Raw genomic sequence first — 143215 nt, 5'->3', positions numbered from 1 at the left:
ATATGTTCAATTATTTGTTTTGCAGTGTCCATTGAGGTAAGCAGGGTCATTTGCTCTTTAAGTGCATTGAGTCACTAAGGATACCTCCCTGTGTACACATCAGTGTCAGGTTTACCAACATGGCTATTCTCCATTGGCTTGGTACCAAGCAAGCAATTATATCACATCACCTACCTGGACTTGTGAAAAATATCTGATATTGTCCCTTACTACATCTTTGTCTCTAAACTGGATAGGAATGGATTTGACAGATGGACCACTGGATGGATAAGTAATTGGCTGGATGGCTGTGCTTAAAGAGCTGCAGTCAACAGCTTATTCCAAGTGGAGACCAGCAATGAGTGGCATTCCTCAGGGGCCAGTATTGGGACTGGTACTGTTTAACATTTTTGCTAGAGACATGGACAGTGGGACGGAGTGCACGCTCAGCACGTTTGCTGACAACACCAAGCTGTGTGGTGTGGTCGACATGCTGGATGGAAGGAATGGGATCCAGAGGGACCTGACAGGCTCAAGAGGTGGCCAATGCCAGCCTCATGAAGTTCAACAAGGCCAAGTGCAAGGTCCTGCAGCTGGGTTGGGGCAGTCCCAAGCACAACTACAGGCTGGGCAGAGACTGGATTAAGAGCAGCCCTGCGGAGAAGGACTTGACGGTGTTTATTGACAAGAAGTTCAACATGAGTCAGCTTCAGTGTGCACTTGAAGCCCAGAAAGCCAGCTGTAGTGTGGGCTGCATCAAAAAAAGTAACCAGGTCGAAGGAGGTGATCTTGCCCCTCTACTCTGCTTTCATGAGACCCCCACCTGCAGTGCAGCATTCAGCTCTGGGTCCCCAACATAAGGACGTGAGCCTGTTGGAGTGAGTCCAGAGGAGGCCACAAAGATGACCCAGAGGGCTGGAGCACCTCTCCTATGGAGACAGGCTGAGAGAGCTGGGGTTGTTCAGCCTGGAGAAGATAATGCTCCAGGGAGGCCTTAGAGCAGTACCTAAAGGGGCCAAAAAGACAACTGGAAAGGGGACTTTTTACAAGGGCCTGTAGTGGCAGGACAAAGGGGAATGGCTTCAAACTGATAGAGGGGAGATTCAGATTAGATAGTAGGAAGTTCTTTCCTGTGAGGGCGGTCAGGCACTGGAATGCATTGCCCATAGAAGCAGCGTCTGCCCCATCGCTGGAGTTATTTAAGGCCAGACTGGATGGGGCTTTGAGCAACCTGGTCTAGTGGAAGATGTCCTAGCCCATGGCAAGGGATTGGAACTGGATGATCTTTAAAGTCGCTTCCAACCCAAACCATTCAATGATTCTATCTTTAAATATATGCTGTTTCTGTTAATACATACTACATATCCATTATATAAAGGTGCATAGCTATAAACTAATGTCTGTGCATCTGAGAATGCTAATTCAAATGTATGCAATGTAATGCAAGTACTGCATTACTACAAAGTAATGCAAATACTACTTAATAGAACTCCCATACATTATATCAACTGGTTTTTTATAATACTGATGCTATTATTTCTCTAGTATGTATACTGATAATAACATGGTACATAACATTTTATAAGATAGAGGATAGTTAATTAGAAAATTGATTATTAATTCATTCAGATGAAATTCTGAAGGACTGCAATAGCTCTAACTTAAGCAGGAGCAGGCTGGCAGCCATAAAGATCTCTTTCGTTTCTATGCAATTAAACAGCAAGAATGCTAAAAATAAATCACATCAGCAGATTCCCATGAAGTGGTAGCATCAAGTGTGAACAGGGGAGCAGGGGTGAGCATGGAGTCTGAGGGATGTGGGGCAAGCATGGCCAGGCTTAGTTGGGCACAGGCTCAGTGCCCCTTATTGCCCCTCTGGACCCACGTCCTGCAAGCACAATCCAAAACCTGCTTTTGGTTCCCACAGATGAGCAGGATTTGGAGCAGCAGAATGAGAAGGTAGAAATATTTGCATGCCCTGACTAAGCAAACAACACCCTAACCACTCGCTTCCTTCCCAAAGAGGAGGACAAGCCCAAGAGGCAGCACCTTCCTCAGACACACTCAGCACCTTACCACTCTTTGCATGCATGACTGGTTGGTCAAGGGTTGAGCTGGGCTCTTCCTTTTAAGCACCCCAAAGGTTAATACTGGCACAGAAACATTGGCTCAGGTAGCCTCATGTCCAACTGAAAGGTGGTTGTCTCATCTATAACAGAATCAGCAGCAGGTAACGTTTATCTTTAAAACAGTGAGCTGAAATCTCTAAAATAATTCTGAAGCTCAGGATTATAAATCCCAATGCTTTCAAAACTTGTCTTTCACAGCACTACCTATTATACAGGTTTGCAGCACTTAGAGATCCAGACAGTATGTAAAACAAACATCTTCTGAGATTTCTCATGACAGACATTAGTTCACATGTTTTCGCCAAAATTCCATGCTAGTGACAGTTGGTTTGTGTCTCTTATTGTCATTTTCAAGGTTTCCCTCTTTTCAATGTCTTCACTGCAGATGCTGTACTCCAGCAGTTGGACTCATGGGCCACCTAAGATGCAGAATGAGGAACTTCAATTTTGTGACCATTTATTCCAAGACCAGCTGTTACTTAATCCCAGAAATATTACATATTTCTATTTAGTAATATAAATATATGTAATATCATAGGACGACAGGATAACTCAGGGTTTAAGGGACTGTAGGAGATCCATCATCTAATCCAACCTGCTCCTGCTCAAGGCAGACATCTGTGAGGTCAGACCAGTATATCCAGCAAACTGTGAATGGCAAGTCTGATTTCACTCTATGTGCAGAATTAGAATAAAACAGACACAAAGATAAATAGCCAAAATAAAAATCCATGTTATTTATACAATTAAGTTTTAGAACCAATCTGTTCAGAGTGGAAGAAGACAATGAATTATAAATATCAACCAGTACAGACTAGTTCCTTCTAGAAAGAAGATTTAGCAGAGGACATTAATACTATAAACATCACTACTGTTAGAAAACCTTGGAGTAAGGAAGAGATGGAAATGATCATATGAAACTGCAGGTATAAAGTAAAGCCACAGAGTAAGAAACCCTTTGCAATGGACCAGAGCTCATAGCTTTGCACTTGCTTTTATGGGAGCCAGGTCTAAGTATGAGCCTGTGCCCCAGCTCAAGCTTGGTCATATAAAACCCACACCCAAGACCCAAGGCCTCCATGCTCTTTCATGACTGAGAGGCAGCACTGCAACGGCTTGTGGGGGCTTAAAAAAAAGGCAAAGAGAAAAAAAGAAATTTAATAATCTCTAAGTAACCCTATTTCTGTGTCTGGTTTTAACCTCATTAGATGATATTGGTTAACATAAAAAATTAATTGTATCCCTTTTGATAATTCAAAATTGTGACATTTGCAGCTTCTGGCATTGCCTAGCCTAAGGTGAATATCACAGCAGCAGCAGCATACTCCTCTCTGCTATTGCCCTGGCTCCCTTTAGCTTGCTGCTCTGATTTTAATGCTGCAGTAGACCTACCCCTTTCTTCTCTTAGACTTCATAAAAGCCATTCATTTAGCTTGGGAACTCATATACAGAACCTGGATACCTTGGGTGATTTTAAGACCTGTTGGGTTTTGGTTCTTTCCCCCTTCTGAGATAGTCTTGGTTTGTACCTCTGATTTAGTGGCAGCCTCTAAAATCCCCATCTACTTCCATTGCCCTAAATTAATTAGTGAAAATTCTGTTCATTACACATTTTACTATGGTGCTTCTGGTTGTGTAATTAAAAAGAGTAAAAATGCTATAAAAAAGGATTTCTTACAGAAATTATCTTGAAAATGCATAAATAGTCTGTAGTATCCCCCTAGTAAACCACGAAATTTTCCTTCACAAAAAGCTAATATTCAAGAGGACTGTTTTCTTCCCTCTGCAGTTACTCTATGCAGATGTATCTGGTTTGCTTTCAATGGGCAGGTCTCGTGGCCTTTGCATGAGCTGGTCACGTCTCACTTCACAGGCAAAACGCATAATTCTGTAAAACCATTCCAAGGTAATAGCAATACTCTCCCAGCCCTGGGTGTCATGGTGCTTCCAGCTCTGTCACCCCTCACAGGCTTTTGGCTTTGTTCTGCATGGCCCAGGTGACATTAAGATAAAAAAAACTATGTTAAAGTTATGTGTGCATGCTCCTTTGTGCTTAATTCTTCTATTCCTGAGTAGTATACAGACAGACTTAAATTAAAAAAACAAAACAAAGCACAACCTCTCTGAAGGGCTGTATTTCACCCAGGCCAGGCTAAGCAGAGCTGAGCCAGCGTGCAGGCAAGGGGTAAGTGTGATGGGCTGCAGGCACGGACCAACACTGACACCAGCCAGACTGCCTTCCTGTGCCATCCCACCCCAGCCATCTCATGCCCCTCTTGTGGTGCGGCACCAGCACAGGCAGGACGTTTGTGCACTGGGCTTTGGTTCAGGTCCAGCTGGGGTTATTTGGTTTCATTTTGTTTTGTCTTCCCCCATTTTGGGTGGGGACAGAAAACTTGGCCTCCAGAAGAACAGGAATTCAGTGTGAGTCAGACTGAAATCAGTCCAAGTATGTTTCAGTGGCGGTAAGCAATCTAAAAATAAATGTTCCTTGTGATCAGCAGTGCTGGGTACGGCAAGGGGTCGTGTCGCAGCACTGCACACCCTCAGCTCTCCGGAGTGCAGAGGGGTGCTCTGAGCCCAACTGGCTGCTTTCTCAGTCAAATGCACAAGTGTTCAGGAGGCTGACCTATCAGTCTGAAAAAGGGAGTGTTGCTTTCCAGGAGATGCCTGGTTTTAGGGGGAGGAGCTGCAGGAGCAGGACCTGCCTGTTGAGGGAAATAGTAACTGGTCTCAAACACATGCATCAAGAGCAGGGGGCTGAAAAATGCACAAATGTACTTTTTATTCATTCAAAACCCGAGCAAACCTCAGGCTCCTCTGCAGCTTGGAATACCTAAGATATCCTACAATGTTTTTTTCTGATGTTCAGAGGGAGTTTCCAGGATTTGCTTTGTGCCCATTGCTTCTTGCCTTGTCACGACCCAGGCAGGAGGCAGTCTTGCTTCCTGGCACACCTGCACTGGGGACAGGAACCCTCTTCCATTCTCCATCAGCAATCTGGCAGTTCTCCAGGCCAAAGCAGCTTCTGCTTTGCATTATTTTAATAATTATCAAAACAGCTTTCCAGAAGAACAGGATTGCCCATAGGCTGCCACAGTGGCTGTGGATTTAGCGCTCTGCCATGTGAAGGCTGGCTTCCAGCAGTCAGAAAAAGTCCTGGAACCTTGAAATGAGCTCTTCACTCCCCAGTCACCCGGTAGCTGTGCAGCGTGTATGCCAGGCTCCAATCACCACTTGCTGGCATGCTTCTGCATGGAGTCCACCACTGTATTCCTGACACTGTAGCTGGTAGAGCTGGGCGTCTTCAGATTTTTACCTAATAATGCTGATAACAGTACAGATATCAATTCAGCTGACTTTTTTTTTGCTTTCAGTTTCATGTTCTAAATATATTTAAGGTAAATAGTCTTTCCAAAGACCAGGAGGAACTGAACTGTTAAGAGAGCCCCTAAGCCAGCCAGATGCACTTCTTTGCTTAGTTATCACCCCAAGAGTACCCAAAGTCTATGAACACATCTGGAGTGTGCAGTAAAACACCTACTTAAATGCTTACATATTTACACATTTCTTCAAAGCAGCTTTATCACGTGATCAGAAACACAGGGGCCTAACCTAAACGCATAAACACCCTGAGGACAGGACATTGTAGGTGGCTGATGTTGTGGGCAAAGTGACTATTAGACTTGTTTTTATTCTTTTTGCTTTTCCATCTTGATTCTGATCCGAACAAGTGAAGCCAAAGATTTAACTGCTGCTTTTGACTCATGTTGTCCATTCCTGCATTCTTACTTCACTTCCTGATTTAGTCACCCAAGAACCACAGGATGGAAAGTCTCATAAATAACCTTTCAGTTGGAATAATCAAGTCATTTGATAACTGAAAGCAATTCAGCTGCTTGCATGCTGACTTCTGAAAAAAATTCTGCACTCTCAACTATTCTAAGGCTTGATCTGATGAATTCTATTTCCTTCCTGGAGACCCGCTTTGCTTTTGTGAGTGCTGCTGAGAAGCAGACAACACATCCCACCTGCTGTCATCTTCATTCCTTCTTTGTGATGGGAAAGCTGAAGACCGTGCCTTGCACAGCCCAGCTTTCTGAGCTGCTGGAGGCAATATGCTTCAGGTGCTGTTCTGGAACATACCCAGACAGGAGAAGAAGTGCTGGGGCTGAGGAGCATCCCAAACCCTAGGGGCAGGGTTGGGGGCCGCCAGCCATGCTAATGAGCTGGACGAAGGGATGAATTGCACCTGGCCCAGGAGCCCAGGGCTCCCTATCAGAGAGGGTGTGTCAGCTCAGTGGGGGTTAAATAGGGACTGTGATGCTGCCTGTTTGCCTGCACAAAGATCTCCAACCTGGTGGTGTTTACAAGTGACAGGTGGAAGTACCTAAAGGTTGAGGCTAAGGGTGCATGAGAAAAGAGCTACCTGAAAAGGTGAGGATGAGATTATATTTCCCAAATGCCTTTCCTAACTACATAATAAAATGCAGCAGAAGATTTTAGTGCTGAATATGGTATTTCTTGGGAAAGTCTTGTTAGATGATCTGGTGGAGAGGCAAAGCTTATATGAGCGTTTTCCATCCTTCCAGTACTTCAGGAGCCAACAAGAAGGCTGGAGAGGGACTTTTTGTAAGGGCATGTAGGGATAGGACAAGAGGGATTGGCTTTAAACTGAAAAAGAGTAGATTTAGATTAGATGTCAGGAAGGAATTCTTCACTATGATCGTGGTGAGACACTGGCATAGGTTGCCCAGAGAAGTTGTGGCTGCTCCATCCCTGGAAGTGTTTGAGGTCAGGTTAGATGGGCCTTTGAGCAACCTGGTCTAGTGGAAGGTGCCATGGCAGGGAGGTTGGAACTGAATGACCTCTAAGGTCTCTTCTAACCAAAACCAGTCTGTGAATCTATGATTTTCGTATGTTGTTGGGTTGTGGTGTCACTCATCAGATGGAAGTATGAATTACTATAGAGAAATGAAGTGACCCAGTTTGGCTTATCTACTAACAGAAATACATATTCAGCATTCATGCAGCAATGTGAAAGGGAACAGGCCTTTACTAAGACACCAGCAGGAGGGTTGTGTAGCACACAGAATCGAAAGCTCATGGTCTTCTGCAGATGTGCATTGCTGTCTGAGTCATACTTTTGCTGCATCAGTCCTGTACGTTAGCTTAGGCTGTTCCTTCAAAAGCATCCTCTCTTTAGTGTCATTTGAAGTAAATATAATGGAAACCATAAAGCCATTAATCTTCCAGTGCTACATCAAAACTTTAACTAACTTTAAAGGAAGCTGCCATGCAGAGGATGAAAAGGATTGGAGTCTGATGGTCTCTGCTAAGTGGCATATCCCTTCCAGCAGCTGAATTCAAATGAGGAACATCAGCAATGATGTTCTGGCACATATGCCACCTGTCTCACCCTGCCCTGGGGGATTCAGCTCTGCTGCTCGTGCTGCCCTCGTATGTGCCAGGAAAATGAGCCTGCATGCAGTGTCCCTGGGCTGGTGTCCCTGCTGAGATGCTCTCTTGCTAGGGTGACAAGAGGAATGGTGTTTAAGGAATAATTTTACTGGTCAGACCCAGCAGCAGTTCAAATGCTGATTTTCTGTGACTACATCTAGCCATAAAATCTATTGAAGTACCTGATGAGAATAATGTGACTAAATAGGAAGGCACTACTTTGCTTGTAGCCTTTTCAAACTCTTGGTTGCTGTTAGCATCTCTGTTGGCGGAGAAACACGCAAATGCAAATGTGATGCAAAGGGTTAACCAATGTACGGGGGGGGGTTAGGGTTAAGCTGCTTGCTTAACAATGTTACTGTTTATTCATGCTGACTCAACAAATTCGTGCTCAACACTTACCGTGCTTGCTGGAACAGGGTGAAGAGGACCAAGGCTATTGGTAAGAGGAAGGAACAGTAACTCGGTTCCTGTTCTCTGGACCCCTAAACCGGTGGAAATCAGCTTTGCGTTTGGACAGTGGAATCACTAGGGAACATGCACGATGACTAGAGGTGAAAAGTTCAAGGAAGACTCCTTACTTCATCTTGAGACCCTTGCCCACGACCACCAGGAGACACTACGCAAGCAAGGACCTTTTACCTCATCATAATATGAGAGGGGATAGGTCATGAATATGTATAAGTGTGTTGTGTAACCTCATGAACATGTATAAATACGAAGGAGAACAACGCTGAGGCACGCATGCCTTTGGAGGAGCGATCCCCCATGTGTCTCAGCGCTGAATAAAGCATACCTACTTTACAACTTTAACGAGTTGTGGAGTCTACCCGCGTATCAAACGCTTCTTTGTAAGCTGGCAGGCTGTTAGTATTTGCTTTTGGGCTTTTCTCTTGATTTTATCTACACATGCTTGTCTTATGTAAGTCTTTGATTAGACCTAGAGCACTTTGGGCTCAGAAGTGAAGCTGGAGGAAGCAGTGTAACAATGGCAATGGTTTGTGTTTCTGCCAAGCAGAAGCAGCAGTTCAGCATGTACGGAAACAGCCATGCTGCAAATGGGAGAGGTGAAAAAGCCTGGGAAGGAGTGCTTCGCTTTTGCTTTCATTACTTTCTGAAAAAGCTATCTAAGATAATCTGAATCTGGCTACTATCTTGTGTTGTTATTTCGTATCAACAGAAGAGAAACCACTCTTTGTTCTCTAACAACACGCTGAAATCTTTAACCTGCTAACTCGTATAATGTTGTCTACATGTGAAGCTGAGATGACCTTTTGAGGTCCCTTCCAATCTCTAGCATACTGTGAGAGCTGAAAAAGCTAAAGCTAGCAATTACTGTAATTCCTGGAAACCAGATTTGAATTACAGGTGTTGCCAATAAGAAGCTTCTGAAGTTCAGCAAAGAGATTGGTATGTGCTGATTACTTGGGTTTTTCTGGAGAAAGCTGAAGCAGCTATGTAAGTGCAGCTTTTGGGAATGTAAAAGATATGATAGTGAATTATGTTGAAAGGGCATCAAAAGTACTTTTTTCTTTGAAAATTAGAACCCTTTGTAATAAGGGTGAGGATGACTTAAACTTGTAAGGTTTTGTTCAGTACAGATTTCTCCACTCTTCATTTGGGAAGAAAAGAATGCTTGAGTACGTGTTGAAGAGTCAGGGCTGTTTTGTGCAAAGTAGGATGCTGAATTCTGCTGTTTGTTTACGTAGAGTTTTATTGTATTTAATATAAACTAAGATTTTAGAGATTTATTCCTTCCAAGATGTAAATGTTGTAGAGAAGTTAGCTCCATTCCCCTGCCAGGCTGCATTTGGGGCTGAGTGGCCCCACAAAGGTACAGCTGACAGTATCCAGGAAACCACAGCAGATGCTGCAGTTCTGCTGGCAGTGCTGGGGCTACATGCACAGCTGAGTTCTGGAGCAGTGTGTGCAGCAGGGTGCTGTGCATCAAGGCATGGAGCAGCTGTGCAGGGTGGTGGTGGACATCCAGCCTGCCAGTGCTGTGCCCACCCTGCCCAGGGCTGGAGACAGTGCTTGGCAGCGCTCAGCATAATCGCACTGACTGTTGACACATGGCTTTTTGATGCTGCTGTTGCAGGGAGGAAGTGGGCCACTGGTATGGAGTGGCTGCAAGAGGAAACCACAGTTATGGCAAGATGAAGTAAATCCAAAACCTTGTGTAGAGTGAGCTGGAGTCAAACTTGTCTGGGGTTTGATGACAATGTGAATTTGACAATACAAAACATTTATACATATATATATAGTTCCAGGATATTTCAGTGTCATGCTACCTTTTACCTGTATTAGAAGGGTACTTGGCAAAATAATGCCGGGTTGGTACTGGTAGAAGCAGCATTTTGTGCTCAGGATGCAAGTCTTGGGTGTAAAACTGAACTCAAACAAGTTTTGACTGCAAATGCTTAGTAAATTAAGTGTTATTCTATTAATGTGTTACCTCTTCCATGATTTATCATCTGATGCTGATAAGGAACATCCTTGGCTATTGACCTTTCTTTTCTTTTTAGTGATGTGTCATCTGTTTATTTTAAAACATTGGCTTTTGCTTATTGTGGCATGTCTCAGTAAGTATCTGAGAATATGATGAAGGAAGATTGACTTTATTACATACCTCTGGTGTACCTGCACAGGTTTAAGGAAAACCCTGACTGCTGGAGCAGTTGTTGATGCTGTTGTTGATCTTGCATGCAATTCTCTCAGTGCCAGCCTCAGTTTCCCTGCTGGCTGCTTCCCAGTTGCATTCATGTCTCCTTGCTTGTAGCCACTGTGGATCAGGCAATGCCCATGCCTTGAGGTTTTCAAATTGCTGTGTGTCCTCCTCCACAGCCTAGTTGAGGTCCTCTGCAGATGTGGGATCACAGGGCCAAAATGTCTTGCCTGTGCTTGGGAGGGGACAACAGGGGCTGTAATAAAATCTACAGGAAAATGATGTCTGTAATAAGAATCTATGACCAGAGCTGAGGGGCTGTGAGATGACAGTTTCTAGGAAAGATGCTGTCATAGATTAAGGGAAAGAGAGTAGAAAGCAGAATCTATTTGCATGGACTTACTTTGAGGAATCACTTTAAAAACAGTCTACCCCAGAAAACATTGAAGTATTTAAAATGATTCATTTGAGTGGAGGGTGAATAATGTTCAGTGTACTCTTAAGCTTAACACTTGCCCTTTTTAATTCTAGATAGCACTTTTCCTTGGGCTTGACAGAAGGAGCTGCTTCCCTGGGATGAGGATGTGCATTGCCGGTGGGACTGTGGGAAGGAGAGCCAAGGGCTGAAGCACAGATCTCAAACATGGCTTCACTTGTGTGCCAGCAGTGACACTTGCAGCATGTCAGATGTAAGCTCTCCGGGAAGTGTGGGTTTAGTACCCATTTAACTTGCTTGTGATGTATACTAACCCACACAGTTTTATCCTGAGCTTGTGAAACATTTGAAAAAAGGGGGAAGTCTGTGGCACACAAATTGGATTTGCTGGGCTTGTCTGCCACTGGGGTCAGAAAGTGGGAAAATCTGTCATCTCCAATAAACTGAATTTGAAGATGATGAAATTCTAAAGTAAAACTGAGAAATTCTAAAGTAAAATTGAGAGATGGTGCCAGGCTGGAAACCCCTGACTGAAAACATATATGTGAGCAATATTCCTGTTTGTGTTTTAACCTCAGCTGACAACCAAGCCCCACACAGCTGCTCACTCACTTCCCTCCTGGTGGAATGGGGAGAGAATCAGAAGGGTAAAACTGAGAAAATCCATGGGTTGAGGTAAAGCCAGTTTAACAGGTAAAGCCAAAGCCACTCCTGCCAGCAAAGCAAACCAAGGAATTCATTTACCAATTCAGGTCAGGCAGGTGTTTGGCCATCTTCAGGAAAGCGGAGATCCATGAGGCAGAACAATTACTCGGGAAGACAAATGTCACCACTCTGAACTTCACCCTCTTTCTTCTTCCCCTAGTTTACATGCTGAGCATGATGCCATATGGTATGGAAGATCCCTTTGGTCAGTTGGAGTCAGCTGTCTTGGCTGTGTCTTCTCCCAGCTTCTTATGTACCCCAGCCTACTTGCTGGCAGGGTGGGTTGAGGAGCAAGAAAAAGCCTTGACTTTTTGTAAGGGCACTGTTCAGCAGTAACTAACATCCCTGTGTTATTAACCGCTGTTTTCGGTGCAAATCCAAAACACAGCCCCACATGAGTTACCATGAAGAAAATTAACTCTATTCCAGCCAAAACAAGTGCATGTGAGCAGCTGAGACAGAGGAAATCAAACATTTTAAAGTCAAGTTCTCTTGCCGGTAGACTCTGACAGTTGGGGTATGTGTGTGTGTTCTCATGTTTTGTCAAGACTACCTTGTGACCGTGAAAACAGAACAGCAATAGTAATGAAGCAGAGGAGATACCTGAACAGATGGCAAATGGATAGAATGGGATAAGGAAAATATATGTTGTGTATTGCATGTGCAGATTGAGGGTTCAGATCCTTGTTTCAGACTGTTATGGGACAGTCAGTGTCACCCTGCAGTTCAGGAGCTGTCAGGTAACATTGACATCAACCAGCATTTCAAGGTTGTTTGTGCCCCACTTCAGCTGCTGACACACCTCATCCTTATCCTTCCCCACTGCATGACAATTCAGGTTAAATTTGCAAAGGCGTTGAAAATTTTTGTGAAAGTGAGCAGGCAAAAAAGGTCCCTGCCCTTTCTCCCACCCCAGGCAGGACTGAGGGTCCTGGGGCCATAAGCCTCTGCCCTTTGTCTGCTTGATGCTGTGCTATGTGTAAGAGTTAAAGGGTTAAATGGCATGTCAGTGGGAAGTTAAGGCAGGAGCCAAAGTATTGGTGGACAGCGTTTTAACTCAAACCAGCACCAAATTTCATGTAATGATACAGCAGATGAAATTGCTTGTAATCATACAATAGGCTCTTTGGGTTGCAGCTTCAAGTTTTCCTTATTAGTGGTTACTATGTTGCTGATCAATAACACTGATCACTGGTTTCTTCTCAGATGGATTTCTTTAATAATGAGTATTAACATGTAATGGCATGGTATCCAACTTATTGGATTGCTACTTAGTCATCTCAAGTATGATTACTAGTGATTTGCTGAGGTATTTTCAGAGGGACTTAATAGGATTCTACACTGCAAAGTTTGTGGCTGCATGCTAAGCATTGGGAAGCTATTAAAATTTTTTAGAGAGGTTTAGCATTTCTTAGTACAAAATTACAAATTGTATGTCCTGCAGTGGAAACTACTATTTTAATAAGCATATTGTTATTAAATTTAGTATGAAATTAGAAATAAGCATACCTTGATATGGTATATTCCTTCCTTCTCCTTTTTCAGCAACAGGTCCCTGGTGCATACTTCACATGTTTATTCTGACCAGTAAGCTTCTGTAAGGTCTCACTTTCCTCATAACATACATTTTTGCAGATGTGGCAAATGGGAGGTAATATGCAAAATACTATCCCATACAGCTGGTTTAGAAGTAAAAATACTCAGAAATATCCCATGTAGATGAAAGTACGAAGAGCAAACTTACCCCAAGTCACCAGCCAGGAGCTGGTCTGCTTCAGATGTGCATGTAGGGCCTGTGCTGAGCTGCATCTAGGTCCTCTGCATATCATGCAAGTAACTCAAAATGTGTGAATAGTTCAGATGTGCTTTATCCATCCCTGTAATGGATGAAAGCAGGCTTTAAAAAAATTTCGACTTTCTCTTCCCCCCCTCCCTTCAAACTAACAAACAACCCCCTGCATCTTATCTCCTCTAATCAGCTAATGGAAAGTCTCAAACTGATATTGCTTTAAATGATGAACCTTGAGCTCACATCTAATCTTTTTCTACTGAATAGCTTCTGGCACTTTATGAGTTTACCATTCTTTGAACCAAATAAAGCTATCAGGATGCCTGACTGTATTTTACTGGCAGGTTTACTAGAGGAAATCCTCCTTCTGGAGGAGCACAATGGCTGGTGATTTCTCCAAGGTGAGTAGCAGCCAGTAAAAACAAACATTATCCTGTTATAGTACATTTCTATAAAGGCCTGAATTAAAAAGCTTATGTATGAGGTTTAATCACATAAATTTTATATCTAATTACGTATTTTTTAGTGGAGCGGAAGTACTTTATCATCCTAAAAGTTTTTTTCTTTATGGTGTGTGGAGAAATCGTATTCCATGTGTATTTCAAAACCAGTATATTTGCAAGGAATTATTTAGTATTGACTACCCTAAGCAATGCTGCTTTCTCTGAGGATGGTGTTCACAGTTCTGTCACAGTGAATTGACCTTTTCCTGATAGGAGCAATCTATTTTCAGTGCTTATTTGATTTTATCTCCTTTTAGTTAATTTCTGTGTATTTTAGGGAGTTCATTGTGAAATTAAAAACAGCACATTTAGTTACCCAAGTTTCAATATATCTTCAAGTGCTTGGTTTTTCTTATTTCACAGTACTCTTCTCCTGGGGACCAGCAACACTCCTCCACTCAACTTCTGCACCTAGGGGCTAGGCCTGGCGTTAAAGCCTCCCATTAAGCCTGGCTGAGGCAGGCTGGCACTGCCCTGGTTTGACCATATGTGCTGCAGGAAAGCTTTCTTTCCAGTGGTTGTGGAAACCATGACACAAGAGCAGCCATCACACCCAGAATGGTTGTCCTCAACAGAGCAGTACCTGTGCTGGTGGTGGAGGCATCTCCATCCCATGGCTCTGGGAGGCAGGTCCCTGTTAAGCTCCACCTTGGTTTGTAGACCAAACACAGAAGCTGGCAGTATGGTCTGTGCTCACATAAGGGGAGAGAGCTCTGCAGCATGGAAGGTGCAACTTTGTACTGAAGTGACTTGAAGGTATGCCATAGGAAATGTGGGTAACCTTTCATGCGAGGCTGTTGGTGCTTAAATATTTAAGAAGTTATGCTATGAGGTCAAAATGAAGATTTATAGTGTAGTTCATATAGTAGTCACACTCATGGCTGAGTATAATTTGCATGTTATTGACAAAGATTATTTTTCGTGACTTTAAGCTTTCCTCATGCAAATTCCCACAAAGGTGTCTCCAGTTCCACTGAGCTTTTGGACATGAATATAAAGACAGCGGGAAATAATTCCCTGTGAAAATGGAGCTGAATGTCATGAAAACACCAGCTGTTGATCTTATAATGGCTGTAACATCATCTTAGCATTGGTTTGCATATTAACACCCATGTTTTTGAAGGTGCCTTGTAGTGTGTTTTTTTTAAGGTCTCATTTGAATGCTTGCACAGGCAGCTGAGAGAACATGGAAAGTTTTCCTCCTGCACAGGTCCTCCAGCAGCAGCTGGGTACTGTCCTGGGGTCCTGGAGACTGGAGCCTCCCTGCAGAGGAATATCATTCCTGGCACAAGGTGCCTGTTGCTGGCCCAGCTCTGCCGGGAGGGGAGGTAAGAGGAGCACTTCTGCAAGGAGTGCTCCCGAAAAACTTAAACATCTTTCGTGCAAGGAAGACAGAGGTGCTGGGAGGGAGTGCAGGACGGCACCTTTAAAAGATATCAGCAGGCTGTGCTGAAGCTTTGTGCTGCTTTTGAGTTCTGCACTGCCTGATGTGTTGGAAAACCAGATTGTCTTGGTGCCTCTGTCAGAGGCTGTGTCTGCTCGGTGAGTCCTGCAGCCTGAGAGAGGGCAGCAAATCTTCACTGAAATACTGTGAAAACGAATCAGTCTGCAAGCCTTTGGGGATTTGATAAGTACAGGCACAGCCTTCAAGTCCTTAGTGCATGTAGACCCACACGGGACACCTCGGGTGCTGCTCTGGCAAACCCAGTCCCAGGGGCTTGGGGTGCAGCAGCTGCTGCTGTGGGAGCAAAGGGTGCTTGGTGCCTTCCCAGGTCAGACCCATAGTCTCTTTTTCCCCTATAGCTCCTACATAGCAAAGGGTTCTGGCTAACACATACATTTGAAGAGAGTACTTTGATAGGTCATTGTTCTGAAGATTGAAATGGAATAATGAGAATGATTTTTTGTGTGGGTTTTGGTTTGGTGGGGTTTTTTTTGTTTGTTTGGGGTTTTTTTGTTTTTTTGGTTTTTTTTGGGGGGGGGTGGTTGGTTTGATTTGGGTTTTTTTTGTTTGTTTTGGTTTTTGGGTGTTGTGTTGGTTTTTTTTCTCTAACACTTATCTGGACTCTCTGGATTTTTTTTCTTTGTGGTTTTCTTAAAAGCACAGCTGACCCAATCACTGGGTTCTTTCTTAACCAAAGAATTTGGCCTGTTTGGTGCTGGAGCTGCAGCCTGGACTGCTGATCCCTGGGGACTGCTGAGCAGGAAACTTTACTGGTAACTAATCTACAGCCTGGACCAAAATCAGGAGATCAGATGCTGGTACATTCCTGTTTGACGCTGAGCCTTCTGGCTCTGGTGTGGAGTGGCTGGAAGGGGAAGACGAGACAGGCTCTTTGTATGGGAGTTCAACAGGCTTATGCCATTTCTGAAGAAGTATACTGCGGAGAGCTGCTTCAACTGAATCAGAAACTGGTTTCAGCGGTCTGTAAGGACTGAAAGTTTTCCTAGTTTTGCTTTCCTGCATGTGATGAATTTCCCTGTTTCAATATGATACTACCCCATGAAACGCGATCTTCAGGCCATTTGAAGAACGATGTGCTAAAGTGTTTGCCCTGCAGGCAATGTCTGCTCCTGGCAGCTGCCTGGAGGAGTGCCCTGCTCTGTCGGAAATAAATCCTGTGGAGAGCAGGAGCCGGCTGCCCAGTTTAGAGCACGCAGCAGATCAGTGGGGCCAGGGGGATGGCAGATGCTTTTCGGGGGGGGGGGGGGGTTAATTCTGTGTACTCAAGCCAAGGTTTCAATGGGTGTAACTTAAATAATGCAGACACGTGCTTCTTTCAACCAGTGAGTGTTGTCTATTGTGATAGAGTATTTCATTAGAGTTTATCTGCTCCATGCCTGCAGATCTCATCCCAAACCTTAATTTGACATCTGGGCTGTGAAGATGGCACACTGCTTATTCCATTGTAGACCCTGACTGAAAAGCCAGGTGTGGTGATGGGCAGAAACCTTGGTCTCACTTCTGCTGGCACGGCACCTGTGAAAGCCTGAGCCCAGGGCAAGCTCTGTCCCAAGAAAGATGCAGGACCTGTGCCCTGGCCAGGTCTGGCACTGGTGTGAAGAGGGCAAGGCTGCCAGAGCAGCAAAAGGGCTGTCTGATGGAGTCTGCTTCAGGTGTTGGATTGTTGATGGGGTGCTTCCCGATGCTTGTTTTGTTTCACTTAGAGAAGAGTCATGAGACATTTTAGATGGCTTTATTTCCATAGAGTCACTTTGAATTCAGGTTTTGTTTGGTTTCTGGATGAGCATTGTGACCCCTGGGTGCCTGTCACAGTCCTTATCTTTGCCTCAGTTGCATGTTTCATCTTCCTCTTCATCGTGTGCATGGAGTTGGAGTTTGGCAGGCAGATGCTCTCTCCTTGGTTTTGATTTTTATCTCCTAGAGTGATTTTGGCCAGAAATGAATTTTCCCATTACCATCAGAGGTTAATACAGCCCTTGTTTTCTCCTGACTGCAGTACCTTTGGGCATAGTATTTGGTACAACTAGGCAAGGGAAGAGACTACATCAGAATTGACCTTGTTACTAAACTAAATAGAGAGGAATTAAAGTTTAGTTATAATTATCCTGTTCTCATTAACAGTTCTTCAGCTTACTGTAAAATATGTGAGGCTTCAAGAAATTGTGTGACTTTTGTTATATTTATGAAAGTAGCCTTTCAAGACCTACTGCCTATGCAAGGAAGAATAAGCTTGCATACTTCTTAAAATGGTTTTCGAACTGTTCTGTATAACACTCAGTATTGCCTAACACAGCACAAAGATCAAAATAAACAGACTTAAATGCTTCCTCTTAGCTACTTTTTCTATTTTGAATGACATCTGAGAAATCAGCTTTTTTATGAAAGCTGCTGCATATCATTACAACAATTCAACCTCTTGTATAATGTACTGATATACCTGAGCATAACTCTTTCAACAGGTATTTCTTAGAATGAAGTACTTCAATTTAACTCTAAAAATATATAAAGTCTGCCAGAATTCTGTTGCTGTGGGGTTTAGTGCACTGCTCCATCCCCGGCAGTGCTCAGGGCCAGATTGGACAGAGCTGTGAGTTACATGGTTTAGTGTGAGGCATCCCTGCCTGTGGCAGGGGGGTTGGAACTAGATGATCTTAAGGTCCTTTCCAGCCTGAACCATTCTATGATTCCATGATAATTCCTTGTGCTGGACTTGAATCTTTTAAATAAGGTTTCTGCTTTATGCCTTTTACAGGCAACCTGTAAATCTGTTTTAATGGACATACTGTCTGGATCTGTATTTCTTATTTTTGTCTTTCTGTAATTATGTCTTTAATATTTTTTCTTCATATCCTTTTCAAAAATGCAAGGTACAAGTAATGATGCCCACATGATTCAGGGCTCCCTGGAGAGTACTATGTATGTGCTGTTGCTATAGGGGTGCAGTCTGCCATAAATGAGGCAAACCAGCCTGGAACAGCAAAAATACAACTTGGTTGAAAATACAGTATTCAGAAGCTGGACTCCGTTCATGGGTAAGGAATGTACTGTGTTTGTGACTTCCCCCTACTCTTCACTTGTATTCATTCTTTTGCTTCAGCCAGCTGAAGGCTATTAATTAAGCAGTAGTGCACTACAAATATTTTGGAATTAGGAGTGTGACATCTGGTGACCCTTGAAAAGAGCATCTATCCACAGCTGGCTTTTCACTCCTGATATGCTGCTCTGTACAGACTGTACCACAACACAGTAAAATACAATACAGTGAAGATTTGGTGCGTTTTAATTCAGTAAGATTTTTCAATACCGCTATCAGAAATTTAATGGAATGACTTCTTTTTTTTTTTTTTTAAAAAAAAAAAAGGAGAAAGTGTTGTAAAAATCTGGAAAATATAAATTTATTTAAATAAGGTAACAAGAAACGTGTGCGCTCTGCATCTCCTGAATTTCTTACTGTCACAAAACTACCTGCTGATATGAATCTTGCATCAGGCCAGCTCTGTCAGCAGTGGAGGAAGCACAAGGCAGGGCAGGTCTTTGGTGTCAGCACAAGGATGGCGGTGGGGATCTAGGCACTGATCATACTCAGTGCCTGCTTCACCTCTTCTGGAGCAACTCAGACTTAACCTCAGACATTAAAATGAGACATCATTAATAATGAAATTTACTTGCTATGCCTTCTTGTTGCAGCTATGACAGCACTGTAACAAACAGAGGTGTTCCCTCCTGAGATTGTTTAACAGAGATTGGTGACCTGAGAGCAATGGTGCTAGGGATATTTGTGTCTATTTGCAAATAGCAAAGATCTTTGCAGTAAGAGAGGTTTAAAGGTAAAGACAACAAGAGGTAAACTCCAGACTATGGTCTGTGAATTTTCAGTTTGTTGTTACTTGCATGTTTAAACTGACAGCTCTGTATATATACCAGGGCATTTCCACTGTTGGCCATCTCGGTTGTCCATAGCATGTTCCCCAAAGTTAATGTTAGTTAATCCTAGATGTGGCATTTACCAAGTCCTATTTTTCAGTTCGTGATCTTTAAAAGCAGCTGCTGAATTTGACCTTTTTTTTTTTTTTTAATCCTTTTCTTTTTTCTGCTTCTCTCATTAGCAGTGTCTGCAATTATTGCCTCCAGCATTGTGCTCAGTAACAGTTTGGCTAGCGAATGGCCGAAGCACTGCTGGAGCTCTGTGTTAGGGGTTTAACCCCAATTGGCAACTAATCCCCGGTGGGATGAGGGAGAGAACTGGAAGGGTAAAAGTGAGAAAACTTGTAGGCTTGAAATAAAGACAGTTTAATAAGTAACACAAAAGCTGTGGGTGCAAGCAAAGCAAGAGCCTTACTGGTTGTGAAGATCTGTGAACCCCCCAAAAGCTGGCAACTTTTTCACTAAAAAAATAAAATAGAGACCTAATATTCATTTACCTGAAATACTATCTTTATGCTTCCTACTTAAATATAAAGAGTACAACTTCAAATATTGAGTTAGAAAATCCAGCTCATGTTTACGGAATAAGCTAACCATTAACCCAGGGCTCTAGAGATATTGCCCTATGCCCTATTATGCCCGTAGCTTGTAATGATTGCATCAGCTTGAACTGTACTGGGTGAGCACTGTTTTGTTTTTGTTTAAATGGGATGGCGGTCTGTGGAAAGGCTGTGCTTGAAGCAACCATTTCCAGAATACAGTCATGAGCCTGTACACTTCATGAACGGGGTGGCTGTTTCTATGAACAGTTGTGTCATGGAAAAACAGATGAGAAAACTTTTGGGATTGTGCTAGTGAAATGAATGGCGTGTTTCCTGTCTGTCTGCTGGGGTTTGTGTTTGTCATTATGTGTTGGTTAAGTGGTAGGTACATCAGCATGTTTTTAGTTTTTGAGTAACGTGTGGTTAAGAAAAATCCCTGAAACTTTTGAGTTTTTTTTGACATGGCCAGATTTGGATACTAGGTGTGAGAGGAAGACAGAAGTGATACTTTTGTTGTCTTCCCTTTTTTTTTGATCTGATAACTTTTAATTTGGGCACCAAAGGATGGGTCTGGGTGTGTATGAATGAGTGCTCTTGGGAGGGGAAGTTGTTATAAAGAAGCATGAGGCCTCTTGAGATGTTGTGAACCCAACACCAACCCCCAAATGCTACATCTGTGTTGGTTAATTCCTCAGACTGTGAAAATATGTGCTATAAAAATGCTGTTTTGGAGGGTGTTTCACAGCAGAGGATGTGTTTGAATGTAGGTCTCAACTAGATGTGTGGAAATCATCAGTGTTTTTTAAAGAAATTGAGGACTATGGTTTACTGAAGCGACAGGGGGGTCCTGAAGGGTGAGGCAGTAGTGATGTGTGAACTAGAATACCTTGGAATTTGTAATCAGCAGTGACTGAGAAACTTTCTACTAACACCAGGCTTTGATGTAATTTTTGCACTGGGAGTCAGAGCCGCAGCTGAGCCTTAGCATTTCTGAGACAGGAGGTGTAGCTGCTATTGTAATGCTGTAGCACTTCACATCAAACCTGTAATAGCAAGCTTAAGTAACATCTAAATATTTGGTTTAAGCCACAGCACCCCATTTTTTTGCTGTGAGCTGTAAAGCAAAAGCACTGCAGGTACCTGCTCATGGTGGCCTTTGGTGGTACTGCCTGGGGGGCTGCAGGAACGTGCACGGCTGCTGGCCCCTCCATGGGGTCTTATGGCAACCCCCTGGTTTTACCCATTTCTCACACCCTCCAGATCCCACAGCAGGAAGTTATCCCTTCCCATGTGCTGCTGTTGTCCTCAGGGTTCAACTTCTCCCCTTCACTTTGGGAGCCCTTACGGTGTGTTTCTATAGGCTGAATGACTTTTTTTTTGTTGTAGGGGTCTTTTTTGTTTGTTTTTGGGTTTTTTGGGGGTGTTTGTTTTTTCTTTTTCTCCTCTCTCTAAATGACTGTAAGTGCAGAAGATGGAGTGCAGTGTGTGCTGTTTGCATTAATGTTGTTTATAAGAACATTCTTTGCTGGGGCTGGAGTGGCATGCTCCCATGCTTGCCTGCAAGCCACGGCTACAGGGTACTGTGCTGGCTGAGCACAGTGTCCCTGGGGATGCTCTTGTTAGCTGAGAAATGAGCTGGGAAATACATGCAGTCCTAAGGCAGACAGCCTTTAGACTGATAACCCCAACGTGAAACTATGGCTACAGCCTCTTCCAGAGCTCTTGTGATCCACTGCTGTGCTCTTCAGATACAGAATTAGTTTTTTTCTTTTCTCTTCCCTGTCTTTTCCTCACTTTTAACATGCTGTAGCATATTTGCATAAGGGCTGTTGCTGTCTACTACTGCTATGAAAAAACATCAGCTTTAATGTAGATTTTTCATTTTAATCTGAAAGACCTCCAAAGCCAGGCTGCTAATTCTTGTCACACTCAGTGCCCTGTTTTAGGGGGCAGGCTCTCTGAAGACCTGCTGAGAACAAGTGCTATACCCTGGCAATATGTTTAATTGGTGCAGACGGACCCTCTGAACTACAGGAACAGTCAATTCATTCTTCTGCAACTCAAACTGATGTTCAACATGTAAGAGCTTTGACTGTCATTTAGGGACATAATCACTATGGCAAGGGTTTGTAACTTCTAATTACAAGTAATTGGAGAATAATTCCATTACTGTATGCAGTAACACTGGCAACAAATTCCCCTGCATCCTTGTGCAGCTTTCTGTAGCTTGCACACAATGTTTTGCAATGAGCAGATTTCTCATTACTTTAATAAAGGTATTTATTGTGAGATTCTGCACTTCAAGGCTTTGCCATAATGACTATATCCATGGAACAAACCCCAAAGCTCTTCTGGCTCTGCTGCCTCAGTCATTGTCAAACAGCGTGAAGCCCTCTCTCTAAATATTGGATTTTCTGGTAGTTTAAATATAGATTTGGAGATTGACAAGTCATATATATGGTGAGAATGATATTATATCAGTCACTTGGTCAACTGCTAGAAGGAAAAAATCCCTCAGGCAAAATGAGCACTGCCTAAATAAGGCCACTGCTTTCATTTAGAATATCTAAGAGTATTATTAATCTTAATGTATTCTCAACAATATTATTAATAAAAAAAATTATTACTGAAATGTTTTCAAGAACTTTCATCATTAATTTTTAAAAGATAAAAATGTACCAGGCCTGAAAACTGGGAATGTAGGAATTCCTCTGCTTTCTGAGCTGTTACTAAAGCCTTGTGACATGCCAGGGCTTGGCAGCCAGTAGAGTGGTCTCAGCTACTGTGGCTGGGGTGGTGCTATTTCATGTTGCTGCTGGAGTGGGAAGTCCCATTTAGTTCACCGTGTTTCCTACTTTGATATCGCATGTCAAAGTAAGAAGCCATGGGGAGGCCAGAGGTGTGCTAATCTGCAAAAGCAATATGTACTTTTTTGACCACAGCTTCATGATTGGTTTGTTTTGTTTTTTTTTGGTTTTTTTTGTTTTTTTTTTTTTTTTTTTTTGTTTGTTTGTTTTTTTTTTGTTTTTTGTTTTTTTTTTTTTTTTAATGGAAACCACTATAATGTTGAGTTTATAGAAACATCTGTAGCTGGGGGTTTCTGAGACTGTTTTGTTAGATCTGGAGTCACCTGCAGCCCTTGCTGGTTCTCTGTCCTGAGGGAGAAGTGCAGGCACAGCATGGCAGGGATGTTCTGCCACTTGCAGTGTATGCAGGGTGAGGGATGCTGTGTGCCATGGTGGGCAGGATGCTAGCACTGCTTCTGTTCTCAGGCACTGCACAGCTCTGGTGGCTGCTTTAGCTGAATGGTGTGTTTGGGATCCATCCCTCTTGTGTAGCATGGGAGTGGCACATCCATGGCCCCTCTAAAACACCAGCCATCTCTTCAAGGTCCTCAGAAGGGAGGGTGAGCCCCACAATGACTGAAATCCTGATGTGCAGGCTCCATTGGATGAACAGATTTGGGGGATGAGGTGGCAGGCAGACCTTGATTCAGGTTACTTCCTGTTACTAAATATGTCCAAAATCTGAAAATCCCAAGGACTGATAGTGGTAGTGAGGCCCTTTTTCTTGATTTTAGTACTCTTATGTTAATGAAACAATGGGATTTTCCCCTGACTTTTGTCAGCTCTTTGTCTTGGTCATTTAGGGATGAATGAGTGTACTATTGCATTTTCCCTGAGTATGTAAAATGATCATTGGGTTTTCGGGACTGGATGTAAATTTGTCTCTTTCTCTTTCTCCCCCCCCCCCTTTTTTTTTCTTTTTCTTTTTTTTTTTTTCCTCTTTTTAAAGTTTGTGGTCTCACAATATCCTACTCTCCTCTCATTTGGTGAGCCCTTCCTTCCTCTCCGCAGGAACAGGAACCCCAAACACTGACTCACAGGTATTTTTCCCATTTGAGTGTTCATGGATGTGCTTTGACATGAGAGTTCCCCAGACCCTCGCATTTTGGCACTGCAGGGATTGCACTTCGATGTGCAAAGCAGCACAAGCTGCCCTCCCAGGGAGGGCTGTACCCAAGCAGGTGGCTGGGACTGGCTGCGGGAAACCTCTGGTGGTCCCCAAGCTTCCTGGTCCTGCCTTTGCTCCCTCTCCCAGCAGCCCTGCTGAGCAAGTGGCAGACAGGATGAGGCAGGGCATTTGGTGGCCCGAACTCAGCTGTCTGCAGAAAGAGTTATGAAACAGCATCTCCAGCAGCACCCAGAGAGACTGCAGCATTTTCACAGAGCAGCCGTCGGTGCTTTGTTGCCGGGATTCCCAGCTCCTGCCCAGCACACTGGCACTGCCCTGCCTGTGGCCGAGGCCCCGACACACCAGCATGCTGCATCTTCCTGCTGTCCGCCGCAGCCCTCCCGCCGGGCCCGGACTGTGCAGCCAGCCTTAAAAGGAGAGGAACAGCATTTCTCTCCTGGTGCACCAGTCCGGCATCCTGCAAGGCGGGTGAAACAGCCTTTGGCTTTGCCTGAGCTGGCAGAAGGGGTGTGAAACTAAATACCGGTGTGCAAAAATGTATGTGCCGCCATCACCACAAGGCACCCAGCAGGAGCTGGGGCACTGTGGTCACTCACCCAAGCTCCCATGTTCAACAATTTAAAAAAAAACCCACATTCTCTTTATTTGGCTAAAAATATATGGGGCACAGAAAGTCATGTCTGGTACACTCATTATAATGTGATTATTTAAGTGTACGTGTAGGCCAACCTCCTTAACTCAAAAACTCTCCATGTTCACATCAAAATGAAATTTGACTTTGAAATGTAATTTAATCTCCCTAGTCAGCAGGAGGGGAACTGTGCTCCCCCTCTATCGTAGACTTCCCATCTGTGTAAGCACCGTTAATGTGGCTGTACCTGAAGGGCTGTCGTTTTACTGTTCATGAAAAGCTCTGTATTATTTTGGAGCCGTTCTGATACAGAGTGTTAAAGTGAGCCAGCAATATTAATAGGTCTCAACATTCAGTGGTAAATCCAGCCAGCAGCACTCTGGTGAGCTAATGCTAATCAGCTGATGTTGCTGTAACAAATGTCAGAAAAAAATGATAGTATTATGATCCCTTAAGAACATCTTCATTCTTGAATTTGCTGTATTCTGTGTAAAGGAAGACTTGCCATGTACTTGTGCAACTTAGTAATTTTGCAGCAAAATAGCTTGAAAACACAATTGCTTTGGATTGCAGATACAAAAAAACCTCTTGCAAAGCAAATATTTTGATAAAATGCCAGAGCTTTCACACAGATCGGAGTTTACTCCTCCTGCTAGCACAGCAGCATACATATTTTTAGTTAAAAGCAACTAATAAGTAGTTGGTTACAGTCTTTCTGTGTGTGGCTGGTAAACTATATGACACTCCTACTTGAACCGCAGTTCAAAATGTCATTTAATTGCTGAAGCAACAGTATCTGGCCTGTTTCACAAAATAATAATAAAGGTTAGTAGACCTGTCCCTCAGATGCAATCCTTTATTTGCTTCAGCTGATTGCTCTTCTGCTAAATTGCATCATTTGGTGAAGGTATGAAATGCACAGCAAAACCAGAAAGGTTTGGCCATGCCTTCCTTGAAGCCATATGCTTGCCCAGCAGAGTATGTGGAGGGATTTGCTGGTTTTCCAGCACATTCTGGGGAGATGCATGAGACAGGTGTACCTCACCTGCTGGGATGGCTGTGTGTGGTGTGATGGGTGTGCAGGCAAGGCACAGGCAGGAGGCTGCCCCATCTCTAGCTGGCCACATGGCAAAAGGCAGGGAAATCTGTATTTCTTTTTTCCTGAATTTCTGTGTTATTGGCCACTGGGGGTTTTTGGAAGAACTCATGTCCAGGATTTGAATTCCTGCAGGGTCTCTGCTTCATTCAGTCTACTGCATTTCAAACTAACAAGCTAGTGTCGTTTCAAGTACAATACTTCAGACAAATAAGAAGTTGAAGCTACTGCATTGTTATAATATTTTGGCATAAATGGTGTTTTTCTTTAGGAAAGAAAGTGCCTGTGCCCAAGCTAAGTGTGAGTCCCTGAGCGCAGGTCAGTCAGCAGAGCATCAGGGCATTCCCCAAAATAACCCCTGTGATTTACCAGGCTCCTGATAAAGTTGTGTGGAGCAGGGTCTGGAGAACTGAATGCTCCAGGGGAGCAAGGCAAATGTCATTTGCCATGTCTGTTCTGCAGCTTAACTTATGGAAGAGATTTGTTACTGGTACTAGTTCCCAAATCCTATTTTATTTTATTTTTTACTAAAGTAGCTACAGAATGCTTTTTGCTGTTGTAATAAATGCTTTTGTGTGCTCCTAGTATGTGAACTGGACATGTGGCCTCTTTGGAGGGAGGGAAATAAGGTTGAAGGGAACATTACCAAGATAAAATATCAGGTTTTTATCATTAGGTGAAAGGCCACTTGTTCAAATCCTGAGGGCCTTCAACTGTGAAATAGCATACAAGTCTAATACTTTGTACTTAGCTAGAAAATATAGACTGCTGGGATCTGGCCTGTGAAGGCCAATATAGAGTATTGGAAGGATGGGTTTGGCACAAAGAAATGATGGTTGGTCATGGCAAGATACAGAGATATCTGTGATATTTGATGGGCTTCTTCTTTCTATTAGACATACAGGAGTTGTTCAGTGGGTGTCAAAAGCATTGTTTATATTAAGGCTTAGGGAGCCATGTCTTGTCTGGCAATACAGGGTCATAAAATGTAAAAAGCTAGATCAATGGACATCTATATTTGAAAAAAAAATCAACAATTTCCCTTCTTTCTGAAGATATTTCTTTGTTAAATGAAGGTATCAGAGGTGCTTCTACTTCTGGCTGGCTTCTAATACCAAGTATTTCTAATTCCAGTAAACATTTAGAACTGTTATGAATCTGATACCAGTTTGAAAATAAGTGTTATTTCTGCTGATCTAATTTACTTTCTGGGGGCTGCCATAGATTGTTTTGGAATTAAGATTTAAAAATTGATAGAATTCAAGTGGTGTTAAGGAGGGTAAATGAAAATGTCTGTTCGTGAGGTTTGCCAAAGCCTGTAGTTAAGTGGTGGAAATCCTCTAACTGAATGCTGGCATGACACATTACTTCAAAAAGTTCTCCCTGCCTCTGTGTTGCAGCCACATTTGTCCTTCAGAGTGGCTTCAGCACAGCTTTGGCTGGATGAGTGTGCGCCGAAAGCATGTGCCCTCTCAGGTTTTGTTTAAGAGAATAATTGTACATTTGTGGAAGCTGGACAGCAAAACACAGGAGATGCAAGCACAGAGAAGGGGCAATGCCTCTCACTGATCTTGTAGCTGGGCAGCTGAAATTTATGGTTATACAGGACTTGCACTGAGGATGGCAGGAAATGCAGGTCTGGAAGTGCCTTCCTCACCCACAGAGCTGATGGATGCTTAGGGCTTGCATCCTGTTTTCACAGCTGATGGGGTGAGGTGAGGAGGTGTGAGGTGGGGACTTGGCCTCCCTTAAGAGGCTGCTAGATAAGTGGCTGCTTTAGATGAGCTGCTCTGCGGTTTCATAAAATCTTGGAGGCTCTAGATGGCTCTGAAGGAGGCTGGTAAAGTCAGACCAGGATACCCACAGACTGGTCAGGCTGTGATCAGTGTCATGGCTCTTCTGTGTGCTGCAGCTGTGGAGGCCTCTGAGTTACCGCTGGAGAGGGGCTGATGTACCAGATATGGATAAATACATCTATACAGTACTAGAAGAATAAGAAAAGCTCTTACACATATAGCACACTGATGACCCTCTGCTTTATTCATGTGTATAATTGGAAAATCAGTCTAGCATGCACATAACACCTCACAAAATAAGCTTCTGATTCTTAAGAAGCACAAGGGGAAAATCCACATGAAACTTCTGGCTGGATGACATGTGTCTCAGTTTGTTAGATTAGTGACTTTTGAAAACATTAGCAGTGGTTTTGGTTGCTTCCAGAAGCCTTTCTGCATGTAGGGGGCTGTGCATGCTACTGTGGAGGAGAAAAGGAGTTTTCTTCCGTAGTAAATTCAGTTCTGGTCTCCCTGCTGAAGTAAGGGAAGAAATGTGAGGCAAGAGAGAGTAAGTCTCTTGATGGAAGTTATAGCCAGTTAGGGGTTTTGGTGAAATTACCTTTACAGACTGATAGACCATTTAATAATGTGCCTTATAAAGTGGTGTTGAAGAGACAGTTCTGAGTGGATTTACAGACAGGATGAAAGACTATTAAAGGAGGTCAGTGATAAATATTTTCTCATTATTGTGTCAAAGGGGTGAGGTTAAGTCAAATCACCTTTAATATCGTTAGGGATGCGGAAAGGAAAGTTAATTGTGCTATCAGATGACACAGCTTGGTAGCACTCCCACAAATCCAGTGCAAGCTTGTGAGTTTGGCAGGAAGAAGCGATTCAGGCAGACAGGGCAGTGAGCAGGTAAAACTGGAGAGTTGTGACCGCTGGTGATGAGCTGTGATCACAGCACCTGGGAAAGAGAAACCCGGCCCATGCTGGAGGGGTGGGCAGTGGATCAGATACTGATGTGTAGTGCAGCTGAGGGAGCTCGGGTGTTTCTGGCTGCACACACCTGCAACCCCCATACCAGCGGCTGTTTGCAGAAGAGTTGCCATGCAACGCCCAGGATGTGCCACTGGCATCATGGACACTGCACTGCTGGTGAACTTCAGAGCTTAGGGGAGCCTCACCCAGAGGATAAGTGAGGGGAGAAATGAGGAACGTTTCCAGGAGTTAATATTTGATTCGGCTGAGTCGGTAGGAATGTAATACTGCTCTGAGAGAACAGGGAGATTGTGAAGAGCAGGGAAGGAGAGGAGTTATGATGGCTTTTTGCCAGGGAGTGGAATGATAACAGGTAGAGTTGGAAAAAAAAGATTGAACAAAGCACTAGGCCTGAAAATCTGCAGAAAAGATCCACAGTGGGTGCATTGCACTGTGGAAGGATTGCCTGGAAAAAGGAGAGTGATGCTGGTGGCTGGGACCCTCCTGACATAAGGCTGCACAAAGCACCAGAAAATGTCTTGGCAAGTAAATGCATGTGCTTCTTTTTAGCAAATGGAGACAAACTTTTTTCATTCCCCAAAATCTGTGATTCTGCTATATTAGGCATCTGTGTTTGCCTTGCATGAATGAGGCTTAAATCAGTGCATTGTCAAGAATTCTGTCTTTTGAGAGGTTGGCATCAGCAGAATTGTGGCAGTAACAAACCTGTATTCCTCAGCAAATAATGAACACTTCAGTCTGATAATCCACAGAAGGCCAGGGAGGGAGATGAACCTGTAACTTTACCAGTCCAGTACCTTAGCACTAATGGAGCACTGTACATTGATCCTGATAGGAAATTAAAATATTTCTGGTTCCAGATTCACAAATCAAGTTAATTGGAAGGTGAAATAAAGATTTTTCTCCTGTATTCAGAATGAAATGCATGGGAGCAAGGCTGGCTTGCTTTAAACGCCATGCTTATGGTGGCACGTATCCAAGGAGAAAAGTAGTCTTGAGTACAAACAGATTGTAAGAATCAGCTGTTTGGAGGATTTGTCAGCCTGCTCTCCAAAGCACTCGCTGGCTTACTTCTTGAAACTACCTCTTATCTTCTGCCTGGATGCATTTACTAAAAACAAACTGACAAAAAAAAAAAAAAAAAAAAAAACCACAAACAAACAAAAAAAACAACCAACAAAAAAAACCCCACAAAAAACTCCAGCAGAAAGGCCTTAAATAGTTATCAACTGAAAGAAAAAACTGCAAAGCACAGAATCCAAATTAATATCAGTCGCTTTACCTGGTGTACTTTGCATTAATAGAGTGCCTATCTTCCATATTCAGGAGTTACATGTCTTACTTCCTTGGGCCACTTGGTGAGGTGCATGCCAGTGGGGCTGCATGCCAGAATATCAAAAAGAGAGTCTGTATATTTTGTTTCTGCTCAGCACATATATACCATTACTGAAGCAGAAGTACAGTAGATGTCCTGTTTATTTATCACAGAGCAAGCCAGCTTGGGAAGATATTGCCCGGTTTTATAAATTCAGTCATATGAGAGCACTGATATTTTTAGGGGGCTATGTATGCACAAAGGTCTGCATGCCTTCCTGGCTCCTTTTAGCAAAGAAAGCTGTAGAGCTTTCACTGAAGTTGAGATGTGTATAAATGAGGCTTGTGACAGCAATGACTGGTGCAACTTCATGAGTCCCCAGGAACAAAGTGGACATAGGGACGTAGCATGCTATGATGTGCCTGCACAGGCTTGCTGCACAAAGGTGGACTTTATTGGGAATGGGCTGCATCCCCACTGACTTTAATGCAGTTTCCCTGGTGTCCTGGGTTCAGGGTTCAAAAACACAGCACTGCACCAGCTACTAAGAAGGAGAAAAATGACTGCTACAGCTGAACCCGGGACACCAGAAGAATTATTTTGTTTTGGCTTTTGCTACTTCTTGGCTCTGATGTTCTCTTCCAGGTCCTGTTCTCCTGTTCTGTTGAATAGTAAATGGCCTAACTGGGAAATACCATTCATGAGAGTGATGTGTAAGTGTACGTGCCAGTTGCATCCTTCATCATGCATGAATGCTATGAAGTACATAGATGGTACTTCTTATATTTCTGCTTCTTGCTCAAATGCTTTTTTTAACAGAGAACAGGTATGAATGAGAGCTATTTCCTCCCCCAAAAAAAGCAGAAATTATCTGTAGAAAACCCCAAAACAACCTGAAAATAAACTTGGCTCCTTTCAGCATTGTGGAGGGTATTTGATTTCAGAAGAACAGTTTGTTTTATGAATTTTCATTTATTCTTTAGCCACTATAATTTCCGTAACTATGAAATTGTATTATTGACTCAAAAAATGAACTAATATAGGGATGCTTACAAACCATGTGCAATTATACCCCCTGGTTTTGCCAGCAGTTACCATAACAGCTGTTGAATGGGATGTTGGAGTTTTTGCCTGTGTGGAGGGTGATAACATTAGGACTGGCTCACTGGGATGCAGCTCCTGGCTCACTGGGAAGCAGCTACCAGCTCCCTGGCAGCCACTGCCCAGCACTGTTCAGCAGACCTGCCCTTCCTCAATGAGGCTTGTCTTTTAGGCTGGTCTCCTGGGTTCTCAGTAAATCTGCAGGTCACGTTTGCTCCCCTTTCCAACACTCAGTTTCTCTCTTGAAGTGGCATCCCAAATAGAATTCAAAATACAATAATCTGTAACAACAAACAATACCAGAATCCCCTAAAAACTGTAATATGTGTTCAGTCCTGTAATGGCAGTGTTGGTTTAAGGGATCTCCACGGCCCACAGGTGAAGCATTCCTCCCCGCTCCAGTCAGGGCTGCTGTGGGAGGGAAGGAGCTGGAGCTTGCCCAGAAAGCATTATCTCCCAGCTCTTCCCCAGTCCCACAGCCTGTATAGCACTGCATGCTCCTCTCCTCTGAGAGTTTTCAAGTGGCTGCCAGGACATGCAATTGTTCTTCAGAGCTTTGTCACATCAATTGTGAATTGAACATCTCAGCACATTTACGTTTTGAACCTAAAGCCCAAGTCACCGAAAACCCCAGAGGCAGACTCAGTTGCACAACAGTGGCCTTGCTGCTGCCACATGGCATGAGCCCTGAGTGTGGACGTATGACCTCGGGATGGCCCATTTGGCCTCATCACAGCCTGGGAACAGACACATTCACAGTCCTTTCTGAAGCTGCTTCGTCCACAAGGTTAGCAATTGCTAATGACATTTGCAGGGAAAGAAAGTATTTTGCTCAGCTCTTCTGCTTTTCTATACTGTTTTGATCTCTGGCATCATGTTCCTGTGTTTGTGATACAGGCATCTCCACAGCAACAAGTCACATGCAGGGCTATGACTTCAGCCAGGGAACATGCAGAAAGCGTCGATGAGCTGTCAAGCAGCAAAGATGTTGTTCCAGCATGGAACCTGTGCTAGGTCTCTGGCTGCCTTCTTCCCAGCAAGCCCCCACTGGAGGTAATTTAGGCTCAAGAGAGAAGAAGGACTTTCCAAAGGAACTTACTATTTCAGTATCTGTAGAGTAAGGCCTAAGAAAGGCCTCAGACTTTGGACAACTCTTTATGAGTAGTAGTAATAAAAAATGAAAAAAACAGGCAGAAAGTGCTGTCATCTGACCTACCACCATAAATCTCCCTAAGCAGTCTGGTGTTGATGACACTTCAGCTTGATGCAAGAGGAACACAGCAAAGCAAGCAACAATCTGAGCAAAAATGTGCCAACAAGTTCATCTTTAATCAGCAATTAACAAACAGTTTTACTCATTCATCAGAGCGTGAAGACTTCCCCTGCTGCATATCTGGCACTGCATATCTGACAGTGCCTTAAGCATTTTTTTAAGCCCATGTATTAGCATCACATTAAAGTGAATTTCCTGAAGGTTCAGGAAGGGGTAATGTTTACTAACATCCTATGTCCAGCAGTGCAAGAACTGTACAACAAAGGCAAAAAAATCTCTTTGTCATTTTAGCTGTGATTTTTCAGATCAGAACAGGGCCCCTCTCTGGAGATGCCTCCATTCTGGTAGAGGCCTCGAGGGTATGCTGGGCTTATGCACAGGTAACTGACACCCATGGAAAATTTTATCTGTTGTGTCTCTGTGGCTGAAATTTCTACAAATACCTTTCACCCTCATTGGAGGTTTCACTCTGACCAGGCTGCTGAACCTCTAAAAAGACCAGAGAAATGATCAGGATGCCTGTGCTTTGCCTGTAAAAAAGCCTGTGGATGGGAAAAGTGGTGTCCACATCCTCAAAAAAGTTTGTGCCAAATTCTAGGTTATTGCTTAGAAGGCTGTTCCAAAATCTTAGTAAAATCAAATTAGCTTGTTTATATTCTGCAATTTATGTGTATTTTGTCATTTATTAGCAATTAAAATCAAGTTTCATGATTTGGATCTCTGCAATATTCTGGATCTGGCTTTACATCTGAACATTGATCTGGCTTTCCATTTAGGAAAGACTGCTGCTTACCAAAAAGAAGGAAGTACTTTTTGCTAAAGAAGGTAACTCCATTTTTCCTGCTCTGTTTACTATGTTAATTACATCAGTTGATTAAGCTAATGATGCAAACCCCAGAAGGGAAAGACTTTACTCTTGAAACGGGCAAAAAGGAAGTTTATCCTGTGCCTCCCAGGACATGCAATAACACAAAGTGTGCTCTTATGCCACATGGTCCAGGTAGATTTGGAGTAACTGCAATACTTCTCAAGAGAAGAAAACCAAGATTTTAAATGTGATAGCCTTTTGATTTAAAAAGCCTTACGGTGCTGAAAAAATGCATAAAATCATTCAGGCACACCAGGCGATTTTCAGCTCTCTCAACTGCTTACCTGTGCCTGGCAGCTCAAGACCAGTTACAAAGCAATAATATTTGAGGCTTTTATCTTGTGAGAAGCACTTTGCTGGTAAATAGTGCATTGAGGTTGCACATGCTGCCTTCTAGTGCTGGCATCAAACCCCACTGTGTTCGCAAGTGCCGATGTATGCACCCTATGCATAGGCGTAATGCCCTGCACAGCACCTGCTGTGTTCTGGTGGAACATGCCGCTTTGATATGTGAGATGAGAGCCCTCACTCCATAATGATGTGCAGCAGATAGCGCTGTCATGTGAAAAGCAGTGCCTGACGCCTGGCATTGCCCTGAAGGACATGGGAGACTGGCACACTCCAAGTTGCGGCTTTCTAACACCAAGATGTGTGCTGTGAGTAGACCAGTGGGTCAGCATAAGAGTGGTTTCTCTCCCCAGGGCTACTGTGTGTGTGGCAGACAGTGTTTCTCCCCTCACCTCCCTAGAAGTGCTTTCTCCCTCCCTGACTCCTCCTGTCAGCCCTTTTCCTGCAGTTGTGTTCAGCTGCTTGCATATTCTACACTGGTCATTTAAAAAAAGAAAATACAACCTATGCAGTGTAAATTTATTTAATCTTTTTCATTATAAAACCTAGGAAGACGATTGGAGTTTGTGGGCACGTACAAGCAGTAGCTGTATAAATACATTATTTAAAAATTCACTGCTTAGTGGACATCTGTATCATGAATTTCCTTAAATAGTTAATGCATTTTAATGTACTATATATCAAAGAGCAACTAACACTTAGAATGTGTTCCCCACTGCACCTGCTGTGGATTAAGGATTCACACATGGATGGTTAGGGCAGCACCATCTGATCTCATTCAATCTTATGCCTCATCTTAAACAATCCTAATGTGACTAAACAGTGTACATACAAAAGTTTTTGCCAACCTGGTTAAATCATTTTCTAACAGAACAACAGCCTCTCCTGCGTGCCCTGCCCTGCGCTGACCAGGAGAGGTGTCCAAGAGCACTTGGGTGCAGTACTGGAGGATGTTACTCCTGAAATGCACCATAGAGCCACAGCTGCCCGGCAAAACACCTCTCTGTGAGTCACTAAAAAACATTTCCCAGTGTTGTGTGTGCGAAGGTGCATTGTGTTATTAGTTCCTGTTCGGGCTTTTAACAGGGGAAAAAGCCTGGTTTGTAAATAATCTCCTAATTTCCAGGTACAAAAATGAATTGTGTTGTGATGTAAGGTGCAGAAGTATCAAGCTTGGAGCACCCTGCTCCCTAAAGAAGCTTTTGGTGCTTCATCCTGTAGGAATTATTAGTTAAATCCTTCCACCTGCAAAACAAATGGAAGCATACTAAAGTAAATACATTATGCTGAGCATTCTACCTATTTCTGTTATTTCCTGGAAGCAGATCCTTGAGAGATGCTGTCTGCAGTGCTCTGGTCTTTGAAAGACTCAAGCCAGCAGCAAGAGCTGCTTCAGACAAAGACATCCAGACATCCTTCAGGCAAAGGGGACCTTGAGGGCTGTTGCTGAGGGAGAGACATGAGGATTGGCATGCCCAACTGCTCCTGTGGTAAGAAGCCTTCCCTGCAGCCAGCCCACAGTGCAGAAGTTTACAGTGGTTACAGAAGGGAGCCCCAGTACTGGTGCAACTTCTTTCCCCATCTTGCAGGGCTGTACTGCAACTGGGAAAGGCCATCACTGAGTGCCAGTCCAACTTTTCCCTGCTAGCTTCTGCCTTCCCACCCCACCTGGTCTTCAGTCATGCCAATATAAATGAGCAGGTCTGGAGAAACTGTTTCACCGAAGGGCAGCTCTTGCAGTGGTCTTGGTAAGGAAGCTGTGCAGATGAAGATGTCTCCTTTCCCAGTCCTTGGTGCAACCACCTTTGCTGCCAGTGCTAAGGCTGGGTAGAGAGGTTGGCTGGGGCTGTGTGCTGCTCTAACAGTACACCAGGTCTGGGTTAGCTGGTACATGCCATGAGATGGGCTGTACAGCTCTTGCCAAACTGTTTTGTTAACTCATGCAACATCCTGTCAGATGAGATGGTGAACCTTTGTGCCTTGACAGTACAGCAGTGATAGAGCAGTGGAAAGAAATAGCAAGAAATGCTGACTATAATTACTGCTGGTGTTGACTGCAGCATCTCTTTGCCGTGGTTTCAAGGCTGCTTTTACCTGCAGGTTGCACCTCCAGAACACCCTGGGAGCGTGGGCAATTCAGGGATGCAGCTCCAAGAAACAGGCCGCTTTCTAAGCTTTGGTCTTGTGCACTGTGCCCTGCAAGTGCACAGCCCTCTTGCACCATGTGTGGAGAGCGGGTTGAACAAGTGGAGCGGAAGCCAGCCAGGTTTCCTCTGCAGCAGCGCCCATGTGGCTGCTCCCCAGCTGCCACCCATGCACTGCCTCTGCCCTGTGCTGTACCCACAGCTGACAGCCAACCCCTGCTGGGGCGCTGCCCAGGCTGGGAGCTGCTCTTCTACTTTATGAAGGCTGGCAGTGGCTGGTGAAGCTGAGCAGGGGGACAGTGTTTCTCTCCCTGGGTTAAGCAAGGGAGGTTTCTAGCAAGCTTAGCAGCATGCGGCAAGCTCTTGCTCTGCAGGGCTTTGGGTGGAAGGCCTGTTACTTGCGCAGGAAGCCCAGACATGGCAGCAGCCACAGCAGAAATACCAAAAACGGGTCTAAATGTTTCTGGTTGGTGAGGCCAGCCATGCTGTGTGCCAAAGGGAGCGCCAGCCAGGCAGCTATTATCTGTGGCTCACAGCAGGAAGGGAGCCCCAGGGATGCCGCCCCAACCATTGCCCCACTTCCAGGGACTGTGGGCGAGGGCCTCGTCAGGCAGCCTGAGGCCTTCCCCCCACCAGATGCCCATGGGCAGATTAACGGGTTGCAGGGGAGACGTCTTCAACCGATGCATTTCAGAACATCCGTTTGTGCCCGAGACGGGAGCCTCCCCAGCAGCAAGCTACACCACAACTTGCGATGTGGCTGCAGTGCAAAAGCACTTCTCCTTGCGTCTCTTTTTTTATGACCTGAAAGTAATTTTTGCTTCTTTAAGAAAACATATACGCAAACCACAGCCCGTCGCCATGGTTACTGCTGTGTGCCACTGTGAATAGCTTATGTTGCATCCTTAGACCTATAGGGTTTGGAAAGTGTAATTCTTCTGGCCTTTCACCGCTTCCCCCCTTTGCTAGGCCACCGTCCCACCGTTGCAAAAAAGCACGTTGTAATTCGCCCCGCGCGCCGCCGGAGGAAGCGGTGGCTGCACTACCAGAGCTCTGCAGCCTGCTGCAACGTGCCCTGCGTGGCAGGACCCCAGGTAAGAATTATGCCTTTTACCCCACTCTGTGGCCTTTGCTGGCCATGTAAATTCACAGCGCGATAGCCTGCAGTTGTTTAGAGGGTTGCAGTAAGTTGTTCAGAAAGATAAACTGTTTTATATGTCTACCTTTCATCATGCCAACTTTGGCATATAGGTCTTGCTATCCTGAGATAAGTTGGGGAAGATTTAAATAATGCATTAAAGAAATGTGAGATTTCATTATGCCAAGGTTTAAGTAAAAAACCTCTGCATTTCCAAAGAGTATTAAAAGTTGCAGACAGATTTCAAAGTGGACCTTTTGTGGCACTTGCTGGGGTGCAGCAGGGCCCCATGGTGTGGCGCTCCTCTGGGACCCTGGGCAAGCACCGACCCACACCCAGGAACAGGCGGGAAAATCCTGGTGCAGGAGCCAGTTGCTGCAACACCAATGAGTGCGTCTTTCTTTTCTGCTTTTACTATCATTTCACCAGCTAATCTCCCAATAGTGCTTACAGCACTAGAAAAGTTGAAATAAATATTTTCCTGTGCTTAGCAGAACCCCAGGAGCTGGTTTAGTTTAAACAGCTTTGTTCTGTACTGTTGGTGGAGCGGAGATAGGGCTGGATGGCCAACACTGGTGCTGAGGCACCAGCACCATGGCTGTGCCACAATTCCGGTGCATTTCTCAGCAGGGGCCGGGTGCTGTCCCCCCTGTGTGAGGGTCCCCTCCAGCCCTGAGCAAGGTGGGTGGCTGCCTGTCACAGAGCACCCTGCTCCAGTCCCCCAAGTATCCTTGGAAAAGCCCTAGAGAAAGTGAAATTACATTAATCCTCTGAGAGTTAACCCTCACCTTGCTGCTGTGAAATACACTGCTGCTGGTGAATGATCCGCCAGTTTTCCATTATTAAATATGAGGTTGGATTGCAGGTAGGGTTTGCCTGGACTGAGCAGCTACACCACTGCCCAGAGAGGCTGAAGTGAGAGCAGATCCTGGCACTGCCAGCTGGGCACTGAAAGTGCAGAAGATGTAGCATATGTAATAATGATTTGCTGTGAAATTAGCAGTGTGGTTTTGCTCATTTATATCCTTGTAGACTAGTAGAGGTTTTAAGTATTTTAGTACTTTTAACACAAATACAATCATAGTTGCAACTTTTAAAACAAAAGGCCAATACAGTGGAAAGGCCAAGTCTGAAATTCATGCATTATCCTTCCAAGAATGCACTTGCAGATAATATCATTAAAACAGAAAAAAAAGTGTCCTTTAGCACTGTACTGCTGCAGCAATGGCCTCCATGTTGCTGTGAAGCAGAAGCGGAAGTTCGTTACTGCAGAAGCTGTGCTGTGCTAGAAGAGATGTAACGATTGCTTTCTCAATTGGCAAGACTGAAATTTAATGTCAGGCCTTTGGGGGGGAAGTTGAATTTCATGAGTGATGAACAAATAAGGGCAAAAGGAAGCAAACAGCTTCTCCAGGATTGTAATCGTGTTTAGTCTGTTTGAAGTAATTTGCGCATCCGCTTTTAATACACGCAATGAAAAAGAAAGGAAAATAGAGTACAAGGTTTGTTTTGTGACTATTGTATCACAGCTATTTGGTATGATAAAATGAAGCCACAAGACATAGTTCAAGCTAGATGGATCTGCACCGTGATTTTTGTTTATCTGTGGAACAGATAGGGGTATGGCAGCACCCTGTAGTCCCCCCAGGTGGGAGTTCTGCAGTCACCACAGCCCAGTGCTGCTGCCGTCACTGGGTGGATCAAGGGCAGACAGCTAAGGAGTCTGCAGATTGCTTCATGCAGTTATCCTTGGAGTGCTATGTTACTGTAAATATTAAGGAGAGAAGCTTTGCTCTGGGATGCACAGTTGAGGGGCCAGTGCAGCTGTGGCCCAGGGGATGCTGCAGACATGGTGCAGCACGGGTGGGGAGCATGCTGGGTGCTGGGGCACAGGGCACCTGACAGGGCTGGTGTTTTACTCAAGCTGCTCACCCACCACTGCTGCACAGCTGTCTGTAGTCCAGTGACCTTTTCTGGACTAAATTAGGTTCTGGATTAAATTAGGTTCTTAATTGTTGGGTTTTTGCTCTTCCTTAGCAAAACATTCCTGTTCGATTTACAGTCTTACCAAAGCAGGAGTTGGGGTTTGGAGTAAAATGCTGGTGCAAGTCGAGTTGGAGGCTTTGGTCCTCGCTGGGGTCTTTGGTCCTCCCTGTTTGGGTATGCATCAGTCTGCACACCTCCAGTTCCCAGTGCCTGCCTACCTTTAGGTACCTGGTCTCTGTAGGGACCCTGTGACTGCGTGAGGAGGCAGCAGGCTGCCGGGGGGCTGCCTTTACGGAGTAACGGTTGAAAGACGGTTGCTGAGTTGGTGCTTAAAGTAGCTGTGGTTCATGCACCATGGGTTACCTTCTCCTGCACATACCGAATGTCTTACAAACCAGATCTCTACAGGAGGGCTGGAAACACTCCATAAGGCATTCATAACACAAGTTTCTTAGTTCTGCAGACTGAAGTAATCTGTCAGAGTATTTACCACATTTGTAGTAACAAAGAGAAAATTTAAATCTATTTCCACCTCTTATCCCTAATGCCATGCTGGTTACAGCATGACCTATCACTCAGAGTTTTCCCTTTAAACTTTTCCCTTCAGATCGTTTTGGAGTAGGAGCTGAAGTGGGAAGTGCTTCTATTCTGCTTGAGGCATAGCTGTGAAAAGGATGCCAACAGCCGTCCTCACGCAGGGCACCCAGGACACGTTGGCGTCCCACTGCTGTGCCCCCAGAGCTTCTGCCAGGCTGGGTTGGGTCAGTGCTGGCCCTGCAGCCTTCCTGGATGGGTTTTGGAGGGAAAGGCAGGCACCCATTGCACAATTTTTGGAGGTCAGACTCCTGCTTCACTTGCAACCAGGGCTGCCTCCCTCAGCCAAGAGAGTTCCTCTTTTTCACTCCTGTTATAATAACACATAATAACTCTAAAACATAAAATATCTCTCGAAATACCTTCTGTGTTCACAATTTTCTTTTCCTTTGTCTCCTAATTTATGTCTTTTTGTTTGAATGACATATGAATCTAAGTGTCCACTGATACATTTCTTTTCTCTTTCTCTGCTGTAAGATTAGTCCATTGTCTCGTTTGGTATTCCAGATGGTAATTATAATTCTTACCAGATGATATTCTGTGAGCCCCTGAATCTGAGATTTCCTTACGGTTTCCCCTCTACCATGCCCTACCTGGATATCTTGTTACTGCAGAGCTTGTGTGTAGCATCTGTGCTTCAGGGTTTAATCCCCATAACCTATATAAACCCATGTGAAACAGAGTATGTTCACTTTAGAGGATACAGTAAGAAATTACATCCCAGATGATAAGGGCATAAACCTTGTGATAGGCATACTTGGAGCTGGACCTTGTCAAAAGAGGAGCATGTTTGAGCAGGGCCCCAGAAGAAACACCCAGTGGCGGCAGTTCAGGCAGGGCTGGCAGACAGAGGCTGGAAGAGCTGCTGCCATCACAGGCAGCATGTACCAAACTCAGCAGGCAGGTTGCTGTGTGCTGTCACGTGAAAATGGACTTGATTGGAAAATGAAACTAAATAAACCTAATTGCCAATGAAACCAAATGACAGCTATGGAGCTAGGCTCTTTAAACTAGGCTGCAGGGAGCTGGGAAGGGAGCTGCCATACCGGCTGTGAGCATCTCGGTGCTCACACATGCACTCTTGCCGAGGCAGGGCCAGGAGGCACAGTTTAGACACGAGTTGTTTTTTTAAAAGCTAGCTCTGTGGATAGAAAAGATCATTTGTACAGACATTGGCCTATGGAAGTCATTTAACAGAAATCTGGGCAGTGAGGAGTTTGTACAGAAAACTTTGTGACCAGAACAACTGCTTTGAAAATGCCCAGCATACTGATGTAAGCATCCAGACAGGAAGCAGCCTCATGTATTCCTTTGTGATAGAACAGAAACAGGAAGAGCAACAAATGATCCATTATAGTATTTGCTCCCAGAGACTTCCAAGGCGTGTGCAGCCAGTGCAGAAGTTATCTGAGTGGTACATCTGTACCGCTGCTGCTTTGTGTAACGACAGGCAAATGCATGGAAGTCAAGCAAATGGAAAAATACAATGGCATACCAATTTTTGTGAATTTTTTCACAAGTGTAAATTCATGGCATGTTTTCCTAAAAGAAAAATTAATGTTTCTTTATGTCCTTTCAGTCTCCAGTTTCTATAAAAAAGCCCCCAAAGATAACAGAAAATATCAGCAAGATCTCACAGTCAGTGATGTGCCTTTGTTTCCTCAGGCATACAGCCCCACAGGCTGCTCCCCAGGCAGCTCCTGAGGAGGGATGGCCAAGGCATCCCAATACTCATTACAGGTTCAGAAGTTCTGCATGGTCTGTTGCAGGGTGTAATTAGAGCACACAATCACAAAAAAGTTAATTATATTCATTACAGACTGTATAATAGAACAAAAAGTCTGAACAAGGAAACAGCTGGAGTTCAGATCTCTTGAGCAGGTAATATTATTTGTCTCCCAAAGTAAAGTGAGGAATTATTCTTCAAAGCGGAAAAGCATGTTATAACCTCATTTCACAAAACATAATTCTTTGCTTAGTTCAGCCCTGGGTAAAGATTAGGAAAAAAGACAAATTTAAAGGCAGGTTTCTTCTAGTCCCCAAGCCTAATAAATATCAACGCAAACAACAAAGTGGTTTAGCTTATTCTGTTATCCATTGAAGGATGCGGCAGATGTAATTCTGAGCAATCGAAATTTCACAAGTCAACAGCAGTTCAGTATCTATAAATGAATAAAAGTAACATTTAATTGCAGTGGAAATGCTACTTTAGTAGTGATTTCATTTGTAAGATAAAAAAAGTATTCTGGAACAACTGGGTATGGTAACAAGTGATGCTCAGAATTATAAATACAAATTATAAGATTTGGAGGAAAAAGACAAGTGTAAGAGGGAGAAGATAGAAAGACAAAGTTCTCACAGACCTATAACCCTCAGGATGTTTGCTACTAAAAATAAAGTTGGAACAAGGTGTCTGTGTTGATAGAGATGTTTAACACAACTAAGTTATACTCCTGATACTGGAGATAAAACCTTTGTTTTTCTCCTTGTCTTCTCTGATGTTGCTGTGCCTCATAGTTTCCTTGTTAGCCTGCTGTTCATGTTGATGGGGGTTTGAACACCAGCCTCACAGTTGTGGTAACAGAGAGAGGATGAAATGATACCATGTCTGAGAATGGAAGCCTGCCTGGGGGGAGGGAGGCTGTGGGTTTATTTTCTGGCAACAGGGCACCACTGCATGACCGCTGCTTGTCACAGCATCCAGCCCCAAGTGCTGCTGCAGCCACTGTGTGCTTCCAATTGAGAGAATCTTTAGCGGTAGTAATGATGAAAATAGGAAAGAATGGAGGTATCACAATTCACAATTAACGGCACCCAGGAGCATAAAGTGTAGAGGACAGAGGTGTTTGGAGTATCTGGTGTTTCCACACAAAAGTTGGTGAGCAGCAAGAGAGATGTGAGGCACAGGACATATCAAAAAGCATTAAATCAGCCCCTTTGGTAAAGCACCTGTGTTGGCTGGATGCACTGGCCTGAGCTAGTTCCCTCAGGAGCTAGAAGGGAGATCAGACGAAATTTGTAAACTTAACCATGAAAAAGGCTTCTGTAGTTTTTTTGTGTTTTGATTTCTGAAGTGTTTGGGACTCTGCTCCTGGCAGCAGCTCTTGAGCCTTTTTCCCTGCCATGTATGCCCCCATGCTGCAGTCCCTGCCAGTGAACGACTGATGTGTAACAGCAGTGGGACTTCAGAAAAATTGCCTCCTTATAGACATTATTGGTGTCCTTTTAGTGTAGATTATGCCATTAGCAGGACTCATTTATAGGGTTCACATTCTTCCTCTCCGTGAACATTCATTTATTCAATGGTTCTTAATTTTCACAACCAAAGCAAGGAGAAAGCTCTATGGAGGGGGAGCTGTGAGCATTTGACATGTCCATTTTGTAATGGTTTCCACATCCAAGAGCAGCTAAAGCCCCAGTGGAGGCTCCCTGTGGTAGCTGTCGTTCCTTCGGAGAGGTGAGAGCACTGGTCATCTGCCAGCCTGCCGCCGGCATGACTGCAGGGCTTCAGAACTCATGGGAGCTGTGTGGGCAGAGCCTGTGCCAATGGCAGAGAAGAGAGTTCCTTGTCTTGACTAACTGGCCTACAGTTACATTTAGTAATGGGGACCAGAGAGGGACGGAGACAGTTGGAGCAGTTGCCATAAGGTAGCAGTTCTCTGAATTGTTCTCTATGGAAGAAAACAGAATTGAAATTAAAATTTTAAGGGAAAAGAGAGTAATTGAGCATTTTTTTAAAACATATGCGTACATGCATTGAAATGTACTCAGCCTTTTCAATATGATATAGTGCTTTGCAAAAAGAAAAATAACTAAGCAAAATGTCTGCTAGATTCATTGCAAATGTTTGTAGGCTTTGGGTGTGAGTCTGGCTAAGACATGACTGCTTCCCTGGTACCAAAAACAAAGTTGGAGAATCCTGCCACTGATTTTATTAACATGGTCAAATATAGAGAACTGAAAAACATAATTTCCAAAGGCATGGGACTCTTTCATGGGGGAAAAAAAAAAGGCATTAACAGTGTAAGAGGTGTATTGTGAGCCTTGGGGACGGAACAGACTGCACAGTATAAAGGAGAAGTACAGATCAAAAAGCATAAACCTCAGCAGGGTCAGTGGAAGAAACAGCCAGAAGAGGGAGAACAAAAGGTCACTTAATCCATTCCCTTGCCTCAGGAAGGATGGAGTATACCTGAATCACTCCTCTAGACGGGTTCCTAACCTTGATTTAGTACCCCTGTCAGTCCTTTTTTTTTCCTTTAAATCCAGCCTGAACCTCCCTCCCTGCAGTTTAAGCCCATCTCCTCATCTTCACCACTAGAAATTCACAGACAAGATTGTTTCCTGCTCTTTAAATCTCAGACTATTTAAGTCCTTAAGTCCTTATACTCCTCAGACTATATAAGTCCTTAAATCTCAGACTATCATTGCTGTGCTTCCTTCAGTCTGGGCATCAGGAGGCTGTTTCAAATTCTTTTCATCATTTTGTCCCCACACTGTCCCTAGAAGTCCCATCCCACTTCCTGTGTCCTGGCAAGCCAACACCCATGGGACCAGACCCATGTGTTTAGGTGTACATCCTTCTCTTTTTCTGTCCCTTCGGGTAATGGCACATTGTTTTGTAGAGCTTCCTCCACACATGGCCCTAGATGTGAGCATCTGGGCAAGGGACACACTGATACTGTCTGACTATTGCAGCTCCTGCACTGCTCCTGTTGGCATCTCTGGCATGGCAGGACCAATACCTCAGTCCTCAGTCCTGTGACACTTGGCAGAACAGAGCCATCACTTTGGGGACGGCTGTGCTGCTCTAGGAGTGACAAGGCCTCTCCAGAGCAGTGCCCGGCTGCCACAGTGAGTGCTGGTCACCTGCTCTGGCCAGAGAGTGTGTGGGGTGCTCAAGGCAGCCATGGGGAGCACCATGCCAGCCAGGGCAGCCCCGAGTACCCCAGCAGCCTCCAGGCTCACCATGTTGGGATCACATGGACAAGGTGACTGGTCTGCAACACACTTTACTTGCTGAGATGAAGAAAAAGCATGAAACAGGGTCAAAGTGTGGCCTTTTTGCCTGTTCTGGAAAGAAAATTCCCTTGCCTACTTAGGGAAAAAGCACTTGGGAACGTCTAGAAAAATAGTAGTATAACGGATAATACAGTTGGAGGACGCTGGTGCCAAGGCCTCGCACAGCAGGTCGGGTGGCGAGGAGCAGTGGCGGCCGAGCTGTTTGCCGGAGACATTTTCCACCCGCTTCCCTCCCCCCTCTCTGCTGCCTCGGTTTTTTTTCCCTTCCTCCGAAACCGGAGGCGGCGGCGGGGCCGGGCACGTGTGCTGGGGCCCGGGCACCGTGACTCATGAGGCGCCGGGCCGCTCCGCTGCTAGGGGGATGAAGGAGGCGAGTCGCCGGAGGAGGGTAGCCCGCGACGCCTCTGCTCTTCTCCTTGGCCCTGGTTTTGTGTCGCCCGGATCCCGGAGGCTGAGCCTGGATTAGGTGAGCGCGGCCGGGCCGGGGCCAAGCTGCGACTGGGCCGAGTATCCCCGCTGACCCGGGCCCGGGTCTCCCAGCGGGTCCGTGTTGGGCCCGGGGCTGCCCGCGGGGCCGCGCTTCCGGGCGGGGCGGGGGCGGCGGCGGAAGCCGGGGCCGGCGCGGGGAACCCGGGCCGCTGCCGCCGCCTCCCGCCCGCCCGCCGCGCCGGCGGCGGTGTCAGCATGCGCCCCTGACTGGGCCGGGCCCTCGCGGCCGCCACCGCCGAGCCCGGGCTGGGCCGCCGCCCGCCCGCCGCGCGGGCATGCCAGAGGTGAGTCCAGTGGGGGCGGCCGCAGGTGCCCGGTGCGCTTCTGCCCTCGGCCCGGCGGCCTCGCCCGGCGCGGCGGCTGCGGCGGGCCCCGCGGGCGGCGGCTTGTTGGGGGCGGTGGCGCGGGAGAAGTGGGGTGCCCGCCCTGTTCGGCTCGGCTGGCCTCGGAGGGGGGGGCGGGGGCCATGGCGGGGGGGCAGAGACGTCCTCGGCTGGAGGACCAGGAGCCCTCCTCGGGGATGGCCGCGCCTTGCCCGCGCGTTCTTCCTTGGACGAGGGCCGAGCCCGGGGCCCTGCAGCCCGGCTGGAGAAGCGCTTCACGCGTGACCCGTCCCGGGAACCCAGAGCCCTGCCGGGCGCGCCCCGCCGCTGTGTGGGGCAGGTGCGGGCGAACGGCCCCTCCCGGGCGCTCGGGGCGGGAGGTGTCCGAGACCGGGCGCGGAAGGCCGCTGCGTGTGGTGCCGAGGCTCCGCTCCGGAGGTAGGGTTTGCTCCGTAGAGGATGCTGGCAAGGGCGGCCGCCGGCCCCGGTGGGTGCACATTGCCCGTCAGATGCGCGCTGGCCGTACTGCCTGTCCTCTGGGAGCTTCTAGAGCAACTGCGCGGAAATCTGTTCTTTTTAGAGAAAGTTCTTAAATTCAGAACTTTGTTTTGCAGCTAGTTACTGCAAACAAATCAGTTTAAGATGCGAGTATAGTGGAAAAGCAAAATGCAGGAATGTTGTCTGTGCAAAACAGTTATTTGAGAAAAATGCATGGTTACTTCTTTAAAAAAAAAAAATCTTTTGGTGATTTTTTTTTTTGAGGAGCGACTATGCACTGCCAAACATGGCAGTAGCAGAGCACAGGTGATAAGTAGAGAGAGTGAAACTGCATGATAGCAGGTGTAACAGGCTCTGATGGGCAGGAGTGAGGCATGCAGACAGAATGGAATAAATAGCCGGGCTGTATCTTACTCAGGACTGTGGAAAAAGCGTTGTGATGAAACGGCAGTATGTTCCAAAGTGACAACAGGGAAATAATTTGCATAATGTATAATTAACCGATGGTACCTGCTACTGCAGGGGAGGTTTGAGGGTTAGAGCCCAAGGTTGAGTGCTTGGACGCTGCAGTGGATGGCAGGTTTCTGCCAGGGCTGGCTGCTTGTGTTGGCACCGATCCTTGCCAGACCTGCTGGTATAAGCCAGTATGGCAATTGAAAGTAGACAGAAAGAAATCGAAGGCTTGGCATCCCCAGGCTCACTGAAACGGGTGACAGAACAGCTGGATGTGGAAGGTTGGGATGTACCAGCTCAGAAAACCGAAATGTCCGGAGTCTCTCCGCTTGCTGTGCATTGTGGGCTGAGATGGCAGCTCTGCCTGGGAGGTTTTCCAGACAGCCAAGCACCCTGATGGTCCGTCTGGAGGGAACAGGGGTGCTGGGTGCATGCTTGAGCTGAGCTCTGTGGTTGCAGCTTGTGTTTTTGCAATTTAAATTCTGTGAGGCTTATGTTGCTGCTCTCCTCAGCTTCTATCAGATCAGGTGTAGGTCAGAGTATTGTAAAATGGAACTGGGCTTCCCTGGATTTGAAGGTTGGGCTTCAGAAGTACTGAAGTTCTTCATGCTTAGTTGAAATGAAGGATATTTAAGTAGAAAAACGATGGTGATGACTGAATGTTCAAAGTTTCATAACGAGCTAGTCTCCAGACTTGAGAAAATCTGGAAAACTTAATACCCTGTAGGTTGTATGTATGATTGTCGTGGAGCCTGCCTAGTTTGCATGACACCTGAAAGTACAGTTGGATTGTGCAGTTTTTATTTCCTTAGGCTGCTGAGGAAAGATACACAGGCAACAGTGTTCTTAGTCTGGTATATGAGAGAAAAGGTGACAGGGCATATTTATCATTTCATTTCCTTAATACCATGATTTGATTAAATTTATTTTGAATGGCAGACAGGGGTCTGGATCACAGGATGCTTTGCTGTGCTATGAGGCAGCTGAATCAATGGGCAAAACTGGGGCATTATGCGAGCAATCTGCAATTCACTTGAGTCAGGAAACTGTGCCAACACTGTCCTGTGAACCTCTTCTCAGCTGCCATGCAGGGTATAGTTCCCATACATCCCTTCACTGCGCAGAGCCAGCGTTCCCTGTGGTGGGAAGAACCTTCCTTTGTGAATTTCTTTTCACTTGCTCACAAAATCCTCCTCTATGCTCGTTGTCTCAGAAGTGTTGTGAAGCTTAGCTGTGCCACGTGCCGCAGAGGCATGAGCTCTGTGCTTTTCTGAAAGCTGTATTGCAAACATGGGCAATCGCCAGTTGAGATGTATCCAGCAACTGCCTACTGCCTGGGCCCTCCTCAGCAGGCGCCTGACCTTCACCTTCTTGGCCTTCACCCTCGTGGCTGAGTTTTAGATTTGGTAGGTTAACAAGGTAATGGATAGTATCTGTCTTCAGGAGTATCACCAAAGCAGTTGAATTAGTGGAAGCAGAGAATTTTAATATAAAACTTCTCTGGTATATTATTATCTAATCATGGAACTAATCATAATCATAATTCAGAACAGACTTTACTCAAAGGATTTTCAGTGGGCAGTCAGGGCCAGGAAGTTACTCCTTCGCTGACTGCCTGTGGTTGTGAGAGCTTTCGGCCCAGTTCATCCCGGTGAGACCTGGGAGATGGTGAAAGAATAATCCTAAGCCAGACACCAAGTGAGGGTTTGGCAGAGTGCTGTGCAGGTTCCTAGAGTACCTCACCATTGCAGCGGCTGTTCCACAGGTGCCTCGGGAAGGCTGGGGTGCGGGAACGACTCTACACTGGGCTGTGGTCAGCAAGGGCCATGCAGCCTGCTGCTGGCGTGGATACATAAAAATTTTGGGGAGTTTTGATGATTTTTAGTTCATACTGGAAACACTGTTAGTTCACTCTGCTTTGGGAAGTTCAACAGTATAATCAGAAATAAATACATATGAATCAAGCTGCTTCGAGCCTTCAATGCAAACATTCAGTTTTAAAAATATTTGATTTTGGTTTGCACTGTTCCACCTCTTGAGTTCTACTACTTTGTTTATTCACTAAGTCTCAGGTGCTGTTTATAATTTTCTCTTACTGCTAGGTAATAATTACTGAGTTTATCTACTTTCTGCTTCCTACAGTGAGGCCAGGAGTTGAATAAACTAACCTTTTTTAGACACCTCTGTGACAAATACCACACACTGACAACGGTTTGAAAGTAGCAGGTGCTGCTGTTTATTTCTTTTAAAACCTGTTTTGCATGGAGATTTCTGGTGCTTGTCCAGTTTGCATGTCTCAGGAGCACAAAAAATGCTGCTTTCCAGAAGTTCAGAAGCAGGGAAGATCCTATTGAACAAATCTTGTAGTGTCATTCGCTGCAGTCTGTCCTGCAGAGGGTTTTAGAGGACTGATAAATATCATGTCCTGGGGCCTTTGCACAGTGTCTGAGCTGTGCTGTTTTGCATCCCTGCCCCAGGGTGCAAACCTGACTTCCCTAAACTTGGAGCTCATGTGTATTGGAAACATGGAAGATAAATTTGAAGTGCAGGAGATGGTGATACATCACACCAGACACCTGAAACAAACATAAAGCAGTCAGAAGGGTGTTGCTCCATAGGGCTGGTATTTCAGTTGCCCAGAGGAGCACAGACCATTAAGGCTGCGTGGTTTTTAGGTTTTACCCTACTGTCCAGGATGGCTATGTGGCCACGGTAAAAGTTCTTATACATGTGGTGTAGATGACGATCTTGTGGCCAGTTCAGATTAAAATATATGCTTTCCCCTCTGTTTTTATTCCGTTTAAGTACTTGTTTTATTCTGCTGCTTCAGATTCAGTGTGGAAGTGGTAATGGCACAGGAATGCCTGTAATTAGGAGGATGAGCCTTAGCACCTCTTGATGCCAGGAACAGGATGATTGCTACTTGGGAACCACTTGTATAAACTGTGAACATCATTTTTCTACGCAGTAACTATTCATTCCTTTCAAAGGCTTAATATGTGTTTTCCTTTGCCTTATGTACATTTTAAATGCAAATGCTACAAAGAGGTGATTTTGCTGTTAACAAGGGCCAGCTCATTAAGATAAAACTGCAAAAAAGTTCTATTCTCTTTTGTTGTCAGGTTTTTATGATTTTTGTCCATGCTGAGGATGGCTTCTGTAGCTATAAATATTTATCTGAAAAATCCCGCAACTACTTCGGTCCAGAAGGAATTTTACTGTGGCTGTATTTTGTATGTTTTTGTGGTGGTTTTTCAGTATGAACAGGGAAGGACACTGATACCAGTGATCGGGTGTTGCCTGAAGTAATCCAGTTTTGTACTGTTGTTTATTTGTGAGGGGTGGCAGAATAATCCTGCATGTGAATGTGCAGGTGCTGCCAGGGGCTTGGAGATTGGCCAGAGTGTGAGCAGAGCTCGGATGTGTAGATCCAGGATTTTGGTTTGTGTGCTTCATACACCTAGCAATTGTAAGGTGAGGAACCTGGCTGGGTTTGATTGCTTCTCTGGGGGCTCCCATGTTCAAGTCTGTCCCATTTCCAGCCCCGCGTAGGATCTGATGCGGGCTCCATGGCTTTCCTTTGCCTGCATATGTGCTCGTCTCCACTGTTTGTCTTCATTAGGGATTAGAGCAGTTGGCCTATGATTATTATTTTTTTATCTTATTTTATTAACAATTATATATTGTAAACTTCATTTCCTAAGTAATGCAGCAAAGTAAGCAACATTTACTTCCAACTACCCTGTAAATATTTACTGAAAGGATAAACATGTGAATGTTTTTTTATTGCTATCCTTGGTGACATTTGGAGCCTGTTCTGCCATGAATATGTGCAATTGTTATTCCCATTAGTGTCAATGAGAGTTCCCAGCAATTAACAGGGAAAGAGAAGGGACCATTAAAACTGTGTCACAGTTGTGATGAAAGAAGATAAAAAAATACACATTTAATATAAAGAGTAAAGAGGTGAAGGTTTTGCATATGGCTTTTTATAGTGGAGCATGGTTCCTGGTAAGGATGTTCAAGTTAATGTCACCCCTTCCTATTCTACCTTCAGCACTTTGTGCGGGGTGAACGTCTTAATTGTTACTTTGCTTGGAGACTAAAGCCAGTGGCAGATGTCGTTTTACACTGTTCTGTGCATTCAGAACCAGCAGTAAATTTTCCTGCTCTCAGGCCAATGTAAAGGTTCTTCTGTAGCTTCAGTGGCAGAAAGAGGAGAGTGAGAGCAGCAGCGCTGAGCTGGTGCAGGCCAGGGCACATGAGGTCGGGCACCTTGGTGACTGTGAGGGTTTGATGTGTGTTGACCTCAGGATGAAACCCAGCTATGACTTGGGAGAATTGCTTTTCCTTTGGGATCAATTATTATTTTTAAATGTCTACTTGCTGCCAGCTCCTAACCTGTGAGATAGTCCACATTTCAAATTATGTGCATCTGCTGCATTGTTATGAAAGAGTATTTTTAGTCACAATATCTTTATTTTAGGTAGCTGGGAAACTCTTTTAATGTACTACAAAGAAAAAATGTCAAGGTTTGCAACAGATATAATGTGTCCTCACTAAAGCTTAATTTAGATTCTTCTCATTAGATGCAGCTTGAATTTTCAATGGGATAATTGCTAATGCATTAGTTAGCAGTATCAGCAGCAGTTTATAAAGTAAGAGTATACTTCTGTCATTAGGATGCTAAATAGTGTTCTTCAAGTCCATTTTTGGTGGAATCTGCTGCTTGCACATGAACACATGGGAAGCCAGGGCTGAGTAAACTGCAACTGGCCGTCAGTTTCGCATAGCCAGATGATCATTTCCATGAGCCAAGTGTATAGTCAGCATTAATGCAGTGCAGGGGCATGGGCCGTGCTGCCCCCGCTGTCGCGCAGCTGGGTGCCAGCTCAGCCCTCTGGTCTGTCCATCCTGCAGCTCCGCAGCCTCCTGGAGCTGCATGCCGCTGCTGGCAAGAAGTCCTGGAGACAACTTCCAGCTCTGATCTGAGCACTTTCAGGAAGTGTGCAACTGCCTGTGTTGCTCTCAGGACCTTGTGCTTTTGGCAAATACACCAAATATTTGTTTTAACAGAAAAATATTTTGGGACATAAATATACAAGCTGTGTATTGCTGGCTTAATGGGAATGAATTTCAGCACGATAAAAAGAAGTAAGTGCTAGACAGGTTAAAATACATCTAATTGTTTTGGAAAGTGAGCTTTTGCATAGCCCTCCATTGCTCGCCCAGCAGTATTTGACTTGTTCTATCGGTTCTTCCTGTGAATTCACAGGTGGCAGTTTACACTTCTGTGTACAGTCCAGGTTTCCCTGTTGGAACTGTACTTTACTGTCTGCCCCCGAGGGAAGCTGCTGCTGTAAAAGGAATTATTTTTTCTTTCATTTACGTACTTGTCAGTAATGTTACATTCAGGGCTGCTTCTTACAGAAGTACGTCAGTCCTGCTTGCAGTGGCACAGAAAAAAATTAACAGAGCGTGCACTGAATTTTCCCCTTATCTCACTATACCACATTTTATGTATCTTGTAGAAAGATGTTTTGTTTCTACGGTTTCAGACTTCATGTTTCAGAAGATTAATAGACTTACCAGCCCTGTTTGCTAAGCTTAGTGATGATAACGTTTACTGCGTTATGAGATGTCGCGGATCATATGGCAAGGCAAAATATGCCTTGGGTTTGAACTTGGAGTTGGTAATGCACGGAGAGAAAAGTAAAATGTCAAAAACGTTATATAAATAACTTGTCCTGACAAGTGGCTGTAAGTTCAAGTCTGCTGAAGAGCCTGCATGGGAAGTTCAGTTGATGGCATCTGCATTCACCCTTTATACATACCCACAGAGGAGAGACAGCATTTGTGGAGTGCACGTATAGTGTTTAATGCGGCGAGTACAAAGCACAGAGTTGTTTCTCTGCTGAGACTGGGTGCAGGTGCCAGCGGTGCAGGCTGGAGGAGCAGGGAGCAGTGTGGTGCCCGCAGCCCTTGTTGCCTGCACTGCTTGCAGCGGCTCTGCACATTCCTGCTGGCTCCCTAGCAAGTGAGTCTGACTGCAAGCACTGAGTAAGGGCTTGAGAACTCAGAGCATTTATGGGCCCTGGGCCCAATCCTGCTTCCAGAGAAGTTAATGGGAATTTTTTCTTTCTAAAAAAGGGAGAGTGATTAGAGCTCCTCGGCTCAGCCCACAAGGCCCTTGGCTCCTCTCTCGGTAGTCCTTCAGTGCCACACTCCCCCCTTCTCACGGGGAGGGCATGGTCCACGGGTGGGCAGCTGCAGCCCACCCAGGTTGGCCTGCAGCAGGGCACATCAGACAAGAGCCTGCTTCCGAGACTCTGTTAGCTCTGGCATTGCAGTGCTGATATCTCTGCTGCAGTGACACCTACACAGTGTTCAAGGAGATAAGCTTTACTTTTAAATTTAAGTAAACTGCTGTAGTAGAAAATGAACTTTGCTGCGTTGATTTGGTCTAGATAACCCGAAGTGTTGAGCCTTTAAACTCGGCGCACTCCAGAGGCACAGTGGAGGAGCGTGCATGCTCCGGGAGCTCGCTGAACCAGGCAGATGCGTCAGGTTTTCCAAGCAGGTTGCCAAGCCGAAGGCAGCAGCAATTAGTCCTGGATTCACCGTAGAAAATACGTGTCTCCTTGCGCGCAGGCGCCTGAGAGCTGGTGCTCTGAGATCGGCCAAGTTGGCTCACAGAAGTGCGGGCGGGATGGCGGCTGCACTGGGGCTGGCTGTGCAGAACCACCCGCCCTTCCTCTTCCTCACCAATCCCTGAGGGCCAGTGCTCGCCAACACAACTGACACTGGCTATTTTGGTGTTGTTTGTGCCATCTCGTTTCCATAGATGGAAAGGTGTTGCCAACTGCACATACCAATAAACGCAGCACGATTTACTTGTGAAAAATAAACTGGATTTTTTTCTGTAACTCTTGGAAGCTTAAAAAGAAAATTAAAATCTGAACAAAAAAATGTTTCTTCCAGTATTTGGAAGACTTTATTAGTGCCTGGGAAGCAGTCTTGACTTTGTATGATCACTTCTGGTTTTCAGTGAAATCTTTTCCGTATATAATTTTATATGGGAATCCTTAAAACTTAAACTGATTTTGAGACTTCTTTGACAAGCAGTGAAAAATCAAAGGTAGTGAATCCGTGATACGGATAATGCAGTTATGTGCTTTTCAGCTTTTTGATGTGTAATGGTTAAAAATGTTGTTCTGGGAGTGCAGGCACTTGCTGCTAGGACTTAGCTGTGCAAACTGCTTAGAAGAAGGTCCCTGGGAAGATATCAAGCTTGCTGCTTACCAGCATTTTATTGAGCTTCTGTATTTATGTGCTAATATACCCCATAAATAAATCTTCAATTATGTGATTTTTTTGTGAAAAGTAACACAACTCTGTTCCATTCTTCTAATTAAATACAGCTAATGGTGGCAGCTAAAATGCAGGAATTTGGACTTCTTTCACTCATTTTTCTGCATGACAGGCAAAATTACTTCTTTGGGTTGGTTGATTTGGTTTGTTTTCAACTTCTAAGCTTTCTGGTTTTGATCACCATTTTTCATAAAAATTGCTTTTTCTTAAATCTGTCAGAAGCTATTTTCCAAATATTCCATGTTTTTTGTATAAGACTAGCATCTTAAACTTTCATATTCGGTATTTGTAAATAGCTTTTAGAGGCAAGAGTGAGACTACAAGGAAAATCGTTATCTTTTGAGCTTTTTTCCAAAGTTCATTCACTGTGTTGTTCAGTTTTGGTAGTTTGCACAGGTACATTAATGAAAAAGGGGACACATTGAGGAGAACTCAAGTAGAGGACAGAGAGGAATCTTCCATGTGAGAAATGTTGCTGGAAAATAGATAAAAATAGTGGGGGTATGCAATGATGATAAATGTTTCAGGTATTTCACAAGCCTTTATGTGGCTTTTTTCTGGAAATAAAATAGATGGGAAGCTGCAGAGCTATCTCTCAGTGTGAGTGGCAACATTAGATGGGCTTGAGCCCTTCTTTGTATTTGGTTTTCATATAGTGTAATTCTTCAAGCTTTTATTTGGGATTGTTTAGAAAATAAGAATGGTTAAGTAACTCTAATGATGGGTGTAACTTTGAGTGCTTTAGATACTTTCAAAAGATTGTTTAAGGCTTTTGGTCCACAGCTGTGGTCCATTGATGTGTTAACACTGGTATTTTTATTCTGTCATAGCGGGCATTTTTGGGAAAGTGAACCATTTTTATGATGCATGAATACATGGAGGCCATTTCTTCTGCAAGAAGAATTAATAGGAATTTGAAGTATGTGTTCTCTGATTTGGCACCAGTTGAGCATAGGAGAGGCTCACTTTGCAAAGTGAGCAAAAGGACACAGGAGACTGTACTGGAGACCAGGCTGTGTGCCTTGTGTTCAGGGTCTTGCTAGAGCAGTGGGAAAGGTCGCTCCCTTGGCCCGAGGCGAGCAGAACAGGCTGGGGTAGTGAGTTACAGGTGCATGTAGGTGGAACAAGATCAATCCAGCAGCTACTACAGTGTGAAACTGCAAGGAATATGTGGTTGCAAGAGAGTGATGAAGGGTCTGCATTTGTTCTGCCTTGGAGACATTCCTTGATTATTCTGTGGAAGATGTGACCTCAGAAATAGTTCAGATAGACGTGCAACAGCCATAAATAAAAACTTAGCAAGGTAGTCTGTTATGACCTGGCCCATTCTAAAGATCGGACTGGTCAAGCTGGAAACTCCCTGTAGCTACTGTTTGCAGTGATGCAGAAGGTGCCACCACACTCGCTGCACCTCCCACACCAACCAGGCTGCTGCTGCCTCTCTTTTTTTTGTTTTTAAAATAGAGTTTATTAAGCTCAGATGATAGCAGCCTGTGGTGATCTCATGTGCCTTTTTGTGTTACACCAGTGGTGTCCCTGAAGCCATTTTTTCCTAGTGGCCCTAGGAGAGCCCAAGGACCCTGCGCTGGCAGCAGATGGGGTCTCAGCTGCAGCGCTGTCTGCAGGCGTCATGGCATTGCAGCTTCCTCCCATATGAACAACAACTTTCTGGAAGGGCCTTCTGGTCAGTGAAATAACCAGAAGTCTCTTTTTCATCCTCCCCTAAGTTCATCCTTATTACCCACAGCCAAAGGATAAAAATGAGAGAAAAGTTGCATGCAAGCATGTACTGAAGCAGTGTGACACCAACTGGATCATGCAGACATTGAGGAATCCATGAACAAAATGAGTGTTAGCAAAATTCATCACCAAATCCAGCTCTTGGTAGAGAAGCAGAGGAAAGCTACCCTTAAAAACTTGAACACAGCACACCGCAGCGCCAGGAGGATCCCCATTAACCGCATGGCTGCCAGCTTGCACTAGGAACAGCGCTGGTCCAACCTCCCTTCGTAATTCTCCTCCAGTCATGGCGGTTGGTCTGGCTGCGGTTTTGTGCAGAAGCAGCTGTTTGAACGTTGGAGATCGTTTTTTCATGATTATTGTTAGCTGCATAAAGAGTGTAATTCAAAATGAACAAGTGTAGCAATAAATTACAGCAAATGCTGGTTAGAAAATGGTCTCTTCTTTCCCTCTTCTTTCCTAAAGTTTTGTTACTTTTTAATAATGGTGACTGCTTTGGAGCTTTTTCTTGATATCTGAAGACACATGTGTTTATGTAGCTTGGGTGAGATTTTTTTTATGATGCAAAATTAATTGTATCAATAAGTGTTTCTATACTGAGCACTGTGTGTGTAGTGATCTCTGTTAAGGAAAGTGTCTCCTAAACTTGGTAAGTTTTGCTGTGTACTGGAGAATAATTGTGATCTTACATTAGTGCCTAACAATTGTCTTGGATACCTCAGATGGTGACAGAGTGTAGAGTTAGCCCAATTCTTGAGTTCTTGCATGAACAATGAAATTATTTTAAATTCATTTTATTTTCTTCATACAAGTTCTCACTACCCTGGAAGGATATGATTGACAAATATAAATTAAATGTAAGGCCAGAATTTATTCAAATGTAGAAAATTCTCTTATTCTGGATTTGAGATTCTTTGAGAAACAGAAAGCTTTGAACTGAAATGCGGTCAGCATGATATCCTGTCTTGCAACAGATGCTGGTGTAGTTTTCCAGCACTACCGTTGCCTTGTGATTCATGTTAATGTGAACAGGAGTCATGTCCTCACACTAAGCTGGTGTTGCCTCGCTGATCTGGGTGTCTCCAGTGCGGCAGGGCTGCAATCATTGGGGACTGAGGTGATTTCAGAGGCGTGGGTCCTCTGGGCCTTTCTTGGGGTGCTATGCTGAGGTGTGCTCTGCGGTGCTGGGTACTGGCTTGGCGCTGCCAGCAGCGCTCCTGTGGTGCCTACCGCATTAGCAGCCCTATTCTCATTTAATTTTCTTGTCCTTGAAGAGAAGCATGTGATCATCACAATGTTGCCACAGCTCACCATTAGTGAGCTAAAGTGACCTGGCCATTGGAACCCGAAGTCTGACTTGCTGTCGAAAGGGGAACTCTGTATAACGTGTTCCTCATTATCTGTATTCATGTCCCTTTTTGTTTGCCCTCAAGTCAGATGCAAGATGAAGCAATACCCGTAATTATAACTGATGCCTTGCTAGGAGCATGCTCGTTTTTGCAGAGGGCAGTTAGAGGTAAAGTGTCCCGCTGAATTTTTTTGCAGAAGCCCTGGCAGGCCCTGCTGTGGCGGACATCTCTCTGCAGGGCAAGCAGGGAGCAGGATGATGCACAGGCTTGGAGCAGGTGACATCAGTGGCCTATTCCGTTTCTGGTAATCAAGTTTCGTTTTAATCTTGCCAGTTAATTTGACGTGTGCAAGGATGTGGTGACTGCATCCAGACTTCTAATTCAGAATTGTTCACATAACAAAGCGATCATCATGTGAATGGGCAAGAACTTTAGAATCTAGAGTTTGGTGACAGGTGCAAATGTGGGAGGGAGTGCCCAGACTGGGTTAGGTCAGTGAAGTGGAGGAGCTTGTGGATGAAGCAAATGCTATTAGTAATAAATTAATAATAATGTTAGGACTGACCGTGTATATGGCATAGTCCATCAGGTGCTCACCAGAGCAGTCTTTTTACTCACTGCTTTATCAAACCGTTTCTGGGGAAGGACAAAGCCACCCTTTGCAGCCAGGGCCACGTGGCAGCTGCTTTAGGGAGAGAAGTGAAAAACGATATATCTGATTGTAAAAAGTGGGAACCTTAGCAGTAATGAGGTGCTGGTATATTTTCCCTTGCTATACAGTAGATGCTAAGGCATCTGACCTGCAGGAAGTTAGGCTGGGTGTTTGCTGCATCTCTCAAGGGTGAGAGCTCCTCCTGCTCATCTTTCCTCCCTGAAACCAACCATTGGCATCAGCTGAACTTGATGTTAGAGAGAAGTGGTTGCCATGCTCATGCACCTCGTGCTGCCCCAGAGAGATGCTGGGTTTGTGAGAGACCAATCCGGGTGTGATGCCACTGATGTGGGTCATCTCACCCTCTCCTACATCACTTGGCTTCTGTATGATTGCAGTTCACAGGAAAAAAAAAGTCTTTAATATGCAAAATGCTGATTAATAAATAGATCTATACTTTCTGGAAGAGTGCACAGTTATTCTGTTACAGCCTTTCAGATGTCTTTGTATAGGAACACAGTGTTTAAAATTAATATTAATTAGAACAATCACATAGGACTGGTTTTAATAAAAGAGCTTTTGATTATTTAAATTCAGCTTTTTTTAAAAAAATTACTTTTTGGAGTTTCAAGTTAAGTCACTAGGTTAGTGTTATTTTTAAAGATAAACAACATCTTTTTAGAGTTGCTTGGGAAATGTCATTTCTTTAATGGTTGAAATTCCCCTATGCCAGGATGATACAGAAATTCCCATTTCTAAAGCATATTATATAAATGTCATGGTAAGAGAATTATAGTATGGGCATGGTTTTACTACCAGAAACAGTATTTGCAGCTTTAGGAGTGCGGATGGGTATGTGAATGCTTTGTAATACATAAATGGGCAGCAAAATGATTAAATGCAGAGTAGTCCTTCCTCCCTTTTTGTGTCTCTGGCTTGCAGGTTGAGGGAGCAAAATAATAGCTGGTGTATGCATGTCCTAGTCAAGAGACAGACACTGGCCTTTCCCTGGTTTAGTTTATAAATACACACCCATCCAAGGCTGTCAGATAATGTGAATTCTGCATGTCTGGCATCTCAGATTTTGTAAAGGAGATTTATATATACCATTGGTTCTAAAATAAAATAAATTCAACAGGCATATTTCTTGACTTCAAAGTTTTTTTACAGTAAGAGTGGTTAATTCATAACTGCTCTTTAAAGGAAAGAGGGTTTATGGCATTTCCAGTATAACCTTCTAACTTCAAAATAGCATTACTGTAATCTAAAGTGGGAAAGGATTGAGCTATGGGATTTGTACGTCAGTGTCCTTACCACTGGTGTTGGGAATTGGGTCGCAGTTTGGTTACAGATATGAATCTTACAGAATTGATTTCAAAGAAATAACCTTATTTCTGCATGTTGCTGTAATGTGCACAGCTGGGGGTGCTGACTTTATGATCTTGCTTCTTTTTTTTCATTATTTATCTGGTTTTCATGAACTGAGTATGCTTGGATGTGTTAAATTCCAATGTAATGTCACAGTTAGGTGTTTCTGCTAAAATAGTTTCAGAAACTGTGAAATATACTCAAGATAAACATGTCTGATGAGGATGTGCCTAAGCAGCCCACTGAAGTCGGTGGGAGGTTGCACTGCCTTCCCAAGCAACTTTGTCAGAGCTAACATAATAGAGAAATAACCTTTAAAACCTACTACTAGTACTACTGCTACTAAAACTATGAATATTATGGGAAGTACCTGGGTCATAGAAGTCATGTTGACAGTTTTTTTTACAAATCCAATGTGGGACTTGCTCAGTAGTTCAGTGCTGATACCAAATTTGGTTTAAGTCAGAAGTTGCTGGGCAGGGGGGCTGTGAAACATGTGTTGCATGGGGCAGTATCCACATTCCCACTTCTGAGCTGGCCGTTCTGTGCTGCTGCCTTGGCGCTCTGCTTTTCACAATACGTGCCAAAGTACAGATTTGCGAGACGGGTTTTCTTGCTTTTACGTGCCGTTGTATGGGGATCGCGGGTACCAGACCAGTTTTTTCTTTAATGAATCCTTCACTGTTACGTGGCCAAGATGTTAATTAGCTCATTGTATCTGCTTAATTTTGTGACAGCGCTCTAATTACATCCCTTAGTTGTGCCATGAAGTAATTGCTGTATCTTCTCCAAATTTTATGTTGAGATATGTTATTAGTAAACTTTGAATTTGGCAGAGGTGTTTTAAAAAATACAGTAAGGCAGGCAGTAATTTTCTAATTTATTTAAAAGACAGCCATTTGGCAGTTTCAAGCTTTGATACTGTACTGTCAATGTAAATGGAATATTGATTTTACTCCATTTCCTATCTCACTGGAGTCATTGTCATGAGGATGAGTTCACGTTGTGTAATGATTGGTTCTTGCTGACAGTTCTCATGTCATTGAGGCTGGTATTTTCAGCTTCCACTTTCTCCAAGAGTAAAAATAGCATTCTGCACTGCTGTTTTCTTCTTTAATATTGTTCTTTTTGCATGTCCAGCTTTACGCATCTTTCTTCTCGAGAGATGTGTGTGAATTGACGTAAGAAAACAGGAACATCCAGCAAACCCAGGTACAGGAAGAGTGAAAGCAGTGGACCTGTGGGAGAGTCCCAGAGCAGTGAGGCACTCCCATTCAGAGACCTTGGTTTTGTGTCTAAGACTGTAATGAGAAGGGGAGGAAAATGGTGTCACTAACCTGGCTGTACATTTCTTTATAGCAATAATGGGAAGTAATAAAAGTTGAACGTGTTTAATCAGAACTTGGAAACCATAATCACATGGTCCTTTCTGTGTTAGTTTCACTTTCTTGTGCATTTCCAGATAACCTTTCCATTGATTTGCAAAGCTATTTCTAAATGATTTTCATTAATGCAGCTCAGCAGAAAACTGTCATCTGTCTTAACCTTTTAAGGAATGACTTGTCATTGTTATTTCTCTCTTTTGTCTTTTCTGAGAACCACATTTTAATATGTTTTCAATATTTTTAGCTTCATTTCCCTTGTATTCCAAATTATCTGTGAAGGCAAGATTTTGCTTTGGCAAAGCCAACGTTGCAGCATTCCCAGGACAAGTAGTGAATACTTCCAAATTTCAAAAGGTGAGCTTCAAAGATCACCTGTGGATTAAGAACAGCCTTTGGTACTGAATGGCCTGCGAGGTGGACTCTGGTAACTGTCAGCCCCTAAATAAATTTTAATTAAAAAAAAAAATTAAGTCAATCCTTTTCCTGTCTCTCACAGAGTTCCTCCCTCTGGGTTTGTTGCAGTCTTTCCCAGCTTATCAGAAACAGCCAAAGAAAGACATCACTTGTATCTGCTGGGTTTTCTTGCAGACAGGGGAATCCTTTAGCATTTGAGGCTTACTGGGGAGCTGGAATTTTACAGAACTTCAAAGCTAGGGGAAAGTAGTTTATGCAGATAAAATAATTGTATTTCTATGCTAACATTTTTATCTAGTGGAGATACTGAAGATGTACCTCTGAAGTCAGTCTTTATTTTTGCTAGAAGGCTATTTTTAAAGCTGACATTTCTGCTCTGTTTTCAGGTAACAAATTCTGACCAAACAATTTTTCTTCAAGTAACTATGCAGACAAAATATACACCTAACATTTCTTCACATTGAGAAGATTTCCCTTTGAGGCATTGCAGCTCCTTGGAGTAACCTTTCTGTTTGTAGCTGGCAGCCTGAAGAACAAGGAGTGAAATTCAGCCTCATGTAATGTTGTTACAGATATGTCACTAACCTCAAAAGGAGGAGGACTTTGCTCTGACTAGGTGGCTAGTCCAATTCCAAATAGAAAATTTACTACAAAGCTAGGAATAAAACCTAGTTTGATGAGTTGTACCAGGAATATTACTCCTTTCACTACACGTGAGCACAAAAGATAGTTTTCATCTGTGTTCATTTTGTGTGTTGCCTCCATGCTGTCCTTCTTTCCTTGTTAGGGGTGACCAGCTACTCTTGTAATGAGAATGAAATTAAATACCTTCTTTTGAAAATGTGGCCTTTAACTTGCATTGGCTTTAGCATGTAAAATACATAATTTGCTGCTTTAACTCTTGTTGGCGTTTGGAGAAATCGGTGCTTGGTAGTGGTCTGTTTGGTGCTGGCCCTTCATGGCAGGTGCCGTGGCACAGGTGGGAGACCCTCACTTGTTTGTCTGAGCACTTGTTACAGAAGTTTTTCAATACCCGAATCTCTGCTGTAGTCCTGAGCACTGATCAGTAGTGACTGCTGGCACAGGATGAGTCTGATTTCTGAGGGTTAGGCAGTTGAAGCAAATAAGTATCTGTGTTTAGCAGAAACATACCTAGCTGTTAGCTTGTGCTTGCAAGCAATTATGCACAGTTGTTTGTCTCTTGCTAGCAGGGATGAAAAATGTGGGCATGATTACAAGTGTCCTGGCAAGGAAACAACGGTGCCTGTTATAATCTTATTAGCCGTATTAGGCGTGCTTTACTTCTCCTGTAGTTTGTTCTAATCACTTAGCCACTGGAAAAAGACCCTTAGTAGATTTTCATCGTCTACTGGTATGCATCCATGCTGACTAGCATTTCCCAGGGTATGTTTCTGATGACAGGGATGCTGCTTTGGCAGGTGATGGTGGTGGGAAATACAAAGATTGTGGATCAGTGTCTTTAGAAAGACAGGGATGGAAACAACCTTCTGAACGCAGGTGGGCAGGAAGCTGTTGGGAGTTGCAGTGCTGGTAGGAGAATTCCCATTGCCCAGGGGCTCCAATGTTGTCCCACAGCACATCGTTGGTGCTGCCTCAAGGGCTTCTCTGCTTTTCCAAGATCTCCGTGCTGGGCCAGGAGCTATCCTTTATTACAGAGTTGTATTTACTTGTGGCCCCAGACTTCTGTGGCATAGCTGGGTGTCTGAAGCGCATCTCGAAGAAACAATGGTTTCACCTTGGCATCCGAAGGAAGAGGTTTACCCTCTCATTCCTAGCTGTTACATGCCTGGGTGGTTTTAAAGTGAACGGAGTTCGTCACGAAGCTTGTGGTTCCCCATGGCTGAGGGAGGAAGCGGAGTCCTGTCCCTGCTGGAGGGGGCGGTCACGCGGGTACAGGCACGGTGTTCCCGGGGTCTCGGGTGAGCACGGGTCCGGGCAGGTTTGCGAAAACCCGGGCGGCTGTCAGTGACTGGCCAGCACGATGGCTGTTTCGGGCAGCCATCCGCGGCATCGGGCCAGAGCCGGTCCCGGGGACAGGCGAAGTTTTGGGGTCTGTCCTTAGGAGAGGCCCGCGGGAGCAGAGGGGCCGCGCCCCCGCCAGTCCCCGGGCAGTGACAGCCGCACCATAACGCGGCGTTCTGACAGCTCCCGGCGGGGCGGTGGGTCCGCCCCTCTGCGTCCGACCGGTCGCGCCGCTTCCGTGCGGGGAGCCCGTACCTGTGGCAGGCGCAGGGGAAGGGGGGGTTGGCGGCGCGCAGGCGGCGGGCGGCACCATTCCCCGCGCCGCCGCGATGGGCCGCCCCCCTCGCTGCATGCCGGGTAGGGCCCGAGCCCGCCCGCTCGTCCTCCGGCGGCCGGGCGAGCCCCGGCGGGCGGGCGCGCTCGGGGCAGCGCAGCGCAGCGTCTGGCAGGCGCGACCTTTCATAAGACGGCCCCCGCTATTGGCTTCCCGCCCGGAGTATCGCTGCAACGCTCGCTGCCATTGGCTCGTTCCTGGTCATGCCTGGCTGTGCCGGGGACGCGGCCCCTCTCCCCGCAGCCCGGCGGCGCTGGCGTGAGTGCCCTGCTCTGGCGGCGGCAGCTCCGCGGGCCCCCGTGCCGCCCGGCGAATTGTAACGTGTCTCTTCTCTCTGCAGGTCGGTACTAAGAAGTGCCTTTCCTGACGTCTCTGCTGCTTGGGACCGCTTCTAGAGCAGCCGCTGCTTTTTGCCTTGCTTGCTGCCAGCTAGACCGCGAGGAGAGCGACCCCGGGCAGCCACCCGCTGCCGCCCCGCCGGGAGGAGGGCGCTGCCGGGCCTTGCCGCAGGCTGCTTTACTGTAAAAATAAAAGTTTGCTGAGAAGGTCAGAGCTCTGCTGCCGAAAATCAAGGAGAGGAGGAGGAAAAAAAAAAATAAATCCCGTCTCGATCGTTGCTCTAAATTGCTGCATCTGTCTATGCCAAACTAATCGATACCGATTGCACCACAACCCCCCGCTGCAAACCCATCTGCGAGGAGATTACCTTTCAGACAACTTCACTGACAGCGCTCGGAAATCCCGTGTCGGAGGGTCTGCCACGTTCCCATGCGTGCGTCGTGGGCTCCGGCTGGCGCTCAGGATGGGCCACTGAGCGCGCGAGGCTAGTCCCGGGCCACGCTTCCTAACGTTCACCTCGCTGGTAATCCGAGCGCTTCTTTAAGTGCGAAGCCTCTGTCCGTTAACAGTGTCACGCTGTGAACTCCCGGTGGCACACCTTCTTGAGATTGCAGCCACCCAGTTTTACATGTACTTTTAAAATAGGGAACGGGGGGGGGGGTGGGGAAGAAAAAGTGTCCTGGAGGTGGTGCTTTGATCATTTCCAGTTTATCAGTTCAGCTACTCATTTGTCCGTTTTATTGGAAATTTTAACTACCTGTAAAATCTAAAGATGGCTGTTAGTGTCACACCGATTCGGGACACAAAATGGCTAACGCTGGAAGTGTGTAGGGAGTTCCAAAGGGGGACTTGCTCGCGACCAGACACGGAATGTAAATTTGCACACCCATCGAAAAGCTGCCAAGTTGAAAATGGACGTGTAATCGCCTGCTTTGATTCATTGAAAGTGAGTAAATATTATATTATTTTCAAGGATATACGGTTGATGAAAGAAGCGGTTGTAGCCAGAGAAACCCTGCAGCCCCAAAGGGAGCAATTGCTGGCTGCCAGCAGTGGGCCATTTTGGTGCATTTATTTTATTGATGCTTGTTGATTTGTTTTGCTGTTTTCCTCAGGGGAAAGGGAAGGATAGGGGGATGAAGGGAAACTATACCTGACAGGGCTCAAATCCTCTGGCATGGCTACACTGGCTGGTTCTTTGCCTCCAAATTATTCTCTGCCTGTAGCTGGAATGAAGGGCGCTTCACGTAGAAACAGCAAAGTCACTGTAAGGATTCTTTGTTTTTAATAGCACAAACCACGTAAGCAATATGTGGATTTGTTTTCATCTCGTAACTGTGGTTGGTGTCTCTGGACAGCTGATGGTGAATCTTAGAAGAGTGTTTTCCTCCCTAGGTTATTTGGGTGTCTGTGAGCACCCTGCTTGTATTTCTGTGCTTGGGACTGCTATGGTTATTCTGTTCTTTTCAGAAGTGCACTTGCTTAAGGAGAGGATGATGCTTAGCAGAAGGCAGGGTGCCTCTAGATGTGCAAGCAGGGCTGTGGCACAGAGGATACAGCCTCACAGTGCTTTTTAGGAGGGGCATCTGAGTTCGGCACTGTAAATGTATAGCTGCTGTCTTACTGTGGCCGTAGTTTCATTAATAGCTGTTAAACATGTGGATGCCAGCACCTTCTGTACTTTTTTGATTAATTCAATCATCTTAACATTTAAATACTCATCCCACGAACAGTGCAAGATAAATTCAGTACAGTCATTAAAAAAATAATAAAAGTTGGGAAATAGAAAAAAAAACCTGACAGACTGATTTCTGCAATATAATTTTCTCTTCCTGGGACCAAACCCGGGAAGCAGAGCAGAGCTTGAGTGTGTGGAGTTGGCTCATGTTAGAGACATGCTCTGGGGAGGGAGTTGTAGCTGTAACCAGCTACTGCAGGTCACTTGTGCAGCCAGGCCCCAGTTGCAGTGGGAGCCGAGCAGAAAGTGGGTTTACTGTGGGTTTGTATAAATCCTGCAGCACTCCTGAGTTTAAAAATGTGTCTTGTCTCAGATCAGAGTAGAGGGTAAACCTTTAAAATGCTCTCGGACTCAAATACCCAGCACCCCCCCTCCAATGGATGTTGAAATCCTTCTGTTTCCGTGTTGTCCAGATGTGTTTAAAAACTACAGGACTTACAATGTGGGGATGGGGGAGGGAGAGAGGGATAAAAAATAATTTCAAATGTAGAAATAAAATGTTTCTGTGCATTAAAAACTTGTTGGGTCATGAGCTGTGCCAGGGGCCCCCTGTGCTTACAGGGAGTCCCGGCCCCTTGGCCCACCATTGCTGCCCACCACAGCCACTGTGCTTGGGCCATAGCAAGCCCTCCTGGCACTTCCTCTTTCTGGCAAAGCATGGTGTGAGAAATGGCTCGAGCCATGGTATGCTGTCATTGTCATTGATGGCTGCATGGCCTGCTGCAGCACTGCCCCTGTGGCGACACACCTGCCAGAAACATGGGCCTGGCCTTGGAGATTTAAACCTGCCTCTGTGTGAGAGGCTGTGAGTGATGCGTTTGCTGGGTAAGATAGCACCCTCAGGATGCCCCAGTTTGATTTTCCACTGAACTGCTGTTTGGTCGCAGGGCATGCTATGGTCATGGCAGCCTCACCCCGCTGGCCTTGTGCTTGTCAGAGTGAGGATCCCACTGAAAAGGTTAAAACAAGATGGCAGAGTTAACTGGACATGAATCTGCTTTGCTGTGGGAGACACTCCCTGAGTTTGCTGTACATCAGCGTTGTCTGCTTAGATTTCTGGTGTCCTTGGTTGCTGGAAGTGCCTTAAAATCTTTGTGCTGGACAAGGAAGCCTGTAGCACAGGATCTTCATCAGCAGGGCTCTTCCGTTTCCTTTTGTAATGAAGGACATAATCATCACCTTTGTAAAGAACTGCAAGGTCCATGGATAATGCTTGTAGGTAACACTACAGCAGTATTATGCTGCTGACTCCCACTGCACATGGAAGGTCAGCGCAGTAGCTGAGTTGTAAGCTGGGAAAGAATCTGCTATTTAAAAATACCCGGCTTACCAGATATGTTTACTTGTGTTCATGCTGAAAGGTTTACTTGTGTCTATGGTGCCATGTGCCAGAGGGGATCTGATGGGTCCTCTTAACATGGCCTGGGTAGCAGTGCTGGGCTGTGTGGCTGCTGGTGCTGCCAGAGCTGTAAGAGCTGCTTGCTGCTGAGCATGGTGCTGCACCATGGCCAGGCCTTATGGCTATGGTCATCAGGTGGCTCCTGAGCTCTCAGGGTTTATTAGTCTTTTATTTTTTTATTTTTTTTTTTTTTTTAGTTAAGTAGCTTGTATAATGTATGAGAATACATTTGATAACAGAAAATGGACTGTATCCCTTCAGTGAATTCCATGTACAATCCATGTAGTGGAAAAGCAGTTGATCAGTTTTGGTTTTGTTTCAGATCTTCATCAATTTTTCTGTGTGCAAAACTAAACTGTCACTACTTACTTCATGCTTTCTGCAATATCACAAACTTTAATGCAAAGACAATGTAGGGAACTGTTCTACCAGATTTGTCTAAACCCTGTAAGGTCAGTTAACCAAACCCCTTTTTTTTAATTTGGTAAACTATTATGACATTCAAAAGTAATATTGAATATTTCAGTAACTCAGTGTGGATGTAATGTTCTTTACTAAAATAGCAGCACACCTAAAATTGACCTTAATATTAAATACTTGATGTCGTATAGATATATGTAATATTAGTATTAACTAAACAGCTAATCTTGTATTATCTCTTGGTCATAAGACAGATATTTAGTCACTGAATTTTTCTTTGCAGACCGTTAATGCATCTTTCACTCACAGCGCTCCCAAGAATTAGTGTGTTTAAGAAAAAAAGCATTATATTAGCAGATATCAGGCAGGTGTGTGTTAGTGCTGCAGAGAGCTGTCAGCCCTGGTAGGAATACTTGCTCGTGAGCTGGAGATGGCCAGTGTGCTCTGCTATATTTAGAACATAAACAGGCAAAGCAAATACTTTTTGTGGGGATCCCATGAAATGGCATTACCCTTCAGCTCTGCCCGGCCAGACTTTGGCCTCTGTCCCAGGTGTCCTCCGCGGATGTTGTGCAGGGACAGAGCACATGGAGTGTGCAGCCAGTCATGGGCAAATACCACTCATCCAGCCTGCTTGTCAGAGGCAGAAACAGGTTTCAGAAGTGGAACTTTCAGCTTGGGTAAAATATATGTATAAATATATATTTTCTATTTTTAATTTTATCCCTCCATGTGAAATGAAAGCAAAAAATGTATGCGCAGGTCTAGAGCAAAAAGGGCATTTACTCCAGAGAATCTCCTTCTGTGCCATGTTGCCACCCACAGGTCCTGTTGCTGACATTTGCAAGGGCTGCTTTGTGGAAGTGTGCCATTGCCATGTTGATCTCTGGACATGTGCATATGTTGGGAAGCATGTCCCACATGTGCACCTCACGGGTTCTTTCTTAATTCTGAATTGGTAACAAGCAGCAATTGTTACATGTTAATTAGGAGTGTGGGGGAGAAAAAGAAAGACACATGGATTCTGTGACCTTAGGAAGGGAGTGCAAGGAAGAGGTCAGGGCCATGTCAATCAGAGCAAGCTTGTGTCATCCTGCTTTTGCATATCCTGCTTCCTAATTAGTCCTAATGAAATCTGCAAGACTGTCTTTAGGGTAGTGCATTAATCAAGATGAATGTGTGTGGGATAATCTAACCCTTAGATATTAGGAGGATAATTTTAAAACAAGAATGATTATGTAGTATATTCAAATTGTGCGCTGGAGTGGCTGAGTCAGCTCCAGCTCTGGCTCTGCGTTGTTTAAATGCCATAGGATTTTTTTTCCTAAATTTGGATGCCTAAAAGCCTGTTAAACTGTCTATAGCAAAACCAAGTTCTTGAGTTTCTGAATGAGAAAACCAGTTTGCACAGAAATTTAATTTTTAGCATAATTTAAAAATATTTTTCTTTTTTGTCTGGGTTTTTTTTTCTTTTCCTTGGAAAAATAGGCTTACGTAGAATTAATTTTTGAAGTTACGTTAACTTCATCAGGTGTTCCAATAGATGAGTCATCTGATGTTTCCTGAAAACTGAGATAAAGATGTCTTGACAATGGGGAGGTGGATGTCAAATGCAAGTCTTGCAGGAGGCTGCAGATGCACGGAGAACACCCAGCAGCCTGCCTGCTGCTTATCTGCGTGCTGCAGCCTTTGGCTGCTGCATGGTCTTGCCTAGCCATGGATTTTTGGAGGTGTGAAAACAGTGAGGACAAGAGCAGGGAAAGGATTACAAGGACTGGGATTGTCTTTTCCGTGCTGCGGCCTGGTTGTGGTCAGCACTGCCATTCATCAGCACCTCTCCAGTGCAGTCGTGGGCTTTCTACAGGGTGTGAGCTGGTATGATCCAAAACATGCCAGTTCTGACTGTTCTGAACTTCACATGAGTTCAGTTCAGGCTTGGTGAGCACAGCTTGGCCTAAATCACAGTTTTTCCTTTGGAGCTTGATGTTCACTATGGGCACTGCAACTTTCAAATAAATGTTTGCTCTCTCAAGTTATGCTCCTGCTGAGGCAGCTGCTTCCTGCTGGAGTTGGATGTTCCAGTGAAGTGTTAAAGCTTTTTCCTACTCTTCCTTCAACAGCTGAAAAGTCTTTCACATTTTTCTGCCCTTTTTTTTTTTTTTTTTTTTTTAAATTCTAAGAACAAACGCAAAGAAACTAAAAGTTCAAGTCTTTTCACTGATAGCATATGAGTTTGAAGCTCTGGTGCCTTGTGTCTGAGATCCACCAATACATAGTATTTTAGTATTTTATCTTCTGTTGAAGTACTTATTTTTTTATATTAAACTCTTGAACTCTGTAGAAGTGACACGGCACTTCTTACCAAGAAACCTTAAAAGTATATAAATGCATTATTATTTATTTTTGTTGTTCATGAACTTGGTGAGCGCCTTATTTCTGCCACCTCGGAGATGTAATTGTTAATTGTTCAAATCTCTCTACTTTGTCACTGCTTAAAAAAATAATGATTTTTTGACTTGTTACTCCCCTTCATGTTATACTTACCTAAGGGTGTAGAATAAGGACCTTGTTTGTTTATTTTAATACGAGGAAACAAAAATCATGGTAGGCGTATTTCACTGGTAATGTGCAAATGGCAAATCTTTGGCTTTGTCTTTAATTAAGGCAGAAGAAAAAATTCAGACGTAGTCACAGAACAGTTTAGCAGGTGACTCTTCAATAGTTTTAACTTTGTGGTATATGGCACTACTGGAGCGTGCAGTGGTAACAGCATTCAGGGCGCAGGGATAGGTTCAGCTCAGGGGCTGGGAGGCAGATGAGCACACATATGGTTCCAGGGAAACTCATAAAGCAGTAGCCCTTGGAAAAAAATGAAAACGCAAACAGTGCTCAAATTCCTGAGATCTGATTTGTCATTTTTCTTCTGTTCAGCCTGTGTCTGCCAGTAGGCTGAGCTCCAGAAGAGGAAGCAAAGGGAAGGTGGCAAATACACTGGGAAAATGGTGCAATTGTTAGGCTGAGTGGCAAACAGTCCATTAAAAGAAACAGTCAAAACCATGCGTGTTTCTTGGTAGGAATGTAAATGGCATTTTGAAATCTTACCGGATATTCAGACTTAAGGCTCAGTGCAGTGTTCAGAGTTCATGTTACAGTTTCAGCTCTACATCTGCAGGAAGGTATTAGAAAAAATTAAAACATTGCATTGCAGCATTTGCACTGTCATTTTTTGGAGGCTGTACTTGATAGAAACCAGCGTGGGTTTCTGTTGCGTACAGTCAGGAGCTCTCCTGGGTACAGTCAAAATCAGTAAAATTCTGAACTAATTTTGGGAAAAACTTAAAGAGGCATAAAATAAGAAAACCTTACATCAAGAATATTCAGTCATTTTCTCAGGTGTTCGAAGGAGGGGTCAGAAGCAGCCTGTGAAACCTCTCCTTCCCAGGATGATCCCAAGTCTCTGTTTTCCTAAATACAGATACCTTGTTGCCAAGGCTCACTCTTGAATTTGTTGGAAGCAACAAATTGCATTCAGGACCAAATGATCGCATCTGGTTTTTTACTTTGGAGAAGCATAAATATTTCTTTGTTGGGACTGCATAGTCTTGTTAGGCTAACTGGATACTGGTTAGGAAACACTGCCCTGGATGCTGCTTAGAAGACTGTGGTTCATGTCAGGAACAGCTTCTGTGTCAGAGCCAGGTCCAGTGTCTGAGAATGAGACCTCTTCTCTAGGAGGCGAAAGCCAAGCTGAGTCTGTAACTCTCCCATCAATTCAGTCAGATTCAGAAATCCTTGATAAGATTAAAAACCCAGCATTGTTTTGGTGTTGGTCAGTACTGGGCATCTTTTTATTAATCTGTTTTCTTGTGCATCCTCTGTGCCGTGTTGTTTTTCCTCATGGATTGGTGATGGGTGAATGGGGAGAGGCATGGTAGAGAGCCTGCTCTCCTTGTTTCGCAGCAGTGGTTCTTGTCCTGGGAAGCAGCTCCTGGCACCATCCAGCTTCTGGTCAGGGACTGGACTTGGAAGATGGGGAAGCAGTGCCTCGTGCTCAAGCACAGAGAGAAAGTAGACTCCAGAGCACCAGCGAGGGGTCAGCTCAGGTCAGCTCTTCTTTTGTGAGGACTGGGGTCTCAGACAGTGCTCAGTTTCAGGGACACTAATTGCTTGATATTGTCAGCTATCACCTCGCTGTTTGTTTCATCCCACTCGGCTTGTGTTACGCTGCCTGGGGGTAATAAGAGGGTGATCTTTCTAGTCTTTAGAGGATATGAAGCCACCTCCCAGAGTCTCCATCTTGCCAGCCGTGCTAGTTGGTGTGCTTGCTGGCAGCCCTAATCACGGAGGACTGAACTTGTACAGGTGAATCTGTCTGCGAGCAGCACTGTGGCAGCTGGTCCCTGCTTGCCAAGCTGTGTGAGCCTTACTCAATGGCTGAGGAAGCCAGGCTATTAGATTTTTCATCCAGGGATGCACAGCAGCTCTTGAATTAGTCCCTGTATAAAATAACAAAAGAGATGATTTTATTCTGATCCAGAGTTCTTTTTCCTTCATTGCACGGTGCTACTAGAAGGATTACAGCTATTGAAATAAGATTTAAGTAAGTACTGAATTGTCAGGTTCTGAAACATGGGGTTATGCAAATAAAATGTTTTGGGGGTTCATGTTTGAATTTATTGAAATACTTACAACTTTTCCCCTTCATTAGGGAACTTCTGATTATTTAACTGATACAGAACACCCATTGAGGTAGTTGGAAGCAACTTCAGCATTTTGATTGAATAGGGGATAATATTAACATCTGATGAAGTGGATTTTTAAAGAATAATAATAAATCCAGCTGCTTCATCTGCAAGGCATAGTGATGCTGGAGTGCTCCACACCAGCAAGGTCAAGCTGTGGGATGCAGCAGCTTCGTGAGCTCCTGCTATATTGGTAGCAGCAGTGTAGGATGCCTGGAAGGACTGCTGCTTCGTGTGAGCCACCAGAAGCTGTGCTGGAAACTGATCACGTACCGAGGCAATGCCGCTTTGAGGCTCGTCCCCACGGAGAGCTGCCCCCACGCCACCGCTTCAGGGCTGAGGAGCTGGCAGGGTTGTGGTGGAGCCTTCCCTCCTGCCCAGCCGTGTCTTGTCAACCCTCCACATGCAGGCAGCAAGATTCCCTGAGGAGCAGCACTAGGGCAGAGCTGATGTGTGTTCTCAGGGGTACTGCCCCCCCCGCCCAGGTGTCTGTGTGCCCAGCCCAGAGATTAAATCTGCTCTATTATGGAGCTGCATTCTGAGGGCACTGCCTTGAGAGGTGCTGTCCCTGCTTTGGAGTGAGTGGAGACATTCCTGGGTATGGCAGATGTATTGGTGTGATAAGCAGGATCTGTTTCCTCAGATTGCTGCTTTTTTTTTTTTTTTTTTCATATTCTAGTTGCTGCATAGAATTCTGAGTTGATAAAAGTGCTAAACTCAGCAGCCTTTCGCACCCCAGTGTGCACTGACTGCCAGCTCTCAACCCCACAGATCCTTTTGGCTTTTCAGAAACAGGATGCTGGGAGTGCTAGTGCTGCTCCAAGGGGAAAATGCTGATACTTCAGAAGTTGCTCAAAGGCTGCTGAAGAGCAGTGATGCTTTAGCAGGAGGGTTTGGAGGGGCCGGCTGGGGTAGTGGGATTGGATCAAGCTTACATCTCGAGAGCACTTCAAGTCCCATCAAGTTCCTGGAAAGACTGTCTTTGGCTCCAGATTCCTCTGGACTATTTCTAACTTGGCAAAATAATACAGAAAGATAGCAAAAAGGAAGAGAGTACTATTTGAAGAAAGGAGCAGGTTTTTGAGGAAACAAAGCCGTTTGCTTTTTGTTGGCATCATTTAGAATCATAGAATAGTTAGGGCTGGAAAGGACCTTAAGATCATCTAGTTCCAACCCCCCTGTCGTGGGCAGGGACACCTCACACTAAACCATGCCACCCAAGGCTTCATCCAACCTGGCCTTGAACACCGCCAAGGATGGAGCATTCACAACCTCCCTGGGCAACCCATTCCAGTGCCTCACCACCCTTACAGTAAAGACTTTGTTCCTTTATATCCAATCTAAACTTCCCCTGTTTCAGTTTTAACCCATTACCCCTTGTTCTGTCACTACAGTCCCTGATGAAGAGTCCATTCCCAGCACCCTTGTAGGCCCCCTTCAGATACTGGAAGGCTGCTATGAGGTCTCCACGCAGCCTTCTCTTCTCCAGGCTCAACAGCCCCAACTTTCTCAGCCTATCTTCTTACGGGAGGTGCTCCAGTCCCCTGATCATCCTCGGGGCCCTCCTCTGGACTTGTTCCAACAGTTCCATGTCCTTTTTATGTTGAGGACACCAGAACTGTACACAATACTCCAAGTGAGGTCTCACGAGAGCAGAGTAGAGGGGCAGGATCACCTCGTTTGACCTGCTGGTCACACTCGATGCAGCCCAGGATACGGTTGGCTTTCTGGGCTGCGAGAGCACACTGAAGCCGGCTCATGTTCATTTTTTCCTTGACCAACACCCCCAAGTCCTTCTCTGCAGGGCTGCTCTGAATCTCTTCTCCTCCCAGCCTGTAGCTGTGCCTGGGATTGCTCCAACCCAGGTGGAGGACCTTGCACTTGGCATGGTTAAACTTCATCAGGTTGGCATCAGCCCACCTCACAAGCGTGTTGAGATCTCTCTGGATGGCATCCCTTCCCTCCAGCATATCAACCGAACCACACAGCTTGGTGTCATCACCAAACTTGCTGAGGGCGCACTCAATCCCCCTGTCTATGGCACCGACAAAGACGTTGAACAAGACCGGTCCCAACACCGATCCCTGAGGGACACCACTCGTTACCAATCTCCAGCTGGACATTGAGCCATTGACCACAACTCTTTGCGTGCGGCCATCCAGCCAGTTCTTTATCCACCGAGTGGTCCACCCATCAAATTTCATTTCACTGAATTTGAACAGGATAGTTTTCAGGCTTAAATATAAATAGTTGTGAGATTGAGATTTGAGAAATTTTAAAGAAGAGGAATGACAAAGTATGGAAGTCATCTGTCATGTATCTGCAAGCTGTCCATCCTGCATGAGAGGGCACGTGTACTTGCATGCCCAAGGGGCCAGGAAGTGGCTGGTGTAGAGAGGGGGCTGTGAGGACATAGAGGTGGGAGCTCTTGGGCCACCTCTTCTGCTTCTGGGACTAGTAGGAGCAAACACTGTTGAACCCAAGATGGAACATGGCAGTTCACAGCTGGGGCAGATCATGGGTAAGAGTTGGCTGAGGTACCAGGGGTTCTGCACATACCTGGGGAGCAGGATTGATTGTGGACATGCTGGAAACCAACACAATCCATGAGCAGCCACGCAAGCACTGGGTAGCTGCAGGTATAGTAGGTGACCACCACTTTTTAGGAATAAAGATCATTGTTTTCTGCTCTTACATCCATCCTATCTCATGGTCATGAATTGAGTTGCTGTCCAAGGGAAGTGCCCACCTGCTGAATTTCAGGAACATCAGAAGCCCTGCGGCATTTTAGCCTCTAGCACTATTAATGCTTCTTCAGTTTCCAGCCTTTCCAGTGTTGTTTTCCCTTTCCCTGACCTTTATCTAGGATGTTTTAAAAGCATCCTCAGTTTTAGAAACATAAATACAAGCTGATCATAAACATTACTAGGTTAAGATTGCAAGAAGACATGAGAGCAGGTTTTAACAAGTTTGACTAGCCTGTACTTTATACATGCTAGAGAGAAATCTAAGGAATAACCCTGTGTAAAAGTGTCCAAGTGAGCAAGCAGAGCTCCGTGATGAATTTGTAACAGTGGTTACACTTAGCACAGACTGGTAATCCGTTGCAGAAGTTCTTCATCCTGACAGGATTTGATCTAAAGGCCTAGATATCCACCAGGATTCGGTGCTTGTCTGCTATTGTGGGTGAGGAGCTTGCACATTTTGTTTAAGAGAGCTCCTTCCAGCCTGGTCTGGCCCAGGGAGAGGTTTTCAGTTCACAGGAGCCTGGCAGATTTTTAGCTGTGTGTAGTAGCTAGCACAAGAGTGTCAAGAACACACATTTTTTTCTTTGTTTGTTAATATAGTAACAAGAGTATGTACATTTAAGTGAAGCCTGTTGTAAACAACAGACAGAATGAAATGTTTTCTGGGACCTTGGGACTCACGATAAACCGAAGCAAATACTTGTGGAAAGAAAAGTCCGTACATTTGGTCCTTCTCTTTGAGCAGAATTCAGCCATCACCATACAGCAGCCCTGAGCTCAGAGCGTGCTGTATAGCCAGAGACAGGGTGAGCTGAAGCCACGCAGGCTGCTGGCTCTTCTGTCACATCCTGTTTTCTGCAGCAGAGTCAGTGTCTAAAGCCAGCTTTTGATGCTAAATTGTGCCTCTAATTCAGCTTTCTGGTGGTAAGGCATGTTCAAAAGATCGTTCACATTAACGTGTCCTTGCTTGTCCAGTACTCTGGTAAAATCTTCCCTGCAGTGGACTGAGATAACTGGGATTTATGCCATGATAGTAGCCAGATAAAAATGCAGGCATGTTAGGAAAAATTCTGGTTGGGCAAACTGAATGATTAAAGATTTCACACTCAAATTAGACACTCCTCAGAGGAAATGGAAGAGTCAGTTCTTTGTTAGGTTGTTATTTATTTCTGTTGTTTATTGAACACTGATGATGCACCTTGTGTTTTATGGAGCACAGTAAGGTACTCCCCTTGCACAAGGCACACAGGTGATGGATACACATGGATATATGTGGCAGCTTTATTTCAAGGTGAAGGTTAAAATGCAAAGTTCTTTTTGGTGATGGAGCGTGAGGAATTAGTTCATAGAGAAAAATTAATTTGTGATTTAAATAGTTCTGGTTGACTCTGCAGGGCTTGTGGTGGGGTTTGTTGGTTTGGAATTTCTCACTTGGCCAGGCGTTCATGGCACAGAAGTGAATGTGTGTGGAGCTGCAAACTGGCAAAGCACACCTGCAACAAAAGGCTAAGCACACTGTAACCAGAACTAAGGGGTTTAATCTTTTTCTGTGGCTGGGCTGAACAGGATGAAAAAAGGGATTTTTATAACAGTTGTACCATGTCAAAACTGGCTTTTTGGAAATGTTTGTGAACTCTTGAGAGCACAAGTTAAAGTTTCCTGACTGTGAAGTCAACCCAGCTTTTCATTGCGTTGAAAGTAAAACTATCCATACTTTCCTACTGGTACTAACAGGATTGGACAACAGTTTATATTTTTGCTTGAAAAAATGTTTAGAAGTATTTAAACATTTTTTTCCCCAAGTAATTTACCTGTAAAAGTTGATTTGCAAGTTTCATTTTGTGTTCAGAAAACATTCCTAAGGTTAATTCCAGTAAAGTGCAAACAGAGCAGTGAACACACTGGTGTAATTTCTGTGCTCTCACCTGTGCAAGTGTGGAATATATGGAGCAATATTTGTGCTGAGGGAAGATAAATTTGCAAGGATGCTTAGTGGAGTCTTTAGGAAGATTAAACCTAAAGGCATGTAAAAATGTGATGATGTTGGTGAGAAATTTACTTTTCCACATGCAATTGTTAAATAAGCCTAATGGCAACAAATTAACTAAAATATGTGTTAAACATAAGGAAATTGATGCACTAAGGAGGGACAGTTTTTGAAACATAGGAGAAGGTATTACTTGAGGACTGAAATGAAGCAGGAAGAGGAGAACAAGACAGAAGCACAGCCGGTGCAAGCTGGCAGCCTGGGCAAGGGGATCTGTTCACTGACACAGAGTGCAATAAACCCTCTGTATTACAGCCTCTGGACTTGGACTTGGCCCCGATGTGGCCACCAGCTCGCCTGTGGTTCCAGAGGCAGCCAGGGATTGACTTGCTCTCAGGAGCAGTTGAAACAGACTCAGCCCAGGTAAAAGGGTTTAAAATATATTTAAATGTCAACCCAGTAAGTGCAGCACACTAAGCTGGCCATTTGCTAGCATGGTGGAAGGACCCATCTGAAGCATCGTGAGCAATACTGGAGGGAAACAAGTAGAAACGCATGTAATCATATTTTATTTTTTTATCAGTGTTTTTCCTGGTGGCTCGGATGAGGGAAGAATGGGTGCTATCACAGGAGTCAGAAAGTAATACCAGCCTTATAAATAGCCTGCATAATTTTTCCAAAATGCCTAGATACGTGCATGAGGGAGGAGAGCACAGTGATACATGTATAAACCAAACATTGAATGCCTCCACCATGCGATGCAGCTGATTTTTATTTGTGGTGCATGTACTTGTATCGTTAAAATAAATGAATTGACCAAGGTAAAAATGCCATTGTGAGAAGGCAGAAATACCAGCTTTTAGGCGGCTGTACTCAGGTTTTTTAGATTACAGATTACTGTGTTTAAAGCTTCCCTAGAACATGACTTTCCTAAAGCCTGGAAATTGACTGAAATAAGTTTAGATTGTATAGAGTCTCAAAGTCTCTGCCTTCTTCAGAGCTCTCACAGTGATTATCTTGCAATCACTTAGCTGCCCTCTGCAGTTAAATTTCAGGAGAGCAGGACCTCATAGCCCTCTGCTCAGGAATGAGCATAGAGTTTTGTTGCTCAGAGGTGCTGTAGCAGTGATGACTGGAGAGAAATCCATTGCTGCTTGTCAGAGCAGACAACTGCCTTTTCCTGTAGTCAAGGTATTAATTACAGCAGCTGTAAATGATCAAGGTTTATGTGCCTGACTACTTTGAGTAGAGATGAGTGCTGTGAAGTGCAGGTTGATATGCAGTGTTGCTCATTTTACTTTTAAAAGTCTTGAATCACACAGATAATTAATTCAAATGCTGATTTTTAAAATGCAGAAAAACATGACTTGGGAATTATTTCTCATTTGATTTTAAAACTTCCTTGAAGTACTGTGTTGTTTTTTGGGGGCAGGTTTTAATTATCCACTGCAAGTACAGGTTGATAAGGCTTCTTTATGTTGAGGTAAAAAGCTGTTCCTAAGGAGTGGTGCTGGTTAAAGTTAAGGTCCACAATACCAGAATTTCTGACTGCTTTTTTTATATCATATCTCCTATGATACAGGAGCTCCATAAGGAAGAGGTTGGTTGGTTTTAATTCAAGGCTGGAAGAACAAAGACATTTAGGTGCTAAATTTTTTATGTAAATGGCCTTATCATAGTCAGCTAAGGAACCAGTACACTGTTAAAGCCTTTTTGTTTCCTTTTTTACAATATATTTGGCTGTGGGTGAAAGCAGATAGCATATATGTGTATTAGGTTTTGAAGGCCCTGAGCAGAGAATGGACTGGCAGTGGCAGCAGCTCCACACCTCGGGACTGAGCCCTGTCCCACGGAAGGTGCTCAAAGGTGCTTGCTGGTGAGATGGTGCAGGCCATCAGTGAGGGGGGATGTTAGTGTGCACTGAAATGGAGATCATCAGAGGGAAGTGAAAAAAGAAAGTAGTCAAAGGGGAAGAGGAGGTGATGACCACACATGTTCTGTAGCTTACAAAAATAAAATGTGTGAGGAGGTGATTCCATTTCTAATGAGAAAAGAAGACAAAGTGGAATTAAAAGAAGAGACAGAAAACAGAAAAAGGCGTGAGGCTGAATAAGGTCAGATGCTGTTACACCTCCTGAGAGATACCAAAGGAGAAAGGACTCTGTTTTGTAAGTGTGAGCAGACAGAAGGGGAAGAGGAAGAAAGAATAAAACACAAGAGATGTTGAGAACTAAACTGTTCAGGGCAATGCATCGATTGGACGTAGCATACATCCATAGAAAGGCTCCTAAATTCCTTTAGAAAATGCGTTTGCTCTCAGTTTCTGCCCGCTCTTTGCAAGCCAGTTTTTTTATGAAGTTCCAAGCATGATTACTAGTGTGATTTTAAATATATCTGAAGAGAAAACTAATACTTGTTTATAGATCTTTTTGAATATGGAGAGGAGCACACCTAATTTTGCGTGGTTGGAGGCTTTTAACATTTGGCTTAATTAAGGCACTGAAAATATGAAGGGAAGCACAGGCCTCCTGTTACTGTTTCTGAAGGTATTTTTAATGTCTGTAATAATGTAAAATATTTTTACATCCTGTTTGTCACACATTTATTGTTTAGATTCTTCTGGTGGTTTTAGATGTGTAAACACCTAAGTGGTTAGACACTGAAAAAGTGGCTGCAGTGGAAGCTTAAAGTTACTTGTTATAAAGCTTTCAACTAAGTGTTTTACTCTGTGCTATACATATGTGTATATGCACACTGCATACTGTTTGTGTGTATATGCTCAGTATATACTATATATGATGTCTGTATGATTATGAACGTTACAGATTGATGACAGACAGTAACACAAAGCAAGGTTCATTGTGGCCAGGGGAGGGACAAGGAGGTGTGAACTTCCGGTGCTTTGGGTGTTTGGGTGCTGCCCCAGCTGCAGAGTGTGCAGGGAGGTTCCGTGCTAGTGGGAGCAGTTCTCAGGTGATGCTCAGTTTTCATTTCCCCAGGGCCACCTGGTGTTCCCAGTGCCACCTCGGTGAAGCCTGGCCTACCGCCGCAGGGGCTGAGCTCCACAGTGCCTCCCAGCCGTGCTTACACAGCACGGCTCTTACTGTTTGTGTGCAAGCTGACTGGCTTTATATCCAGGCAAACGCTGCTTCAAATTCCTTGGAAGGATGATCCTTAATTTAAATTATGATGTTTAAGTAGATCTGTGATCAAAATTGCTCCGAGGTTCCAGCAGTGGGTTTGGATTCTGTTGAATGCATTTGGCACCCAGGCATGGGAAGGTGGTGTCATTCATTCACTAGCTGTGAGCACACAGGGTTGTGGTGCTTGGGAGCAGGCACATGTGTGTTAGCAATAGTTATTTGTAATTCTTTTGTATTGGCAGAATGCAGATAGTAAGAGGTATTCCAACTGTTACATGATTTCCTAATCACAATGTGTTGCTTTCTTCTGGCTTTCTATCTCTGTATATCATGTATAGTTTTTAAGTCAGGCTGCTTTCCAAAGTTCTTTTGTACTTGCTTTCTTTTTGTCATCAATGGACTAGCGTGCAGGAAACCGAAAGAGTGCTCCCCCGGAACACGTGGGTGAAAGGCAGGGGAGATGCTCTCATTATGTTTAACAGAAGCAGAGCTTTGGGGTAAGGGTAGAGTTTTGTTCCCTCCAAAGACAAGAGGAAAACACCAACTGACCTGGGTACGATGAGACACCCTAGACTGTTTTTTTCCAGTGGTAAAGCTTAAGGATTTAGTAAAGTAGAGGAAATGCAACAGATGAACAGCTTCTTTATTTTAAAAAAACCCCTATCTTAAACTCTAGATTGACAAAATCAGTAAATGAAACTTTTACAGTGAAGTATTTGAAACATAAAACAATGTTTTCAGAGGAAGAAAGCATTCACAAAAGCTAAAGCTTAGGCAGTGTTCTCCTTTCACATCCCACAGCAAGACTTCCCCTTTTTCCTTCAAGTCAGGGCTGGGGAAGAGGTGGGATGAGCATAGCTTGCCGCAGTATCCAAACGACTCTGAGCTCCCTGCTGTAATGCCAGTTGCACCTCCCGTCTGTCTCATGTAACTACTATAATTCAAAGGAGGAAAAAAAGACCCTGAAAGTAATTTGATTTTTATTTCTGATTATGTTCTCCCTTACTAACTGCACAGGTTTGAAAAATCGCTGAGCTTGGTATTAATCTGTTTTATTTCACATGACAGTTTTTAAAAATTGTCATGTAAATTGAACTGTCAAAAAGACTTTTTCGGTTTTACACTTTACCGCCAATTCCAGAAGGGCTCTGCGTGAATGTCTTCTGATAAGTTGTGGTGGGTTTGCTTGGTTTGTACCAACTTTGTATTTTTGCAGTACATTGATGGTTTGGTTTTGATACTTTTTGAAAAGCACTGTTTTCATAATGTCATTCCACATATACAGTGCTTGAGGCCGGAGGGACCGCCAGCAGTCTCTCGAAAGGTGCGACAGTGACACCTTTCTGACACCCAGAAGGTGTGAGCTGGCAGGTTGACACTGCAGGGTGTTACTGCTAAGATGTAGCATGATTGCACAGCCCTTGGCCTGCATGGTGCTGCATGGTGTGGTGCTGCGTTGGCAGGCAGATGCAGGATGGCTAGGGATTTAAATGGGAATTTCCCACGGAGTGGGAGATCGGTAGTTTCGGATGACATAGTTGTTATCATCGTGATACACCTGTGACCCTGCCTGTAGCAAGGAGATAAAGTGGCCATGAATCACTGGGGCAGCATCTTTAGACATGAGCAGTTGTGTCCCGTGTTTCCTGAATCCTTGGCCTTGCTATGGATTCTTCCAGCAATTGCAGCAACTGGTGCCAGATGGCTCCTCAGGTTTTGATCTTTTGTGCTTTGACTTTGGTTTTGTATGTAAAAAGGAGCCTTCAGCAGCTGGAAGGTCCTTCTGTGAATTAAGAAATGCTGCTTTGTGCTTAACCAAATTGAAAATAGCATTTGCTGAAAATACACCGATATTTAATTTTTAAAATTTGAAAAGCATTGCTGGATTTTATTGTCTGGAACAGCAATGGGAGCAACTATGGGCAGCAATGCCTGGTCTCCCTCCAGCCATCTTCCTGCTTTCTTTTTGTCTTGGCTTCTGGTTCCATCACTCCTTCCTCCTCTTCTCCCTCCTCCTCGTATTTCTGTGACAGGAGCAGGTGTGCTCCAGCCCTCATTCTTGGCATGGGAAAATTAATTTTGTCAGCACTGCTGAGAAGCCTGGCATTAAGTGGCTTCATCCATACGGAGGAAGAGGAGGAAGGTGTGTGCCGGTGAAGCAGTGCCTTGTCCTTCATGTGGAGGGGCATGTGAGCACAAGGATAGTGTAGGGGACAGCGTGCCTCTAGATCCTATAAAATACCTTGTTGGGGCTTTTAGGGCTTGGCAGTCATGGTGGACAAAGCTTTGATCTTGAACTTAGTTTATTGTAGGGAGGTTAGAGTGCAGAAAGCTCTTCTTCTTTCCTGTTCTACTACTTTTACAGTAAATACAGTCTCCCTTTAAAAAAAAGCTGGGGAAGAGAGGGGAATTTAATAGTGGTTTTATTTCCTTGGAATACTTAGAAATGAGTTGTCTCCTCTCTCACAGATCTGTGTGAAATACATTAAAGGAGAATTTAGGTTCTTGAAGAGCAAGCTCCTGTAGTGCAGCCCTCCAGCACAGCTCCGAGGCCGATGCTCTCATCTCTGTGAGTTTGGTTCTGCCTCACACATGCTGAACTGGAGGATAAAGTGCTTCTTGAATGAGATCATGATATGCTGGTCTTCCTTCTGAATGTTAGTTTTTGTTTCATCAGTTCAGTTGGCTCCCACACATGGAAAAATTTCATTTCCTACTAGCTTTGTGGCTGAATGCTTCAAGCAAGAGCACTCAAGTCTTCAGGTCAGAGGCCTGTTCTTGAGCTAATACATGCTACAGATAATACCTACAGAGGCTGTATTTACTTTTTCTTGGTGTATATGGGAAAGGTAGTGGAACTGCTGAAATGTCTTATAACGAACTTAAACTGCCATGGGTACAAATGCTGATTCCTACAGAAAGATTAATTCTGTAAAACAGATACTTCCTCCCCCCCTTTCCACTTTTGCATTTGGGGTTGTTTTTTTTGTTTTTTTTTTTTTTTTTTTTTTTTTTTTTTGTACCTTTTCCTCTTGGGAGTGGGACTCCTGCTGGGAGCTGAGCTGCCATCAGAGGGGAGTTGCTGCTTCTGTCTGCACAGCTTGTTTTTGTGACAGGACGTTTCAGTTGTCAGTACCCATGTTAAAATAAACAATTAAAGGGAATTCTGACCACAAAGCAGCATTTTGGCATATTTTGTGATTATTTAACTTTAGAAAAATAAATCCTGCCATCTGTGTTTCCCACTAATTTGTGTCCATTGACCTCCTCTGTTCAACAACTCCAGCAAAATAGCAAGGGCAGATTAATCTTCATTTCTTTGTTCCTTCAGAGCCCAGATGCGCTGTTGAGATTTTACAGATGCTGAAAGCCAGTTTCTGCCATTTATATGCAGTTTCAGCTCTTCTAATGTCATTGTCACATATTTGTAAGCTTTTCTAAGCTATCATTGTCTTCCCCCACCCTTCCAGTACACTACTTTCTCAGAGTTCAGCCTTTTTGAAGGCTTTGATACTGAATATTCATCCTGCAGCCATGTTTCTGAGCACATACAGGCTTTTACCTGAGTCCTTTCCAACAAGAGCAACACCTGTATCTCAAAAACATGCTGGTGCTGCAGTCTAATGCCAAGTCGAGCTAGCAGCCTTCTGCTGGGATCAGCTGGGGGATGCAGGGATATGCCTGCAGTCGAGGGGACAGGCACCTTTGCAGAGTGCACCGAGAGCTCCCAGCCCACTCTGCAGCAGCACTGAAGTGTGTGGTCCATGTGTTACCAGCTTTGGCTGGGGCTGTGTGGAGTCCTAGCAACTCAAGTGTGAGAACTATCAGTGTATGTATTTGTTCTGGCAGCAGGGATCTATGCAATGTATGCATTCGCTCTAACAAAGAGTTGCATTTGTAAAAGTAAAGCCTATGCAGGGCCTATAACAGAAGATAGAGAGTTCCTGAGAGCCAGTGATGTTTTCTCATAGCCTTAATTATATTTGCACTGCACTGATACGGACAACATAGATACTGTCGTATTTGCACACTGTGACTTACAGTGGATCTTTTGTTCTGTTGTTTTATTGTCATTTTGTTTTATGTGGAAAGTGAGCAAGGCCAAACCTCTGGTGTAAAAGCTACATGGGATACGAAATGTGTGATTTCAGCAGCACTGCTTGTTAGATATGGTTTAATTAGTGCATGTATCCGTCATGCAGCTTTGTGTCTGTAAAATATTGATCTACAGTATCAGTGTTATGGGGCCTGGGAAGCACTTAGTGCAGGAAATTATTCCCAAGCTGTATTAAAAAAAAGTCTGTGACTGATAGCGGGCCTGTTGAGTCCAGCTTTGCTGCCAGGCCAGCGGTGTCCTGCCGTTCCCATCCGCTTCAGGCGGTGCACTGCAGAGCTCTGAGTAAGAAACTCGTCATCGGCATGGGTTGAAACTCGATTTTCGTTAGTGTTTCTGTGCCCCAGTGTTAACGATTATTGGATCGTGTCATGGAGCGTTGGTGGTGGAGCCAGACACTGACTTGAGGGTGTGTCGGCTGGACACTGAACTGAGCTCTCTCCTCGGGTGTTGTTCCATTGCTGTGTGGTGAAGGCAAGCCGCAGATGGCCACCACAAATTAGAAATCAAACAAAACTTTTCTTGTGGCAGTGGGTGACCCTCTCCGGAGATGGTCAGAAGGCAGCGGGCATGGTGGGCCCAGTGCCACCCGCTCAGCCTTCCTGTGCCCATCCTGCTGAGCCCAGCCACCCTTTGCCGCTGTCCTGTATGGCTTGTGGCCAGGGAGCTGCTCCCAGAGCTTTTCTGCACTGCTGGCGAGCCCTGGCCATCCAGCTGGGATGGTACCAGCAGCAGAGACCCACAAGGGCTGGCGTCTGCAGCACTGCCTTGTCCTTTGGCCTGTGAAGGGCTGCTCTGTGCTTGTCATGCACTGGCTGGCTCTGCTGCGACAACTCACCAAGGCCCTTTGCCCTTCGCCTGCATGTCTGCAGGGCCATGCCAGGGTGTCCGGCAGTGCTATTGCTGTGGTGCCGGGCTCGGCCCATGCTTGCAGTGCTTGGCCTCTGTGGTGTCCTCCCCACGTGTACCATGGTGTGCTTCTCCTCCCTGCTGTGCGTGGTGTGTTGGTAACCTGCACATTTCTAAGAGGCAAGGCAGGCTTCCCTTCCCACCAGCTGAGGCTGGTGTCCTCCCTCATTCAGTTTGTTTTTCCATGTAGCTGTTACACCACTTCGGGGTTTTGTTTGGGTTTGTTTGTTTTTTTAAATAAATGTGACAAGTGCATCCCATAGTGTGTCGTGAAGCAGTGCTTGATGCGAGGCCCCATGTGTTGCTCCACTGCTTTGGTTCACCGGCCCAGGCCTCCAGCTGTACAGCCAATTGCTTGATTTTGCCGTGGCTGTGGTTAGCCTGCAGGGACTGGAGGGCTGTTTATTTGGTTAGGAAGCTTTTTATTGTGCATTAGAACACAATGGCTAGGTAAAACAAGCCTGGTGCATCAGCCTTTATTTGCCCGTGACACATTTCCTTTGCTAGCCTTGCTTGCTTAAACTTGTTCTTTGTTAAAGGTTTCTAACTCTCCCTTTTCGTCCTGATATCAAATATATCAACTGATTCTCTTTTTTTCTTTTTTGTCACTGAAATCTGAATTACTTAGAGACAGATTTACATTATAGTAGTTTTTAAACCATTAACCTGGTTAAGTTTTTTATTTCTCTGCTGCTGAACCAGTTGTTTATTACATCCTTTTCCTTCATTTGCCTAAGCAGTAAATACTTTATTAATCAAGATTGTCTTCATTTTGGCATGGTTTGGTTGCTTTCTTTATCTAGCCTCTAATTATTTTAAATTTGTCTTTCTTGCTATGTGTTTTACTAGCACAGTCCCTTTGCTAATACCCAGTGCTGTTATCCCTTCATCAGTGAGCAGTGCAGACTGTATTTTAAGGGTAACGAGTGCTTTTCAGTGTGGAATATCACCAGCAGGGAAATCTAATAATCTTTTCAACTTTCCTTCCCACTTCTGAGGCTTCTGCAAAGTACCCTTAAGGTCTGAATCTGTATTGCTTGAGAGCCACCAGGAATGTGCTAATGCTGTGCACCAGCAAAATGCTCTCCAGGGTGATGCTTTGGTGCGATGGTCTGTGGTCTGCCAGTCAGGATCCTCTCCTCAGCTGTGGTTCACATTCTCCCATGCATCTGCTGGTCACCTTCTGTGATGGTTCCTAACGAGAGAAAGCGATCGTGGTCCATGAAAGGTGGCAGGTGTGCAGTGCTGCATCAGTCAGGCTTAACTCTGCTCCTGAAGCTGTTGTGTGGTAGGTTTGAATGGTAACAGTAATTGTTCAAAATTAAATACATCCTTAAATTCTAACTGCTGTATTTCAGCCTTCCTTGGCCTCCCTTAGTGTTTTTTTATCTGCCCCCAAGCTGAGCGGTTGTGGTGCTCTCCATGCTTAGGAAGGCGGAGGACCAATCATTAGTGGAGTTGCCTGGGGATGCGAGGAGACTGTGCAGCAAATCATGCTGTATTCAGGAAGGGTTTGCTGTAGTGGGGCTGCCCGTTGCCCTGGCCCTGCACCACAGTGGGACACCTGGGCAGGATAGCCCTACTCCTCCAGCTGCTCTAGTGTCTGCGATAGTGTGTCCCTTGCCCTCACTGGCCTGTCCTGGGAGCTGGGCTCCGGTCTCTGGGCCCTCCCAGCCCAGCTGCCCTAGCTTGCTGCTCGGCTCCCCTCCCACCCCTCTCTCATGTGCTGTGCTGTTTTTGTCCAGAAGTGACTAAGCTTCCTGTTATTCCACTCTGTCAGTTTTTCCCCAATACTGGTTTCATGTTGAGCAATCTTTACTTGCCAGCAGCTTCCTCTGCTGCTGTCCCACTCTGGCCCCATTGCCTTCCCACTTACCTTTCACCAGCAACGCTTTGTTATTAGCAGCTCTTACAGGTGTTTGCATTTGCTCAGCTGGACTTGTATCCCTAAAACCAGTATTTATAAAGAGAAATCTACCCCAGAAGAGCTTTAACAAGTTACTTCAGGAATGCACTGTGAACCAGCATTCAGACTGCAGAAGAGAAAGTTGATTCTTCCTTTGTTTGATTCTCCCTTTAAACAGTGTTATGAGTGCAGCCAGGGTGGGCATCATTAAGTTGTTGTCAGCTATCCTGAGCTGGTAGGTGCTGCTCATATGTATAAAGTAATTGTTTCTGCCTCATTGGAAATGGTGAGCACATTGTGAACTGAAACCAGGACACGGGCTTTCCTCCAGACAGTTGCAAATTAGAAGTTTCTTCTTCAGCAGCAGCAGCTCAGGTAAAGCCTTTCCTTCCGAGGGCAGTGTGGAGGCACTGGCCATGATGGGTGGAGGTGGAGGATGGCTCTCCCCACGTGCCTGGCAGAGTTGACAGGGTGGGCAGTGTCTGGCTGTGTTTCTCACAGACCTTGCAGTGCAGGGACCTTTCTCCGCCCCACAGGGCAGCCCTGTGTGCTAGGGCAGGATGGCTGAGCTGGACAGGGACATCATGATCAGCTCCCTGAGGGGTTCATGCACCAGGCCCCCGCTACGTGCCTTTGCTGGGACCAGAGGCAGCAAACCACCATGGATAGCCAGAGCTGCAAGTGTCAAAATAACACATCAGGAGGAACAAACAAGTTATTTTTGTGTATTGGGGTGGCCATGCACAACTGACTCAGAGTCTTGCCTTGCTCTGCCACCAAGGGCTTACTCAAACATCCTGAGCATTCAGAAACAACTTGAGGCATTTCCCCTGTTTTTCAGAAGGCAGGCGAGGGGATATGTCAGTGCCCAGGAGGGGCTGCGGACTGCCAGATCATGCTGCTGCTCTCGAAGGAGCAGACATCTGAGTGCCAGGCCCAGAGGTCCTGCAGCGAGAGAAGCTGATTCTGCTGGAGCCACAGCCAGGTCTGGTTGTGTTTGTGCCATTAATTACACTGGCATTTTAGCAAACTGCAAGGGATACAAAGGACTCAGCCATTTTGAAAATCAGCTGATTTCTTAAAAAATCTGAAATTTATATCTAAATTCTTTAACTAATAATATTTGAAATGCTGCCGGCGCAGTTAAATGGAAGGAAAAGAGCTTGTTTTGCAAAGTTGGTGCAGCTGACTGCAACCTCCCCTGCCAGCTCCTCTGGCTGCACTGCAGGACACTGCGGCCATACGTTCTCTTCAGGTGAGTTTAAACTTTTGCTTTCCTTCAGGGAAGCATTTTCTGACAGTTAATAGGGATAAAGCTGGGAGAAAATTAATAGTGCTCAGCAGAAACTGGGCATGAAAAGTAACACAGGATGGAAAACAGTTTCTCTAGTCAACGGTTGGACTTCATGATCTTAGAAGTCTTTTCCAACCTAGTTGATTTTACAGTTCTCTTATATATGTAATTAAAACACTTGTCACCCACAGACTACTGCAGGCCTGGTGGCATGGGAGAGAGCATCCCTTTCTTTTATTTTTTCTCTTTTTGGTGGAACTGTATCACTGTAAAAATTATTAACTTTAATTGTTTTAATTTGCATGTGCTGAATTCTGTCAATTACTAAATTATGTGGATCAGTACCCCTTCCCAATTAGGCTTTGTGGGTTTTATCATGATGAGGAATGACCATGTAACAAGGCACTCGTCCTTTCTGTACGCTTTCTCCCTACACACTGCTAGAGGTTTTTCTCCTACAAGAGCAGGCAAGCTTTACATCTGCCGTAAGGGCTTGTGTGGGAGCCCATATTTTAGATTTAATGTTATCCCCGTTTTACTTACACAGATATATCATTTGCACCGGACATGTTCTCTCTAAGGCTGGGCAAGAGCACTATTGGGTGCTGTGCTGGTGGCCAAGCCGTCGGCAGCTGATTTGGCCAAAGTGCTGTCTGAGCAGCCATTAGATGTGTGTGGAAGGAAACATCTCTTTTTGACCGTAAACGGTATCTGTGCAATTCTTCATTGTTCATTTGCAACCATATTAATAGCTGCCCACATGTATCTGGTGACGTGGGTCTGTCTGCCCTGGCTTGGCTCCCACTGCTGCCCCATGGCTGCCCACAGGCGCTGACTCAGTATTTTCTGCAGCTCCTAGCATTGCAGGCACCGGGACACGAATTATGGGTGTCTTCTGGATCTTCACCAGAGCAAGGGGAAGCCTTCAGCTCGCTATTGAAGGTAAGGAACAGGAGTAATGGGTAGAGAGGATTTAATGAGCACTGGTCTGGGGAAAGTTTAAAGGAAGATGGAGCAGCATGGGGAATTCAGCTGGGCTGTCAGGCCGCATGGTACCATGTACGCTGTGAGCTGTTACACAGGCTTCTTTCTGCCTATGCTCTTCTTGCAGTCCATGTTCAGTGCCTTGGGACCAGAGCCTTGCATTTCCCACTGTAGCCCCCTTGGGAGCTGCTGCCGTGGCATAGGCAGAGCCAGAGCCTTTGAGCTTTCCAGTCCTCCTCTTTGTCTTGCAAAGCCTTTTGTTCTTCTTTTCATGTAGTTATAGTTGTCTCATTGCTTTTGGTGCAGTGCTCTCTGCAGTGCTTTTTCCTTAAGTTCTGTCTTCCCTAGAAAAATCAGTTGTTTTTGTTTTCTCTTTTATTCCCTGCCCTTTTCTTTGCAATAGCACTGATTTTGATTGTTCTCCAAAGCTTTGCTCACCTGTCCTGAGGGCATCTCTTTTCTGTCACCAGCTATTCCTGACACATTTCATAGAGATGGCTTCTAGGTCTCTTAAAAACTCAACTTATTAAAACTCTCTTGTGCCTCAGTACCTGTTCCCTGACAAATTTCATGTGAATCTCTTTTCCACCAAATCCTCTCCTCTTGAAACATTTCCTTCCATACTAAGTAGCCAGCAAGGAGAGTGAGTGGCCATATTGCCAGCCCTTCCCTTATTTCCTTTTTGAAGTGCGTTTACTGTTCCTTTCCATAGAACTTACTCTTATAAATGATTTCTAGTAATTAGTCTCAGTCTAGGAGAAAGATTTCACTACCAGGTAAAATATGAAGTTGAGGTAGCATATTTATATGCATCTGCATGTGCAAAAATAAAAGGGCCAAAGCCAACCATTTTACTTAATAATTATGACACAGTAGAGAGGAAAAAGAGAAGGGCAGTGTTCGTTCTGTGTTGCATGTTTAAGGAAAAATGCAAATCTAATTTTCCATCAGCTTAATCTTTATGTTCCCATGATAGTTCTTTGATTTTCCCTTAAAAAAAAACCCAACAAAAAACACCATGAGAGAATTAAGCTTTAAAAGAAAAACTTCAAAGGGACAGATGTGTTTAATTGTGAGACAACAGGAGAGGGGTGGGACATGGCAGGAACTCCAGGGTGCAGGGGCTGTTAGTGATCTGTGAATGTTGTAAGGCTGGAGGTCTGATTGTTGTCCTTTCTCATGGGTGCATGCTGTTGGGTTTGTTAATTCCTGTTAAACTGATGATTAAGTCTTGCAAAATTTCATTGCCACTGATAACTTGTTAAGTGTAGCGATGTCAAGCCATAGGAAACTTTGTAGTTGTCTAATTAGAGCACAGGCAGCATGGTGAGATGTGGTGAGGAGCTGTATTTCACACTGACCCCTTGGACAGCTAGCCTTGTCTTGTGCTGGTGCATGATTGCACATTAATTACTGCTTTGTTTAGTGTACTTCTGCTTACAGCAGCTTCTGTCAGTGCCAGCTCCATTGGTGCAATAAATAATAATCAGATGCTGACACTTTTTGGCTTGGTTGGGTATGCAGACCAACTGTTCACTCTGGATTTTTCTGGCTCCCATCTTAGGAATACAGTTAAGTTAAATACCTGTTTTGTCACAGTATGTGTACCTGTCACCACAGGTACATTTCCGTGGGCTCTGGCAGTCTGTGGCCACCAGGCTGTGGGGCACATGGGGATGCCAAGAACAGGAGTCACATAAGTGGCTGTGCCCTGGGGCACTGTGTGGCAATGACAGTGACGCCTGGAGTTCCTTCGGAGACAGAGTGGTGGAACCGTGTGCAGCGGTGTAGGAGCATGTGCCCATCCAGCACACGTGCCTCAGCATGTCTGTGAGCCACTGTTCACAATGCTCATTTCTGCCACTGGTCTTAGGGGGACTGTCATTTTTTAAAGGTGCATTTTGTTGGGTTGGAAATGACTATTTTGTCAAAAGTGGAAGCCATTAGCTTCATGGAGATCCCTGTTGTGGAGAAAGAGGTGTAATTTTTTCTTAAAATTTGTTAAAAATTTCGTGATTGTTTTTCTCAGAACATAAACTTTCTGCTTTACTCAAGTATGTTTGTGGTTTTGTACTTTTGGTTGCAGCAGTGATGTTGGCTGGTGGAGGGGCATCCACTGGCCTGATTTGTCCCGTTACTGGAAGTTCTAAGCATTTTTCCTTCCTTTTCTATGTACTGTGTGTTTTTCTTTTCTCCTTTATGTCTCTTTAAAGAACCTCATAAGGCCAGTCTGCCTTGTGCCATTTCATTGTCCTGTGCTGACTTACTGAACTCTGCCTTGTGCCTGGTGCTTGGGGTTAGCTGAACCTTTGGCAGCTGACCACAGATGAAAGGTGCAGCCTTCATCCCACAGTGGATGCCCTGAGCAGTGTGGTACAGTGTTGCCCAGCACCTTTCACCGGGCACCTGCCACAGCTTGATGGGGCATTGCCCAGCCCTGGGGAGCAGCAAACTGGGCTGGCACTGGTGGGGCTTGCAAGGCGGTACTTGGTCAGTTCTCCGTGCAGTTCCTGTCAGTGGTACCGTGGTGGTGGTAACTGCAAATCAAACGCAAACCTTCAGTGTTAAGGCTGTGGGTCAGCTTGGGTTTACACATGGGACTTCACACCATTGCTCTAAGGGTCTCAATTTCCAATTTTTGCCCACTATGATGAATGTTAGTGGTCCTTCAGCCCCAGCATCCTAACATACCTTAGAGCTGTAGCACTTGTGGAAATTACATCTCTAGGCTTAGTGTTTTGTGGTGAAATCCAGTATAGTTAGAGGTAAATATGAACCATGCCTCCTGCATAGGCGTTTCTTGTGTGGCTTTGTGTATTTCACTCCTTTTTTTACAACTGAGTAGACTGAATGGCCTTAATTTGATTACTGTAAAAGCAGACTGTACAAAAAGGGCCAGAAGTGTTAAGTTTTCAGCTGCCAAAAGGCAGCCTGTCCTCTGCTGTTGCACACATCTGCCTGAGTGACACCCACACATGTGTCCCTGCAGCTGCAGAAGGGCTGTTATTTGCCTGAGAGAGTCTCTGTTGCGGTCCCCTAACATCTTTCCCCTTCCCCTCCATAGCTACTGTTCTTGGTTTATTTTGACAGTGCAGTGTGTGTGCAGTAATAAAGTAGAAAAGTTTGTATTTTATTGAAACAATATGTTTCCATCTAAGAAAGTTTACTGTATTGTAAAATGTCTTTCTCCTGTCGGGGTTAGGGACCACAGAGCTGTTTGCATTCCTGAAAAGCAGGTCACTTTTCCGCACCACCTGTCAGTGACTTTCAGTGGACGGCTGTGCTGTGCAGTGAGCAGGTTTTCCCAGCAAGCAAAATGTGCTGGGTTTATTTTGTCTGGTTTGACTGAAAATGCCAGCCAGCTCCTACAGAACTGTGCAGAGAAGCAGAGCGTGTTGCTCAGTGGAGATTTTGGTGTGGCATTACCAAAAGGGATTCAAGATCATTTCTTATGCTGCTAATTCACAGTTGTTAAACTTTGCAAACTTTTGGGGAAAAGTTTTTAGCACTGAGAAAGTAGCTATTCACTTTTCCAGGTAAAAATGGCAGTTGCTTCCCTTAGTGGCACTAACCTGCTCCTTATTACTTGTGTAAAGGTTCGTTAGAGCTCTATGCTTGGCATTCACTCAGTGAAGATTCACTTTCTGCTTTTCACATTCAAATGAAAGCAGCATCTCAGAGCAGAGCTCAGTGGATGCCTTTGAAATAATTTGATTTCATGAAATCATGAAACCACTATTTGAGTGGTTGGCCTTGGTTTCAGGGAAATGTTTTATTTATCTAAAAATAATTTTCATATTTGTAAGGAGCACCTCAGGTCCTGGCAGATTTCACATTCTGTGTTTTCCCCTTCCACAGAAACCAGTCCTCTCCCCCTGAACCAGTTGTATCAGCAGGGAGAAGGCATCATTTAGGTCTCGCTGTTGGTGCATGCTTGGGCATCTCCTCTGCGCAAGTCTGCCTGTTCAGAGAGGCACCACTGGTCCCCCTGGCTGAGACCTCCATCTGCCTTTTAGTGGTGGATATTACCATTTAGATGTTTAAAATTTGGAGTACACATTTTCAGTATTTGACTGAAATGTAAGTTGATTTTTCATTACAGCTTTGAGATACCAAAACCAGGTGAAATTAGCCCATACCCATTGTAGTCCCTTCCAAAGGAGGGAGACCAGCAGGCAGGATGCACTAAGTCTTGCCAAATACCAAATATCTTCTGCAAGGCACACAAAGTCAGAAGCTGCTGGAAACTTCAATTAGCAGTTCGGACTGGTAGCATCTCAGTGCTCCCTTTGCTCCCAGTGCTCCTTTGATTAATCCCAGGGCAGTGAGTCTCCCCTGTCACAAGAGAGGTGCTAGAGCCTGCCCTCTGGGGGCTGGCTGTGTTTGGGGTAGGATGCAGAATTCTGGTACTTCCAGCTTTTAATTAACCTTTTGGCAGATCCATTCACCTCTGGTTTCGCAGACCTGAAGCAGCGGTTACGCAGTGGTGAGGCTACTTGGACTGCGGTAGGGTAGTTCTGCTGCAGAGGTGGACCTGAATAAGCACATCATACATTTGGATTTGCTTGGGAAGAAAGACTTTGTCAGGAGAAGAAATCAAAAGCACAGAAAGGCAGTACAGCGCAGACACCTCAATGGGGCTGGGTGCATTGAGCACGGCTAGCAGCAGCCACCGATGCACCAAGGTGCCCAGTGCAGGCATAGGACCCACAGTGGAGCAACCATATGGGCCCATGTAGGTGGAGGGATAAGAGAGAAGCAACAGCACTGTCTGCTGCACCTGGGGCACTGGAACGCTGCTGGGAGGTCTTGCCAACAGAAAACAGATAGTGGAGTTCCCTCTTCGGGTGGCCACACAAAATACAAAATCAGAAAGCTTTGTTTCAGTTGTGCTCGGTCATAAAGTCAAGTCCTATTTTTAAGTTAACATATTTCCATGTTTTAATGAGAATTTGTCATTTAATTTGAATAAAATAGTATTTTCATAGAATCATAGAATGGTTTGGGTTGGAAAGGACTTTAATGATCATCTAGTTCCAACCCCCTTGCCACAGGCAGGCGTACCTTCCACTAGACCAGGTTGTTCAGGCCCTGTCCAGCCTGGCGTTGAACACTGCCAGGGATGGGGCAGCCACAGCTTTCCCTACTAATGTTGCTAGGTAATTTTTAGTCAAATCTAGGAATAGCTTCAGCCAATCCATATTAATTATTTTTCGATCAATGAAATATTTGCCTGATCAATTTATTCTAGTTGTATTCAAAATAACATGTTAAGATTCTGTATTTGCTAAAAACAATGAAAAAATGCTACAAAAAAAATAGCAAGAAAATAGAGAAATATGTAATTCTTACGTAAACCACATCAGTGAAAAACCCCAAACGTGTCAATGTGTTGGCATTTTCAGATTACGATTCCAGCAGTGATTTCTAGTGATGGTGGTGTGGGACTGCAGTTTTCACCAATACTTTTAAATCAACCTCTCAAATATAAATCCAGCCAAAAAATCATGAGAGCAGTTGACCTTCAGATTGCTAAAGGAGGTCCATTGGCGTACCGTTGGAAAGCAGAGAACAATTTATTGATATGACATTAATTTTTTTGTTATTCAGCAATGACCTTAACTGTAAATGCATGAGAAGGCTGTGCAGTGTTGGCAGGCTGCTCGGCCACTGACGTCTCCCCCAGCATAGCAGAGCATTGCAGTCTGTGTCCTCGTTTCACCTGGGGCTTCTTCCCTCAACAGCCAAGTTGTTAATCAGGATGGAAAGACAGCTCCCAAGTTTCACCACCTGCATAACACAGTATGCCGTTTGCTTAAGACCTAACCCTGGAAGGGACCCCACATGAGTAGGTTTCAGGAGAAATTGAACCCTGTCACTGCAAAAGTATACTAGCAAAAGAGCTGTGCATGGTAGGGGTAATACTGCATGAAGGTTTGCAGGGATCACTTCTCTTAGTGGGGTAAATACAGAGTGAGCCTGCAGAGCAAGCATGATGGTTGCAGGATGTTACAGAAGAGATGTAGCAATGAGGATTTCAGACATCCAAACAAAACTGGTGAGATTAATACAGGAGAGTAGGGGTGGGGAATATCCTCCTTTTTGTCACTGTATAACTGTCTGGGTCTGGCTTCCCTTTACAGTGTCTTCATGGCTGTACCTGAACACCTGTGTTAAGGCTGCCTTCTTCCAAATACACCTCCACATTGTGTCTGGTTTGAGTGTTGTGGCAGCCCGTTATCAGCTCTTGGGTTTATCTTTGTTTTTAAGTTAGTCCCACAGGTTACAGTGCTCTGCCAATTTTATGCCTGAAAAACAGGGATACATTGTAGCAGCAGTGGTGAGGTGGGCAGTTCCGAATACTGCTGGGATGCTGGGGATTCACCAGCTTCTGCTGCTTCCCCTGTTACGTAAAGGACTACCTTTGAATTACTAGTATGAAAAAAAACCCAGGCACTTTGCGGCAGAGGTGAAAGTGCAGGCAGGCACAGCTGTGAGAGCAGCTTCTGCACTGTGGAAAGCTGTTGCAACATCGAGCTGGAAATGAGATGCAGGGTTTAAGGAGGAAAATTAATCACATGTATAATTACAGTGAAATTTTCTGAAAATGTTTTATATCTTCTTTAAAGGGTATTTTTAGTATTGCAGTAAGTATATTGTGAATTGGTTACCAAATCCCTCCCATTTAGAAGCACAGCAGTTTGCAGCTGTAATCTGTTAACGTTGCTCCCGTCTCAGTCCCTGTCATTGCAATGCAGTGGTGTATCATTGCCATAAAGCCTCATCAGAGCTTCGAGGAGGGGAAGATGCTCTTCCCCTTTCTGAACTAAAGGATTTGCGTGCCCTCCTGGCCCTTGTTCTGGAGCTTATCCCAAGCTCCTGCACACCTGTTGAGCAGTGGGGGGTCCTTCAGTCTCCAGCCACATCCAGCTGCAGACAGGGGGAATGCTGGTCCTGTCAGCACATGGGAAGGGCCGGGTGCCCTGCCCAAGCACAGCATGGTACCAAACTGGGGATGTGCTGCAGGTGTCAGCGGGTCCTGGGCTCTGCACAGGAGGCTTGGCACAGCGGTGGTGCCTTCCCCTCCTTGTGCTGCTTGTTTGCTTTGCCAGTCCTGTATGTTCCAGGTCAGATTTATTCTGAAGATGCTGTAGTACTGCTCCGTTGTCGTGCCTGTGCAAGTGAGGGAAGAGCTTTATAAATGGAGCATCAACACAGCATCACTTCTGCCACAGAAGCATGGCCAGGGCCACTCCAGTGCCGTGTCCCGCTTGCTGCGGACTCAAGCTTGCTGACTTTGGCCTCAGCTTACTCACTGTACGCGTGTACAGTTTGTCTCTCTTGAAATCACAAAAGCAAGATTTTATTTTTAAACTATAGCAATTCAGTTTTAAATATAGCACCTATAATGGAGAATTCTCTGGTGTATTTACACTAGGGTAAGGACGCTAATTATCCAATTCAGATCACCATGCCAACCGCCTCCCCTTTTCACCAGGTGGAGGAGACTTAAAATGCCAGTGCACTGCAAAACCAGATGGAAACAGTTACATCTGGGATATTTTACATGTGCATAAATCTCCCTTGAAAGTTGTGTTTGATATTTTCTACTGAAAAGAGTGTGCTTGAGTCAAAGGGATGGTAAAGAGCCTGCAGGCAGGCACCAGAGGCAGTGTGAGCACCCTTGTGGCATCAGAGGAGCCAGGGCTGGAGCAGTGGGAACACCCCTGCAGGCGGCCAGGGCAGATTTCTAAATAGTTTTAAAATACATCAATTGTGTAAAAAGTATGTGATAACATCCATGGTGTCATCTCTCTTGTGGTTACTCCCTTTTTGAATTTGCCACGAATAACACTGACCTGTTTCAGCAGCTCTGCTGAACAAGGGCTGTATGATAGAATCATGGAATGGTTTGGATTGGAAGGGACCTTAAAGATCACCTAGTTACAACCTTCCTGCATGGGCAGGGACACCTTCCACTAGACCAAGTTGCTCCAAGCCCCGTCCGGCCTGGCCTTGAACACTGCCAGGGATGGGGCAGCCAGCTCTTTGTTTCCCCAGTCTGCAGTGTTTGACAAATTGCCTGTTCTCTGTCATACCACACAAAACAAATTGGAAGCCTGAAAATATTAAATATTAATTATGCTGCAGTACATCCGTTAAACAGTTGCAATGGAACCCAATGGATCTTTGGATTATTGCTCATTTTCATCATTTACTTGGAACTACTGAGCTCCTAAGGGCAGAGGCTGGGCAGGAAAGGGATGTTTTTCAGGACAGGTCATTTACAGGGAGATTATTCACTGTGAACAGAAACGTTGATATAAGTAATCCTCTATACCTGCAGCTGGTGAGGCTTTGTACAATGCTGCTTCATCCACAGCCTGTTGCTTGGTGACACTGTGTGAAGCTGTAGCGATAAGCAGGTTAAATCTTGCATGTGTTTTATTTGGTATTTACATAGAGTCGTTCATTTTACTCTTCAAGTGTTAGTTATTACGTGCTTGAGTAAGGATCATATGGATTACTCTAGCGATTACTCCTGTTAGGGATTGCTCTAAGAAGATTTGATGGCGTTAGGAGTTTAGAGAGCCATTTCAGAAGTCCTTGCTAGAAATGTCTTTTACTTTCTGTTGTTACTTACGTGCAACCTGTGTGAGATAACCACCTCTTGAGCGGCATTATGGTTTCTTGTATAGGCCTGGAGAAAAAATGCAGTTCCCTCTTGTCCTGCAGTCCAGCACTGGTTGGGGGTAGGGGAAGGTTACTTAAGAAGAAACGCAGTGTTAATCTTTCTCAGTCTTGGAGTTTGTGTGTCTTGGGTGGCGTAAATATAAATATTGATAAACTGATACATACAGTGTGTATATACAGACACATGTGGGTATCCAAATATTTGTAACAATATGAGTAACAATCCCAAATTGTATTTACATGATTAGAAACATACTTCTGTTTCTGTAAGGGAGCAAAGATTCAGTGGTTTGGCAGAGCCTCCAGTGGGAGCCTTACCCCCAGGCTGCAGAATGACTTGAGCTGGACAGACACTTTGGTGACGCTGTTGTGGGTGCTGTGCAGGAGGAGGAGGGTGCAAAGAAAAGTGGTGCAGGCGTGAACATCCCTTTCCCTATGCTGCTATTCCTGGAGCCAGAGATTAGTTTCTGCTTCCCCTTGTTTCTCCCTGTCTGCTCCTACTGGGATAGTGCAGTTTGAACTGCTGGTGATGATGGGGCGAGGGCTTGCTGGGCTGGAGCAGAAGGTGCATCCATCACACGCTGCTGGCTGGGAGAGAGGCTCAGGCAAGTCCCAGGGCATGTCCCCTGTCCCAGTCCTGTGAAGGACTTGCTAGAATTGCTGAGCCCGGCCAGCAAAACCCAGGGCAGCTCCAGGCAGACGCCAGGAACAGCAGGGAGGGTTTTGCTGCTGGACTATTTTCTTTCCTTCTGGTTTCATGCTGGGAGTCCGCTTACACTGTTTTCTTTTCTCTTTCTTTCTTTTTAAGCCTGTTGAATTTCATGGCAATATGATGGCTCCTCTGCATTCCTTCCTGTACAAGTGCCATTAGCAGTGTAAGCTAAAGTTATAAATTAGAGAACTTGAGACTTTTCTCTACAAGATACACAGACGTCATTAAGTTATCACTTTGGTGTGTTTTATTGCTACGCTGGCTGTGAAAAGATGCACAAAGATAATTAAAAAGTGTAAAACTTGTAGCCGAATCAATTTAATTATTATAACCAAGATCACATCATGCCAAAAAAGTGAGACAAAGCATCTTAGCAAATTCAAGTGAGTCACATTTCTCCTTGTGTAAAGGCAAAGTAGGTGCCTGCAGGAAACCAGGGCCACCAGCACTGTTGGGCAGGGAAGTGGCATGGTGCAGCTGGAGCGGGAACCTGGGGCTGCTGCTGTGAGGGCCCTCAGCTTTGGCCCTGACCCTGGCAGCACTGGCAGTGCTACAGTGGTGGCAACCAGCTCCTGTTAGGTCCCGTCTCTGTCTGTGGAGCCAACTTGGGAAACACTTGGTTTGTACCTATTCTGGTAGTGCAGATTTTGGCAAAGAACTCCCAAAGTGACCAGGAATAACTGAAAAAGGCCTCTTATTTTTATTTTTTTTTCCTCTTTTTGGCAATAACAGCCATAAAATCATAGAAAGAAATACATGATAAATCAGTGAAGGATATTTGAAAATAATTCTGCTTAGCCACTGATGATTTAATTTATCTGAATAAATCAAAATAATCCATTGCAGTAGCTGCAGCACAGCATGTAATTACAGCTGGGCTAACTGGAGACGGAGTGAAGTTATCCCCTGGACCAGTGGCCATGATGAAGTGTGAAGCTGGAAGGAGCATGCTTGCAGGCAGTGTGTCCTGCATGTGCTTTGCATGTCCAGGCTGAGCTGGGGTGTGAGGAGGCAGTTGTGGCTGCTCACTGCCCCAGGCATTCTCCCCCAGCTCCCTCCTCCTCCTCAGCCTGGAGGAAGAGAGCTCTGTGCGAGAGGGGCTCTGTTTCTGCTGCAGAGGCTCCTGCCAAACCAGGCACCTGCACCGGAGGGGTGGGCCCTGGGAGGACAGACACAATGTGAGGGAAAGCAGAAGGGCCTTGTGTTAGGGCCTTAGAGTAATAGCAGCCTTGAATCAAGTTTAAAACAGCTCCAGACCATTTACTGGTTAAAGCTAAACTCTTTTCCACAGAGTGGCAGAGCCTTGATTGGTATTCTTAGAAGCAGAACTTAACCAGATGTACTCAGTGTATGTGCTGAGTGTTTACAGTGCTTTGTAAGCAGAAATTACTTGTTTGGTTTCTACAACAGGCCCTTTAATAAGTTTAATAAATAAGTTTATAGTCCGAAATTAAAATATGCACATACTTGCAAGAGGTTTGCTGAGGTGCTGTCCAGAGCCAAGTGGGAATGCGGATAGGGTGGTGCCCAAGGGGTAGTTCCCAGGGTGGTGAGAAGCTTGCCCAGGGCTGCCAGGGAAGTTCTGTGGGGACTTCAAAGCCCAGTGATAAATGGAGGAAGGTCTTTAAGACCAGTAAAAGCAAAAATTATGTTGATTCTTGTTGACTGTGAATTGGCTGGTTTGGGGCTTTGCAGAGGAAATTGGTTGAAACACAAGCAAGGGAAAGTGTTGGTGCTGTGGCACAGTGTGCGTGCCATTGCTGCTCTGGTGTCACAGCTGGCTGCAGGGTTCCTTTGCTTTCGTGACAGTGTCATGCTCCCCACTACAAATCTACTTCCCGAGACCCCTGTTTAAGGCCTGAATAAAATGCATCTTTCAGCCATCTAATAAAACCCAGAGCTTTTTTTTGTTGTTGTTGTTAAAAATACCTCCTGCTTGTCTTTACTAACACCTGGCAGCTATTGCAGTCCAACAGAAAGCCTTACAGGAAGACAAATTCAAGTTGAATTGAAGGCTCTGGAAAGATATCCAGATTATTTTTATCTTTCTACTGTTGCCATTCATTAAAAATGTGTTTTCCATGAGAACTTCATTAATGTCAGTGCTGACAGAAATGTATACTTAGTGACATGGGGCAGCACAGGGCCGTACCGGGCCAGGGATGCTGCCTGGCTGTGAGTTCCTCTCAGTACAGACGTGGCCCGGGGCATGGCACCCCTCCTGGTGTCACTTAGTGTCATGAGTGCAGTGAACACCCAGTGCCGTGCTCCTCAGCTTCAGTGTTCTACAACAAGGATTTTCAGCTGTAACTGGCTGGTGTGTGTTTATGTGAAATCCTTTGTTTAACAGAAATTAAGCAGTTGTTGTCAATATTTATTCTCTTCTGCTGCTGTTTAATCAACTCCTTATCATGCTTTCTGCTGTTTTAACTCTGTGAGCAGGAACTCTGCTGTGAGTGTTGTGGCTGCCAGTCTCTGCGTGGCCGTACTGGCTCAGCACTGTGCTGTCCCTGAGTTGCCATCTGTCTGAAGCACTCACACCCCACAGCTGCAGGAGGGGTCTGTCTCGACCACTGCAGTTTTGTGCTTGCTTTGTAGGTTGGAGTCTGCCTTACTTATAAGTTTCTTTAATTATTTTGAGACTAGTATTATAGTGGGGACTGGTGGCAGCCTGCTCACCTCCACAGCCACTGGCAGTGGGAGGTGGGACTGGCAGGGAGGTGGAATTGGGCTCAGCAGGATGTTTAGGGACAGTTTTCCAGACCAGAGAAGTGTGCTTGGGTGGAACAAAGCATGGCAGTGATGGCTGGCAAACAGATGAGGTCTGAAGGGCAGCTGGAGCTGTTAATGAGGGGAGAGACCTAACTGTTGCATCCATCACTGCCAGCCTCTGTGGCTACAGTCCTCTGACACTCCGCGTGTTGCTGAGCACTCACTGTACTCAAGGAGGAAATGAGTATATCAACGGGATGTATTTTCCTCTCCCAGTTCTCCATGTGTTTGTCATAGGTTGTTGTACTGGCAGGCTTGCTTGCAGAGTAGCCCAGCCACAATGGTGCCAGGAATGTTGTTACTGGACATAGAAACAAGAACCTGCTGGGTTTTGCCAGGCTGTGGTGTATTTTGGTTTTATGCATGAAAAACACTTACAAAACTGGAAATACACAGGTGATTTTCATCTTTTTTACATGGACACAAAGCATTGTTTTGCCTTTCTACTGGTGCTCTGGAGCTGGTAGGCTTTCCTGTGTTGTGCTAATGCTGTGGAGGAACCAGCAAAGGAATGCACTGCTTGAATGGCTCCAAAACCAGCAAAATGCAGCAACATCCCTCTTTATCCCCTCAGGGTGAAAGCACCATGGTGCAGGAGGCAAGAACCAGCAAGGCTGGAGGTGGACATGCTGAATCAGACTTCTGGCTGGAGGCCGGAGTGCCCCCTGTGCCTCCGCTGTCAGGAAAGTCACCAGTTTGAAGTCAAGAGCAGTGTATGTGCCAAGGGCCATCTCTGCCAGGGCCTGTGCAGGCATCAGGGGTGCTGGTGACAGGGCTGTCTGGCTTTTAATGAGTCTTGGAACAGCCTAATTTAAAAAATAGAAATTTGTTCCAAAAGGAGAGTTCTTCTATATGGTTTGTGCAGAGCATAAAATCAGGTATTTCCATTCCAGATGGATATGCGTGTACATGTTTAAAAGGCTATTTGCTTGCTGTGATGGAGCGCTGCTAATGGGATTTACACCTCCCGCAGTAATCTGGTCCCCAGTGAAGGGCTGCGTCACACAGTTATGTCCTCACACCACTTGTGTGATGAAGCACACCTCATTACTGTTCAACAAATGATGGTTTGTCCAGTTTAGTCTCTGGAGGAACCTTGTGGGGACCTGGCTGGGTGAAGGATGCTCATACCCTCTTGTATGCATCTTGGGGAACAAAAAAACAAGTTCCTGATGCATATGTAGCATGCAGTTTTGGACAAAAGAAAACAGTCACAGCTGTTTCCCCCTGGCAAAAAGCTGAATTCATTTTTAGCTTTCACCTTAAGTGGGAAAAGCATGTCTACGGTGAAGGTAAGTAACAGCTCATGTGCTTCATCAGTGTCCCCATGCCACAGCCCAGCCCTGGACAGGGCTGAAGGATCTTCATGGGGCTGATGCACTCACTCCCTTTCTCTGAAGATGTGCATTTGCCACCAGCAGGTTGCACATGAAGATTCTTTGGGAGTGTCTAAGCTCGTACTGTCTCCTTGGCAGGCTGTTGATCTGTGAGCCGGGGCCTGGCCACGGCAGGGCCTGCACCTGCTGTCATGGATGGGCAGTCTGCCTGAGCATCACTCCCAGCCGGTGTGTTTGACGATGAATCAGCAGCTGGCTATGGTGTTGGACCAGCTCTGGGGAGAGGCTCTGTGGTCCCACAGCAACAGGAGAATGGCTGGCCGTGCGCCGGGGCAGTGAGGAGCTGGCAGAGGAGCTGAGGTGTCGTGACTCCTCTGGTGTGTGTTGGGCTGCATCTCAGAATGGTCTATTCCTCAATGCTCTACAGCACCTCAGCAATTGTGGTCCTACCTCTGAGTCACGGTCTGCCTTCAGAGTCACGAGCATAGCTGTTGGCTTGCTGGGACTGCAGTTTGTATGCTTCAAGTCAGTAAAATAGGTCCAGTAACTCTTTTTATTTAATATTTTTAAAGTTTATGTTTGCTTGGCAGGCCAATGACTACAATAAAGTGTGTGCAGTTTATTTTTAAAAAGCAAATCATAGCTTACGTGTAGTTAAATGTTTTCCTGTAAAACACATGTTCATCAGTATAAATAGTTCTTCCATTTACAGGCAATACTCGGATATGCATAACAGCCATCTTCCTGCTTGGGTTTTAACGCGCCGAGCTCTCTGCTGTTGGAAGGAATTTATACTCCCTAAAAGAGGGAGGTGTTTGCATGTTTGTTTCAGAGCAAAAATTTTTAACCTGTTAGAGCTGTGCTGTTCAGTGTGGCTGCTGGTTTGCTAGCTCTGGCTGGCGTTGGTGCAAGTCAGTTTGGGTACCAGCAGCACAGGGGGGACCAGCAGCACCGCTGCAGAGGTGGTATTGATGAGCAGAGCTCTCCAGCCAAGAGGAGATGTGAGCATCCTCAGCTGTGGCTATTGCCATTCAGTACTATGGCATGTTTGGAATACCCCAATGTGATTGGTTTAATTGTGTCTGTCATTAATAATTGTTAAATAGTGATGGGGTGGTAAATGTTCGTTCAGCGCTGTCGGGATGTACAGCACTCATAGAAGTGTCTGCTGGCTGCAAGAAGCTTCTTTTGTTTTCAGGAAGTAGCCTGTTAAATATTAGAGGGTTTTATGTCTAATCTGGAAAAGTAGGATTTGGTAACTAATGGCACAGAAGTGTTGTGAGTCCATTGTAATGTTACAAATGGTTAAAGGCCATGGTAGGTGCCGAAGGCTGTCAGCAGAAATTACAGCTTGCCTGTGGTTGACATTTTTATGATTTAAAGCCAGGTTCTTTGCATCCTGGGATGTGGAGGTTGTCTCATTGATTTAATGTTAGCAGCAATAACAGCAATGCTGCATGCAGGATTACATATTTAACCATAATTTCACAAAACCACCTGAGGAAAAATATTTGGTCAAAACTCAGAGCAACTCCCTGGGGCTGATGTTTCTTTCACTTCAATTTATTTTGAAATAAGCAAGAGCAGAGTTTAATTCCGCAGCTTATGTTTCCCTGTGGCACTGGAGGTTGTTTTTGCCTGTTGCACGGAAGATACTGCATGGACACTTCCTTTGTGGTGGGTGTCCAGTGCTGGCTGCAGGCTGGGGCAGAGGCACCTCCTTGTGCCCATCCTGCCTGCCCACAGCCAGCCGTCATGGGCACCCGGCTTTTCCCTTCTGCATCTCAAACCGTGTTGCTAAGCAACAGTTTTTAATTGGAGAATTAATTTGTCTCCAGAACATCCTGAGCAGCAATGTCTGCTAAAAATCTGAATTGAAAGGTTGTTGCATCGGCCCTGTACTTACGCTGTGTTTATAGGCAGCAGTCCCTTTTTTTGTTCAACATTTAGCTGAGGGCAGTGAGTGGCAGCACTGCGGGGTTGCAAGGTGAGCGTCTCAGCTCTGAAGTGATAATCTGGCCTGCGGTCAGGGTGAGGAAGCCGCTGCAGCATCTGCACCCATTGGTGTCTGCACCGCACCACAAAGGGCTTCACGCTCCTCCACGTGTTGTGGCTCTGCCTGCAGGGATCAGGCCAGCGCTGGGACCTCGGAGGAGAGCTCATGGGGCTTATTCCAGGGACCTCAGGGGAAGAGCCAGGGTTTGTTCCAGTAACATCTCTGCATGCAGTGAGTAGCACGTTGGTGCTCTTGGTTCTCTGCCCTGGACTTCTATGGTGATATTTTAATGGTACGGTGTTGGTGGGTTGATGAAAAACACGAAGCTTTCCCATTTGCTTTTGTGAGCAGTAGTTCTTGTATAAACACGCATGGAGTGGTGGAGCAAGTGCTTGGTTACTCGGGTTGTGCTACCGCAGTGGTATAAAAATAGCATAAATAAACAGACCCAGCAGGCTGACGCAGCTTAGTTTTAAGACTTTCCCAGACCAATTGCATTTAATGAAACTTGTCCATACAGATGTATTTACTTCAGATACGCACAGGGCGATTGGTGTTGCCTGCCTCCAGAAACACAGAGTAAAGCTCTGTGTGGAGTCAGGCAGCTGAAGTAAGGAGTCAGTGCTGTGCCGGGACATGCAGAGTCAATAGAGCACACCAGTGGCTTGCTGGGTCTGTCTGCTTTTTCTGGTTTTATGCTGCTGCAGAGGGATAAGCTTAAATAGCGATGGCAAGATTACTGTGCTCTCTGGTGTTTATCAAATGACAGCAGTAACTGTGATCTTTATTTAGTCTCTGTATGTCTACTGTGGCTGTCCAATCTGATATTTGCTGATCCTCCCAAGACCTTCGACCTCTTCTGCAAAGGATGCCTCCTCTCCAAAACTGCAGGCATCCCAGCACTGGCAGCCTGTCTAATTGCTGCTAACATTGCAAATAGAAACGCAAGCACAGTGTCTCCTCTCTGGCCTCTCCCCTGTCATGCTGGTTTGGTCACAACCATGCGGTACTGAGCGGTGTCCCCAACAGCTGTGTGCACCCTGTTGCTGTCCAGAACCCATCTGGATGCTAAAGAGAATACTGACAATGGCTATGTATTATGTTACTGCAAATAGCATCCCATGGAAATAACCAAATACAGGGTAAGCCTTGCTTTGAGGAACCTCAGCCTGAGATTCAGGGGGTACTGGAGGTGCATGTGGTGGTATCCCGCAGAACCTTCTGCAAGAGGAGGGTTCACGTTGGGTGTCACACTGCGTGACGGCATAGAAGGGGTGCTCTCGGTCTTCCCTGCACCCCACAAGGACTCGGTGTGGAAGACCTCCCATCGCCTGCTCACAGTTTTTAAGGAGAGGACATCTCAGCTTTAGGAATTCCCCTGTGCAGGGGCTATCCCGGGCCTCCTATAGGTCCCTTGTGCAGGGGTCCTGATGGGTTGTGCCCAGAGGAACAATAACCTCTGGCACAACCCAGTTTACTAATTTGACCTTATCTATTGCCTTACCAGGCTGTGCTTTCCAAGAAGGTTTTAGGCTGGAGCCAAGTCCACAGTTTGCCGTTCTTCATTTGCGTGACAGATTAGATGGTGGTTTTAAGGAGGTGTTGGAAAGTAACTGTTTCCAATTTCAATTAGCTTAAAGTTTATGTTAAGTTCTTAAAACAGCTTTGAAGGCCTAATAGCAACTTCTCAAAGTCAGGGACCTGCTTTTCACACCTAAGTGAAGATACTTGCACAAAGCATGTGCACTTTGGCCTAAGTGTGCATGAGATTAGGGGTTCACACGTGTCTTACAAGAGCAGAGGCAGAGACCAGCAGTGAAGTGCCAGAGACACCAGGGTCATGGATGCAGGAGCTGGTCCCAATGCCACCCCGAGAGCTGGCATTTAAAAGGGCATTTGCAGGCCATGGAGGATTTTGCCCAAAGCTATGGGCTGTCCTGCGGCTGTGGGTGGGCACTGAGGCTGTCACAGTACCACATATGCCCAGAGGCTGCCAGTGGGTCACGCTTCTCTGCCAGGCAGCAGTGCAGTCGCACAGAGGGCTCCACAGCACACTAAGCTCAAATTATCTTCTTGCTAATTACTTAGTGACTTCTGCTGATATTTCCATTAAATATTCCCTCAAGGAAAAAGTAAAAATTATTAATACCTGTATTTCCCAAGCTGTAACTGCAGTGTATGAAGGAGTTTGCAATCTCAGAAGTGAATCCCAGGAATACTTTTTCATTATTAAACATGCAATCAGGGCATTTTCTGGAAGGAAAGTGTTTTCAGAGAGCAAGAATTGCTGTTGTATTTCTAACATTTAGTGTGGGATCTGAAAAACAGGACATGCTGCGCTTCACAGAAAGATAGTGGTGTAGAGAAGAAAGTGACCTCACAGAAACGGGCTCATTTCTTGCTCATCTATGTGAAAGTCTTAAATATCTAGTGTAACATCAATATCCAGCACGTCAGATGATCCAAGTCGTGTAGAAATACACTGAATTTTCAGAATGCAGAATTTTTGGGGTGATTTTTCCGAGACAGGATTGACTGGGGTTTCTTTTTTTTCTGAGATTTCCATGTTTTCTTTTCCACAATTCTGCGAATATTCACAGGAAATGCCTCCCACTTCGTGGGAAATAGAACCGAACTGCATAGTTGGAAGATGCTTTTGGAGGTATGTGGGAGGACAGACGCATGTCCCTGCCCCTGAAGGCACTGAGAAGAGTAACTCCCGACCTGCCTCCTGATCACCTGACCTTGATTAGTCCCATGCTGCACTGCATAAGGTGTTACAGGAGACTGAACACCACTGAGTTAGGCATATACATCTAGGCTGCGGCCACAGCATCTTGATCCCACAGCTGGAGAGGATTGTCCTTCTTTACATCGTTTCTGAGCAGTGAAAGTGAAATGTACATGACTGGCATGTGCTGACAGGCAAGGCCACTTGCTTCCACCTGTCTAGGGAAATAAATAGAGAAGTCAAAGAAAACAGGTGTTTTCTGTCAACAAAAGAATAAACAAAGTAAATATTTTCCTACAGACACATTTTTATTAATCCCTGTTTCCAACTAGAAACTCCTCTGCACAAAAATCTGACCAGCAGTTTTTTAAAAGCCCAGAAATTTTCAGGAAAATATCTGGATTTAAGGGTTTGGTTTGTGGCTCATGAAGAATATTGAAATCAACAATAACCAATTTTTAAGGTGTTCGGTGTTCAGTGCTCAGTGTGTTTGTGGGGCTATTTTTTATTTCTTAGGGAGCTGTGCAAGGGTCAGTGTTTGAGCTGTGTTTGCTGCTGAACAGCATGTTGAAGCTATATTTGATGGTTTCTGTGTAGCATCCCAGTGTCTCTGGCCATTTGGGGTCTCCCACTTCTGGCAGGCTCTTCATGCAACATGGCAGCTCCTGCTCCTCAGTTGCTGCCTTTGCAGCTGCTCAAGTTTTGGCTTTTTTCACGTACCTGACTGCTGCGGTTTTGGCCAGGATGCAAACCTGGAGCATCGCTGGGTGCCGATACTGCCTGGTGCTGCTGGCACAACCAGTGGTGTGTGCTGTGTGCTTGTGAAGCCACTGGTAAGTCTGCCAGCTTCTCTGAGCAAGGGATCTGGCAGTGAGTGACAGGGAGCGGGTGGCAGACAAAGACTTACGGACATTTTTGGGTGGAGAGGCCACGTATCCTGGGAGCCAGCTGCTGGCCCACTGCCTGCGCCAGGCACAGCAGCCGCACTGGCTCAGTGCCACACACAGGCAGGAACAGGGCTCCCGGTGACGCTGACACTACTAAGAGGAGGAGTGGTGCAGAAGGTAACATGCAGGTAGATCAGCTTGCAAACAAATGTCTTCTTGGCACTGCCCTTGCATGCTGTCGCCATTTCATGATCTCAGCATGGCATTTAGATTGGGCAAGTATTCAGAGGTGGCCCTGGTCTAGCAGGCAGTGAGGGTGGACAAACTAACAGAGCCCCTTGAGTGATGCTGGGCCTACAGACCCTGGCTCCATCCCTCCAGAAGGGTGCTGAGGAGGCAGCCAGGTCCCCACACGGCTGCTCATCAGCTCAGGGTGTGCTTGCTATGTGCTTGTGTCAGTGGAGTGTAAACATTTAACATGGGCACAGAAAGCACTGCAGAGCGAAGCAGGAGACCTTACCAGCAAAGAAGGGCGCCCTCGCTGCCCCAGCCCTACTGGGGCGGGTAACACCAGATGCATGCCCAGCACCGCATGGTGGTATCGTGCACCTGCTGGGCCCCATGCAGAGGCTGCCCATACCTTGCTCTCCCGGTCCCCATCACCTGCTTGGGCCAAGGCTAGACAGCTTAAAATACTGCAGACTTCATGCTGCCCTGATTTAATGACAGTCAGGCTAGCCGTTCAGTTCATCTGGGCTCTCTGCCTGAACATTGTTGATGTGATAGCTGGAGAAAAACATCATGTGAGAGTGGCCTGCATGTCCTCCCGCTCCGGCATTCCTTCTGGGAGGACACAGAGCTGCCTGGCTGACAACTCAGCTCACCCTCTTCCTCACTCCACAGGGCGTATTTGTGAGCAGGGTGTGCAGATGGCTCACTGCAGTGCATGGGGCTTGTTCTTGGTGACGCTGCTGTCAGGCAGGTGGTAGCTGGTGGGTGCTGGCCAGGAACAGGTTTTTGCCCAAATATCATAGTGCTGTGTGGGTGTTTCCCCTACTTAGTGTCATGCTGTGCACCCCGAGCTTCCCTGCTTGTTCTGCCCATGGGGGAGGCTTTGTCCCACTTGTCTCAAGGGACTGGAGGTCGAGGGGGCTCTTCTGGAGAGTGTACCTGAGGAGCCTCGGAGGCATGGTTGTTAAGTTTTAGTTCAGCAGAGTTCTGGTAAAACCCTACCAGTGTGTTGGTACAGCATTTCAGGGCACAACGTCAACTTCTGCGTCGCTGAATTTACTTGCTTTTAGTATTCGTTTTTTATGACTGAAAATGCAGTGAAGAGTTCAGAAAGGTTCAGAGAGACTGAAATATGCCTTAAACTCTGTTGACTGGAGTTATCAGAATCTAGTGAAAAGGTAACTAAGAAACTGCTTGCTTGCACTATAAAGGAGATTAATTCATTCCCTGTTCTTGATGGAGATTTTTGACAGTGCTTTTCAGTCTGTGGTTTCTGACTCCTGGATGCTCTGTTGGCCATTTTTAAAGGTCCGTGGAGTAAAAGTAAGACAAGAAACCCTGTTCCCAAACAGAGAGAATTTTCTGAGATCTGAGAATTAAAAGAGATTGAAGGTTAAAACTCTGCACTAGGCTCCAAAGCAACATGCAAACAAGAAGGATGTAAGCTTTTTTATAGTATCTAATGATAACTAACCATAATCACAGTTTACCTCAGGAACATGGTATTTTCTTGTAGTCCTTAACTGAGAGTAAATTGTCTTCCTTAAAGATCATCTGCTAAGTGAACAGAAATGATGGCCTGGATTTGGAAACAAAGGAGAGGCCAGTGCGTTAGGTTGCTGTAATGGTTTCTTCTGGCCCTAAAACACTCGAGTCTATGAAGTACATTAAATGGTCATGCTATGCAACCCATACTGCCAGGCTTAGGATCCAGTCTGGGGAGTTGTGGAGCAGCCTAAACCCCACCACTGAATTGAGGACACTGAATTTAATTTGCATTTTAGAATCAGGTTTGCTAATTGCTCATCTCTAATTCCAGCAACACATGTTGTAGTTTCATGTTACCCTTTTAGTAGTAATTAAGTCTGATTTTTACATTGTGCTAATGTAAGATATCATCTTGCAGGCAGCTAGTAAACGTGTAATTTTACCCCATCTTACTTACTGGTAGCAATAATTAACATGGAGTTTAGTATCAAGAGAAAAAATTACGTAAATAAAGCTGCTCCAAAGCGCTTGCCTTTTACCTACCATTTCATATAATTGTGAAACGCTGGGGGGAGGGGGAGATGTGTACTGAAATGAGATTGGATTATCCATGCAAAATGGCTTAAATACTGAACAATATTAACAGTATGAATAGTGTTGTCAGTAAGGCACTAAAGGAGAGAACTGAGGGTTGTTTTCTCTGAAAGCATCCCCCAGGCTGAAAGCATGCTTTCTCCCCACCTCCCAGGCAAAGGTGTGCTGTGCTGGTGTGCTGGGTGGGAGATTTTCAGCACATCGTTTCTGCCGGTCCACCGCAGGCCATGCACACCTCTGTATGTGCATATAGACACACATACAAAAACGTGGTTTCAATTAATAGCACAGTGACTAAAATTCATGCTCTATCAACACTGACTCCTGTTGCCACCACCAAGTTGTGTTTTCTCCTTGGGAATCGTTAATGTTTGTTACTGGTGTATCCTGATCCTTATTTGCAATAGGATACTCCATTCCCCTGTAAAAATATTTTCTCAGCCTGCACATGTTTTTTCCCCATTTTATCTGTAGCATAGTTGTTGTGCTTTTAGCTTTTGTGCATTATCTGGCCTGTCTTGGTTATCGTCTGTCATTCAGAGCTGTTATTTAGGGAGATTTTCTTGCAAGTGACTGTGATGGTCCCTTCTGTGCATCAGCTCTGCTGAGGACAGCCCACGGCACTCCTCTGTACAGTGACCAAGCACCCGTGGGAGCCCTCTCCAGGGCTGTGTGAGGGGCAGGCAAAGGTTCCACACCAGGGGCCTGGGAGCCCTCCGACTCTTGCCACAAGCAAGAAGACCAGCAAGGCCAGTGTCCAGACCAGCAAAGGTGGCAGCGACCGTGGCACAGCCAGGTGCTGGGATTTCTGTTTGTCTGTGCGTTCCCATTGTAGCTGGCCTGCGTTGCTCAGCTCTTGTGTGTCATCTCTGGAGGAGACGGGATCATGTACTGGAAAATGCACTTCATTCAAGGAAATATGCACAGGGCTTATGAACAGATGCTCTGAAAGATGGAATTTCTTTGCTGTTCACTACAGTAGTGGTCTTCATCTACACAGGGCTTTCTGTAATCTTGGTGGGTAGCCTGGAGACCTGAAGATATCCACAAAACTTCCCGTATTTTTCTTTGAATTAAGTGTATCTTCCTGTGCAGGGACCACATAGATGTCAGACAGATAACTATGCGAATTACTTTTAAGAACTTTGGACTGCCAGCAGGAGAGATGGCCTAGGAGAGGGGCAGCAGCAAACCGCTTATCCTGGCCTCAAAGGGAGACAAAAGTCATCATACAAATTAGATTTCTGGCAGATCTTGTAACGAGAATACATTTTAACTTTCTGAGCAAAATTGCAGTATAAGGTCAAACTAAATTTAATTAATTTATTTCTTGATAAAAACGGTTTCTTACTTAAATTAAGGCCATCTTTTGCCTTGTCATTGTTCCTGTTTGGATTTATTTCAAAGATGAATGAGTAAAGAGGAAAAAATAGAATTTAAAGAATCTGGTTTTTTCCCAGAGAGGGATTCAGTTCTCCTCTTTAATTCTTGTTCAGGTTTTTTTGGTTTTTGTTTTTAATGTCTGTCACCCCTTTAGCGAAAGTGTGAGCTTGAGTGTTCCAATTTTAAAGAAAAATTAGTGTGTAAAGCTTCACATGAATGAATTTTCCTTTTCAAAAGTCTCCTGGCATGTGAGACCAGAGCGCACATGCCATGAGGAGAAGGGATTCTCTTCTTCAGGACAGGGGGTTTCCTCCCCTGGCCTCCTCTGCCGCACACTGTTGTCCAAGCAGTCATGCAGGCAGCACCCATTGCTCTAGCTCAGCCTTTCAGAGGTTTTTACCAGCCAGGGCACTAGGGGCTGGTTTTCAGAAGCCATCTTTGTGCCCAGCTCCCCCTGCCCAGCCGAGAGCCCACAGGGGGCACCCGAGCAAGAGGCCATCTTGGGAGAGTTTGCCAAGTGGGGTTGTCTTACGTGCGAAGCTGGTTTACCTGGTAACAGGGAGGTACAGTGGGGTTTGGTTATGTGTTTTACATAGAAGGATTTTTTGTTCTTTCTCAATGTGAATGCTTGTCAAATTGATGAATGTCCTCTCATCCAGATAAAATTAGTGCATTAAACTTGTTGTTTACCACATCTGAATTTGATGAAAAAATTAGAAACAAGTCAGTTCTGATTTTCTTGTTTGGTTTACACAACTGCAACAAAAAAGCATCATATGTAAGAGGTTTTCTTCAAAGATGCTGTATTCCAGGCCTAGTGAAAGTGCAGAGCTGGTACTGTTTTCCTGGTGATAATGATACTTTGACCACATGTTTTATTGTATGCTCAGTTCTTCTTGTGCCTCTGCACAGCAGAAAGAGAAGCGAGCCTTGGGCATTTGTGGTGTTTCATGGGCGGAGCCATTCTGAGGCCTCATGGGCTCAGCTTTCGCTGGTCAAAATGATGTGCCCATAGTGGATGGGCATGCTTTGCTTTCAGAACAACTAATATTTGCTTAAAAGAAACGATGTTTTTTAGAGTTGTACTGCAGAAATACATAATTTAGAAAAGCAAAGCAAGCAGCTGATAGTGGAATTGTCAAGTTGCTCTGGTCAGTATGCAGTAGCCTTGATCAGTTGCAGGGGCTTTCCTCCAGCTTGTATCATGCTTGTTTGCATTTGTTTTAGCTCACGGCATAAGGAATGAAGACACATCTATAGCTTCTAAGCCAACTGTGTCAATTCTCTTCTCCAGGGTCGATGTTCGAGGGAAAACTGCAAGTATCTTCACCCACCACCCCACTTAAAAACGCAGCTGGAGATCAATGGACGCAATAACCTGATTCAGCAGAAGAACATGGCCATGCTGGCCCAGCAGATGCAGCTTGCCAATGCCATGATGCCTGGTGCCCCATTGCAGCCTGTGGTATGTGTTGCTTTTTGGCTTCTATCACTGAGCACAGTGAGTTCTAGTTGAAGCGAGTTGTTAGCAGGTGTGCTTGTCTGCCTGTGAAATCCCACAAATGTCAGTAACTAGTGGAGAAATCAACATAATGAAATGCTGGTCTGTATGTCTTTGTACTGCTTAATTCTCCCTTGCCTGAATTAATATTGCTAATTTAATTAATAGTCTTTTGTTAATCTAATTCCCATTGCAACTTATTTCTTAAAATTAGGAAAGTGAGTGATCTGTGTGGGACTTTCGTAAATAGATGTTTCATTTGCAGTTTCATGTGCTCTAGGAAATTCCTGGGTTTGAGAAGATTCCCACTGGATGTTTTCCATTCACTCAGGGGAACCTTCTCAGGGAATTACTTGCTGGAATTTGACTTTGGTTTTTACAGCACGTTGTCAGGCACAGCAGAAAGCTTGCTCTGAGTGATGTATGGTGTGTGTCAGTCTGACGTGCAGGATCAACAGCTTAGGCTTGGCAGGAAGAAGGAGGAGCACAGGTAATCATATTTTCCACAGAAAGACAAGGGATGGGGTAAGGAGAGTCTATCAGAAATCTCTTGTCCGGTCACAGTAAAATGTGGTCACAGATTATGTTATATCTGTTTCTCTTGTATCATAGTAAGGAGACACAGTGCAGTGTTCCATGAAGTCGAATGCTGTGGCTGAAGTTCTTACTCTGCAGTAATTCCTCGTTTCAGCAAATAGAGAGATGATTGGCATCAACCCACTGTGCACGTACGCCTTTGGGAACTGAACATCCTGTGCCAGATCCCTCTCTAATGCAATCCAGAGAGGTCATTGAGCTAACCTATGGATAAATTTGGCCCTTGTGATATAAATTTCTAGCTCAGACATTAGAGGGTACTGACTAATGTATGAGCAAGACTGACACTGATTAATGTGTGAGCAAGGCTGGTATCTTTTACATAAAAAGGCAAACAATGCTCCCCTGGCAGAAGCTCTCCCTTTCAATTTGTAAAATGGCAGCAAAGGGAAAAATAAGTTCGCATACATATGTATAAAATAAATATATCTTCATTAGTACTTTTCTGACAGTTATTTTATTTCTTTCTTGCTGGCAAAGGTAGAATTTAGGGAGATTTATTTATCTCTGTATACCTTCCATTAGAAAACCTATATTCACTCTGTTAGGTGAGTTCTTCAACTTTTATTTCCAAAAACATAGTGACAATTAATGCTTCTCAAAATATAGCTAAATCCTTAAAAAAAATAATCTCAGCAGAAAGGACTCTCATGGTTATTTGGCCCCACGTTTTGTGGGTCTACAGAATACCACTAAATATTTTGTATCTTATTTGATTCAGTTAATGTAACTGCTATTCTCCCACAGAGCTTTATGCCTTGGCTGTTTCAAGAAAAACTGTATGTGGGGGAGAAAAGCAAAAAATGTTGTAGAAAATGTTGTAGGATTGTCACAGTAAATTGGCTTTAGTACCTGTTAGCCCAGCGTGAGACAATACCGCATTTTCTTTTCCTCTCTTCTGATAAAACTGTCTGTGTCACCCAGGCAAGGATTGGATCTGAGGCAGCATCAGCACACAGACACTACAGGCTGTGGCACTGCAGTGCTCCTTGGGACATCCTGGCACTGTGCTGCAGAGCCAGTTTTTTGCCTCCTGTCTTGCAGGACAAACGGGGCTGTCTGTGGGCTGTTGCCCACTGCTGTTGGCTTTCAGATCAGGAACCAAATTAAGTGTCTGTACAGCTAGACAGCTGAAAAACAGGCTGTACTTTACGTGCTTCAACTCCAGAGGAACCTCAGAATTATTTTTCAGTTTCAACAGCTCAAAGCAGACGTGTACACATGCCACAATTTTATTTTTATTTCCTGATCTGAGTACAGTGACACAGGATTAGTGCCAGTAAATTCATATTTGGGACTATGAGAAAACTAAAGTCAGAATGCAGCCAACAGTAGGAACCATTACTTAAAATATTCTTCTCTGTTAACCTGCTTAGTTGTTTGTTTCACGAATTGTAACCAAATGTGGCTCTCTCAGGTTTATACAAAGCAATGTGTAGGCACACACCAACATGTGGGTAAACATGCAAAAAAGCACTAATACAGTCCGTTATATTAACATTCTTTTTTAATATAAAAGAGATTAGCATGAGGACATTTAAATCATATTTCAGGTCTCCTTTATGCTATGCTCACACTGTCCCTAACAAGCAAAATTTAAGTCAGTGTGGTAAGTGCAGCACAACCCTTCCATTTGTGGCTGGGTGATTCTGTGTGCATTGCTGGAGGTCAGGCACTGCAGGCTGTTTTGAGAATTGAGTCTCATTCAGTACAAGGATTCATAGAAAGGCCCACTGGCTGCCACAGCAATAGTGTTTCCAAATGGATGTCATCTTACTAATTTGGTTGTAAAATTACTTTATTTATTAGCGCAGTTGAAATAGATGTTATTTCAGGGTGTTCTGGGAAGTGATTTGTATCATCCCATCCTACAATGCTTCAGTCAGTTTGTTTTGTTTTACTAAAATCAATATCCTATGCTTTAATAAAAGTAAGTGAACTAACTTAATGAGAGACTATTTTGGTAAGCAAAGCAGTAGGATCCTTTAACTCATATTTCTGTTTGATAAATGTTTTAATTATCCTAGTTGCAAGTAATGTCTGTAGACTTTTCCCATCTTTCCTTTTTAGTTCACTCTTTTATCCGTTTTTAGCTGGCACTCTTTTATCTGTTTTTAGCTAGCACTTGAGGAAGGGGGTTTGTGACAGTGAGTGAAGTTTTCATGAGCTGCGGAGCTGTTAGGCAGGCATGGGTTTCTGCAGAGCACTCGTGCGCCAGAGGCAATCTGCTGCACACTGCAGGTTCGAACCTGCAGCAGAGCAAGGTCACAGCCTTTCCTGCAGGTGTGTTTGTAACTCACAGGTAGCTGTAGGTTGTCGGTGTTTCTCTCTGTGTATGTAAGTGCACTCTTGTGCTTTCCTTGGTGGGGCAGGTGCTCTGTAGATGACTGTTAAAGATGTGTTAAATGAGTCCAGCTCCTTCCCTGCAGGCAGCTGGTCCCTCTGGGCCAGCAAGCTGGAGTGCTGGCATAAAGCCTGTCTGTCTGCGCTGCAGAGGCTGATTCATAAGGTACCCACATGTCTTCTTCCCAATCAATAGACTGTTAGCAAGCAGTGTCAGACCCGTAAAGGTCAGACCTGCTAGTGAGGTTCATGTTAGTTGTGCACAGGCAATTTTACAGCAGAATTATTTAGTAGAGGAGACAACATGGATTATGAGGCATCTGGCAGCGCAGACCTGCATCCAAGGCTGTGTCCTCCTTCACCTTTGTACTCTCTGCTGATCTCAGGAGCTGCTTTTTTGAGCAGTTTTGCAAGAGGCACAGCATAGCAGGACCCAGAATGCAAGGCCATTAAGTAGTTCTGTGGTTTGGTCGTGGTGATAGAGAAATAGTACCTCAGCTTCTAGAGATGGGAAGTGAAAGTTCACTGGAAAACTAGTCAGCAGTAAAGAGCAGAGATGGGCCCAGCAGCAAGGATGGAGCTGGACCCCTCCCCAACCTCTCCTTTCCTGTGTCACATTGAGGGACCAGTTCTGACCAGTTTGCAGTTACAGGCAGGGGTTCCCAAGCTGACCCTCAGCTGATGGTCTTGGTTGTCAGGGCTGTGCTTGCGGTGACCCTCGTGGTAGAGTCCTGCTCTTCCACATCCCATAGCCACCCAAGCCTTGAGTTGGTGCTGGAGCAGTCGGGTAGCTTTGTGCCCTGGAAGAGTCCTGCCTCTGAGAAGCAGTTGTGTGCTGCCCAGGTTCCACCACTTCGTGGTCTCTTTCTGCCAGCAGTGTGGCTCTGAGTATGCACCAGTACAACTGTAGTACAGGTTTTTATCTCCTAATTTCCATGTGTACAGCACATTGCAAAATGTCGATGAGTTTCAGTATAATGCAGAGTGGTTCTGATAAAATATGCTATTATTTTGCAGTGGTCGTAGGATTAAAGACCACAGGATATTTATATTAGTATGAAATTATCTCAATAGAAAATAAATGGGGTAGTCTTTTATTTACAGAGAGTATATTGGGCTGAAATCAAACATGGATATCTCTTTAAGTTACACAATAATAGACTGGCTTGTAGTTTTATTTTTAGTGTTCATTATTACATAGCTGATAGCATAGCAATGAAAAGTACAGTTAATTAATAGTGTACTTGAGAGTCATATTTCATTTCCTGTAAAATTTGCCTGGTTTTTTTTCATTCACGTGGATGAAGACCCAGAAACATTAAAGAAATTATTCCCATTCGTACAACTTTGACTCTTTTTTTTAATTCAGTAATCTCTCTCTGGGTTTTTGTCCAGTGTTTCAAATGGACTTGTTTCTTGCTTCCAAACAGTTTAGTCATTTCCTCAGGAATATAAAAACATGTGGTGTGCTATGTTGTCTGGCTTAAATAGATACGAAACAGAGAAAGAGAGTTGTGTTAACTCTGAAGTTATTTTTCCCTCTAAAAATTAGTTTGGAAGAAGAGTCTAAATGCCTTGAGTAACTACTTTATTTAGATACTAAAGACAAACACTCCAGACTAAATTTTATTTGGCAATTACGGTGGTAGTGCAGTGCCTTTGCATTCAATGGGACAGAAGAGTTATTTAATCTTTACTGCAGTGTAACAGCTCCACATTTGGTCTTACAGCGTTATTTGGTCTTCTATATCCAATTATCTTCACAACATGTGATAGCCTTCAAGGGCATCTGACTCTTTTCTAAAACAAGTAAACAAGCAAACAAAAAAATAGTACTTGCATGCTCTCTGGCTTAATGTTTTAGTCTAAATAAAGCATATCCTTGATGCGGTATATTTCTTTCTGAATATCTGCATGGACAGCCTGTTCAGTTTTGTAAAACTAAATGATTGTGGTCCTCTGGTCTTGTTCCTTTATTAAACCTCTGTAATTTCTCAATCAGTGCTGGATGTCACCAGGGTCAGAAATGTATTTATCTGTGTCTGAAGCTAAGTGTGGTGTGACAGTGTGTCCGGGCTCTTGCGCAGATGCCTTTCTCCCTGAGAGCGGATGTTTATACACATTTTGGACGTGTCCCTCTGAGAGCCTCAGGCTTTCTCCTGTGGCCAGGAGTGCTTGTTTATGGTGGCATTGCTCAAGTGCAGATCAAATGAGTTTGCTTCATGAGCAGCTATGTGTTGGAAGCATTCAAGGAAAGCTTGGGCAGGAGAACCAGCAGAGGCTGGCAGCGAATGCTTGTCCTTGTGGTCTTGCTCGTGTGCAACATTTGCATGGGTGTTCTTCATATCCTGCAAACATGGCAAATATTTTTTCCTGTCAGTAACAGAAACTCACCACAGTTATGCTCAAGATGATAGCCAAAAAGTTCTTACATTGACAACATGGCAAGTATAAATATTTGACGTGTGTTTCTTCTTTTCTCTGTTTGCAGCCAATGTTTTCTGTTACACCGAGCTTAGCCACCAACGCATCAGCCGCCTTCAACCCCTATCTGGGGCCTGTCTCCCCAGGCCTGGTCCCAGCGGAGATCCTGCCCACTGCCCCAATGCTGGTGACAGGGAACCCTGGTGTTCCGGTTCCTGCCGCTGCTGCCGCTGCTGCCCAAAAGCTAATGAGGACAGACAGGCTGGAGGTAGGAGCCAATATGTGTAACTTACTCTCACAAGTTGTATCATCTATTATGTCTCCTAGATATAAAATACTTTTTTGTGTAAAAGAAAATAATGCAGGTTTTACTTCAGCTGATAATACCGAATCTCAGTAACAGGTAAGGATGGGAAGTGACTGAGTGATTGTACAGTAAGTTAATGCTTGTGTTTCTGCTTCTGACCCTCCACTACAGAAAGAAACAGAAATACTGAATCTTTTAGGAATAACCATGGCGGCAGCAGCAGCACCTCAAAACTGTGTTAATGTATGCAATGTGGGGAGTCCATGGGCATGGGTACTGAGCACCAGGGGCAGTGTAAAGGCAAAGCTTCAGCTGCCTGGGTAAAAGATGACTTTCAGCCTCTCTCTTTGGTTCTCTCTGGACAGATGGTGCTGGCACTCTCCTGCCAGCCTCCCGCACCCAGCTTATCATCCTTGCTACAACCGTAACAAATGTTAGTGCTCTCTAGCTGGTGCTCTCCCGTGCCCTCAATCTTACTTATCTGAAAGGCCTGACAGTGTTTTTGGCACCTTATTGGGGCTGCAGCAGCATGGGTGGTGAGCGAGTGACATGCCACTAGCTGCCACGTGCTTGGGGCATGCCTGCAAGCGCAGCCTGTGTGTGGGCACATATAGCCCTGGTAAGGTCCAGTGGTTAAAAGGCAGAGATGGGAGAGGCTGAGCACGTGGGCTGATCCGCTATCACCCTGGTTGTTTGTTGGACATGGCAATGTGCTAGGGCATGCACTGCCTACAGGAGGTCGGCTCTCCCTGTAGCAGCCGCTGGTGCTCTCCCTCTCTGGCATGCACAGCAGCCAGCATCAGCTTTGATTGGCAGTGGAGAGAGATGAGTGTTGCTGTAACCCATCCCTGCAGCCCCAGCCCTCATGTTCTGCCCTCAACCCCCACCTCAGTGGCCTGTGCTTAGCACTAGTTTTTTTGTAGCATTGGTGCAGCAGCAGGTTGCAGAGTTCCTTGCAACATCTCTGCATGGGAAGGGTGTGAAGGCTTGGGAGTGCAGGGGTGGATGGGTTGTTCTGCTCTTGGTTATGTTCCCTGAACTCAGGGAGCATGATGGGAGAAGCAAGAAGGATCTGTGTTTCACAGCGCATCTAGTTGTAATTGTAATGCTTTTCTTTCTGCCCATGTATCTGCATTAACAGGGATTAACTCCACTTAGAAGGAAAATTAACTCCTTTTTCTTAGTTACATTTTTGACTGACGAGCTGCTGCTCAGAACGCTGCGAGTTGGGAGCAGCGTGGAGAGTCATCTGGCTCAAGCATTTCCTGCTGCCACTGTCACTATTCTGAGACTTCGCGTCACCACAGGTTCCCCTTCTGTGGGATCTCATCATTTCCCTTTTTAGAGATGTTTTCTCCAAGGAAGGCATTCCCCAAAGCATGGTCAGGTTACAGGAGAGGCAGCCACACTTTGCTGAGAGCTGATGCATGGGTGGCTGTTTGGAATCACCAAGGGATGTTTTTCCTTTGAGGACTCTATTTCACAATGGATACCTGCCAGAAGTGGATTAAAACTGAAATGCAATTAGATAAATTCGTAAATAAATCATGCTAGATTTGGAAATCAGTACTGAGGGAGGACACCAGTGGCAGGAATCCCTTTGGTTCACAGCGCCATGGTCAGCTGCTGTGTTGGATTGTGCTTCCACCTGTGTAGAGGCTGTGGTGCTGGTCAGTGGTGTTGGGGACATGTGGGCTCAAAACCTTTCTGTTGATAAGCAAGAGCAGGACATAACCTGAAGTCCCTGAGCACCAGCTCTGCTGTGGCCGGGAAAGCAAGTACATCTGTGGGAGCCCAAGAGGGAGTGTGCGGGGCCACCTCTTCATGTGGTGCCTCCAGGGTAGACGTGGTGCTGGCTAGCAGACTGTGACCAAAGTGCACAGGGAGCTAATGAAATCTGGGACTTCTGCAGGATTTGGTCCTCTGGATGCTTGTTTACTCTTTATACAGCTATTTAGCAAAGTGATACACTGCTGAGCCAAACTCCTCTGCAAGAGAGGGATTTGTGAGAGTGTTACTCTCACAAAACACCCAGGACACAGTCTGCAGTAAAAAATGTTTTATCGATTAGGAAAAGCCAGCAGAACCATCTGATGCCAGTAAAATTAAAAAAAAAAAAAAAAAAAAAGGCTGGGTGGTTGTGCCTTGAATTTCCATGGAAAAGGAGATGATGGCCTTAGAAACTCTGAAAAAAAATGCAGAGACTTTGAGTGCCTCTTTTATCACCTTTCCTGGTGAAATGGCACTGTGCGAGGATTCCTCCAGGAGCTGTGTGTCCACCTGCTCTTTAAGTTAGGTTATTGCTGTCAGTATTGTCATTTGTTATGGCATGACTAGAGAGCTTTATAAGGCTTAGCTTGCTCTCCCTTGGAATGAACTGTCCTTCAGCAAAATAACCACTGTGATGTTAGCATCTAATCTTGGAATATGATTTGTTCTGCTTAGAATTTTAAGTATTTATTTTCAAGAATTATGTACTCTGGCATAAAGTAAGTTAGCACACGTGTTCTAGGATACTGAATCAGACTGTTCCACAATAAAAGCTCTCAATACATGTACCTTGGATTTTAAGAAAAGCAGGCAGACAACACAAATCTGTCCGGCAGTGTGCCTGGTCTCCTGAATTAATATGAATATTCATAAGATAAGGTCAGTGGCTGTTACTAGCAGTAGGATTGATTTCATATGTATTTGGACTGTGTTGCCTGTACAGATAGCATGCAGATGTTTGGGTGTCCAGTGCATTCAGCCACTCCCATAAGGAATCTGGATCCCAGGGTGGAAATTTCATGGGTTGAGGCCTTTCCTACAGCTTTCCTCACACTCCTCTTCTACCAGAAATATCTTGAACAAAAGCGTGGCTTTTTCAGTGAACTAGAAGAAAAGCAAGGATAGGGAAGTGAGAGAGAAAGTAATTGCCTAACCACTTTATTTAAAACACATGTGTTTATATTTAAATGCTATCATTTTCTATTAGAAGTGCTCAAGAGTCAAAAATTACCACAATCAAGCTGCTGTTTCCTGCTTATTTCATATATACCATTTTTTTCCAGAAAGAAGCAGCTTAGAAGTGCCTGGAGATTTTTAGATCTTGGATAATCAGAAAATCTGACCTAGTGGTGCCATTTGCTTAAATGTTTGGAACATATGGGATAACAATATGCCCATTTTGATAAATTCTCTTCAGTGCAGAGGAGACAGGAGGGGTGACTTACCTTGATAGTGCAGGGATCTCAGCTCTGTTGTCTGTGTCCCTCTGATCAAAGCTCTGTCCAGCTTTTGGGTGAGCGGTGCAGGACCTCTGCCACAGGTGTGGTGACACAGCGGTGGGCTCCCCATCAGTGTGGGCAGCTTAAATCTGAGCAGGGCAGTCAGAATAAACGCAGACCAAAGTTAGAATAAGCTAAGTGAATTGCAGCAAATCAGTAAGATTGCAGCACTAACTCAGCGGTTTTGCCAACAGGCCAGAGACCCACAGGTGCCTCTTCTGTTTATGTTTCTCAACATGCTAAGTTGAAAATTATGATAGTAATTACAGGGCTGTTAATAAATAACTAAATAAAAGTTCTTCAGATCTGAGAGACCAGGCAACATGCCATACTTCTGTGCCTCTCTCTGCTCAAGCAGATGAGTGAAATATTGCTGCATGCCCATGGCAAAAAACACCACTGTTTTCAGTGATTGCTTTTAAATAAACAAGGATTGGAAACATTCTTGGTTACTGTCACAGTGGTTGAAAAGCTGTTGCTGGTCACACTCATTAGAAGGATTGCCACTATTATGGTTTGTATCTGACTGCTGTAAACCATTGGTCAGAGATCTGCTTAGGAACACTGAGAGCAAGCCATTCATCACCTTATCTCAGCTACTGCATGACAGCTCTGTGAAAATTTGGTCTGGACGTGACAAAGATTATCTCTGCCTAACTATTTCAGCTTTCTGGTCATTCTTTGGTTTTTAACTATGGTAAAGTTAGCTTATCTGTGGATGCATTTTTTTCTCTTGGTGAATAGAGATACTTTTATATATATGCACTTATTTACATCATCTTTGTGTTATTAATGGAGTAATAACACAAAGTAGAGTTAATGGAATAGTTCTTGCTTACATGTGGAGTGGTTTTGAGACCTTGGTTTTGTAGATCACCAGTACAAGACAGATCAAAGACAGCTGACATCAGTTGCATCCTTTCTGTTCAGAGGAAAGGGCTTCAGTTTACTTCTAGACTGCAAACAAATAATCAAAGGAAATCATCCTTTTTGGTCTGTTTGAGAGGCCTGTGTTTGGCTAGGAAGCACAGGTCCGTGACCCAGAAAGTGTTCTGAGACGATGAAAAAGAGCACACTGTAATGCAGATGATGTGGCTCACCAGCCCAGCACAGGTCTAATGGAGAAGCACAGACATGACACTGCATTTGGCTGGGCAATGAGAGGGAGAGAGACCAGGAGTCTTGTGTGAGCAGAGATGGTGCTTTCACACAGCAGATGCCAGAAGAATTGTGATTCTGATGGCTTAAAAAGGCACCACATTCTTCCCAGTCACCGAACTGGCTCATTTGGCTCTGCTGCAAATGTACACCTAGAGTCTTTGTCACTGCATGGAAAGAAGCTATAAATAGGGTCATGCTGGAATGACACTGAACGAATTGATGTTTCCTGTGAAGGAGTTCACAAACGGCATTGTTCTTGTCCTTTTGGGATGTCATTTCATAATTTTTAGGTGATGGGCAGCTGGTACTTGAAGCAGCGCAGGCAGGGGTTAAAAAGCAGCTAGAGCACTAGCATGGATGGAAACCAAATAACAACCAAATTTGGTTTGTTGCAGGGATCAAAGCCAGGGTTCTTGAGGAAATACTGATGATCCAAGCTCATGGGCACCCACCTTGAAAAGGAAATTCCATCTACTAAAGTGGTTTTATTTTTACTCAAACTCACTTGCTTTTGTCCCCTTCTGTTTCCTATAGCTTTTGGAAAACTAAATGACAAATGCACTTTTGTTTGTGGTTGTGAAGAGCTGACCATGAAAGGAATACACATCATTTTTTCAAATGCAGGGTTTGCAAGGTGTGTGAAGAGGTAGCTGCTGTTTGTTGCACGGGTGATGAGAGTCGTGTCTGCACTGCTGGTGATGGCTGCAGGTCTGGGAGGGCTCTCTGCTGTTTCAAGCCAGCCTGGAGTCCCTGTACCAGCAGAAGGAGTGCTGCAGGGGATCCCTCCAGCTGAGCAGGTTTCTTGGTGCCATTTCTGATTCCTTCAGCGTTGTTCAGCTGCTGTCACACGGCGGCGGTGTGGCAGCAGAAGTGGTGGCCGCTCTGGCTGCAGCCTCTGCTCTTTCCCACCACAGCCCAGCTTCCTGCTGATCCGCAGGGTCCGGTCAGCCCGGACAAGGCAGCCACCACCACTATGGGTTTTGGATTGCTCTCTTGTGGCAGACTTCTGGATGATGGCAGGCAGTGCTGTACTGTACATGCCATGGGTGCAGCTCGCTCCCTGGCGTGGGCACAGAGCGCCTGTCTGGTGGGGCTGCTCGGGGACAGCCATGCAGTCTTTCTTCCAGCACCTCTGGCCAGTCACCTTAACTACTGCGTTGAGTCTTGCTAACTTAGTCACAGCCAAATCACAGTGGAGTGTGACCATGTCCAAGCACTGTGATGCTTGGGGCCATCTCTGAGAGCTAGCCACAGCACATTTCTTCACAAAACAGGAAAAAACTGGTGGGCAGCTAGGTGCGAGCCAAAATAGGACTTGCTGTGTGATTGGCTCTTGATCCTGGTGGGTTTTGATGCTCCGACATCAGAACTGGCTTTAGAGCAGTGTGTGCTGCCAGAGAGCCAAGCTCACCATCTCACCACTGCTATGTTCCATGGGGAGACAGGCACTCATTCTTGCAGCACTCTCAGGGATGTTCAGAAGTCCTAACTCTGCTTCAAGCTGTGCCTGCAACACCCATCACCCAAGTTAAGCAACTTTCTGTCCTGGTGTCACAGGTATGTCGAGAGTACCAGCGTGGCAACTGCAACAGGGGAGAAAATGACTGCCGGTTCGCTCACCCCGCCGACAGTGCAATGATCGACACCAACGATAACACGGTCACTGTCTGCATGGATTACATCAAAGGAAGATGCTCACGGGAAAAGTGCAAATACTTCCACCCTCCTGCACACCTGCAAGCCAAGATCAAGGCTGCCCAGTACCAGGTTAATCAAGCTGCAGCTGCCCAGGCAGCAGCAACTGCAGCTGCCATGGTAAGTTTGGAAAACACCTCTGGAATTGAAGTATGTTGATGAGAGACAATAATTGATGTGTAAGAACTGTTCTTGCTGGAGGGGGGTGCGTGTGCTCGGGGTCCTAGCCACTACATGGTGCAGTGAGCTTTCTCAGCATGTGGTGCCAGATCTGCTCTTAAGTAGTTTCAGGCCGTTAAGGTGTTTCACTAATTTTGCCTGCTGATGTACAGAGTATCTATATGTACATATATGTGTGCATACATGTGTGCGTGTCTGTACGTGTGTGTGCATATATGTATATATAGTTTATTGTATGTTTGTGTGGGTAGATGTGTATCTATCTAGTTGCACAGATAGATAAACCTGTATTTCGGTTACCGTAAGTCCGTGTCTGTAGAGGCTTAGTTTGAAGTCAACCTTATTGTGTTAATGCTGTTCATAGCCCACTTCCCTGTCCCCTACCCGAGGACTGTCAGCAACTCTTGCCAGGTACTAGAGCAAACCTCCTAGTCATAGCAACCAAATGTGGAACTGTTCAGGGACTGGTGTCCTAGTGAGGAAAGGACAGCACCCTGAGGAGGGCCCTGGAGGCACATTGTCCTGGCTGTGCTCAGCCCATGGGGGTGTGGGAAGAGGAGCACAGCGGGCGTGCTGGGGCGCGGTGGCCAGGGGGAGCAGGAGCAGCGGTGCGAGGCGGTGGCCGCAGGCTCCCAAAAGGCACTCCACTGCCGGCCAGCGCGGGTGGTGAGCCGGTGACCGGTTGTGGGGTGCCCCGTCTGTGCTCCTGTGTAGCCCTGAGCACCCCGCGCCTCACCCGCCTGCCCGCGCGGGGCTGCCTGCCGGCCCCCCGTGCATGCCTAGTCTTGTTACCGTTTGTACACGGCATCTGGTGATTTGTTTTTATTTGTTTTTTCTCACCTACCCAAATGCACTGCTGCCCCCATGATGCACCTCTGCTTGCTGTTTATGTTAATGCGCTTGACCCCACTGGCCATTGCCATCATGTGCTCGCTGCCTGCTAATTAAGACTCAGTCGGCTGTCAAATCACTGAAGCGACCCCTCGAGGCAACCTTTGACCTGGTACTATGACCTTTCACCTTTTAGCTTGGCATGTAGCTGTATCGTAGAGTCGAGTTTGGGGTTAATGTGTAGAAACGGAATATCCTGCTTTCCTTCCCTTACCCCTGGCCTGAGGCGAGGGGCGGCCAGGCTGGACCAGATCCCAGAGCAGGGCTCCAGACCCCACCGCCCCTGCGCTCCACTGGTCCCCTCCAGCCCCCTCCCCTCCCATCCCCCTGTCCTTCCGTCCGTCCATCCCGTCCCATCCCATCCCCTCCCTAAGGGTGCCATGCGGGCAGCCGTTGCGCAGGGCCAGCCACGGGCGCAGGGTGCGTTGGCATGGCTTCGCGGCGCTGTGGCGCGGAGGTGGCCTGGGGGTGCCGGCATGCGGTGCGCACTCTGCATGCCCGGGCAGGCGCTGGGGCGTGGGGAGTGGGTAGTCGCCAGTGGCCCTGCCATCTGCTCCGGACGGTGACTATTAACATTGCTTCTACATGTTGATCCTCATGGAGCTGCAGTGCTGCTTCCCCCTACCCCAATAGCCTTGCTCGTGACCGAAACCCTGAAGCTTTACAGTAGCATAATATTTACGCCAGTTCCTATAATGTATGGCTCCGACACATTACCTGTGCCGCTGTAATGGTAGGCTAAAGTAGTGCTCCCTTGTAAAGCTTTTACCTTGCCTTCTATTTGGTAGTTAAGTCTGCTATGCTGCTTGCTTGCTCATGGATAAACATGGTGCTGCCTGGTTTTTTGCCTTCTACTGATATTTCTTTTTTCCTTTCTCTCTTCCTTTTCTTCTCCCTCCTGTCCTCCTCCACCCCACCCCACCTTTTTTTTTTTCTTTTTTTTACTGGACTTTATTTTTATACCCATCCATCATTCAGGGAATTCCTCAAGCTGTACTTCCCCCATTACCAAAGAGGCCTGCGCTTGAAAAAACCAATGGTGCCACCGCAGTCTTTAACACTGGTATTTTCCAATACCAGCAGGCTCTTGCCAACATGCAGTTACAGCAGCATACAGCCTTCCTCCCACCAGGTAAGTGCTTCTCATTTGCCTTTTTCTGGGGAGGGAGAAGCGGGAATTCTGGAAAAAATACACTAGGAAATAACCGTTTGTTCCTGGCGGCAAATGCATAGAGGTATTTGTGCGTGCAGCGGCCACTGGTGCCGGGGTGAGCTCTGCAATGCCAGTGAGCCACTGGCTGAGGAGGTGCTGACTGCAGGAAGGCTGGCTTCTCTCTGCTTCTCTTGGAAGCTGGGTGGGTGTTTTGCAGTCTAACATAAAAATCAGCATCATCTTCTGTCATCCCAAATCAAAATGTGAAATCTTCTGTCTTGTTCCTCTTTCCCTCAATTAACTTCTCTTCGTTACACATCTCTCAAGCTGTTGTATTTGTTTCTCTTTGCTGTAAGACCCCTTTGCCTTTGTGTGCTTAGCAACAATTGTTCTCAGTCACACACTTGGAAGTTTTGATTTTAATTACAGTGCAGTGATCATAAAAGGCACAGGCAGGCAATCTCACAGATAGGCTGATCGTGAACCTACACAGAAATCAAGGTTCAGGCCTCTACCACTAAAGCCCCAGGGCTAATTTTGGATTAAGCAGAGCCAAGGTGCACTTGTTCTTATTCAAGAGTGCTCAAATCTACACGTGTCTCAGTGTAAGAAGAATTGATGCCTGTACTACTTACATAAACAAAAGTCCCTTCAGAGGACAAGTGATGGGACTCGGAATGTATATTTTGGTTCTGCAAACAGCGCTTCATGAAGAATTGTGTAACTAGTATGCCATGTGAATTTACACCTGTATTAACACAGATGAGTTAGTTTTTCACATATGAACCTACATTAAAACAGCACTATCATTCTAGGATGTATGCAGAGGATTTCTGATAGATCTGTAATCAGAAAATCAGAAAGGGTCTGTGAGGACAGCCCTTCGTAATGCAGACTAGTTGAGGGGAGAAAAGAAAATACAGCTATTCAGTCTTTACCAAGAACACCTAAGTATTTTATCCTAAACATTTTTGGCATGTGTGTTCCCAGGAATTCAGTATAATGCCTTTTACCATTCTTTTTTGATCTCGCATACAACTCACAGGTGTAATTTAAATGGCACAAAAGTCAGTTGCTTGATGTAGTAGCTTGATTTTAATAGCTTACAACCTCTGAAATCTATTAGTAAAAGCCTGTTGTGAAGCTTGTTCGAATCAATAGAAAGACTGATTAAGTTTTAGATCAAATTCTAGCCCACATTCTAAAATTCATATAAAAATGTGTGCAATCGAAGTCCTTCCTGTAAATATTAAACAATTTCACAGATTTGTTTTGGCAAAGTGTAACTGATGTAATTAGCAAACCATTACATTTTCCAGCTTCCATTAGATCAGTGAGGGGCTGGATCATTTCTGAAAGTACTCAAGCTGATTTGAATCACACTCTTTGAACTTAGAAGCTGTAATTATTGTTCATGTGCCTCAGAGCTCACTTGCAGTACATCATTGACCATGGTCTTTGACGTTGACACGCACCTACCTCAGCCCTTCCTCTAGCAAATCTGCACTGAAACCTACAGGAGTTTGCTCAGTGGTTCCTGATGAGTCATTTGACCTTTATGAACCACTGACGTTCAGTATATGTTAAACAAGAAAAGCAAAGGATTTTTTAGTGTGAGCTACATTCTCTTTTTATATTTTTCAGACAGCAGCAGTTTGAGCTTCCCAGTAATCCAGTACTTTTCTGAAAGTTTGAAAATTTTATTTGCTGCCTTGCCCTTTTTAGTTTTCCCCTACTCAAAATTAACTAGCATCAGTCCTGTTTGTGCAGAGTCATCTACAAATAGAGTTTCTCTGTCTGTCCTAAGAACCAACAGGAGAGCACAGAGCATGGGTGCCCTCAGCTCCACTGCCATGGAGCAGAGGCAGGTTAATTCAGTGGGATCTGAATTAATGTGACATTTTTCAGGTTCAGACACCCAAAGTGTAATTACTCATATGCGTTCTTACACTGCTTCAGCTGCAGTGTATGAAAATGCAGGAGGTCTGAGGGCAGGACACTTGTAGAACCTACACGCTGTCAGTTGTACCCCTATGTAGGATCAGTATGTACCTCTGTGGAGGATCTTGGCAGGACCCTCCTCTCTGCAGGGCACTTCGTTTTTAATGTTTCACCCTTGAGAGCTTTCCACTCATGGTCCAGACAAACCCAGATACCTCTTCAGAATTGTAAGGCAGAATTCTGGCTGCCTATATGCAAGGGCATGCGAAAGCAAATAAAAGAATCATCTGTGCCAGGGGATAGACATAGCACTCCAGCACACTTTAAATGATTATATGCTCTTAGATACTCATGTCACTGTTCTTGAATAAAGCTCTCTCTTTACATGGCTCCCCTCTTGAGGTCTCCCAGAAACCTTGACTGCTGGAAGTTGTCCCCAGACTGAGATGGAAGTCTGAAAGGCGTTGCAAGAAAGAACAGGGGACAATTGGGGTGTTGGCTAGTTGAAATAAGTGGAGTTAGTCTGCCAAATGAGGAGCCTTTGCATGACTTAGTAGATGTTCACAGCTGGTTTTTTGGTACTTTAGACCTGGTTGCCGACTCCTGACACCTTGGCAGATGTGTGGGCAAATGTTTTGCTGTGGGGCTGTGAACTTGCAGAGCACCCATTATTTGGCATTCGCTACTTCCGCACATTTGTCTTGCAGTAACTGTGAGCTGGCTGGGGGTATGTTTATATGTGCTGATAGAGAGCTCCTGTGGGCAACAAGATGAAATTCTTGCCCTGGTGTTTGTTACCATCCTTTGCCTCAGCTCACTGTCTCCTCAGTTGTGTGTATTCTCAGCCTGTGTGTGTCAACTGGGCAGCCAGGCAGTCTTTGAGAAGCATAATCCTCCAGAAGAAAGGGATCAGGTTTGCGGTTTACAGGAGCTGTTGTCACGATGCACCTGCAAGGGGTAGAATTGTATCAGGGCAGCTGAACTGCGGAGCCAGCCTGGAAGGGCTTCAGCCACCTCTGCCGTTAAGATAATGCATTGCACTTTCATGTAGTTACTCCAGCTTCAACACCAGAGAACTTACTCATGGCTGGGACTCAGTGCACAGATAGTTTCCTAAAGTGATGTCTGTGTGAGCACCTTCATCCATGAGGCTTCTGGGTCTGTGTAAAACCACTGCTCCTCCTCCAAGATATTAGGGAGGGAAAAATAAGGCACAGCTGTTCACCTTGGCAGGAGTGCTTATGCTTTCTATGGTGATATTTCTAATTAGGATTTAATATATTGGACTGAAAAAATAGACTGAGGGGAATAATAGGAGGAAGTAAAGCTCCAGCAAACATAGAATATTTATAAAAGTAGCTTTATGCCACTGTAGAAATAACCTGGTGGTGAAGTTATGATCAGTTAACTGAGAACATCCTTAAATTAAAATTCTGCCTTGTGCTGAAAAACTAGGAAACATTCAAAACTGCACATTTATTATTCATGTGTTCTCATTAGTCAGTCAAAGCTTCTGAAGTCAAAATGAATATTAAGGTCATAGCAAAAATTATTTTTATTTCAGGTAAGAGGGTCATACAGCATTATGTCTTCATATTTGCAAGTTATTGCACCCTAGCTAGTATTTTCATTTCTGCCTGTGTTCATTTGCTTCAATTCCCTTTCAAAACTGTGTGCACTGGTTATAATGTTAATGATGACAACTCAGACTAGAATTTCTAGCTGAAAAGCTTTACAGTGATATTTCAGAGCCATTATTAATATCTGACTTCTCTTTAATGTGTAGACATGCATGGAATGATGTAGTATTCCAGATCTAAAAAGTATGTACAACATCATAAATAGGGCATTTCAGCACAGATACAGAACTCAAAGGTTCTTCTCTGCAACCTTATTAACACCATAGAGATGTCATGATAGGGACTGAGAAAGCAGTTTTACATACTGTTCATAATTTATAAACAAATTTTGCTTCATTTTTTGATCTTGCAAGTGATTCCATTGACTTCAGCCATGATTTGTGCATGGGGAAGTCAAAAAAGCTACCCTTCTTTTAATCTTTCATCATGAATATTTTCAGTATCTTCCATGAAGAAGAGATAGAAGAGTAACTAGGAAAAAGTAATTAGGAAACGCTCTTTTCTTTGTGGCCTTACATATACAATGATGACAGTGAATAACCTTGTCCCAAGCAGTAACTATACTGACTGACTTTTTCCCTGCTTAGTTAAATGCTCCTGAGATTGTGCAAGCCACTAAAATGCTTGGCACCAGCTAAAACGACTTCCTGTCCCCAGGTTGTGTCATGTAATGTCAAGGAAGCAGCATTGCCATGGCTCCCACTGGCAGTCTTCTAGAATTTGTTTCCATTTCCACTGCAATCTCTGGGATTTTAGATTTTATTTCAGCTTCTGCTGTGTCAGGCATAATTAGTAGTGTTAATAAATGTTATTATTAAATAAAAAGTGGATTGTATATTAAAAATTTATATCCTGAAATATCAGTATATATTTTTCTATCATATTGGAAGCAAAAATACAAGGTTCTGAGTTCAGTCTGGTGGAAGGCATTTTGCCATTTAAAGTAAACAGAATTACCAACTTAGTGACATATAAAAAATGATACCATAATGTTTCTAAAACCACCATACTGCTGTTGGCTCTGGTTGTAGGGCAGAAATCACCAAGTGCTGCCCCTTGAGTTATTTTTGTGTAGCCTAGGGAGAGTTGCAGGTTGTGAGCCTAGACACCAGCAGCTTAAAATACTTCCCATAGTCATAGAATCATAGAATAGTTAGGGTTGAAAAGGACCTTAAGATTATCTGCTTCCAATAACATAGGAACAAATGCTGAACAAGTGTCTTAGGTGCTGCCCTGAGCTGCACAGGAGACATTAGCTATTCCGTCACTCCTCTGACCTGCGTATTAAGCAAATAGATGCAGAGGACAGCCAGCATCATTTCCACTGCACCAGCAGCTCACAAGGGTCGTACAGATACAATGAAGGCACTGCATGCCAAATTCAAAAGGCAGAAAAATTTAAGACCAAAAGAGATTTAAAATAAAGCTAAAGAAACTTTTCCTGGCCATACTAATCCTCCATGGTACTACAAAGGCAAACACAATAAACCAGCACACAGTTTAACGAGCTCCTTCTCCTTCACTGAAGACTAGTTGGAATGGATCACTGTGCTATTGTATGGTTTGATTGTGCTGACAGTTACATGCCACTGTTCCCATAATAACAATTTTTCTTCTTTGTTCAAATGAAATTTCTAATTACACGTGTGATGGGTTGTTTTAATTCTTTTCCCTTTCCAAATCCACCTTCCTTCAATGCATGATGGGCAGGCTCAATATTGTGCATGACACCCGCTACAAGTGTTGGTAGGTGCCAGCTTTGTTTCTTGATTATCTTAAACCTGTGGTGCAGCTCACAGACCCTCAAAATCCACTGCTAGATTTTAACTTACAGCTCTCATGCCGGTCCACCTCCTTAGCCTCCTGCCCTAGCACCTGTCAATTAAATGCAGTTGTTTTGATTTAATTGACATGGACACATAGATGTTGTTAATTTTGTAGAGCAGTTTTTTGAATTGCACATTGTTCTTTGGTGGATTTTGATTGGCCTGCGAGTTCCAGTGTTTAGAAACTATCTTGTGTTATATAAAGACTGTATCTTACCATAGCCACGTACTGTCCTTCAACAAGATTAATTTTTGTTTGCAGTAAATACTTGGGTTGAATTTTTAAAAGACAAAAATTTGTAAATATAAGGGCATAAAAATTCTTCTGTTGATTTTTGTATTGAAATGGTTAAGCTTGTTTGTACAGATTTTCTTGATTTGATGGTAACAAGCATTTTCCCCTTCTTTTCTCTTTCATTTCCCACCCCTCTTTCTCCCTGGAATGTTGTCCTGCTTTGCACTGTGATTGCATGTCACGCGCTGGCAATGATGTCTCGGGCTTTTTGCTGTGATAAATACCATGCTCAATTCTCCTACCACATGTCGCTCTGGTTCCCATACTGCTACACTCTTCTGTATGTTTGCTTATATGATTTTCCTTCCGAAAGTTCCCATGGTGCACGGTGCTACGCCAGCCACTGTGTCTGCAGCAACAACATCTGCCACAAGTGTTCCCTTCGCTGCAACAGCCACAGCCAACCAGGTTTGCTAATTTACAGCTTTTCCTTACAGACAACTTGAAATTGGTGCTTTTAATGAGCATGGGGGTTTTGATTTTACCTCTTGTTGGCCTACACATTCTCTCTAAGATCTGCAGCACAGCTTAATAAGCCTTTATCCATGCTCAAAAGGTGCTGCAGTTCCATTTCTGATGCTAAAAATAATTGATAATAGGGTTTCTGACTCAGTCTTAACATTTATGGGCCATGCTGCTTATTTATGCTCTCAGAGATGTAAAGAGAAAGGGATGATACATGGAACCCATTATTTATTTCTATTTCTGTGAAGCTGACAGTTTCTTTTAGTACAGAACTCTAGTGAATGCCAGTAAAACCTCTGTGCAGAGGGGTTGCAGGATCACACTTTTAACCATCTGAATTTAGCAGTCTGAACGTGTTCTGACTCTCCTCTTCCAAGAACCAAACAAAACGTTTGATCAAGGGCCACGCAGAAACTTCTTTTAAACCTTTGTTTCAGCTTGCATTTCTGCTTGGAAATGGCAGACTTCAGTTCAGAAAATGTCCATTAGAGCCTGGTTTTATTTCTAAATAGTTACCCCAGTTGTTGCCATGTTTGGATGTATTTCAGGAATAAACGAATAAGGCTTTATTAAGTAAGTGATTAAAAGTCCTCCCAGAAAAACCAGAAGAGGTACTCCAAAGATGAGCTGCAAGGCCAGAGGAGCTGCAGTCCCCACACGCACCAGCTGGAGCTGTGCCTGGGAACAGGACGTGTCCTGTTGTTTTTCTCTGACTGAGTTGTCAAAAATGCAGATTTCTGTAGTACATCTGGCTGAAGCTGCAACAGTAAAAGCTTTTTAAAGACCCTCTTGTTCCTCTTATAAAAACAGATATTTTTTTTTTTTTAGATTTACTAGGGATTTAGAATTGCTGATGTCATGAAGCCATCAGTTCTGGTCTAATATATAGGTATTTCTCTCTACTCAGTGGGAATCACTTTTAGAAAAGGGAACTAAATGTTTTCTTCAGCATTTTGCAGGCATGTTTCTGTATGTGTAATTCTGGAGATAAATGTCAGTTTTTAAGGCAGGCTTACCTGACATATTCAGCTTCCTAAGTCATTAGCACTTAAACAATTCCAAATCCCATGGGAAAGCTGTTGGGTGTGCATCACAGCTGGACATTGGGCAATAGTGCATGTGCCCATGTGTACATGCCCCTCTGTGCTTGGGGTGGATAACACCAGCAACCCTGGCCTTATTGCAGCACAACGAGCGCTGCGCTGCTGCTAAGGGTGTCACATGCTGCAGGTTCTCGCAGGATTAAGCCCAGAATCTTTGGCTGCGAGCCTCTCCACCTTTGCCTGTTGAGCAGTCCCAGTTTGTACAATGCCCAGCTGTACATTCTTTGGTAACCTGTCTGCTTACTGATCTCTCAGTAGTTTATTACGCCATACAGTTAATTTAAGTGTGTCTCTATATCCTTTGTAAGTCCAGGGAGTTGTAAGAACAAGCCAAGCCACAGGAAAACATCATTATTTTTTAAAATCATCTCTGTCTAAATAGCCATGCTTTTTCCCAAATAAATTACAGGGCAACTTTCTGTTGTAGAATCAGATCATTTCATGCATATCCTCCCTGGAGCCTCATAACATACCTAGTACAGTACTGCAGCCAAACCTCAATATATACATATATAACAAATATATGTATATGCTCTGTGAGCAATGCTGAAGTTATTTAATGCCACACAATGCAATGTGCATGCATGCCAAAAGTCTTAAGATCTGGCCCTTCGTCTTCATTGACTGGTGTTGAAGGTCCTTGGTATGTTTCGACAGCCCTATCCCTGATGCTTCTACACAGTTGGGTGCAAGAGCCTGTCCTGCAGCAGTAGAAAAAAAATGGTATGAGAAGCTTTATTATGCTTGAAGGACATTTCTGTTCAAGGTGGCAATGTACATTTGTGTGGAGCTGCTAGGGGAGGAGAGGGCACAAGGGGTGGAAAAACCAACACCAAGACCTGTAAATGATTTAGTTAAGAAGAAACCTCCCCATTCACTTTCTCGTGAAGATTAACAGGTCTCCCTCAGTATCCATCAGGAAAATGTCTTTTCAAGTGCAACAGCCATTTGTGATTGTACAAATCAATTTTGTGCCAATGCTCCAACATGTTTCCCTGTACATGGGTGCATCTATTGCTCCCTCCAGCCAGATGTGGTCCTGTCTGTGCTACAGGGTTCCTCATGGTTCCTCCAGCACCTGCACACCTTAGTGCTGGCCCTTCTCAAGGGCCTGTCCCCAAGGACTTGCTCTTGACTCCCCCCTGGGGCTGCACAGATGGGACATAAGGCTCCTGTGTAGAACAGAAGTTTGTACTGCTAATAATCGCTGATTTTAATACTTTTTTTATGGGAAACTGAGTTGATGGGGCACTTCAAGAGAGCCACATCCTGAACTCTGCTTATGCAGATAAACATTTTGAGAATTGTTTCACTGCTTTGGGGAGTCTCAGCTTTTCAGCTGACCCACCATGATGCCTGTGGCGGCAGAGGGCAGCTCTTCTTGACAGCGGATTTTCACCAGCCATGAAAATCAAGCTCAGGGCATCTCAGGTTTGGCGTTCAACAACCAAGACACTGAAAGCAGTGAACACTTCACAAAATCAGACTGAAACAAGGCCACTGGAGAATTTGTTGTTTTAAATGATACACTGAAAGCACAGAATTTTGTGTAGGCCAACAAAAAGGGCTATTTTCAATTACTGCACTGCATGACTTTTGTAGATTTTAACTTCTCTTGTTTTCTAAACAACCAATAATACTTATTTATATTTGTCAATTAGTACTTAACACAATGTTTTCCAGTTTTAAGTTGCTATTGTAGCACTTCAGTTGACTTTAACTTCTAGTTGAAATATAAAATCCGCCAACTCACGGCCAATCCTCACTTTTCCAAACTTGTATTCTATAACAAAATGCTGTGTCTCTGGGTTGGCTCATTGTACATGTTATTCACTGTTTAAATTTTTTACCTGTAGATACCCATAATATCTGCCGAACATCTGACTAGCCACAAGTATGTTACACAGATGTAGACATTTTGTCATCAAACAGTAAGTTCCCAATGTGTTTTTTCTTGCATTTTTCTTACCTTTGTGTGTGCATAATTTATCTTTTTCAGGGACAGGGTGTTTTATTTTCTTTCTAAGAAAACTAGTAAGATATGGGAAGGAGGTTCTGAGCTCCACTGGCATGCCATTCTTCTCTAAGTACTGACCCCATAGTTAGCAGTGACCACATTAGCTAGTACATTGGACCAAATGTCAGTATTAGTTTGTACATGGAGCAAAATCAGAGTCTAAAATTAGAGGTTGACATTTTGTTTATGAAGGATGATGGCTCCAGCACTAATGTGAGCCAAGGGCCAGGTCTTGGGGGGAGGTGGTTATGTTCAGCTGTCTTTAGAAAGAACAAATTTTAAATTTCCAGATTTGGAAAGCCAGCATCTCTGCAAACACAGGTGTAGCTGTCTGTCTAGCTGATGCCTGATTTCTCACAAGTGCAGGTTGTCAGGTGACAACAATATGTTATGTACAGTATTTTCCTGGCATGGGTGGAATGATGAGGAGAGGCCCCACAGTGCGGGTGCAGTTCACACCTACATTATGTCAGTGTGAATGGCAATTGGAGATAGTCTAGATCAGCTTTGTATACTGCAATCTTCGTCCTGAATAGCTTGAAATCTAGGTTTGTGTGCCTAAGCTTAAGAGACCTTTTTTCTCCCCTGTATCTTCCTGTGAGTAAACTATAGATTCCAGTCTGTTACTAAATTGCCTGTTGTCATTAAGACCACCCGCAGCACATCACCTCCCTGAGGATAGCTTGTCATTTGTATTGCCTTTCTCTCCCTTGCACTCTGTTTCTGCTGTGGTTTTTATTGAATGGCTCAGCAATAATGGATTTATTACTTAGGGTGAGGATTAACTGATTTGCCACAGTGGGTTTATAATAATAGGTATTCTTTCAGGTGAGCAAAGCCATTGTTAAACTGCTTGAGTAACTCAGATGGGATGCTGCTTATCTGCAGCGTAAATGTGCTACCAAGCTTCCCCCTGCAGTCAGCTGGGACTGGGGGTGTCCCCATTGTAGAGACCACTCTTTAGAGGCATCCCTCATGTGATAGGCAACAGAGACTAGAGAAACAACTACACTAGTTGTGCAGTTAGGTGTGAAAAATTACCTTGGGAACACAGGGCCCAGATTCCTGAGGATATTTAGGTGCCTCTCAAATATTGGCTTTACAGGGGCTGCAGCAGCAGAGGGAAGAGAGAGGGCCTGGGGCAACTGGCAGCATTGACACAGTGCTGGGTGGGGAGCTGCCTCCCAGAGGCTGGGCTGTGGGGCTGGGAAGCCGTCCCCAGGTTCTGATTCCACAGCTGGGGCTTGGGAAGAGCAGGAGGCCAGCATCTTGTGCACTTCTGCCACTGCAGAATTCAGGTGTAATGGGAAGCTCTGCTGCAAGAACACCTACTAAAGGGAGGGACATCCCACAGGGGGCATGTGCAAGCTTTGCCATGCTTGGTGGCAGATTTCCTTGCTGCATGTGTAAAGTTGGGGCTGATATGGTGCTAACAAAAAGTTATGAATGTTTTGAAAATGCTCTATCTTCTTTTCTTTCTAGATCATAACTAAAGAGAAAAGGACAGTGTGTTTGGGTGGGGAAGAGGACAAGCTCATTAGCCATAATGTATATACTGTCAAGCAACACGCGGAAACGCCCTCAGCAGTAAGACATCCACACATTGCATGTTAACGAGATGAAACAAGAACTTGGAAATCCACTGCACACTGTTGCCTATATACTTTGTACATTGAATTGATATTTGTGCTGAGGTGATCTTATTGTCTAAAACCTACAACATTGTCTATCTTTTCTAGAACAGAAGTATGCATATGTGTTTAAATATGCATATGTAGTCTATTTCCTACATAATCATGTATGTCACCTTGAAAAGACAGACGATGATGTAACCATGAATCTATTATGTATTGGTACGTCTGTAGACCAAGATATAATTTTTTAAAGTAAGTTTATTTCTTTCAAGGTTTACAAATAACAAAGGTGCACCTTGTATTTAAAATTGCCATTATAGACGAGAGCGTGCATGCACAGTAATTTTTGTTTAAGAGTAATATTTTTAATGTAATAGATTGTAAGAAGTGGTAAGAGAGGTATCTGACAGAGATGAATGTGCCAAGCAAAACCACAACTGTGTATATTTTAAAGCATATCAATGGCTTTAAGTACCACGTTGTTAAGGATTCTCATGAAGTGCCATAGACTGTACATCCGATCAGAGTATTATTTCTGCAGTGTTATTTTCAGAACCACATTTTCACTTACTTTGTTAGTACTAATCAGTCAAAGGGCACCATTCTGTTCAAACCAAAGCTGTCTCAGAAATGGCCAACTATTCCTTACCGTAACAGTAGACAGCACAAGAGAGATACTCTAGCCGTACAAATTAACCCATACTGGACATATATATTAACTCTTTTAAGGCATTGTAGTGTAATATTTATGCATATTTTACTGTATAACATGATATATGAAAGGGAAAAGCCATTTCTGAGACACCATAACAAATGTTTGAGGAACTTCTTTTGCTTCTATTTATAGCCTCTGTCAAAAGTCAAAAGGACTATAAATGTTTTGCAGAGATGGGTTTCACTTTTACTTCATCAAAGTCACGCTCTACATGGTGACTCTAAACAAAGACACAAAAAGCACTGACATCAGATGCATGAAAAAACCAAAATATGAAAAAATGGAGATGTTAATTAGTGTAGAAATTGGGTGGGTTAAATACTTGGGTGAGTTTTATATGTGATTTTTTTTGTTCAGATTAACTGCTTATAGCCTTAGAAAGCCTTTACAAAATAAAAACAAAAAAAAAATAGATGTGCATTCAAGTTTTAAGAACGGATTCATCCAAAGGAATTCCTTTTTGTGGTTTGGATGTTGCAGCTAGTAAAGGATATTTTTGCTCTGTTCAGCAAAGTGCTGAAGTGGGGGCCAGGTCACTGGTAGCATAGCGTGGAGTGGAAGAAGCGCGAGTTCGGTTGTAGAACTCTCCATACTTCCAAGTTTACTGCAAGTTTTTATGCTTGAGAGAGATGCTTTATAGTATAAGAATGATGTGTTGATTTTACTGATTGTACTGTACATCTATTAAAGCCTTAGATTATTACATTACGGGTTAAAACCCATACCAATGTAATTTCAGTCGTGTTAAGAAAGTATAGGTGACTTCACATGTTATAGTAGTTACTTAACATTATAGAATATTACTTATTTTTTTCTTGTTAAAAGTGTAGGTTTTATTTCTTACATTTATTAGATTGTTTTCATTTTCTATTACCAGTTGAATACCATTTCAGTTTATAGAATTTTGTTTTATTAGAGTTTACTGATGACTTTTTCAAAATACAAAAAAAAAGGTAGTTTCCTTCATAACATACTCAGTTTTGAATTTACATGTAGTGTCAAAGGAGTATTCGTATTTGTTAACTAAATGATTTATATTTTACTGATTTAATATTACAATGTAAGAATGTCAGTCATTGTTAGTTCTTGTCTAGTTTTCATTAAAAGAACAAAGATCTTTTATATGGATATCTTATAATTATATAATCATTGCTAAGTAAGAAGTTAAGTTGTTGCTATGGCAACAATCCTGGCAGACAATTGAGTAATATTTTGATGATTTATTTTGTTTGTAATTAGTTATTATGAGAAAATCTAGTTCCTAGATATTAGAATAAAATTTATTTTCTACTGTATCCATTTCAAATGTTAAAATATTGTTTAAATATTTTTTGAAATCCCTGAATATCAGGCCTTGTTATAAATAAGCTGCATAATCAATAGATCAAGGGACTTTTTGTTGATAATCCAAATACTCAAAGTTTACGTAACAAGAATTATCGTGTGTGTGTGCAAACTCTTGAGGGTTGATTATGCTGCAGTTTAGCATGTGGGAACGTATAGAGAGAAGGTTGACTTTTTGCACTTCTGTATATAGTCAAAAAAGAGAGAAACCTGTATAATAGTAAGATCTTATTTTGAATAAAAATGTCTATAATTACAAGGAGTTTTGTTAAGGCTAATAAAATGACAGGCTGAACAAAATTGCTTGCAAAAGTGGCACAGAGTTAGCACTCCATACCCCTTCAAAAAAGTTGCTTTGCTTTATGTGGACAGCTTGTAGTTTGCCAGGATTTTTTCAGCCGGAAAGATACGCCATCCTTCCAAGATCTCATGACTGACAAAAGCTCCACTGGTTCAAATCTGCCTGAAAATCATTAAGAAAAAAAAAAAGAAAAAAAGAAAAAAAAAAAAAAAAAAGAAAAAAAAGCAGGTACTTCAAACCATCAAGGTGAAATCATGGATCAAATATTCCGTACATTATTCAAAAACTACTGCATGTTTAAAGTATCAAAAAGTATATTAAAGATATATGCTATTCAGACCAGTTTCTGACAATTTCAGTGGTTTATTGTTCACAAAAAAGATTCTTAAAAACAAATACTGACTTTCACAAAAGAGTTGAATCATGAACAGGCAAACCAAACAGCACACCGTAGCTGTAGTTGTTATGTGATTATTTTTATTGCTGTAGTGGTCCTGTTCTTTTAGCAGGTGAAAAAAACCCTGGGAAATTGTACCATTTTAATGGAAAGCATTCAAGAAACGTTGTCATTACATGAATGCCAAAGCTGAAAAGACAAAGCGATTGGGCCATTGCCATACCTGATCTCTCCAGTACTCACACTGAATAATTAGTGAAGTTGCACTTATTTGCAACCCCGCAACTTTCATCTGCTGAAAGGACAGATGTGCTTGGTTTTACTATTATGTAATCACAGACTTACTTTTTGCTTGTAGTTGCTCCAAATTATGTACTCTGTCCTGGGCTGCAATTTGTTTTTATGCTTATTTTATTACTGCTATAGATGACCTTGCTGTATGGAAAAAAATAAAGTGAAATTGCCCTAATAAAAGTTCTCTTTCTTAATTACATTTTTCTGTATCAGGCTAAAAATTACACCGCTTCCTTTGCACCCATTTTCAGTTTTATCTGTTCATTTGTTCGACTGAAGGGCTATCATTTATTTGGAGGAAAAAGATGCTGGTAGTGGGGTTTTTTATAGCACATCCTATGTTAAAGATACAGTAGATCTATGAAGAATACTAAGTATGTGTGAGGTTATTGTTAAATCCAGAGGATAAATACAGAGCACCAGGATACCGTAGATCTAGACTGAGCTTTTATTACCCTCTTGTGGCAGTACTTTCAAGATGCAGGTAAAGGAGATGGGCCCTCAGCAGCTGCCCCCAGTTTTGGTACGCACAGCAAGGCAGTGACTGGCATTAGAGAGGACCCCATTTCCACATTTTACTCTTCCTTGATCAGTGTCCCACAGATCACTGGTAATCAAAATTATTGATCAAAAATATCAAGCTTAATTTGGAAAACGAAACTGTCAGAACGGTTGGTTTCCAAGAGGATTGCAGGTGTCTCCTGTGCTCATTGGCACAGCCCAAGAGACCTCAGAATTTACGAGCTGGTTTTATCCAGTTCTCAGCTCAGCACACCCAGACACCTCATTCCTGTCAGCAGAGCCCCTGGCTCATTGGTACTGTGTTTGCTTTCATGCTTGCAGTGATACCAGCAGTTAAATCTATCATTGCATTTAGCTGCCAAGTGAAAAATACTGTGTCAAGCAGCGTCAGCACTCTAAATTAGCAAAAATAACGTGACTTGATTCTCTCTATCCGATGAAGGCAGCCATGGAGGTTCCTGCGGTTGATCTGGCAGCTGCTGTTGGTCAGTTGGGCAGGAGGCAACTCAGTGGTGTGGACCCTGGGCCACTGGCCCCACAGAGCTTGGGGTCATGCAGGATCCTCTGCCACAGCCTGGCCAGGTTTGTCCCATCACACCGGGCGGTGCTGTGGGCTCAGGCTGCTAAGCAGCAGCTCTGCCCATAGCAGGGCTCACACAGGAGAGCCAAGAAAAATCAAATCACTCAGCTGCTGAGGAGAATCGTGAGAAGGAGCTTCTGCCAAAGCAGCATCAGCACCTGCAGACCAGGAAGCCCAGAGCCATGGCAGGTCACTGGCCAGAGCTGGGGTGGTAACAACCGTGGAAGCAACAACAGCAGCTCTAGCTGTTAAAAGCGAAATATAAGAATTTTGTCCAAAGGGATCCATGCGTATCTGCAGCTGAGATGCTGCCTGAAATGAGAGATTCTCAGCCTTTGGGGAAGGAGGAGCAGAAGCCTGAAAAGGAGTTTGAATGGCCTTTGTATGATCTGTAATGAGAGCAGGAAATGGTGCCAGGAAGAAGGAAACAGAGTAATTCCGAAGGTCTTTTGCAACCGGGTATGAGCTGTAATAAAAAACAGCCTATATCCTGCCCAAACAGAGCTGATCACACCACTGTGGTCCTGGCAGCGACCTCATGGTGTGTGCCTCAGCGCCACACACTGGGTGCCAGCGCTGCCTTGGTGCTGGGAGAGGTGCTGGGTCAGGTACGGCTCTGCCCTCTGGCAGCACCAGAGACACACAGCACGTGTAGGGTTGCGGAGAGGAGCACCGTGCTGTGGGATGCGGCAACCCATCCCAGCATCAGCTCCTCCGGCGCCGGGCCACAGAGGGAGCAGACTTGGAGAATCACATACATGCCTCCAGCGGTGCTGAGTGTGCTGGTGGGTGTGGTGGGGCTCCGCTGGGATAAAGGGCTGGAGGCAGCAGGGCACAGCTTGACTGGGAGGTGGCTGCAGGAGGGACCTGGGAGCCTCAGGGTGTGCAGGTAGGACGTGATTGCTGCCGGGTGGGTGTGGTGTTGGGGTCTGCTGGGGGGAGATCCTCCAGGACACGGCTCCACCATAGCACTGGGAGGGCGCCAGCACCGGGGAAGTCTTTGCCTGATGCTTGTGCAGCACTGGCTGGGGTCCCATTGCCAGGTCGGTCTTGCCAAGGTACAGCTCAATGCATCTGGTTTCTGGCTAATGGCAGTGGGGTTCCAGTGCCATGGGGCTCCTCTCAGGTTTGTGGTTCTGCCTCGGCTCTGAGAGTTAGTGATCAAAGTGCCAGGTGGTAAGGGATCTTTGATGCTGCTTTTAAGGAGTTAAGAAGGGATGAGCCTCTTGCAGCTGACCTGCCAGAAGTGGTGGGGCTCTTCCATGGAGTGAACTGCCTGTGGCATGGATACACCTCTCTCAAAATGCTTTCCAGCTTATTGCTGTGCAGAGCTGCCTGGTTTTGAAGAGGCATGGCTGAAGTCCTCTAAAACAGCTTGTGTGCAGCTGCTTCAGCTAGGATTTCTTGTTGCTGCTGATGGTGCTGAAAGCCCTGTGGAGGGGTGGGATGGGATGGGATGGCTGGTGACAGTGACAGTATCTAGTGGTGCTTTGCAAGAACTCAGTCTGCTGATAGAGCTGTGCTGGAGGAAGCCCAAGTGCCTGTGGTGTTTGCAGCTGCCTGCAGCTTGTTATATAGGCTCAAGGAGCAAATCAAAAGTGGGTAAGAAGTTGATGTGCTGTATCTTTCATGGGAGTTGGTGAAGATGTTAGAAGAAATATTATCCCTGTGCTAATAAACCACAGGAGGAAATGAACCACAGTGGTATTTCAGGAATGCACTGGAAATGAACTGCAGTTACTCCTGAGCACCCAAAAGCCCAGGGATGGTATGGCCAAACAGCATTCATCACACACCTGTACTTGGTACCTAAGAATAGGAAATTTTGGAGTCTTTTACTTGTCGCAGG

At 44.7% G+C, this 143215-nt stretch overlaps 2 protein-coding genes and 1 long non-coding RNA gene across 13 annotated transcripts; 2 read left to right on the top strand and 1 right to left on the bottom strand.

Moving 5' to 3' along the window:
- The first annotated feature begins 35939 nt into the window (after window positions 1-35939).
- MBNL1 (muscleblind like splicing regulator 1) lies at window positions 35940-140444 on the top strand. 11 transcript variants are annotated; one of them, XM_080623962.1, is made up of 11 exons: window positions 86537-86923; window positions 87815-87904; window positions 112066-112236; window positions 117704-117904; window positions 123931-124188; window positions 125198-125251; window positions 126118-126271; window positions 131584-131619; window positions 132308-132402; window positions 135419-135493; window positions 137062-140444. In XM_080623962.1, the coding sequence occupies exons 3-10, from the start codon at window positions 112168-112170 to the stop codon at window positions 135473-135475; spliced, it is 924 nt and encodes a 307-aa protein (XP_080480088.1). In that variant the 5' UTR covers window positions 86537-86923; window positions 87815-87904; window positions 112066-112167; the 3' UTR covers window positions 135476-135493; window positions 137062-140444. The 11 variants fall into 11 exon arrangements, with proteins under 11 accessions (XP_080480080.1, XP_080480085.1, XP_080480084.1 ...); XM_080623954.1 differs by lacking the exons at window positions 86537-86923; window positions 87815-87904 and adding an exon at window positions 35940-36219; XM_080623959.1 differs by lacking the exons at window positions 86537-86923; window positions 87815-87904 and adding an exon at window positions 44134-44331.
- On the top strand, window positions 62220-62824 carry LOC308224216 (uncharacterized protein; the record flags this gene model as incomplete). The annotated part of the gene is made up of 2 exons (XM_080623963.1): window positions 62220-62482; window positions 62565-62824. 2 exons carry the CDS (start codon window positions 62220-62222, stop codon window positions 62617-62619), a joined length of 318 nt encoding a protein of 105 aa, XP_080480089.1. The 3' UTR covers window positions 62620-62824.
- Window positions 63523-72014, bottom strand: LOC308224217. Its single transcript, XR_013957457.1, has 3 exons — window positions 71136-72014; window positions 69487-70616; window positions 63523-69286 (listed from the first exon to the last, which is right to left on the bottom strand). It is a non-coding gene; the product is annotated as an uncharacterized lncRNA (long non-coding RNA).
- Window positions 140445-143215: the final 2771 nt, after the last annotated feature.

The sequence above is a fragment of the Psittacula echo genome, assembly GCF_963264785.1.
Source record: "Psittacula echo genome assembly, chromosome: 7".
NCBI classification, from domain to species: Eukaryota; Metazoa; Chordata; class Aves; order Psittaciformes; family Psittacidae; genus Psittacula; species Psittacula echo.
This window is presented reverse-complemented; position numbering and strand designations above follow the sequence as displayed.

Bases quoted from the DNA above. Each gene is read 5' to 3' on its own strand.
- MBNL1 (XM_080623952.1), top strand. From the start codon at position 63,336: ATGGCTGTTAGTGTCACACCGATTCGGGACACAAAATGGCTAACGCTG. The intron at 125,252-126,117 runs GTACTATGACCT...TCCATCATTCAG, and splicing joins TCGAGGCAACCTTTGACCTG to GGAATTCCTCAAGCTGTACT. The intron at 131,620-132,307 runs GTAGGTGCCAGC...TCCTTCCGAAAG, and splicing joins GACACCCGCTACAAGTGTTG to TTCCCATGGTGCACGGTGCT.